The 132859-nt window shown below is 37.6% G+C and overlaps 5 protein-coding genes and 3 pseudogenes across 6 annotated transcripts; 4 read left to right on the top strand and 4 right to left on the bottom strand.

Moving 5' to 3' along the window:
- Positions 1–5964: 5964 nt before the first annotated feature.
- LOC109056206 (hemoglobin subunit alpha-like) lies at positions 5965–6841 on the bottom strand. The gene is made up of 3 exons (XM_019073439.2): positions 6677–6841; positions 6294–6501; positions 5965–6186 (listed from the first exon to the last, which is right to left on the bottom strand). The coding sequence occupies exons 1-3, from the start codon at positions 6769–6771 to the stop codon at positions 6058–6060; spliced, it is 432 nt and encodes a 143-aa protein (XP_018928984.1). The 5' UTR covers positions 6772–6841; the 3' UTR covers positions 5965–6057.
- A 732-nt stretch (positions 6842–7573) lies between these two features.
- On the top strand, positions 7574–8414 carry LOC122133847 (annotated as a pseudogene).
- A 17126-nt stretch (positions 8415–25540) lies between these two features.
- LOC109056201 lies at positions 25541–39442 on the top strand (annotated as a pseudogene).
- A 2408-nt stretch (positions 39443–41850) lies between these two features.
- Positions 41851–47450, bottom strand: LOC109056243. The gene is given in 8 exon segments (XM_042732697.1): positions 41851–42115; positions 42117–42277; positions 42279–42347; positions 42630–42677; positions 42679–42765; positions 42767–42844; positions 46856–46972; positions 47046–47450. Coding segments are annotated over 8 exon segments (1152 nt in total). The 3' UTR covers positions 41851–41928.
- A 4779-nt stretch (positions 47451–52229) lies between these two features.
- On the top strand, positions 52230–57872 carry LOC109056242 (intercellular adhesion molecule 1). The gene is given in 8 exon segments (XM_042732712.1): positions 52230–52384; positions 53107–53367; positions 53474–53766; positions 53768–53804; positions 54467–54784; positions 54891–55220; positions 56538–56809; positions 57339–57872. Coding segments are annotated over 8 exon segments (1767 nt in total). The 5' UTR covers positions 52230–52296; the 3' UTR covers positions 57507–57872.
- Positions 57873–60392: 2520 nt separating this feature from the next.
- LOC122136291 lies at positions 60393–65813 on the bottom strand (annotated as a pseudogene).
- Positions 65814–78565: 12752 nt separating this feature from the next.
- Positions 78566–122908, top strand: LOC109056199 (inactive rhomboid protein 1-like). Of its 2 annotated transcripts, XM_042719042.1 has the most exons (19): positions 78566–78943; positions 105481–105625; positions 105725–105864; positions 107914–108021; positions 111981–112194; positions 112271–112477; positions 114203–114325; positions 114418–114578; positions 115250–115501; positions 115588–115699; positions 115802–115876; positions 116505–116666; positions 116754–116854; positions 116942–117005; positions 117117–117211; positions 117474–117549; positions 118576–118676; positions 120680–120833; positions 121827–122908. In XM_042719042.1, the coding sequence occupies exons 2-19, from the start codon at positions 105509–105511 to the stop codon at positions 122244–122246; spliced, it is 2682 nt and encodes an 893-aa protein (XP_042574976.1). In that variant the 5' UTR covers positions 78566–78943; positions 105481–105508; the 3' UTR covers positions 122247–122908. The 2 variants fall into 2 exon arrangements, with proteins under 2 accessions (XP_042574976.1, XP_042574984.1); XM_042719050.1 differs by lacking the exon at positions 107914–108021 and having other exon boundaries at positions 78568–78943.
- Positions 122909–123994: 1086 nt separating this feature from the next.
- On the bottom strand, positions 123995–126544 carry LOC109056260 (serotonin N-acetyltransferase-like). The gene is made up of 3 exons (XM_019073481.2): positions 126195–126544; positions 124769–124923; positions 123995–124671 (listed from the first exon to the last, which is right to left on the bottom strand). Exons 1-3 carry the CDS (start codon positions 126361–126363, stop codon positions 124366–124368), a joined length of 630 nt encoding a protein of 209 aa, XP_018929026.1. The 5' UTR covers positions 126364–126544; the 3' UTR covers positions 123995–124365.
- Between the last annotated feature and the right edge of the window lie 6315 nt (positions 126545–132859).

Consider the following 132859-nt stretch of genomic DNA (forward strand, 5'->3'; position numbering starts at 1 on the left):
AAATTATTTGTGGCACTACAAATCATCCCCCAGCCTGCTGCTTGACTTACGATACAAATCCCCAGCCTGCTGCTTGACTTACAATGTTTCTCTTTGCACATGTACAGTATAATGTGAAGCATTCTATAGTCTATACATTTTTCTTTTTCAGTCTATATATAGGTAAACATTTATATATACAGTATATAGTATATAAAGACCTCTAACACTAGTTTGCTCTATTCTTTTTCTATTCTATCTGTTTTCTTTTTATTTATTTATTATTTTATTTAAAAGCCCTTGCTATGTGTACTGATTTATTATTTTTGTGACTTGTTATAGCACTTGTATATTATTGCTCTTTTGTTAATTTTGATTGCTTTCCATTGTCCTCATTTGTAAGTCGCTTTGGATAAAAACGTCTGCTAAATGACTAATGTAAATGTATATTCATATTCAAAATCTGTCAATAGGTTAGTTGTTTATAGGTTTATACTGTTTTACTTCATTGTTGTATGTCTGTATTTATGTAGCACTGTGGTCTTGTGAGGCACGACATTTCGTGCACTGTATGTCCACACATGTAGCGGAATGACAATAAAGCTCAACTTGAACTTGACCTTGAACTTGAAAGAAATCCACTCAGTGTCGCTAGAGGGCTAGGCTACTGCTTCGGGGTGTCTGTAAAATGCGATTCCTTTCGGTAACATTAATGCCCAAAATCTAGGTCTTAAACACCGTTTCAAATTAATAGGCTACTCTTTTGTTCACTCGGTCAAAGTCGCCATTCAAATATCGCCATTCAGAATGATTGTGGAGTGGACAATGACTTTCTCTGACCTGATGTAGCCTATCATATTCACAAAGAAAATGTGACACTTTGAAGCCTTCGTATCACAGATGTAGGTTATGCAGGAAAGAAATCCGTATAGGAAGCCCAGCCTATAACTTTATCAAGACATAGCCTACTTAAGCACCTACTAATTTGAATATAAGATTCTTAATAACTGATTAATGTTTACATATGCTGCAGAGGTCTATAGCACGGTAGTCACATATTGCATGATGACAATTACAACTGCACAGGGCTTTGTTTCTCAAAAGCATCGCACGCCTAAGAAGATCGTAAAAACGACCATAAGACTGATCTTAGTTAGCACTTGAAAATCATCGTAAATCTACGAGTGCTCTGGAGTAATCGTACAACCCTAAGTGAATCATACGAAAGAGTTATGAGGTCACCTGCAGGACCACTTTCAACTTTATTCAAGTGGGATGTGATTATAATACAAGGTTTTGATTGTCCTTCTCTTTATTACACTTTTTTTTTTGTTCAAATTAATTTATAAAATAATTAAAAAGAAAAGGGAAGAAAATGAGAAAAAACAAAAAATATGGATGCTTAGGAGGCCATGGTCAGAGGCCTTTGGGAGAATTTGGACTGGATGCCAGGGTTACACCCCTACTCTTTTTCAAATTACATCCTTGGATTTTTAATGACCACATGGGGTTTTTAATGACCACAGAGAGTCAGGACCTTTGGGATTTTTAATGACTCAGTATAGTGTCCACATCACTACACTGGGGCTTTGGACCCACACAGACCTTCCAGCAGCAACCTAGTTTTCCCAGCAGGTCTCCCATCCAGGTACTGACCAGGCTCAACCCTGCTTAGCTTCAGTGGGCAACCAGTCTTTGGGCTGCAGACATCAAAAAACACTGAATCAACATAGTTTTATAGATTTGAGTTATCGATTGAAATTATAGAAACTTAATTTAATCACCATTACAAAATCATATTACTTGACTGTTCTGGCAAGATAATTGGCACAGAAATGGAGGGCCTTGCAAGCCTCATCTCCTTCAGTGCAAGTCTCCTTCTCCTTTAAAGCCAACTTGGCCTTCTTGAAGTCAATGAGCTGCTTTTGAAAATGGTTGTTCCTCTAATTGTCCTCTTTAAGACATTGTACAGCTCTCCAGCTGCACTAAGTCCTGACTACAACCACAGACCTTCTCAAACTGCTTAGGTGTTGTGGCTGCGGTCTGGACAGTTGAAGATGGAGGCTGAGGCCTGAGAGGTTTGTTTGGAGGACTAGGAGATGGTTGGTGCTGGGGATGGCAGGTGAAACTAGTTCCTCTGAGCAGGAAGGACCTGACTCAGGCTCGGATGAGGCATCCCAACTCATCCATGAAGGTCAATACCACCACAAATGTTATCTGAAGTATTGACAAGGCCTTTTCTTCATCTGCTGCAAAAAGGGGAGAGTCATTGATCCAAGCATCTGTTTTTGTTTTATTAAGTGTCATCCTCTGCAGTGCCCTCTTCCTTTTTGCCAGGCTTGCAAAGTCCTGTCACCTTCTTGCAGACCTCATTCCCTGATCTCTTAACACCCCTGGTTAGTTAATTCTGTAACAAAGTCCTCCTATATGTTTTGTTTTTCCTTATTTGTATGGTGTCTTTTAAATCTGCTGAAAATTACATCTTTGGTTTGCTCTACCTCCTCCAGAAGAACAATAATTTCATCTTTTTTAAAGGTTTTTTTTTTTTTCTAATCCACATCAGGTGACGATTATTTGGTTCATTCTATAAGGTAATATTTCAGCACTTGACAAACGAACAGCGACTCTTGAGAAGTAGCACGTAGAACGCGTTTTGGCGTGTTTATGTTAAGTACATTTTTGGGAAACAACGCGTGGAATTGCGGCAAACGTTCGTGACCTTGAACGTAGAGAGGGCGCACTTTAGAACTAAGATCCTTCGTTAGGATGACCCAGGGCATCAAACCGGGGGGTTAACCTATCTGAATACACTCGAGTTTCCAGAAGCACAATAACTTGCAGACTGCAGAGACATTACAGGTTAAGAGCCACTGTTCAAATATTTTAGTACACTTGTTATGAGTGTTTTCGCAGAAATCTAAACAGAAATCTAAAAACAAGCATATTTTTTATGAGCTGTTTACTATATATTTTCTCTGCAGGTTCAATAATATCTTTGATACGTTCATAGAGAGAAATGGGTGTTCACTGTCTGAATCCTGTGATAAATCGTGATAAAACAGAAATAAATTATCTCACGAACCCCCGTGGGCATATTTTATCTGAAAACATGAATTGGGCCCTTGGATAATCGTATATGTTGTCGCTTTTGTCTTCTTATACACTTAAAGGGTGATTGGGGATTAACACATTTTGTTGAAACAAAAGCAACACTTTTTTTTGGTCTGTGTCTCAAACAAACGTTAAAATATTCCCACATTTGTCTTGTAAAAATTAAAGTATAGTTCAAAAATCTACAAATAATCCCCTAATCTATGTAAAATAATTTAAATTTACAAGCATTGTTGCGACAAACCCCAATACCCCAATACACGATGAGTACGAATTCGTACGAACCACACTCGTACAATTTTATTTTGCCAAATTTACTTTACGAGTTGCACATTGCAGGAACTAAACCTATTGTGGCTATCAAATGAAACGTTACTCAAAAGCCACCTCGTAAAATACGTACAATTGGTTGAGATAGCGTTACACATGTCCCACCACTTGCACCTATGTGGCTCAAATGTTAAAAAAATTTACCATGTCCCACCACACCTATCCTCATGTTAAAAAAATTAAAGCAGCATATGCAAAATATTAAATAACTAGGCTATAAAACATTTAAACGTTTACGAAGCACGTTTACAATTGTGGCAAATGTAACACTGTCCCGTTTTGTTCAATCTTTGTGGGTCAAGTATACTGTTACAACTTGTTTCAATCCTCTCCATTTGTTCAGCCTGATAATTTAATGAAATTTGCCTGCCAAAGAATCGGTGTCATTTTCAGAAGTGACATTTTAGATCATGTTTCGTTCATGTTTTTGTGGTAAAAAGTACTTTGAAATTGTACTTAAATTCAGTAAAGTACAGATAATACGCCAAAAAATGTACGCAGTTAAAAGTCTTGAGTAGGCTAATTAGCTAAAAATAATTAATTTAAAGTAGCCTGCACCTTTCTATGCTTTTTAAAATGACTTTTGAAAACAAGAGACAGCAGAGATTTTTTTCAGATTTTTGACGCTAAACATTTTTAAAGATATTGTATTGAATTTGAAACCAATGATTTTACAGTGTTTTGACATTTTAATACAGTTGCTTTAAGACTAATAATCAAGACCGATCATGAACCATGTTTAGCCTATACTTGACTTAAATTCATCCGCAGCGATTGCTAACACACTAGATCAAATCGTGTCGTGAAATAGTTCGCCTGTCATCATCTACCTCTCCTCTGAATTTCGATGCCTGAATGACTTTCTTCGATGGAACACAAAATAAGTAGCTAAATTATTGCAAAATGTCAGAATGCTCTTGTGTAGGCTATACAATGAAAGCGAATGGAGACCATGCATGTCAAGCTAGATTTTAAAGGCAAGAGAATAACGGCATACATTTCACTCAGTTCCTTACATAAAGCCTCGGGGGACTTTGAATAAGCTACAGCACATGACTTCTATGTTGGACCACTGCTATGATGTTTTATGCTTATATGATTTTTGAACTTGAAAACCCCTATAGTTCCCTCCACTTTCATGATAGAAAAGCATAAACGTTCTTCAGAATAGCTTCATTTGTGATGTGAGAGCAGTATAGTTCAGTATACACAACACACACAATCAAATATATTTTAGGCCTATTTTTTTCTTTTTATTTAATTTATTTAGTATTTATTTTATTCAAAATGTTTGTTTGTTTGCAAAGGGACACAACAATTGGAAGCAAAATGTTTCAATATATAAAATAAGCATACAGCCAAATTATCTTTGCAAGCAGACTGATGTTTTAGTTTAATCAATCGTTCTTTTTTACTTTATCAGATAAACATAATTTTGTCCACAGTAATAAAAACGTATTAAGTTTTAATTGATCCCAGCAGGCACACAACGTCATAAGACGTTGATATTTGGTTAAATTTCGGTTGCGACGTCTGGTGACAAAAATTAAATGTACGTTAGGCTAAATTCAACGTCTAATGTCAACGTTAAATTGATGTCCAATACCGACGTCAGGTGACGTTGATATTTTGTTGTTTTTAGGTTGTTTAACCAAAATCCAACGTTAAGTCAACGTCAAATTGACGTTAAATACTAACGTCAACCCGATTTTAATTTTCAACCAAAATGCAATTCTGCCCAACGTCATGTCCAACGTCAATCTGACGTTATATAGACGTTCAGTGCCTGCTGGGATAAGATTGTTGTGTTTATGTTTAATGTCAATTCGTACATATTTTACGAGGTGGCTAATTCCGTACGAATTCGTACGACCACACTCGTACAAATTCATACGATTTTTTGTCAAATCGTACGTATTTTACGTGTTGCACATTCGTATGAATTTGTACGAATGACCTACACCAAACCCCGCCCCTAAACCTACCCGTCAGTGGGGGTCTAGCCAAATCGTACGAAATCGTACGAGTGAGGTCGTACAAATTCGTACGAATTAGCCACCTCGTAAAATACGTACGAATTGGTCGTGAGATAGCGTTGGATTAAAAACGACTGAACAATCGCCCAGGTGGCCATATGCACAAGAATGTAAATCCCCATTAAATAACAGAAAAAGTATGGCGCTTCTTCTGAGCGTCTGTTTCCATGGTGACACCTGGATTCGGCGTTCTGTTGAGAACGTCAGCCTTGTTTCCTTTTTGTAAGTCACTTTGGAAAAAGCTTCTGTTAAATCCAATTTACTCCCGGTCGGTTCCGTTTTTGGAACCGATAACAGCGAGTATAAAATGTTAATGCGAGGGTTTCAATCAGGGTTTATGCGAAAGTAAGTAACATTTGAATTTAAAACAGTTGGTAAAATAATTATCATTTTAAGGATAGCTCAGTGAGAATCAAGTATAGGCTTTCAGTTTACCCCGACAAAAGGGTTAGAAAACACATACGATCAATTCAAATATAGCCTATTGATAAAAACAAGACATGACTCGTTTAATTCTCTGCCTTTTATTGAGAAATTTTATTCAGACATTGAGTTGCTTAGGGGTGCCGCACAGTGTAGCGTATGAATGCCCACTAGAAGTTTAGCGGTACTTCTCAGCGAGAGCCAGGGCCAAGTTCTGGAAAAACTTGTCAACTGACATGTGAACCTCTGGGGAGAAGTCTCCAGGGAAGAGCATGCCGATGACCACGATGACATTGTGTGCGAGGATCTAGAGAAGGAAGAAACAGAAACACATTATCACACTACCATGTCCATTATGAGTAGACTCGTTTACACTACTGTGATATAGCCTACTATTGTTTTGTCATGGTGTACCTTGAAGTTGGCCGGGTCAACACGGAGCTTGAAAGCATGAAGTTCGCTCAGGGCCATCAGACCTCCCACAAGGTCGTCTATTTTTGAAACGGCATCGCCGACTGCAGCCATGATAACCTTGCCGTGCTTCTTCACTTGAGCACCCCCAGGGCTCAGGTCGGCCCAGTGAGAGAAGTAGGTCTTGGTCTGAGGGTAGACGGTCAGCATTCTGAAACGAAATAATAACAATATCATTTCGGTGAGCTAAACATTATACTTTAAGGTAATCAAATCAATTGAAACATTACATTTTTCATGCAAAGTTACCTAGAAAGTTTCTATATAGACCTGTCAATAAGTAATCTTAACCTAAATAGGAAGACAGTAGCCTAGTACAGTATTACCTGCCGAAGGCTTCAGCGCCGATTTCATCGGCCTTGGGGCTAATCTTAGCCCATAAGCCCTTCACAGCAGACTTGTCCTTATCAGAGAGACTCATTGCTGCGTCTTCTTTTTCTCAAGCTAGGTTGTCTTCAGAAAAAGATGTTGGAGAAAACGGGATTTTGTCCCACTTTTTATATAAAACTAAAGAAGGTCACACCCATTAACTCGGTCCAAACCACACCCCTTACGCGCATCACTGCTGATCCCCAACCTGTGGTGTCAAATCAAAAACGTGCCAATTTTGTGCTTCTCTTTTAATTAAGATAAGGATTTTTCTATACACACCCTTCACGCGCTATGCATATTAAGTTGTTTTATATTTTATTTTCACTTAATCACCATTTTAAACTTATGAATCAGAATTAACTTTGTTCAAATGAACTGAACCCATTTTTTTCCCCCCGAAACGTTGATAAATGATGGTGCAACTCTTGGAAAGGATGATGTGTCTAATAAAATTAATTTCAAGTAATAAATTTGAAAATCATCATCAGTTAAAAACGCTTGCAACATAATTGCATTCATCTGGTCATGCATTATAATCAAAATACATTTTTGTAACGGTACTTTGCTATTTTGCTATTTCACTGAAAAGGACTACATTTTATTGTTATGAACGTTTGTTCATGGTAACATAGTGGTTGTATAAGCGTGGTGCAAATTTGATCAGCAAAATTTGGCAGAAAAAAAACTTGTTCATGTTTAAGACATCTTACAAAACATTTTTGGACGGGGTCCGATCAGTGATGTACAGACATGTGCGTCACCTGCTCAGAGAAATTATCCAATAAGACTTTGCATCTTTTAATGGGCGGAGACACATCAAGTCAATAAATTAAACTCCGGTTTCTGAATTTCTACTAGTGATTCCTACTGGACTTAAGAAAGTACCTAAGGACACCCTAAAACGTAGACATGGTTGAGTGGACAGATGCTGAGCGAAGTGCCATCATTGGCCTGTGGGGAAAGCTCAATCCCGATGAAATCGGACCTCAGGCCCTGGCCAGGTATCATTGCATCACATTCTTACACATTCTATAAAGATTCTCTCCGTGTCAGATTATTTCAGTTACGCAGTTTATTTAATGCTGTTCTTAATGATTCTGTTTAAGGTGTCTGATCGTGTATCCCTGGACTCAGAGATATTTCGCCTCCTTCGGAAACCTGTCAAGCCCCGCTGCGATCATGGGTAACCCCAAGGTGGCAGCTCACGGGAGGACTGTGATGGGAGGTCTGGAGAGAGCCATCAAGAACATGGACAAACATCAAGGCCACCTATGCGCCACTCAGTGTGATGCACTCTGAGAAACTGCATGGTGGATCTCGACAACTTCAGGGTAGGTTTGAGCAAATACAACTAAAATTTGCGTGATGTAAATATAGAAAACTGTTGTGCTCATGTTATGTCAAATCAACTTCATCGAAAAAAACACACACACCTAATAGATCTCATGTTCTACAGCTTTTGGCTGACTGCATCACCGTGTGCGCTGCCATGAAGTTTGGCCCCTCTGCCTTCAATGCTGACGTCCAGGAGGCTTGGCAGAAGTTTCTGTGTGTCGTCGTTTCAGCTCTGTGCAGACAGTACCACTAGAGTCTCATCACCAATGAACACCAGCTGTATTGCAGAAGATTGCGGGAGCTGTTCACACAAAGATCTAACTCTTATAAAATAAGATCAATAAAATGTTGAAAGCACTTTAATGTTGTTTGCTTCCATTTATTCCAGAAAGCACTGACCAGGGCTGCGTTTCCCAAAAGCATCCTAAACTTAAGTTGATCGTAAATACTGGAGTAATCGTAAATCCCTATGGGTGCATCGTAAAGACAGAATTATGAGGTCACCTGCAGGACAAACCGTAGATTACACCTTTACCTTTATTCAAGTGCAATGTAATTATAATTAAAGCTTTTGATTGTACTTTATTGTACACTTTATTACTCGTTTGTTTGTTTTTTATTCATAAATGAAATAAAAAAGGCAGAAAAAATAGAAATACAAATCTAAATTAAATGAAAAAATAAAGTAATGTTGGAAATATGCTTCAAAGGCTGGGAAAAATAGGGATAAACTAAAACAAAAAACATGTCAATGACTTGCTGACGAAAACCAGCCATGTATTGGACCCGAAAATAACAGATATTATATACTATATAGTATAATATTAATCTATAGGTATAATATTAATCTACTATATATAATATAATATATATATTATTTATAGTAGATTCATATTATATTATACCCGAGCTGTCTGGAATGCAGCATTAGGTTAACAGTTCAATAAATGAGCTTGTAATACTATTACAGGCCATTCTACATTTACATTTCAGCACTTGACAAACGGATAGCGACTCCTAAGTAGCACACAAAGCAGGGCTACGTGCGATTGTGTTTTTGGGCAATTGACTTAACGTTGGATTTTGGTTACACAACCGAAAAACAACAAAATATCAACGTCAGCTTACGTCGGTACTGGACGTTCGTAAAACGTTTTAATGCTAGGATCAATCGTTCTCGAGAAACGCAGCCCAGAAGTCTGTATGACCAGAATTAAACTCTTAAAAGAAACATGTTCTTGATGACAAAAGAATCCTGGTCTTCAACATTTCGCTGTTCTCAACTTTTAGGAAGTTTTCGACTAGACTTAATGAGTCAGCAACTTATTTCTAAAAGAAAACCTGTCTTTCAAAGACAGTTATGAGAGATGTGCAGACTGTGGGTGTTAACCGCTTGAATTCATTGATAAAAGAAATAAAATTTATCACAACCTCCAGCGGCTGTATAGTTTCAAAATAAGCTGGCACTCTTTGGTATTTTTTATAAATATAATTGTTTTTAGTCAGTTAGTTTCTTTTTTTTGCAAATTTACTTGCAAATATGGAGAAAAAAACGTAATTTATTTTGATAAGATACATTAGTTGCAATACTTGAACAATATGCAGTTATTTGTGCCTTTTGACTCTTATAAAATAATAAAAAACAACATTCCAAGTTTCATATTAAGTTATATTGAGCCATTTTGCCATAAACGTTTTTAAAGTATCTAAAACAAAGGTAGCAGTTTAACTCTGAACCTCTTCGAGTTAACTTTGCTGAAATTGCTTTTAATTTACCCCGCATCCTTTGTGTTTTAGTTTTAATTGCATCTAATTTTTAATACAATGGCAGTTATTTTGCTTTTTGTCGTCTCCGTGTTGTCCAGCTCTGTCAAAATAAAAAAGGCACATTAGACTGCAGTCAAAAGGTAGCCTACACTCGAAAAAAAAAAAAAATAACAAGGGCTGGTTTCCTGAAACTGAAGTTGTAAAACACCCAGTGTTCAATTAGCTAACTGATGTTTTTTCATACAAAGAATAAAATTTGGCTGATGGTTGTTAGCTTTTAATTATTACCCAAAGTAGGCCTACGTCCACTGGCAAACCTTTAGACAGTAAAGGCTTAGGAGTCTATTTATAGAGAGAATGATGTGTGGTGGGGAGTTTGGGTCAAAATATATAGCAGCGATACAGCGAATAGTTGTGCTAATGAAAGACGGCACCGTCCACGGAGCCATTTACAACAGTATATGTGCACTAAAAACTTTAGTCTCCTGCCTATCATGGCAGAAGCTCCAATTATAAAAAAAATAAAAAATAAAAAATAATAATAATATTTTTTTTTTTTTTTTTCTGGTGGCTCTTTTTTTCTTTTTTCTCCACGCTTTTATTGAGTAGGCCTAGGCTATATTTCATTCAATAACAGAAGTTAGTGATTTACACCGATAATGTGATGCGGCTGCTGGGCAATCAACCCTGGTAGTGAAGACACTATGGAAAATATAGGCTACAGTATTATATGATTTTACAAATCATGCTTTCAAAGGCCAATGAAGGTGTAGCCTATGCCAGTGATACGCATGACCCGTTTGGGCATGAGTTTGAGGGTTCGCGCACTCATTTAAAAATTATATAAAATATTCAGGGTTTGTTTTGTTTGCAATTTGATCATTTTTAAGATCCCACAAGCATCATTAAGGCAATTTCCAGGGGTGTGGACTTCAGTCGCATGGCTTGGACTTTATTCTGACTCGAATTTGATGACTTGCGAATTCTACATAATTAACTTTGACTTTGACAGCAGTGACTTGAGACTTGACTTGGACTTGAGCCCTGTGGCTCGGAAAGACTTTATGATCACTCTAGACGCGTCCCTGCAGCGTGCTTGTGCTTGACCGCAATGAGCCAGAGAATGCGTTCAGGGAGCTCTGGCTGGATATAAAGCATAGGCTAATATTATGGAGTAATAGCATTACTTACAACAAAAGAATAAGAAAAACAAATGACGATTCGTGTAGCGACTATCTCCGCTCGTGACAGCGCTGCCATGTCCGTTTGATCGCCGCCCAGCGGAGCGGGAGAGACGAGAGGAGCGGCCGCGATCACTGATCATCACCTCATATTGACCGTGACCGCTGCGGTTAAATGCAAATGCTAAACAAATAATTCTCACTTCTTTTGTTTGGGCAAGTGGCAAAAATGATCCATTAAAATATAATTTGAAAAACTGTTTCTTTCACCAAATGAGCATTGTATGTAACTCAATTTTTCTCCATCTTCACCAGGCACTCACTTTCATGTCACTTTCATTTCTTTCGGGATGAATGAATGCATTCATGTGTTGTAAATCCAGTCTAAATTTAGTGATCAACTATGCACATTATAAACGTAACATCCCAGCTAACAATTTGTGGTTCCCATAACGTTCCTGGGACTTTAGTTTTTGGTTCCCAGAACGTTTTTGGTTCCCAGAACGTTAGTTTTTATGGTTTGTTTTTGGTTAGCCAGGAAAGTTTTCTTAACGTTCCCAGAACGTAAGTTTTTGGTTCCCAGAATGTTATTCTATTCCCATAACGTTATTCTAACGTTAATTTAACATTCTAACGTTAATTTAACCCCTAACCTCTTTACTCCGATATGATCACCCCGCTGCACGTCAGTATTCATCCAGCACACTCATGACCCAGTAGCCTATAGTATAAGCAGCATGGAAATGATTTGTATGGACGCCTAATCAGTATTATAAAAACCACATCTTGTTTTTATCTATTGTTTAAGTAATAATCTGAACACATCAACCATCATATGTAAAATTAAATAAGATTAAATCTGTCTATTAATATGTAAGATTACAGAGTAATTTACCCAGATTTTACATTTCTTCAGCACCAAATAAAAATGACTTCAACACAATGTATTCTTCATAAAATAAGACATTTATTCACAGATATATACAGTGCCCTCCATAAGTATTGGAACAGTAAAGAAAAAATTGTTCTGTTTGCTGTGGAGTCAAGAAATCTGTAAATATGATTAAAAGATGAATATGAGACAAAACTACAGAATGTCACATTTTTTACTGGGTGATTACTGAATGATCAGCACTTTACACAAATGTATGTAACTATTGGCACAAAGATGTTTTACCAAAGATCAGCACTTTTACAGTTTCATCTCCCTTTTTGATGTAAGCATAACTATTGGAACAGTCTGCATTCTAAGTCTTGCATTTGACGATGACACACACAAACCAGGAAGCGACTCTGAAAGAAAAGCAAGCAATTTGGATGCTAAAAGAAAAGTGGAAGTAAATTAGAACTAAAGGAAAAACAAAGGGCATGGAGAAATCAAGAGTTTGGAAACTACCGGCGACATCAGCATCCAACGACGACCTGATTGGCTGAGAAAAACAACAGTAGTTCTTGACAGACAAATCTTAAAAGCTGTGAAAATGAATCCTAAAATACATGTCTGTAAAATCACCAGCAACCTCCAGAAAGCTGGGGTGATGTTCTGTCAATCTACAGTCCGCAGGAGAATTTGACACAGAATTACAGAAGCTACAACGCAAGATGCAAACCTCTGATCAGCACCAAAAATAGAAAGGCAAGATTCTTCACAAATGTGAGCCAGTAGAGTTTTGGAACTGAGTTGATGGATCGATGAGACAAAGATTAACCTTTATCTAAGTGATTGGAAAGCAAAAGTGTGGAGAAATAAAGGGAACTGCAAATGACCCTAAGCATACAACCTCATCTGTAAAGCTTGGTGGAGGTGGTGTCATGGCATGGGCATGCATGGCTGTCTCTAGAACAGGACCTCTTCATTTTAATGATGACTTAATTATGGCAGTAGCAGAATGAATTTGGAAGGGTACAAAATCATCTTGGCTACCAATATTCAAGAAAATGCCACCAAACTCATTAGAAAGCACTTAATATTGGATCAGGACAATGACCCAAAACACCCTGCCAGTTCAGTCAAGGACTTTATCAGGGCAAAGAAATGTAAAGTCTTAGATTGCCCAAATCAATCTCCAGATTTAAATCTGATTGAACATTAATTTCACCAGCTGAAAAGGAGACTAAAGACAAAAACTACCCAATACAAGCTAACTGGCTGCATTAAAGGCTTTTCAAAGCATAAGACCAAGAGTCTGGTGATGTCTATGGGTTGCAAACTTACTGCTCTGATTGCATGCAAGGGATCTGCAACTAAATATTAGCTTTTAATCTTTTACATCTGCCTTAAATTCAACTGTTCCAATACTTGTGCTCACATCAAATAGTGGGATGAACTCTAAAAGTGCTGTCCCTTTTTTTGGTAAAACCGTGTGTCAAAAGACCTAATAATAAAATTTGACATTCTGTAATTTTTGTCGCATATTCATCATATTTGCAAATGTCTTGACTCCACAGCAGAGAAAGCAGTTTTGTCTTTACTGTTCCAATACTTATGGAGGGCACTGTATATATATATAAAATATATATAAAATAAAAAAAATTACTTGACTTAAAGTAGGATATCAGTACATTCATTCTTACCACTGAAGTGTACAGTTTGTGCAGCGGGACCTTCTTTTGATCCGTAAACAAAAACCTCTCGCTTAACATCAAGTTCTCTTCAGTTAGGCACTTTAAATCGCTCCGAAATCATATTTACTCTCATAAATATATTGATTTTAAGCTATCATTTAATAAAGAGATCAATAAACGAGCGAGTCAGTCAGCCAGTAAAACGAAAAATGGCCTTCATTTTTTAATTCTGCGAGCGCGCGACTCTCTGTGGAAGACAGGTGAAAGCGCGTGCTGGAGAAGCGCGTGCAGATCAGAGGTGCGCAGTAAATGAAGATTAAACAAACCAAAGAATTTTTGATTTCTGTTATCACTCTACGCTTAACCCTGGCTTAATATTATAATTTAAATCGCGTTTTGATTGAGCATTAAACGAATTTCAGGGCTCTGTAGGCTATAGGTCATTACACATTAACATCTGCGACGTTTTCATTGGAAAGATAGTTTTATAGGGTTATAAAAATAACCTGAGAATAACCATTAGGGAACGTTCTCTATAATTTATTTTTAGGTTATTTAAAAATAACCACCATGCAATGTTCTGGGAACTTTATTTTATGGTTACAAAAAATATAACCTGAAAAGAACGTTTCTCTATTTAGTTCCCAAAAAAATAACCAAACGGGAACCAAAAACTAACGTTAGGGGAACGTTTTTGCTGCTGCCAATTTTTGCTGCGGGCACCCAAGGAGCAGTTGGGGGTTCAGTGCCTTGCTCAAGGGCACCTCAGTCATGGTATTGAAGGTGGGAGAGCGCTGTACATTCACTCCAGCCGCCGACAATCCCTGCCGGTACGAGACTCGAACCCGCAACCTATCGGTTACGACTACGAGTCCACAGAGGTGGGAGTAAGTCACACATGTGCAAGTCACAGGTAAGTCTCAAATCTTAACCTTCAAGTCTCAAGCAAGTCCAAATCATTTTTTGTGAGAATCAAGTCAAGTCAAGTCAAGTCACTGCTTTTTTCAAGCAATTCAAGTGAATACATAGTATGGGTCAAGCAAGTCACTGTCAAATCATGCAAATGTTTGATGATTTAACTGAATTTATATATTAAAATAACTTAAAACTACAGTAGTTATGGACTATGGGAGTTTTATTTGCATCAAAACAAAATTGCAATATCCATTTTTACTCAAAAAGTCTACATATAGCTGAGTTGTTAATACAATAAAAATCTAAAATAAATAAATAAATAAAAATTAAAACTAAGATGTAAATGTAACTGAAATTAGTCCAACATAAAAGCATGAAAAATATTTAGGTACAGCTGTTTCAATATGCCTCAAACATTGAAGAAAACCATGAAAAAGTATTAAACAATTCACGTAAAATGGTTTCTATGTCACCAAATGGGATTCTTCAAACAAGCATCACCTTTATGTGACATGAACACATCATTAAAGGGATACTGCACCCCAAAATGAAAATTTTGTCATTAATCACTTACTCCCATGTCGTTCCAAACCCGTAAAAGCTTCGTTCATCTTTGGAACACAATTTAAGATATTTTGGATGAAAACCGTGACCGTCTTGTGACTGTCCCATAGACTGCCAAGTAAAATACACTGTCAAGGTCCAGAAAAGTATGAAAAGCATCATCAGAATAGTCCATCTGCCATCAGTGGTATATGAAGCGACAAGAATACTTTTTGTACACGAAGAAAACAAAAATAACGACTTTGTTCAACAAGTCTTCTCCTCTGTGTCTCTCCAAAACAGCGTAGCACCATTTTGGAGAATATGAGCTGAACTCAAACTGCGTACGCTGTGTGGGGGTAAGTGATTAATGACAATTTTAATTTTGGGGTGGAGTATCCCTTTAACTTAGATCCTTCGTTTTTAACAAAAGAATAACAACAAGAAAAAATATTGATAATTGAATCACACAAACCTTGCACCTGTTTATAATGTACATTATTAATTTGTGTGAGTGTGTTTGAGGGAGAGAGAGAGAGAGAGAGAGAGAGAGAGAGAGAGAGAGAGGTGATTTGAGTGAGTGTGATTTATTAATATTTGTGAGTGAATGTGTGTGCACGAGTATGTGCGCATGGTTGTGCTTGCAAGTTTTTTTTGTTTTTGTTTTTTGTGTATGCATGGTTGGGTTCGCAACTGTATGATTTTTTTCTTTTATGCATCCCCATAAATTATCCATAGGCTTTTTCACTCAAAGAGTAACACTGAATACCAATTATATTAGACAATACTGTACACATGCTACTGCCAAAAAAATAACTGACATTTCCTTATAAACAGTGAATAAACATTTACAATGCATTCCACTTGCAAAAAAAATACATTAGATACTGCTCACAAATTCTCAATAAAACTGTTTTCACTGGTATATATTTCTGTTTCTGTTGTAAAACAACGGGATGAATATGAAAGAGACTGAAAGCGGCCCATTAAGACTACCAGCTCTCCGTTAGATGTTAATCTGCACAAAAATCCTGATTCATAATCATGATGTTGTCTAATGAAATCAAATACACATAAGATAAAGACAATGACTGTGCTGTGATTTCGGCTATATTTACATGTAAATAGAGTTAGAAGTGACAGGATATCTTGTTTAACCTAAAGCGCTGCTCCTCTCAGCCTCTCGCTGAACAGAGCTGACGCAGCGTGTGCGCGCGCTAGGAAAGAGAGACCTCGAGCTCGTGCGGCAGTACTGGCGAGTCTCAGAAACTAAATAAGGTTTGTCCAAGAAGTCACTAGATTTGTCGCTAGGAGGGTTTTATTTTTTTTTTTATTTTGGAAAAAAAGTCGCTAAATCTATTGACAAAGTCGCTAAGTTGCAACACTGTGCATGCTCTGCGTGACTGCTGCGTCACTTGGTTAGGTTGCAGTGCGTTCAAAAACAAACAGATATTTATTGAACGAAAGATGATAAGACAATAAATACGTTAAATGACTTATTTCAAGTCATTTAACTCAAGTCCGAGTCAAGTCTTAAATCATTCATATCAAGTCAAGTTTTTTATGAATATTTGTCAAGCAAGTCTCAAGTCCTAAAATTTGCGACTTAAGTCTGACTCGAGTCCCCCACCTCTGCAAGTCCAACTCTCTAACCGTTAGGCCACGACTTCCCCAACACTTATAAAGGCTCAAATAATGGCTTATATAAAAACCTACAAGCATATCAAGTCTGTTGCAGTTGTTATTTCTATGAAATTTTGTCTTTGCTCTTCTATTTTTTTTTTTTTTTTTTTTTTTTCACTGCTTGTCCTGTTTTGGCACAATCCCTTAATTGAACTTGAGTAGTTTTACTAAGGTCATCCATCTCACATTAAATGAACTGCAATGTCAAACATATTTTTGATATTTAGTTTTTCCTGATAAAATTACTTTAAATTTGATATGGCAAATAATACTGAGACACTAATTTGGGCAAAGAGCACTAATGACTTGTTTAAGACTTGAATCTTAAAGTTGAGGACTTTGACTCGTGACTTGTCTTTCTTGAATCGGGACTTGACTAGAGACTTGAATGCAAAGACTCTAGACTTACTTGTGATTTGCAAAACAAATTGCCAATTTCAACTATTACTTCTTGTTGGAAAGCACTCTTACCAAAATGTTTTTCTGTTGGACTTGTTTAGGCCTATGTTTTTTATTTTTATTTTTTTTGTTAAAAGCGGTTAAATTGTTAAGTAGTTATGTTATATTTGCTTGTATAGATATATAGATACTTTAAAAACGGGGTTTGGTGTCATGATTGTGAGCTTGCAATTGGGTCTGAGGGAGTTTGGGCGGGACTTTGATACCGGGCTCTACCTCACTACTGCGCAGACTCGGGTCCAAATGACGTAATTTTCGCAAGATGACAGCGGCCATACTAAATGAATCCTTCACAATTCTTATTTGTGCATCCTCTTTCCTCGCGTCTTAGCTCCACCCCTTCAGGACTGAGGGAGTGAGGGATACAAGTAAAAGACGCGAGGATGGAGTGAAATCAAGTGAAAAGATTTATCCTCTCTTCCTTTAGCGTCACTTCTAAACGTCATCAGCTGCGCTAAATGCCCTGAGGTTGTTAAAGTTTTGTAATTTAAGACAATCATATAAATATTAAAGGATTAGTTCACTTTCAAATTAAAATTTCCTGATAATTTACTCACCCCCCGTGTCATCCAAGATGTTTATGTATTTCTTTCTTCAGTTGAAAAGAAATTAAGGTTTTTGATGAAAACATTCCAGGATTTTTTTCCCCTTAAAATGTACTCCAATGAACTCCCAAACGGTTGAAGGTCAAAATTACAGTTTCAGTGCAGCTTAGCTGCATCATCTCACCTTGAAGTTTACAGGGTCTAGGCGAACCTTAGTGTCATGGAGATCACTCAAGGAGCTCAGTCCACCCCATAAGATAATCCATTTTGCCCAGAACATCAGTGATGGCTCCCCATCACATGTTTGCCGTGTTTCTTCACCTGGGACGAGCTAAGAGACTAATCATACCACTGAGAAAAATATATTAGTCTGAGGGTAGACAGCATGCATTCTGTGGGAAAGAGAAGAATCCGTTTGTATTATTTATATAGTTTTATTGGAAGTCAAAAAATTAATTTACATAAGTCAAATTTAAATATAGAGCTCTTACCTTCCCAGAGCTTCTTGGCATATGGAATCGGACTTATTAGAGATTTTACCCCAGAATGCATTGACCAAGCCTTTATCCTTAGCTGTCAAACTCATTTTCTGATCCTTTCCACCTTGTTATTACAAGAGTAGAGTTTTAAGGTGTAGGATAAGGACTTTTTATAACGCGCAAGTGCTGCCACACCCAACATCTCACCAGCTCCACCTCTAACACTTCAGCCAATAATTAAGCTTCGGGCGATTTTAGTCACTTAATTTCATCATTCATTATTTGATCAAAATTTTTGAATGGTATTTATTTATTTATTATTCTTTTTTTTCAGATTTATTTTATTTATTTTTTAAATGAAGGGAGGGAAAATGGCCTACGAATCTATTTGTGTCGATGAACAAAGTGATCCTAAATATCCTAAAAACATTTGCCCAAAATACAGCATCGAACAAAACAATTTACTGAAAGACTGCGACCAGGAAGGAAAATGTAGGCTATTTGTTTGTTTGCGTGTGTGTGTGAGATAATACTGTACTTGCGTTTTTTTTATTAATTAAACAGTAAGATATAATTTCAGTCCACTGTCTTTGCACTTAGGCTAAAAAGATGCTTTGGGGTCATTTTGGGGACACCAAATGGGCACCTAAAGGGTGGAGCAACTAAAAAAAGAACAGGACATCACTGTTATCAAAGTTTACCAAATTAAGAACATTATGAAATGGGAGGAGCGGGTCTGAATGTCTAGATAAAGCAAAAAGAGCTGGCACTCGTTCAAATTAAAAACTTTAATTATCTAAATGCGTTCGTTTTGGTTTAATTTAACGTTAGATATAACCAACGCGAGCTTTTCATCTATAGAGTTTTTGCCACCGATTAAGTTGTCCAACCTGGTTTTTTTTTTTTTCGGGGAGAAATATATTTCAAACATCACAAAATAATTATGGATTATTTTGTGATGTTTGAAATATATTTCTGACAAATCTGACTTTGCAGTTTCTAATCAAAATGTAGCATTAGCTCGGATCGGGTCCAAATATGAACAACCACACAGCCAATCAGTCTCAGCGCCTGATGTGGGAGCGGAGAGTGCGAGTATAAATAAAAACTCCTCCGCGAGCTATCTCTCTATGTTCAGCATTCACAACTCGTTTAAAAAAGTAAAGACATAATCACAATGGTGGAGTGGTCAGATTCTGAGCGCAGTACTATTGCGAGTGTCTGGGGCAAAATCAACGTCGATGTCGATGAAATCGGACCCCAGGCTCTGGCAAGGTTAATCTGATATTGTGTAAAAGATCATATAGGCCTATATACCAGGTTGTTTATTTAGTGATGCATTTTAAATAGACTTTGGATTTATGTATTTTCATTGTTTCATATGACAGGGGTGCTGATTGTTTATCCCTGACTCAAAGGTATTTGGGTGCCTTTGGAAACCTTTCCAGTGCAGCTGCAATCCTGGGCAATCCCAAGGTTTTCAGAGCATGGCAGAACAGTGCTAAATGCGTTGGACAAAGCCGTGAAGAACTTGGATAACATCAAAGGCACTTACTCTTAACTCAGCCAGCTGCACTGCGACAAACTCAACGTCGGTCCAGATAACTTCAGGGTACATGCTACTTCTTTATTTTCTAAGTTTTGAGCTTGTTAATGGGGATATCACAACACCTCCGTAATACAGTTATGACTTGCCTAACAAATGCACATGTTCAGGGTCGTGCAGAGACCTTTTGGAGGGGTGGGTGCTCAAAGTATAAAAGGGGCATATGGAATACGGCTTGAAATAGCGCTGTGCTCCTTGCTGATCCGTGTATCGAAACGGATGCTTCTGTAGCAGCAAATGCCGTGAATAAGTTTTGAAAAAGAAACACAGAACAGAAAAGACCATTTTAAGTTTAAAAGTTAAAGAATTTTTTCTTTGCATCTCTTAATTACTCTGTAATTAGAAACTGAATTATGTTGTTTTTTATATTATTATTATTATGGTGTTTTTGTTGTAGAAAAAAAAAACTGTCTTATTTAAAATAGAATTCTATTCTGAATTTATTCACTTTTTGAATGATAATGAAAACAGGATTGATAAGTATAATTCGGAGGATGAAAAAATCAGTATAAGTTTTACCAGCGTTGTGATAATTATTTTTAAGGCACTCTATGATTTTTAAATAAATACTGTAATAATAATAGTTCAAAGTACGAATAGTGTTTTAGTCAGATAACTTCAAAAGGCAAGACCCCTCGACGCCCTTTAAACTTTTCCCAATCAAACCGCAAGAACGAAAGAGAACAGGCACCTTTGTTTATATTGCTTTGTGTAGAACTACGTTAGCTGCATTTTACATATTTAATAAATATTTTGTTTTAATAAAATGTAAATTCGCCCCCTGCACTTTATTCGAGCAGGTGTGTTCACGTAGAGAACGTTCTATATTTAAATCTAGATTTGAAATCAAAGAGACAAGATAGTCTATGACTTGGTATTTTATCTGTATCCAAAATGAGGCGATGTGAACATTACAGAGCGCTGAACACTGTCATGCAGTGCATGTTTCATTCATACCAAATTTAGGCTTTAAAAAACATATAAAAAAGTTAACAAATACAATAAAATTTAATATGGCACAGTTCAGACACATTCGAAATTCCTTTACAATCGAGGCCTCAGGGGCCTATCTAAATGCAATGATTGTTCCTCATTTTCGATATTGTATGACAAGTTGGTCACAGGCTCCTAAAACTGCCCGCAAGCCACTTGAGTCATTATATAAAAGCTCTCTAAAGATTCACGATAAGAAAAGCAGACGATTCCATCACTGTCATATTCTTGTGAAATACCAATTTCTCAGCTTTGAAAATCTGATAATTCACAAAAATCTGTGTTTGATGTATAAGATCCTTTATGACAACGCTGCTCCTCCACTAAAAGAATTCATATCTTTGGGCTCTGAAACAACAGCTCGAGCCACAAGATCAATGCGAGGTGAATGCAGGATCCCTAAACGCAGGACAGCATTTGGAAACTCTGCTTTTTCTTGTATGGCCACTCGTCAGTGGAATATGTTGCCTACAGAGCTAAAAAAAAAAAAAAGCACAAATTCTTACATGTTCATACGCCAAGCAAAGAAATGGCTTTTATCAAATCAAATTTGTCCCCACATGTGACCAGATATATGTATGTGTGTGTGTAATTGTGTGTTCTAAGTATATGAACATGAGGTGTGAACATGAACTTTTGTACATTTTTTTTTTTTTTTTTTTTTTTTTTGTGTAAAGTGTAAATCTTATTACTCATGTATGGTTTTTATATATTGTAGCTTAACATCAGCCTGCCCAGGGACTACGGGTGAAAATTATCTCTTGAGCTAAAACCCGGTACTATGCATCTCTCCCTTTGAGGTTAATGTTTATTGTACGCTGTCCCTGTTTCTTTAAATAAAGGAAAAAAAAAAACAAATAGAAGCTGGGGGGCGGTGTGAGCTCTAGAGCAGTAAGTCCAAAACAGACTCATAGAAGTAATACTTTTGTGGGGGGATACCTATTATTGATATGGGCATATGGATATATGCTGTAATACGTGTTTACTGATGAAACGCTAAGACAATAAAACACACGATTGCGAAAATATATAGTTTATGTGTGTTTTTCAAGTTATATCCAGGTAATAAATAAACTATATGAATAATGCAGTACTGATTGACATATCATTTAGTATAGAAATTATTTAATATATTTCCTGAACATTGAACAAAATATTATAGCCCCTTGCTGCAGGTAGCATTACTTCCACAGCCTACACACAGCAATATAAACAACAGCTGTGCGCTCTCTTCATGCGTTCTTGTAAAATAATAATAATTTAATAATATAAGTAAACAAACACACCGCTGAGGACTCCACTTACCGGCAGTTGCGGACGTTATTGAAGGCATCTGGTAGTGCATTAAATAACTAAAGGTGTCTGAACCTTTGGGATCGACCCAAATGAGATCGTCAGGTGAAAGGTCATCGTGTGGATAATTTTGTTTACGGCTAAATTATTATTCATTAATTTTACTAATTAGTTTGTACTACTAACCTAAATTATTATTCATTAATTTTACTAATAGTTAGACTGAGCAGGCCTTCATAAAAAATGTGTTTAATTAAAAAAAACAAAACAACAACAACAACAACATGCCTTGACAAAGGGGCACTTTGGGCATCAAGGGGAAAAGGGGCAGGTGCTCAAGCACCCACCGCACCCCCTCTGAACGTGCCTGCACATTTTCTTGACTCACACAGCTGTTGGCAGATTGTCTCACCATTGTCGTTGTGAGAGCATTTGGGTCTACTCTGTGTTCAGCCCCGTTCAGCCACCTAGCAGAAATTAGTTGTGGCGGCTCTCTCCAGCCGTTACTTCTGAAGTCCCAATCGAGATCTCTGCCTCAATTCAATCATGATTCAATGCATTACAGATTTCAAAAGGTCTATAAATAAAGCATTCAGTCAAGGGTGGCTTTTGAGTCTTTTCATTTGTCAAGAATGGACTACTTTAGCATATAGCAAAAATAATATTAGACATTTCTCATTGGCATCATCTCATCTCCTTGCTCAAGGCACAGGAGGTGTACGGCAGGGAGGTCCATGATGTCAGAAAAAAACAAAAACTTAAACACACACTCAAACACAAAATAAATAAAAAATTCTGCTATACTTTCACTTTGGGGTCCAGTCTTCTGTCACACTCTGCTGTAAACAAATGCATGAAGATGAAGGTTTCAAAAGTCTTTAATCCAGCACACAGGTAATCTAAACACAGGGTAACATTGATGAGACCGGACAAAGGAAACACAAACGGAACTGAACTAACATATAAGTGAAAACTATATTACATGATAAGTGTTAACTATAGATATACCATCAAATGAATAACCATGACAACCAATTAACTAGGACAGGAAGGATGAAAACACAGTCCAAACTACAAGCCCGATTCCAAAAAAGTTGGGACACTGTACAAATTGTGAGTAAAAAAGGAATGGAATAATTTACAAATCTCATAAACTTATATTTTATTCACAATAGAATATATAACATATCAAATGTTGAAAGTGAGACATTTTGAAATGTCATGCCAAATATTGGCTCATTTTTGATTTCATGAGAGCTACACATTCCAGAAAAGTTGGGACAGGTAGCAATAAGAGGCCGGAAAAGTTAAATGTACATATAAGGAACAACTAGAGGACCAATTTGCAACTTATTAGGTCAATTGGCAACATGATTGGGTATAAAAAGAGCCTCTCAGAGTGGCAGTGTCAGAGGATCACCAAGATGGGCAGAGGATCACCAATTCCCCCAATGCTGCGGCGAAAAATAGTGGCGCAATATCAGAAAGGAGTTTCTCAGAGAAAAATTGCAAAGAGTTTGAAGTTATCATCATCTACAGTGCATAATATCATCCAAAGATTCAGAGAATCTGGAACAATCTCTGCGTAAGGGTCAAGGCTGGAAAACCATACTGGATGCCCGTGATCTTCGGGCCCTTAGACGGCACTGCATCACATACAGGAATGCTGCTGTAATGGAAATCACAACATGGGCTCAGGAATACTTCCAGAAAACATTGTCGGTGAGCACAATCCACCATGCCATTCGCTGTTGCCAGCTAAAACTCTATAGGTCAAAAAAGAAGCCATATCTAAACATGATCCAGAAGCACAGATGTTTTCTCTGGGCCAAGGCTCATTTAAAATGGACTGTGGCAAAGTGGAAAACTGTTCTGTGGTCAGACGAATCAAAATTTGAAGTTCTTTTTGGAAAACTGGCACGCCATGTCATCCGGACTAAAGAGGACAAGGACAACCCAAGTTGTTCTCAGTGCTCCGTTCAGAAGCCTGCATCTCTGATGGTATTGGGTTTGCATGAGTGCGTGTGGCATGGGCAGCTTACACATCTGGAAAGGCACCATCAATGCTGAAAGGTATATCCAATTCTAGAACAACATATGCTCCCATCCAGACGTCGTCTCTTTCAGGGAAGACCTTGGCATTTTCCAACATGACAATGCCAGACCACATACTGCATCAATTACAACATCATGGCTGCGTAGAAGAAGGATCCGGGTACTGAAATGGCCAGCCTGCGGTCCAGATCTTTCACCCATAGAAAACATTTGGCGCATCATAAAGAGGAAGATGCGACAAAGAAGACCTAAGACAGCTGAGCAACTAGAAGCCTGTTTTAGACAAGAATGGGACAACATTCCTATTCCTAAACTTGAGCAACTTGTCTCCTCAGTCCCCAGATGTTTACAGACTGTTATAAAAAGAAGAGGGGATGCGACACAGTGGTCAGTTGGTAAACATGGCCTTGTCCCAACTTTTTTGAGATGTGTTGATGCCATGAAATTTAAAATCAACTTATTTTTTCCCTTAAAAGTGATACATTTTCTCAGTTTAAACATTTGTTATGTCATCTATGTTGTATTCTGAATAAAATATTGAAATTTGAAACTTCCACATCATTGCATTGTTTTTATTCACAATTTACATTTACATTTTTTTTTTAATTATTCATTTTAGACGTTTTTATCTTATGCTATTTTCCAAAGAGATTAATAGAAGAGATGAGATCAACAAGAGAAGAACAACGGTATACAAGTGCCATGACAAGTCTCAGTTAGTCTAGTACAGAACACGTAGCCAGGTTTTTTTTTTTATATATAAGAATATGATAGACAAGAAAAGAAAAGATAAGTACTAGTATTAGTTGGTTAAGTGCTGGCGAAAAAGATGAGTCTTTAGATGCTTTTTGTATTGTTTGTACAGTGTCCCAACTTTTTTGGAATTGGGTTTGTAACAGAAACCATGACAGGTAGTAACTGAGTACATGTAATCTGGATTACGTGACCAGATTCCAAAAATTAAATACTTATAATTAGATTAAATTACATTTTAAAATACTTGTAATCAGACTACAGTTACTTTTTTATTGATTTACATAATATTCACACAATAGCAATAAATTAGTCATAATTAATTGATTCTCCCTAATTCTTCTTTTCCATCTTTTAAGTTTTCCTTTCTAAAATAGCCTGACACTTATATCCATTAAGAAAGTCTTTGGTTTTGTAGACATTCACACAAAGAACAGTCATTAGTTTATTGAGAGAGGCCACAGCATTTAACCACTGGGTTTACAAAAATCATCAAGTGTTTTCTCAACATTTCAACATTGCATAATAATTTATTTTTATTTGGGTGTCACTCAGTGGTTATTTAACCATGTATTACTTTGTCTTTGGAAGGCTTTTGTCTTTCAAACACATAAAAATGCACAAATTCAAGTTATTTGTTATTTACATGTAATGCAAGGATTCCCAAACTTTTTTTTGTCAGCCAAAAAACCCTTTCACCTAATATATTTAGCTACTTAAAGTACCCCTGAGATTTTAAAATAAATATTTTAATTATTAAGTATCACATTTGCATGTTCCCGGTTCTCTGACTTTGGTTAATGTTCACATGACATGCAGGTAAACAAATAAAATAATAAATTTATTACTAAGTGTTTTATTTGAATTGTTATTTTAAAATAGTTTATTTTAATTGTACATTTTTATGATGCAATTAATTACTAACTTTTCATTAAAATCATGAACCCCCTGCAGTTCCCTCATGAACCCCAGTTTGGGAAACCTTGAAGTAATATAATGTTTAATGCACTTCATGTTGTTAATAACAATAAACTGAATATATTTTCTTTCCCTTTGTATGTTTATATCGGTATGGTAAGATTATCCTACTTAAATCAATGTGATAAACCAGTTGGGTCAAAAGTAATCAAAACGTAGTCTGACACACATTTTACCTAAAATGTGTCATGTAACGGATTACGTTACTAACTACAATTTCTGTCATGTAATTTGGAATCAGTAACAGAATACAATTTATTATTTTTGAGTAATACTCAGATCTCTATATTAATTTCTTTTTAGCATACCTGCTGTTTTCATAGCATTTCATGTTTTCTAAACATTTTCGCAGGCCTATAAAGTAAGCGAGATAAGACGGTTAAATCATGATTAAGGGGTAAATTAAATAAGAAGAGACAAAATATAACCAAATTATGTTTTTTTTTTTTTTCACCGTTTTTAAATGGTCAGTTAATAAAAATGGGAACCTGGGACAAAGCGCATTAAGTAAATATGTTTAAAACGTGTAAAACGAATTAATTTAACTTAATGTGTGATTTATTTATTTATTTATTCATAATTTTTTTGTACGATAGGATGTATGCGGAACCTTTGCATCTAGCCATTTGTATTTTCTACGGCTCACGTTGTGTAACACCAAACACTGATCTGCTGTAATGCTGTGTGTGTGTCAGTAAGGGATTACTTTTATTTACGCAGCTTTCATTGCTAAACTTAACTGTCAGATTAATTGCACATATTCACATGGCACCAGAAGGTGACTGGTGGATAAAATATTTGGATTTATTATCTTGGGATTGATACCAGTAACTGTTTTGCGTTAGTGTTGTGGTTTTGGCTAGCGAGCATGCTAACAGAACTCGTTATGCTGCTGTTATCTCTCAAAATCGCGTAGGTAATTTCGTGTATTTTCCCCCCATGTTATTTGAGATGCAGTTCAACAAATGCACCAGGTTTTTTATACTCATTCAGGTAAATTCACACGCAGAGCAACCCTTCAGTGGTCCACACCTGTCCAGCTGCGAATTTAATTCGCTTGAGATTATATATACTTAAGAAAACGCGTCAGGATGTACAAGCAGTGGTCTGTAGATTTAAATGATTCAGATGCGAAGCTGATGCGGAAACAGGCCGAATCCAGCCTGCAGCCAAATGGAGAAAAAACAAGTCCCATAAGTGTTATACTAGTTAGCTCTGGCAGCAGAGGAAATAAACTGCTCTTCCGATACCCGTTTCAGAAAGTATCTGAAAACACTTCCTCAGCAACATGTAAGTGTTCATGCTTCCTCTTCTTCATCAACCTGACACTGCCACACCAGCAGTTCCCAGTAATTGATGCACTGCAAAAAGACTGTTTTGTATTTCCACTCCCACTTTACACATACAGTATACACAAAGAATTGTGCTTTTCAAGATGTGTGTTTTCTTCCATCAAAGCAAAACAGCGGAGTCCGTATGTGTTGAACACCTCAGGTGACTCTGTAGAGGACCAGGATGGCGATTCAAGGTATTATGCAAAGACAGGAATTAAGAGTTTATTGTTCCTTTTGTAAGTTTCTTGTTAAATTTGAAAATGATACTAGAGTTGTGTTTTCTGTGCATTCTGTTGTTGTCAGCATTTTTTATTTTTTTTTGCATGCAGTAATCTGTGGTGGCGTGATGTTAAGAGATCGCCAGTTTCACCATTAGTTCATTTTGTCTATTGTGCCATATGTTTTTGTGTTGGATGATTTTAGATTGTTGTCTGGATATTATGCTGATATTATACTCACTCTCAGGTCAACCAAGATGTAGATGAGTGTGTCTCTTTATCAGAACAGTTCTGGAGAAATTTAGCGTCGCATCACTTGCTCACCAATGGATCCTCTGCAGTGAATGGGTGCCATCAGAATGAAACAGCTGATAAAAAAAAAAAAGTTGCTGATGTATATCCACACAGCTCCAGTTCCATCAATTAATGTCTTGTGAAGTGAAAAGCTGCATGTTTGTAAGAAACAAACCAGTCGTTAAGGGTTTTTGTAACTCTGTATTCTATTCATAATATTTTATTTTCCATAGAAAAATTCATGTCTTCTCATTCAGGAGAGAAATAAGCACAAATCGAAAACTCTTTGCAAGCGAAAATGGTCTAAACTGGTTCTTAACAATGATGTTGATGGATTTTGATGTGAGCGGAGAACAGGAGATGGATTTTTTCACTGGAGAAAGTGTTATTATGGACTTTTGGCCAGAGGCAACGGTTTTAATTAAAAACAAAAAAACACCTTATTGATGTATTTGTTTCTTACGAACATGCAGCGTTTCATGTCACAACATGTTAATGAATGGACTGGACTTGTGTGGATTACTTGTGAGTTATTGTGATGTTTTTTTTATCAGCTGTGAGCTCATTTTGACAGACACCTGAAGGATGCATTGGTAAGCAAGTGAGGTGATGCTAAATTTCTTTACATCTGTTTTGATGGAGAAACAAACTCGTCTACATTTTGATGGCCTGAGGGTGAATGTGTTTTCAGAAAATCTTCATTTTTGGATGAACTATTCATTTAAGAAACACAGTATATTTATGGCCTGATCCAGAAGAGAACTTAGTTAAAAGTTTATTACAATGTAAAATTTTATTTTATTTTAGATATTATTACTGTTACTACTACTAGTAGTAGTGTATGCTAAATGATAAATCATAAAAAAAAATCACCTGCATAATGGCAAAAAATGTTAAGTTCATATATTAAAAGAAAAGACAAATATCACAATTTAACATTGACGCCACATTTAAAAATCTGAAAAGAAAACAAACGTGCTGTCCTTGTTGACCAATCTTAAATCTTAAAATCTGGATTGTTTTTGTCACCCTTATGTCATGCATCCTGGCAACTTGTCTGCTGCATTTTCCCTTCTTGTTTTGTTTTTTCTTTCTTTCTCTTTCTATTTTATGGCCCTATTCCCATTTCAGAGAACAAACTCCACTAACTGATGAACAGTTGGTAGCAGGGTAAGATTAAACCACCATTCTGAACCACCTCTCCTTTCTCCAGAGCACCCCATCTTTGTCCACCTTTCTCCCCTGATAATTCGTCTGGCATATGTTATAATATGATGTGTGTGTATATGTATGTATGTATGTGTGTGTGTATATATTTATATATCATATATCATTTTATTATCAATTACAAATCACTAAAAGATAATAATTTTATTTTAAATATTATATATAGATATATATATATATATATCGTGCACGGCACAAATATATGCATTCAAATGGCACATGTAATCTGGGAAACTGTGAGTAATTGTGTGTTATTTATTATGTAATCTAAGATCATGATATCACCTTCAATCTTGGGCCCCAGTAACAGATTTGAAAAAGTAGCAACACTATAATTTTGTTCCATTCTTTGAAATACATTATTCCATGATAATGAATCACCTGGGGTAATTTTACAATCAAAAATGTCATTCAATCAAATGTTCTACAGGTGACGGCATTAATGTAATGTTCCCAAACTCAACACATTTAAAGACCTGCTTTCCTTTAATTTTTTCCCCTCACAAAATAATTTCACCATGGAAAGAGATTAAATCAGACCACTGACTTTTGTATCATGGGCTTTCTTGGGGTTTGATTCTCTCTAAAAAGCCTTGTCTGAATGTGTGTAATAGATACAGGACAGGTGCATCACTCACACAGATAGATCCAATCACCACACATTCTCAACTTTTAGAGGTTATTAGTATATTTAGATCAGAAAACAAAAAGTCCAGAGGCTTTACCGAATCATTTGCCCAATCACCCGTCCCTTGTGAATCCCCTAGAAATATAAGAGCGTATAATTCTCAGTGCTAAGTAGATTAGAGCTTGAAAGCCAATCAGACCCACCACTGTAATTAACTGATTTCAGTTTCACTTCTTCTGTATTCACTGTCAGTTATTCCTTTTTTTTTTTGTTCCTTTCCCTTAAAAGGTTTTCTGATAGTATTCTCGCCACCATCTTGGCCACCAAGTCTGATATGTGCGGCAAGAAGTTTGAACTAAAAATAGACAATGTGCGCTTCGTCGGACATCCAACCTTACTGCAGGCTCCACATACTATTCAGGTGAGACGTGCCAAATGTTTATATGAAAGATGTCAGGCCAGTTAAAATACATATGATGTGTTTTGAACTGTACTTTGGTGACCATTTATTCTTCCCATAAAGATCTGGAATATTTGAGTCATCAGAAAACTATGTGTTATGTATGTATGATGATATACTGCCAATGCACAGGTGACTACCATCACAGGCTAACAGCTCCACCTTCTGTTAGAGAGAAAATATGTTAGTCCACTTTACCAAGAAATAATCCTCCTGCCACAAATACTCTGCATTTGTTGAATGAAAATGTAACATTATTTTACCAGCTAAGATATATAACTTGAGTAATTGTAGCATTGATTCAGATTATTAAAAGAACACTTTGTCTGTTATGTATGCTGCATCATGATCTGTTATACTAACCTGCACAATGAAAGAATCATCTTCATAGACTTACTTAAGTTCATTTTATTTCACATTTAACAAAAATAAATACTATGTAGTTTCTTATAAGTCTGCACTTTTTTAATAATCTGAACTGCAATACTCTTTATGCAATCATTAGTTAATTTACTGTTATGATATAACATTAAAAGGAAGCAGAATATGATTTATCGTTGCTTTAAGATTATCATCACAGGATTATTTCTTAAAATACATGCTTAATAATAAAATGAGCTTAAACTAATTCTATTTATTAACAATGTTCTTTTTGACAGGTCTCCAAAACTGACCCCTCCCCCAAAGAGAACTGCCCACCATGATCCGTGTTCAGTGTTGTTTTTTGCATTAAGGGTAAGAAAACAGTATATTTAAACTCTTAATGAACACAAATCTGTTAATACATATGTGAAAGAAAAAAAATAAAAAAATAATAAACTATCATGAATTGAAGTGAAAAATAGTTTGCACACCACTATTTGAGTTTGAGTGGCACTATTTGTAATAAGGTGGCCTTGAAAAATGTTAGGATACTCTTGAAGTTGTGTGTATTGTATACAGAACCAGGTGGAATTTATTTTAAAGAAAAAACACAATCACACGTTGCCAGCAAAACACACAGTTTGTTATATTGTAGGTTATGCAGTATAAAACAATAGTATTTTGTTTTTAGTTAAGACGCAAAATGTATAGCATCTGGAGACTTTCATCAATTGGTTTGATATTTGTTGCATATTGCAATAAAATGTGTACTTTTTTAATGTATAAATTGACTTCATTTTCAATTTAAAAGTTTAGCAATTAATATATTATCACGAATATAAGGTGAAATATTTTGTGCGACTCTATTTGAGATACAGTGGCCAACAAAAATATTAAGATACACTTAAAATGTATGATTTTAATCATGACGTTAAATCTATAAAATATCAAACCAAATGCAAAGTATTTTAAAGAAAATATAAAATTCCTGCAAAATATAGAAGTTTGCTTTGCAGTGAGTTATACAGTATAAAACGGTAGGGTGCAAAATGTACTGTATCTGAAGACTTTTATTATTTGGTTTAACCATGGTTTGAAATTTGTTATATTTTGAAATAAAATGTATACAGTTTTAATTGTGACTTCATTGCCTAAATAATTTGGGAGGCACTGTAGAGTGAATCAGCTTTTTGTGGAGATATGAGGTCAAGAGTTTAGTTTTCTCTGAAAGGGTGCGGACTGTGATAAGCCTTCAGTGTGCTGTCTATCAGACTGAGTGACAGGGAGGCGGGACTCTGCACAATCAGACTGCACACGATCAGACCCACCCCTGTGCCACCGTGACTAGACACGGCAGAGTGCTGAGTCAAAGCTCCAGCTGCAGAAAATGCAAACTCACGCTCATATCAGTTCTCCAGCAAGCCCACTCCCTTTCTCGGTACACTTCCTCCGTCACTATGCTCACCATTAATCTCCAAATTTACCATATGTGCACATTTGAATCAAGAAAATATTCAATAAAATATTAGGTTGCTAAAGGGTTGTATTTTTGGTTGGGTTGTACTTTATGCCCCCTCTAATATATAAAAATTAATTTTAAGTTGTTAATCATAAAAAAGAGGTTTATTCAAGTCACGAGTTAATGCATTTGTAATGTATTTTTTAACAAATATAGACAAAAAATGAAAAAAGTGTCACATCCATGACCCAATCATCAAATTAATATTTACAAAATATCAATGTTTTCATATACATATGTCATGTATTTTGGTGATCTTGTGGATTTAACTGAATAACATATTATATAATGAGATTATAATTATTTAATAAGATTATAAAATATAAGATATATAAATAGATTATAAATTATGATTAGATGATTACACTTTTTACAGTTTATAATAATTCTTTGATATGTTTAATAAAGATTTATTTCCTTGTATATAATCATGTAACTATGGTGCTTTAGATATGCACCTTGATCCTTTATCTAAAAAAAAAAAAAAAAACTTTTGCTGTGTGAAAGGTACTGTGAACAAAAAAAAAAAGAAACAAGTTAGAAGCAAAAAACCAACAAATGCCAACAAAGTCAGCTTTTTGGCTGAGCTGTACCTGTAATTTTATTTTATATTATGGTCAATGACAGTGAGTCCAGCAAAGGGAAAAATAATCTAAAATGTATTTTTAAAATACACCCTACTTGCTTAGAAATGTACTACTTGTATTCATGTTGGTTTCATATGCTTTTGAAGTTTAAATTTAATAACTCACACCATTAATACATATGACTGTTAAACCACATGATTTTGATTTGAACAAAATAGTTTGAAATATAAGTAATCAAACAGTTTTATTAAAATATTTTTGTTAGTATATTTTCTCTAAGAAATAATCATAGATTATGCCACACTACCTAATTTGTTTTTAAATGCATCTATTTTTTTTTCCAAGTCTATTTCAAAATCTATATCAAAATGAATTTAAATACAAATTAAAAACATGCTCATCATAGAAAAGGTCTAATCAAGGTATTGTATGCATGAATTATTGCATTTTAATGTTGTGTAATGAATTAATAGATAAGAGCAAAAAATGTGCATCATGTCACTGACATCAACTGAACAATAACCGTCTTTAATCTTGATTTTCTGCCTTCTGCAGGCCAACGCAGACACCTCAGTCATCAACTGTATGCATAACCTGTCTCGTCGCATTGCCATCGCCCTGCAGCATGAGGAGCGCAGGTGTCAGTACCTCACCAGAGAGGCCAAGCTCATGCTGGCTGTGCAGGACGAGGTCACCACCATGACTGAGAGTGAGACATCTCGTTCACTAGAAATGTGGCAGTGTTTGTCCTGCAAATAGAATAGAAATTACTGAAGGTGTTACATGATTTTGACCAAGCTGGTCACCTTTCATTATAGCGGACGGCACCCCACAGTCACCGTTTCGTCAGATCCTTCCCAAGTGTAAATTAGCAAGAGACTTAAAAGAGGCCTACGACAGGTGAGTAGGTTTATGTGGAACGTCATTCACTCAAGCACTCTTGTCAGCTGGGGTTAGAGGCTTTGACAACAACACAACAGATTTCCCCAATAGGGGTTGGTTATGGTTAGGAGTAAGGGATAGATTAGTTAGGGCTATAATTGATCTAATTGATCGTTCTGTTAGGGGTGAGTGATGTTTACAAACACTATGTCTTAATATTTTCTGGGATTTTGTCAATAACAAAAATTAGATGATAATTATTGTTTTTGTGAGCGTGTTTTTGTGTAGGTACCTTGGCTGGTTTAGGCCAGTCGTGGACAGCTGACTCCCAAAACATTTTTATATTCTTCTTATTCTGTGTGGTTGTTAGCTCACAGCAGCAACAAAAATCTACTTTTTCATTAGTCAATATTAAAATCAATGAATAATGTAGCACCAACTTTTCTCTAAAATATATTTTTGGTCTGTCCAATTTATAATATTAGGAGACAGCATTGTTTATCAGGAAAACTTTTAAGGACTTATTTATGGACCCATAAAAACGTATCACAAGCATGTTTACAGAATCCTTTTATAGAATTATGCTTAAACTGGTCTTTTTGTCTAAATGGAATTTTATAAAATATTTGTTTTTATTATATTTTATTTGATATTATGTTGTTGAATGTGCCATGAAATAGTCGATGAAGCTGATATGACAATAAATTAATTTCCAGTGGCATTTTTACTTTTTCCAAATTTTATAAGATGCATCATCTTTTATGTTATATTCTTAAAATTAATCAATAAGTTATATTTAAATAATGAGACTATAGGCTGTCACCAAACAAATAAAATTTATATTTAAATGTATTTACACTGCAGTTGCAATTGCAGAAATAATGCTATAAGAGTAATGTTTGAAAAATATTTTGAAATATTACATGGTTGTTCAAAAAAATTACATAATACTATAAATATTAATTAAAACCACCAGTAGGTGTTAATAATGAGTGAGTCAGTGAGGATTTTTTTTAAATACAACAAACTCAAAACAACTCTTTTAATTTTTGTCGTGATGATATTGTGTATTGTTTTCAGCCTCTGCACAACTGGAGTGGTTCGGCTTCACATTAATAACTGGCTTGAGGTCAGTTTCTGCCTGCCACACAAAATCCATCGTGTAGGAGGGAAACACATCCCACCAGAAGCTCTTGAGCGCAGCCTAAAGGCCATCCGGTGAGTCACATGCCCTCATCATGTTGCATTTCATTCAGCAAGTTGCTTCCAGTTATTTTCTGAAAAATAAAATTGGCTCATTTGTTTTTTTTCTAAATGTATTTTTGGCAGTGTGATAAGAAGAGCAGTATTTTTTAATTTGTTTTTTTTTTATTTCTATTTCATGCAAGAACATGATTTTTTTTTTTAATGATCTTGGTTCTTTATCAAATGCTCTTCAGTTTGATCAAATTGTGTTCTTTGTGCACAGTATGTACACGATTTACTTCACCAAGTAGTACGGTGTTGTAACCTGTATGGTTATATGATATTCTGAACATAGCCTTAGCCTCTCCTGCTTTCCTGCATTATCAAGTGCACTTGCTATTAAGACCCGAGTGTACTTTGAACTGCAAGTAGTGTTGTGATGGTGTGCCCCCTGCAGGCCGTATCACGCACTGCTGCTCCTGGACAATGAGAAGGCTTTACTGGCTCAGCTCCCACTGGACTGCTCTCCTGCTCTAGTCCGGCTCATCAAGACCTGCTCAGCTGTGAAGAACCTGCAGCAGCTGGCTCAAGACGCTGACCTGGCTCTCCTACAGGTCAAAGACTAGATGGCCCTGTGCACTTTTATCACCCTTTTCCTCCCTTAATGTTTGACACATGGAAATAGTTCACTGGTTTGACAAAACGGAACTGTAGATGTAGGTTTGGCAAAAATGTAATGCTGTGCTGACACCCACAGGATAAAGGAGTAAAATGAAAAGTTATACTTTAAGCCACAGCATTTGCTTTTGTTATAGTTAGTCTTCTACAGCCACCTAGTGGACAGACAACACAAAAAACTACTGTTGTAATAACATTATGCCATAGAATTTTGCCTAGAGCTTAACTATTTTTAATCTAAAACAGTGATTCTCAACCTTATTGACTCAGTGGCCCCTTATTGTTCACAACAATATTCAAAGGCTCTTTATTTCACTCTTTATTTTTTGTAAATTAAATTTCAGGGTTTCATAAGTTTTAACCTTTCTCTACGGAAGTTCTAAGCGGTCATCCATTATAATTTTTTTCCTTTTTGTTTTCTCGTTATAACGACTTAATTTTTCCTCGTTATCTGACATAACGAAGTTCGTTTTTCTCGTTATAACGACTTAATTTTTCTCATTATCTCGACATAACACAAAAGTTTTCTTTTCTCGTTATAACGACATGAAGTTTTACTGTTGCTATAAGTAACGACCTCAACTTTGACAGGCATCTGATGGACAGCCATGCAGGCGCTCCTTACTGTGGCCTATATTTCAGCAAATTTTGCTTCGCCTAGGTAATAATAACGTCTACAATACTGTATAAATAAAGGCTGATCAATCACTGTTTGATTTTTTGTTCCAGAGACAGTACCGGAACGTTTTGTTTTTTGGTAATTAACATGATGTTTAAATGGCAAACCGCCGCGCCATTAGAGCTGCTTTGGATTAAAACCACTTTTAATTTTCCCTTTATATGAAATAAAATTATATATAATTTGTAATTTGTAGTAGTCATTATGTGGCAGATATCATGTGTGTTATAAGTTTCTGTTTGAAAAGAGCGTTCATGTGTACGTGTAGTGTATGTGTGTGTGCTAGAAAAAAACCATTACAACATTACAGAACAAAACTGAATTAAATTAGCCTATGGATTTTACATATACATCACATTTCTCATCAATATGGTTAACAATAAAGATTAGTAATAAGGAAAAGAAGCACATCAGCCTACATCGTTAAATCCCGTCCTACTGTAGATAAACAGAACATCTCCGCTTATTAACTACCTAATCATTAAATTTAAATTAAATTTAAAATTAATCATGAGCCTAAAAAGAAGCACAAATATAATATATATTGGTGCAAACAGAATACAGTGATGCCGTCAGAAACCTTGGTTTTGATAAGCAGTTATTGATGAAAACAGAATGCGTTGGTGAAACTCATGCATCTAGCGGGAACTTAATAAACAAAATATTCATATTGATTCAAGCATTTAACATTATGAATTAATTAAATGTCAGTAATAAACAAGACTGCACAAATTATAGCGATCACGAGGAAGGTCCGCGTACAGTAAAGTGGATAGTATACAACACCCCATCAGTTATATTCAGGTCTATAGTGCCACCTGCTGGCGCAGTTTTTGTAAATTCTTTAGAGAAAATTAAGTCGTTATAACGAGAAAACGAATCCTTCGTTATGTTCGAGATAACGAGAAAATTAAGTCGTTATAACACGAGAGAAAACGAACTTCGTTATGTCGAAATAACGAGAAAATTAAGTCGTTATAAACGATAAAACGACCTTCGTTATGTCGAGATAACGAGAAAATTAAGTCGTTATAACGAGAAAACAAAAAGAAAAAAAATTATAATGCATGGCCGCTTAGAACTTCCGTATTTCTCTTAGGTTCCCACTCTTTTTATTTTTATTTATTTGTTTGTTTGCTTGTTTATCTTAATGAATGAATTGAATTTAATTTTTATTTTTTTTAGTTTAATTTTTATTTTTTTTGTGTTACAATTAATGATATGGATTTTAAGAACATAGTTTTACCCTTTCTACCTGATAATGTAAATTCATTACAAAAAAATGCACATTATTAATTCCCATGACTTGAAATCCAGGTCTAGAAATAATATATATATATATATATATATATATATATATATATATATATATATATATATATATATATATATATATTTTTTTTTTTTACAAATGTGGTAATCTTGGTTCTTTTAAAAATATATATATATAATAATTGTTTAGAGGTTGAATTATGATAAGAAAAAGCTGGATTTTTTGTTGTTGTTGTTTTCCTTTATTTTAAACCTCATTGTGTCTTATTTTGTTTAGCCAGTCCCAATGGAAGTTTGCTCAGGCCCCCTAGTGGTTGAAAACCAGTGATCTAAAATGTTACATTGCTTCCCTCAGGTCTTCCAGATAGCTGCACATTTGGTATATTGGGGTAAAGCCATCATTATCTATCCTCTCTGTGAGAACAACGTTTATATGCTCTCTCCCCATGCAAACATCTGCAATGTAAAGTATATGCTTTCAAGAAAAAAAAAACATTATTGGTTTGCATTTTCTGTTGTACACACCGTAAAATCTGTAATTCCTTCAGAATTCAGTCTCATGAAATGTGCAAACAAACAAGTCCATGATTCATCATGTCTCCCCTCCCCAGCTATTCTCCTTTGGCTACTGAGCAGTTTTTGCCCCTCCAATTTCCAGGCCATGACCTGCCCTCCATGTTAGCTAAATTCTCACTTCCTGTGTCTCTGTCTGAGTTCAGGAATCCACTAGATGCCCCAGTGCATGAGGTAAGAGTCTAATGTGGCCTGCTCACTATTTCTGACAAACAGACGATAGGAAGTCATTCATTTCCAATGGTAAGGAGTACAGGAGCATTGTGGAGTTATGTATAGGAGCATGCAGAATTGTCAGATCCAATTTGAGCTTCAGATGTGTTAACTTCTGGGGCTAAAACATAAGCGGTCACAGGTGACCAGATGTGATGCATTCTAATCAAAAGTATGAGTAAATAAATAAATACACTGAAACATTATTAAATTTTACCTTTCTGTAAAAACACATAATTATTTGAGTTGAATATTCTTAGAAAACCTAAATTTTTTTCTTTAGACATATTGCTGATCATTTGTTTTGAGTGGTAATATTCATACATTCATTATTTTACCATGTGAATAAACAGTAATGGATGCTTCGCAACCAGATTAGAAGTTCTGTGCATCTGCCACTAGGTGGCGAAATGCAACATTGTATGTGAATGTTGAAGATAGTAGAAAGGTGACATTAGAGTAGTATTGGACTTTGTTTCAGATGTTAGCAAATATTTGCTGAAAAGTAAGGCATTTCTGCATTTGGATCTGATTTAATCTCTGTAAGGGTCAGGGTTTGTGTAGTCTCACGTAGCCTTCAGACTGAAGGTCTGGAATTTATTGCAGACCCGGTTGCGAGGGGCAGGTCTGGAATTTATTGCAGCTTTCATTGGCCAAGGCCCGCCCATGAGGCCGTTTGACTGACATGTCAAACAACCAATCACAGTTCGTTTCGTTCATCTTCACGTTTCAAGGTGTGCAAATGTCGCCACAATAACCGCCCGGTGTGTAAAACTCTCGGATATATTTTAAAGATTCTGTGCTGCAAACTTTAAATATTTGACATAATTTGAAAATCCAGCATTTAGCTGATCCTGATAAGCGCTCGTCGTTACAGTTGTAAACATTACACCTTTCTTCTTTCGTGAAGGGTCTGAGGCTGAGACTAGGGTTTGTGTGATTAGCATTGTCAGTAAGCCCCTGCTTGTAGATGCTGTTACTACACCATCATGTGTATATATCTGTGCAGGCCCAGCTCATTCATGATGGTGGTCTTGATGCTCCAGCACCGGCTGCTGTTTCAGCTCCATACGTATGTTTGTCTGCTGGTCCCGCCCATTGAGGAGGAGCCTGGTCTGAGGGAGGAGGAGCTACCCCTAGTCACACGCGTTACAGGCCGGAGTCTGAGCACACCCAGTGCCCTGAGTTTTGGCTCTCCCAGTATGTAACCCAGCAAGCTCCATCTCCACACATAAACACACACACACACACACATAAGTGAAAACATAATGATCAAATAAAGTCCTCTCCCGCTTTCTCTCATTTTCCCCTCTGCAAGCAAGTAGCGATGACATGACCCTCACGAGTCCCCCCAGTACTGTGATAACTCCAGCGCTGAGCTCCAGACTGGAGAAGAGCTCCCTCCTAGATAAAAGAATGACAGAAACTATTTCTGTCCAGACTGACTCTGAACCATGAGCGGCAGGCCATCCTCCGTGGTCCCAGCCGCACAGAACCCAGAGGACCTGCGCTTGTTGTGCCAGGTGACTGTCTTTTTATAGCACATTTTTCCAATCTCAAAGCTAGTTTGTGTACAGAACAGTAGGTATTGATTACATGCACTAATTTGCACGAAACTAGAATTAATTAGAGTACTATTCTAGATTCGAGCAAAATGGTTGTTGTTTATGTGAAGCCTATATGTTGCAATCCGAGTCACACATTTGTTTTGTATGTGCTTTACATGTATTCTGAATATATACTTCTGTTGCCGCATTCAGAAAACCTTTAGAAAGTCACTGCAATAATGTTACTGGAGCTACTGAAGTAGTAGTTGTCATATTTTCCTTGGTGCCTAAATAAACATAGGCACATTCATAAAATGAAAACACGTATGTAAATATACTCATAATGGCCCTGTGCATGTGCACAAGGTAGCTTTGAATCTAAGACAATAGTCAGATTCAAGCATTTACATGTTCATTTTTAAAAAAAAATCATTTTTGGATCTACACCACCCCTTCAAACTTAAGTAAAAATATAATTCAGGCTAAAGCTCAATCAGAGCGATTGGAGAGTGTTTAGAGTAAGTGGTCGGCTTTTCCAGTCAGGTTGAGCTGTCAATCCCAGTATATTATAACCGATTATTTGTCTGCGTGCCATGAGGGTAAACCTGGGGTAGTCCCTTCTCGTCTTCTTCAGGGCTGCTGCAATACATTCAGAGGCCATCATCACTTGGAAGAGATCATGTGATACAATGAGAAACATGCGTCAGCGCTCGCGCAGTTGAAAAAAACTTTATTTTATTCGACGATAAGTTTCGTAGTTGTCTTGGTGATAACCAACCACGAGGACCCCATCATCTCTCTGTTCCAATCTCCACCAGACTAAACAGATCATTAAGCATGCATTCAATAGTGATTATTTACTTATCATCAGTGGCTGAAATAACATGACAATTCAGGAGTGAAATGCATTCAGTTACCTGCTCAGTTTCCTGATAAGTGGCTTATGAAAGTTGAGCCTTGCATAATCATACTGTATATAGCTGACCAATTGACCAAAGATTCTTTATATGGTTTCATGATTATACCACAAAAAAAAATATAGTGGTTTATTTAAAATAAAACGATTCAGAGGGGTTGTGATGTATTATTCATCCTTGGGCAGGCATAAAATGGGTATTCTACCAAGCATCACCTATTTGGTATTATCGCTCCCTGATGTCATATGTGACCCTGGAACTGGCTGGATAAGTCGCTTGGGGTATATTTGTAGCAAATAACCAAAACAAAAAAAAAAAAAACCAAAAAAAAAAAAAAAACATTGTATGGGTCAAAATTATTGATTTTTATTTTTTGGTAAAAATTTTTGGTATTTTGTGTAGATCATGTTTCATGTAGATGTTTTTTTTTTGTTAATCTCCACCGTAATATATCAAAACTTAATTTATGATTAGTAATATGCCATTACTAAAGAATTCATGTTTGGATTAAACTTTGAAAGGCCGATTTTCTCAATATTTTGATTTTTTTTGCAACCCTCAGATTCCAGATTTTCAAATAGTTTTATCTCACGGCCAAATATTGTCCTGATCCAAGAAAAAAAACATACATCAATGGAAATCTTATTTATTCAGCTTTCAGATGATGATGAATTCCAGACCATAAGACTGTGTGCCCTCAAGACTAATTGTGGAGAAACTGAGAACAGGAAGAGAAAGAGAAGACGGAGTTGTAATTGCCTTGAAGTGCAAATGGTTTTCCAAGCATTTGTAAAAAAATCAGTGGAAATGAGCATCCAAGAAAAACACAAGACTATATATAAAGAAACATGCTGTTACAAAAAACAGACATGTTCAGAACTTTAAAGGGTTAGTTCACATCAATGACATTACCATTTTCTCATTATTTACCTAGACTCTCATGTCGTTTATCACGTCGTTTTCTTATTGCGCTTGTCCCCCGTACTGAACTTTTCTTCTCCTGAAATTTTGCATGGCTCTTTTTTTTTCTTGGTTTACAGTGAAGAAATGATTAGTCACCAGGGGGGGCTTTCGTAAGCTCCAAAAACTGACCAAAACGAGCACTGTAACAGATTTGTGTGTTATATTCTTCTTAACTGATATAGCTTTGTGAGGAAAGATGATTGTTGGTGAATAACAACTTTAAACTTCAGCTTTTTGCTGTCATATGGCTGTAAAGGGGTCATATGATGCGATTTCAAAATTTTGCTTTCAGAGGTCTTTTTGTCATTTTTTTTAACCTTGACGGTCCTTGGTCACCATTCACTAATTATGCAGATAAGAGCAGCTTGGACATTCTGCTGAACATCTCCTTTGTTGTTCTACAGAATAACAAAGAACAGTTTTGGAACGACATAATGAGTAAATGATTCCCTTTTTTTTTTTTTTTTTTAGCAAACTATCCTTTTAAAGAGTGATTTCATCACTAAACATTTCACGATCAGACTGTCCTTTCCATCTCAATGTTATGAAGATCAGTGGAGGAATGCATCTGACGCTCTGCATCTCTGTTCAGCACGCTCACACACGGGTGTCCTCTCAAGTAGAAGTGAAGCGGTTTAGTTGCCCATTCGCCATGAGACTCAACTCTGATCCAGGGCACTGACACCAGTGCTAACAGTCTCTCATTCTGGGTCCCTCTCCAGCCACACCTCTGTGTTAGTGGCCAGATGCCTGCGGTCAAAGCTGCGCTGGATATCTAGAGTTTGGCACAATTTGGACGGGTCATTGCAGAGCTCTTTTTCCTTAAGGATTTTGGCTCCCACCTTGTGTTTTTGGCTGCTCGCAGGCCCCTAACTGATGTCCTGGACCGCTCAGAGGTTCCAGCGAGCGCAAGAGCACCGCCGCGCCCTTCCCCTGCTGCACGCCCCTTCCCCTGGAGTAGTTAGCAAGGCTCCATGCCGTCTCCTTCCTGTTGCTTGTGTCTGTGTGCATATGCTCCTAAATCTTTCTCTAGGTTTATGTAATGTGTGATAATGAGAAAACAGTTGGAGAAAAGAAAAGCAGCAGCAAAACAAAAACACTTGTTTCTGCATAACTAGCAGTGAGGGATCTGTGGTTACAGCCTTACGCCTCCATCTCCTGTGAAGCGCTATTCCTGTGTGCATGTGGTCAGTTACACAGCGATTTTTGGAACCTCACCCTTGGCTGGAGAACGTTCATGCAGAGGTAGATGCCGTAGATCGTGATATGATATGTAGATGGTCCCAAGGCTTCCTGAACATGGTGGTGTTTCTCTCTCCATGTGTTTTCCCCCTGCTGAGTGGGACGCCTTGTCCCTCTCCACCCAAATATGCTTCGGTTTCCACAACCCTTCCTCTGAGCTCAGTGCCATGAGTTAGCTTCCTCACCAACACCTAAAACACAGAAACCAGATGTCACACTCTTTCCAGCAATAACTTCCCACAGCCTGAGTCTGTACAGGCATCTTACATCCAGCAGGTGGTGCAAAAGTGTCAAATTACGTTGACTGAGAAACATTAGACTACAAATGTTAGTTAGTGGATCTTGTTATTGAAATCTCAAATATAGCATTTGTTTGATTGTAAAAACATTAGTGTTATAAAATATTATTGCGATTTGTTAAATAACTTTTCTATTGAAACATAATTTAAAATGTTTTTTAAAATGTATTCCTGTTGATGGTAATTTTAAATAGTAAAGCTGAATTTTCCAGCATCATGTAAGTCTTCGGTGTCACATGATCTTTCAGAAATGTAAAGCTGAATGCTCAAAGAAATATTTCTTATTTTTATCAGTGTAAAAAAAAAACTGCTCAAGTTATTTTTGTTTAAAACACCTGATTTTTTTTTTTCAGGATTCTGTGAATGGGCATAATTTTGCAGTCTTTTGTCTATTAGTTTCTTAAGCACAAAAAATATTTTCACAAAAATATTTGAAAACTTCCACTGAAACAAATTCATGTGGTCCAACCAACTTGCAGAAACATGGAGAAGATGAAGACAAAAACATAAAAGAGAAAATTATATCATATGACTGTTGGATGATACAGAAGAGCATATGCAGCATTACGTGATATGGAGAGACACAGAGGAGACTGTTGACAAAGGAATTGTTGAATAAAGTCATTATTTTTGTTTTCTTCTCTTACAAAAACTGTTCCCTTCGCTTCATATAACCCAGATTGCACGACTGATGGTAGATGGAGTATTCTGACGATGACTTTCATACCTTTTATGAACCTTGACACTGTTATTTACTTGGCAGTCAATGCGACAGTCTCAAGCCTCCAGGTTTTCATCCAAAATTTCTTAAATTGTGTTCCGAAGACGAACAAAGCTTTTATGGGTTTGGAACGACATGGGGGTAAGTGATTAATGACAAAATTTTCATTTTGGGATGGAGTATCCCTTTATGGTAAAGTGTCCATTTCTAAGACACGTGTTTTAAACTAGATGACCAACCGCTCTAGAAATCACTAACACAATGTGCTAAAATACTTAAGAACATACGAGCATCCTTGCAACAGCTTTAGCACAGGCAAACACCACTTCCATTTATTTCATACAATGTAAAAGTCTAGATTACCACCCAACATTATAACACTCTTATTTTACTTATGGCTTAAATCAGGGGTCGGCAACCTACGGCACGCGTGCCAACAGTGGTACACTGGGATAATCGCTAGCACGCAAGCATATAGGGAAAACTGCATACTGACATACATTTTGAGGTAATAACTTCTCATAGTCACACTGTTATTTATTTGGCAGTCTATGGGACAGTCTCAAGGCTCCAAGTTTTCATCCAAAATATCTTAAATTGTGTTCTGAAGATGAACGGAGTTTTTACGGGTTTGGAACGACATTGGGGTAAGTGATTAATGACAAAATTTTCATTTTGGGGTGGAGTATCCTTTTAAGTTGTGCCTCAGGACAGACAAGTATTATGAGAGAAATCGTCTCGGGTTACTCACATAACCTTAGTTCCCTGAGAGGAGGGAACGAGACATTACGTATGGGGAAATCCATTTCCGCGAAATTATGAAGTCTAATTGAATAACTATTGGCTGTCAGCCAATAGCGCCCCTGCCCTCACCTGATTGGCTGACAGCCCTCAATATAGGTGACGGCGGGCACCAAAAAACCTCAGAATCTTCGACTGAACGAGAGCTATGAGGCTGGAAGGCTTTCCACACGGCAGGTTACATAATGTCTTGTTCCCTCCTCTCAGGGAACTAAGGTTACGTGAGTAACCGGAGACATTCCCTTATCGAGTCGATCTCTCGACATTACATATGGGGAACAATAAAACCCCCGCCGTGTGGGAAAAACTGTCCGGCCCAGCTCGCATCGAGCCACAGTAGAGCATAAGCACTAATTCTTACAGCGTACTAGCTCTAGGTCGGGTACCAGACCTGGTTGAAACACCTCTTGGCACCGAGCCAAGTCGGCTCCTACACCATCGTAATCCCGTGCACCCAGATAAGCAACACTGGTGTGATATGGGGGAAATGCAGCAATATGTTGGTGCTTGGGAATACACTGCCGGCTTATAATGCGGGCATAATAAGGGGGCCACATTAGATAGCTAATGAATACCTCAACCGCAGCTATTACTAAAATAACTTGCGCTGTCTATACGACCTGGTCGAAACCAGGGCTAGGGCTATGGTGCCCATAGCCTTGTCCAATGACTGCTCAACTCCCTCTTCCTGCACTGACAGCACATGTGATGCTAACGAGGGAATGTCCAAGTTATAGAACCTCGCAAACGTGTTGCGAGACGACCAGCCCGCTGCGAAACAAATGTCCTGAATAGACATGCCTTTTGCCCAAGCCCATGACGACGCCAAACTCCTTGTGGAGTGGCCGTGCACCCCGATTGCATAAGCCAGTCGCACAGCCTCCACTATCCAGTGTGATAGCCTCTACTTCGACAGCGCGCTGCCCTTCTTGGCACCCGCGTAGCAGACGAAAAGCTGCTCTGAAGTTCGAAACTGGCCAGTTCTGTTCACATAAGCACGCAGGGCACGCACGGGGCACAAAGCGCACTTCTGAGACACTGAATTACTGTTCTCCTCGGGGCAAAATGCTTGAATTGTAACTATCTGAGCTCTGAACGGCGTTGAGAGCACTTTAGGCGAATAGCCATGTTTGGGTAAAAGTCTGACCATACAATCGTCCGGTCCAAACTGCATACACGCGCTGTTCACTGACAGGGCATGCAAGTCTCCCAATCGTTTCCCGCAAGCTAGCGCGAGCAGTAGCGGCTTCTTAAATGAGAGCACTTTAAGGTCGTTAGACTCGGCTGGTTCAAAAGGTGGGTCAGACAGTGCACTAAGCACTAACGACAGGTCCCAGATTGGCATCTGACGAAGGCGGGGTGGATTAAGCCGCCTAGCTCCCCGGAGAAAGTTCCAGATCATATTGATCGTTTGTGGATGGAGCCTCCATTCTCCGTGTACAATGCCGTCCCTGGACAGCATGTCCGGCGGCACAATTCAAACTGCCCGGTACGTGCACTGCTCGAGTCGACAGAAGTACACTGTCCGTCCATAACAGCAGCTGTCTCGCTAATCCCTGCAGGGATCGCGAACGCAAACCTCCCTGGTGATTGATGTACGCCACCACTGCCGTGTTGTCCGTTCTGATGAAAACATGACCGTCTTTCATGAACGGAAGGAAACTCTGCAGCGCTAGATGAACCGCTTCCATCTCCAAGCAGTTTATATGCCAGTGCGTCTGGTCCCCTGCCCACGTACCGAATGCTGTTCTGCCATCGCATAGGGCTCCCCAGCCCAATAGTGATGCATCCGTAGTGACCACTACACGTCTGACCACTCTGCCCATAGCAGCATCCTGCTCGAATATGGTCGTGCCAAACCAAGGCGCCAGAGTCTCGAGACATGAACGTGTTATGAAAAGGCGTTCCGTTCCCGCTCTCCATGCCCGCAGCTGCACTCAGCTCTGTAACCAGTGTTGAAGCGGTCTCATGTGCAACAAGCCCAGTCTGCAGATGGAGGCTACAGCCGCCATCAAACCGAGCAACCTCTGAAACGTTCTTAAGGGGATAGCTCTGCCTTGAACGAAGAGGGCTAGTGTATTGTGAATCGACTGGATTCTCGGCTCTGACAGCTTAACGATCATAGTGCGCGAGTCCAGTATCATACCCAGGAATGTGATAGATTGGCGCGGCTGCAGTGTGCTCTTCTGAATGTTCACAGACAGCCCCAAACCTGTCAGGTGGGCGAGGAGTCTGTGTTTGTGTTCCTCGAGAGCGCTTCTCGACCGCGCGATGACTAACCAGTTCAGTATGCACATTCCACTGAGCTTCAGGGGAGCGAGCGCTGTATTCATGCACATTGTAAATATGCGGGGAGCCAAAGCGAGCCCAAGTGGCAACACTTTGAACTGGTATGCCACACCCTCCAATGCAAAACGCAGGAAGCGCCTGTTATGTGGGGCTATCTGGATGTGGAAGTACGCATCCTTCAGATCCACTGCAATGAAGTAATCGTCAGGCTGAATGTGCACGAGGATCTGCTTCACAGTTATCATCTTGAACGTGCGTTTCGCGAGCGCTTTGTTCAGTAACCTCAGGTCTAAGATGGGGCACATTCCTTTTTTTCGTTTTTAGGAAATAGCGGCTGTAGAACCCGGAATTTCTCCGCTCCTCGGGCACTATCTCTACTGCTTGTTTGGCCAGGAGAGAGGAGATTTCTGCCCGTAGCAGCGGGGTGCTCTGTTCTGATACCTCTGTCATAATCACACCGCCGAAGCGGGGTGGTCTGAGAGCGAACTGGAGCGTATAGCCGCGTTTTATCGTGTTGATCACCCAATAAGATGCCGCCGGGAGCGTCGACCATGCGCTCAGATGACTTGATACAGGGGGCATTAATGCATGCTGCGGCGGGGGCTGCGCACCAGCCACCGGGGAAGCATTGACCACTATATGAATGGCAGGTGACTCGTCCGTGGCTTCTTGCACGGGAACATACATAGTCACCTCCTCGGGTTTCCTCTGGTTTCCTGGCTTCCGCTTTGCGAAGCGTCTTTCGGGGGAGAGGCTTCGCTTATGTCGCGGGCAATAGTAGAGGGAGGAAGAAAGCTCTTTGTTTCTTGCTCGGGTTTCCTCTGGTGTATGTAATGCATGTTTTTTGAAACAGAACACAGTGGTTTCATTGTCACAACATTTACATTGTTGACGAACTCTGGGCGGGAACACGCCCTCTTCGCCGCGGGTGTCCCGCGCTCTCTTCCCCCTGGCACGAGCATCAGGAACGCTGCTCCTTCTTGCACGCCGGGCGCCCTTGGCTGCTAGAGGCCGGTTTCGTACGAAAACGGGGCTTCCTGGACTGCCTCTGGCGGAACGGTGGCTCTGGCTCATGCCGCTCTACCACGCTCGGGAACGCGCACCTGGTATATCCCGCCGGGCGCTGCACTGAAGAGGACCTGGACCTCGCTGCAGGGGGGGCTTGAGACCATTTCGGCAGGAGATGAGGCATCATCTTAGACTGCTTGACGGTTTCGGCGTATTTCTCCGTCAGAGACTCCACCGCAACACCAAAAAGACCGGTGGGGCTCACTGGTGCATCCAGGAACTGCCTCTTTTCGGCATTGCGCATGCCGGACAGCGTCAGCCACAGATGGTGATGCAGGAACACAAGGCTGCTCTTATTGCGGCCGATTCCCTGTGCGACCTTCTTCGACACCGCGAGAGCAAGATCCGCCGCCGTGCACAGCTTCCTGAGCGACTCTGGGTCTGGGCTTGCCTCGTCCAGGGACCCCAAGAGCCGAGTTTGGAAGACCTGCAGGATTGCCATCGTGTGGAGGGCAGATGCTGCATGTCCAGCCGAAATGTACGCCTTCTCGGCGATGTGAGCAGTAGCTCGACATGGCCTAGAAGGCAAAGAGGTGGTCTTCCAGCCGGGAGAAGACGCCAGGTTGGCCACGATAGCATCCTCGATGGGAGGCGGTCACGCATACCCTAATTTCTCCGCCCCTTCCACCATCGTCAGCAGCTGGGTCCCCTGTGCATGGGCTCGAGTAAGGGGAGCGCCATGACCGGGTGAGTTCCTCGTGGACCTCAGAGAAAAAGGACGCGGGTCTCTGCGGGGCTTCAGCCTGACGGCCTGCGCCGAGGAAGGAACCGTCCATCCATCTCTTAGACGGCAGCTCCTTGGGGGCTGTCCACTCCAATTCCATATCTGCCACCGGCTCCGTGGGCGTTGGGCCGACGCCAGTACCTCAACAGAATCCATGGACGGAGCTCTCTGCAGTCTCTCGGTTTGCGGCTCGACGGCGGCGGACGGGGGAGAGACAGGAGATACAGGGCCACCGTTACGGGTAACGGCCAGCCTTGCACGAAGGATCTTGATGGGAAGCTCCTCACAGGCACGACATCCCGATCCTTTGAATGCCGCCTCTGCGTGAGCCTGACCCAGGCACTGCACACACTGCTCGTGTGCGTCCGGGAAATCAATGGGCCCACCACACATGCGGCAAAGTGACATTTTAAGAAAAAAATCACCGGAACACGAGAGGGGATAATTTTCCACAATATTCCGCTCTGAATGCGTGAATCCACGGCGAAACCAGACTCAAGTGAAGAAAAAAGATTCTGAGGTTTTTTGGCGCCCGCCGTCACCGTGGGGGCGCCATTGGCTATTTGCATGCAAAAGAGTTATTCAATCAGACTTCATAATTTCAAGGAAATGGATTTCCCCATACGTAATGTCGAGAGACCGACTCGATAAGGGAATCTTAGTTATCTGAAGATAACAGGATTAAAAGGTGGAATAAAAATTTCATATTAATACTACCGGTTGGTTTATTTATTTATGGAATTGATGTTTTTTACTCTCCCCCTTTCTCCCTTTTTTCCCTCTTTCTCACTATATGGGGAGACTGCAGACCTGGAGCTGGCAAATCAGAGCTCGCTAAATTTCAGAATGACTCACTTTCATAAAAAAAAAGTGACATTTGAACAGAATGACTCACTTTCATATAACATACTGTAAAGTGTTCATCTAGGTGTCAACTATAATGCACACCTTTCATATTTTTCATAATTATTCAAATAAACTGTAAATCATATGTAAAATATTGCTAATATGGCATATTTACATTTAAGCCCATTCGGTAATGAAAAGTAGCAATATTTTACGTATGATTTACAGTTTATTTGAATAATTATGAAAAATATGAATGGTGTGCATTATAGCTGACACCTAGATGAACACTTTACAGTATGTTTTATGAAAGTGAATCATTCTGTTCAAATGCTATTGAGCTTTAAATTTGTATTTAAGTGCATTCGGTAACGAAAAGTAGCAATATTTTACATTTGATTTACAGTTTATTTGAATAATTATGAAAAATATAAAAGGTGTGCATTATAGTTGACACCTAGATGAACACTTTACAGTATGTTTCATGAATGTGAGTCATTCTGTTCAAATGCTATTGAGCTTCAAATTATGGCATATTTTAAATTTGAGCCCCTTCGGTAATGAAAATGAACAATATTTTTTTTATGTTTGCCATAATTTAAAGCCATAATTTAAAAATATGAATGGTGTGCATTATAGTTGACAACTAGATGAACACTTTACAGTATGTTTTATGAAAGTGAGTCATTCTGTTCAAATGCTATTGAGCTTCAAATTATGGCATATTTTAAATTTGAGCCCATTCGGTAATGAAAATGTAAAATATTTTACATTTGATTTAAAGTTTATTTGAATAATTATGAAAAATATGAATGCTGTGCATTATAGCTGACACCTAGATGAACACTTTACAGTATGTTTTATGAATGTGAGTCATTCTGTTCAAATGCTATTGAGCTTCAAATTATTTTTATTTATTTATTTATTTATTAAAATTATGGCATATTTTACATTTGAGCCCATTCGGTAAAGAAAATTAGCAATATTCTACATATGATTTACAGTTTATTTGAATAATTATGAAAAATATAAAAGGTGTGCATTATAGCTGACACCTTGATGAACACTTTACAGTATGTTTTATGAATGTGAGTCATTCTGTTCAAATGCTATTGAGCTTTAAATTTGTATTTAATTGCATTCGGTAATGAAAAGTAGCAATATTTTACATTTGATGTACAGTTTATTTGAATAATTATGAAAAATACGAAAGGTGTGCATTATAGTTGACACCTAGATGAACACTTTACAGTATGTTTTATGAAAGTGAGTCATTCTGTTCAAATGCTATTGAGCTTCAAATTATGGCATATTTTACATTTGAGCCCATTCGGTAATGAAAATTAACAATATTCTACATATGATTTACAGTTTATTTGAATAATTATGAAAAATATAAAAGGTGTGCATTATAGCTGACACCTAGATGAACACCTTACAGTATGTTTTATGAATGTGAGTCATTCTGTTCAAATGCTATTGAGCTTCAAATTATGGCATATTTTACATTTGAGCCCATTTGGTAATGAAAATGAACAATATTTTACATATGATTTACAGTTTATTTGAATAATTATGAAAAATATGAATGGTGTGCCTTATAGTTGAGATCTAGGTGAACACTTTACAGTATGTTTTATGAAAGTGAATCACTCTGTTCAAATGCTATTGAGCTTTAAATTTGTATTTAAGTCCATTTGGTAATGAAAAGTAGCAATATTTTACATTTGATTTACAGTTTATTTGAATAATTATAAAAGATATAGAAAAGTGTGCATTATAGCTGACACCTAGATGAACACTTTACAGTATGTTTTATGAATGTGAGTCATTCTGTTCAATCGAGTCAAATGCTATTGAGCTTTAAATTAGTGTTTAAGTCCATTTGGTAATGAAAAGTAGCAATTGTTTTCCATATGATTTACAGTTTATTTTAATAATTATCAAAAAATATAAAAGGTGTGCATTATTGTTGACACCTGGATGAACAGTTAACAGTTATTTTCATGACTGTTAGTCATTCTCCTTGCATGCTATTGACGTTAGAGAAGTGTATAATAGTTTCGCATGTAACTTTAGAGACGGTCCCTAAATTTGCGAATATCGAACGTCCAACGTCAAGCCAACTTTATGCCAGAGCAATATACGGCGCACGCTCTATATCACGTCATCATAAATAACCCGCACAAGAAACTATGAGCATACATACCTAGCTCTGTCGTCAGCTAAGTCATGAAATTTACCAAAAAGGGGATTAAAGCTGCAAACTGCACGTATACGCAGCACACAAGAACGTCTCTCAAATGCATGTACTAAAATATAATCTGCAATTCGAGATCACAAAATAAGGCAGAAGCAGATATGTACTTTTTATTTGTAATTTAATGCACAAATAAATGTGAGCACAGTGCTAAAAAAATATGAGAAAATTAAACAATTTAAATGCATAAAATAACTCATTTTATAGTCTGGCGTTTATGTCTACTGTTGGCTTCCGACCCTTTTCACATTTTTATCACTATCTGCATGTCTCATCCATGAGTATGCAATGTTGGAGAGCAAGCATTTGGAAGTTTTGAGAAGCTGAATGAGCAATGAAGCTAGTGTGCCCCTTTAAAATATTAAAATATCTGGAGGTTAGGAATAATACAAAAATGGTCATATTCACTCAGTATTACTTGATCTAATTCACAAATGTCTCATTTACAGTTAAGTAGAAATTAATTGTACTCAGTTGTGTTTTAGGCACTAAAACAGTCCTGTACATTATAGCCTAACACATTTTTATATTGAAATAATGAAGATTTCTGTTCCACCCCAGACTGGTTGCTGGCCCCTCCCTGGCCACCCCTATAAAAACATCCTGGCTCCGCCACTGCGTTTGTTATCTGGTCGATGGGACACTCGAACACTTACAACATGCTGCAACGTTTTTACGGACTTGTTTATTTTTCAGCAGTTTTACTGTTTGTGACCCTCACAGGTTTGTATTGACTTATTTCCCTTTCATTCTTTCGATATGAGAAGCGAGAACATTCGTTAACCAGTAGCATAGGCTGCGCGCTCGAATGTGTTCTAAACGTTCACTTTCATGTGAGTGATTCAGAACGCCGTTGACCTCCACTGTCTGCGTTAAAATGTTGACCTATTTTAGTTCATTCATTAGCTTACTGTAGCTACAGTAAGGAGTCCCGCTGCTATCTACAGTAGCGCTTGTAATATGACCCTGTCGTGGCCTAATGGTTAGAGAGTTTGACTCCTAATCCTAAGGTTGTGGGTTCGAGTCTCAGGCCGGCAATACCATGACTGAGGTGCCCTTGAGCAAGGAACTGAACCCCCAACTGCTCCGGGTGTGTGTTCACTGCTGTTTGTGTGCTCACTGCTGTGTGTGTGCACTTGGATGGGTTAAATGCAGAGCACCAATTCCGAGTATGGGTTACCATACTTGGCAAATGTCATGACTTCCACATTTTTTTTAAAGTTTAATTTCCCAGATGGTAAGAATCGATTAGCCTCTTTGTTTTAAAAGAGTCATAAACTGTGATAGACTGATGGTCTTCTACAATATCCAAAAACTTTTCTTTGTTTTGCATGCAGTTGGTCAGGAAACAAGTTTTTAACATGTGATGGTTAGTTATCTGTGTTCAGTCTTTCTAGTAAACAATTTCTATGCATTTATTCTGTGTTCTTCAATGTGTTTAACAGGTACACAAGCTGAATGTCCTGTTCAGCTCAACCCACAGAGAGCTGTTGTGAGATACGAAGGTTCTGTAGAAGTTAATTGTAGCACTTCAGTTCCACATAAAGGGTTGGGATGGGAAGCCAGTGAGGGAGCAGTGCCCATGGCCAGAGACAAAATGATGATCGCATGGAGAGTGTCACACCTGACAGAATGGGACATACAGCCATTCTGCTACATAAACTATGAGAGACAGTGTCAAGTAGAGCTCCCAGTCATTATTTACAGTCAGTTTCCCTGTTATTGAATTTTTTGTCTTTCTATTCTCAGAAATATCTAATAAACGTACATTCATCACTGCCGATTTCAGAGTTTGTAAATCTTCCTCCACAGAGACTCCAGACAGTGTGTCCATCAGCATTGTGGATCACAGCGGACCAATGATAGAGGGACAGCAGTATGAGCTCCAGTGTGATGTTCACGATGTGGCTCCTGTTCAGTATCTCACTGTCAAATGGTACAAAGGACAGACTCTGCTGGATAAAACCACCTTCACTGAGTATATCAAGACTCCAGTGAATGAAAACGCCACACTCCTGATCCGTCCAGACAGAGCTGATGGTGGAGCTCAATACAGGTGTGAAGCAGAGCTGGAACTGGGAGCAGAAGGACCTCAACCTCCTCCAAAAAAAAACATCAGAACCTCTTAACATTAATGTATATTGTAAGTAAGATCCATCAGCTCCTATGATTAACCTTTGTTAATATGTTAAAGGGGTCATATGATGCAATTTCAAATTTTCCTTTCTCTTGGGAGTGTTATAAGCTCTTAGTGTATAAAGAAGATCTGTGAAGTTGCAAAGACTAAAGTCTCAAATCCAAAGAGATATTCTTTATAAAAGTTGAGACTCGTCCCCCTGAAACGGCTCGTTCTAATAAGCCCCCACACATCTATGTCACTATGTGGGAAGATTTGCATAACGCTGCCCAGATGTTCACGCAAAGAAAGAAGGCAAACCTTTTATTCTCATTGTAGTATTGTTGTTGCCGCCGCCATGGCGCTGGATATAGCTGCCCACTGCTCCGGGTGTGTGTTCACGGTGTGTTCACTTCTCACTGCTGTGTGTGTGCACTTGGATCGGTTAAATGCAGAGCACCAATTCCGAGTATGGGTTACCATACTTGGGAAATGTCATGACTTTCACCTTTTTTTTTTTAAGTTAAATTTCCCAGATGGAAAGAATTGATGAGCCTCTTTGTTTTAAAAGAGTCATAAACTGTGATAGACTGATGGTCTTCTACAATATCCAAAAACTTTTCTTTGTTTTGCATGCAGTTGGTCAGTAAACAAGTTTTAACATGTGATGGTTAGTTATCTGTGTTCAGTCTTTCTAGTAAACAATTTCTATGCATTTATTCTGTGTTCTTCAATGTGTTTAACAGGTACACAAGCTGAATGTCCTGTTCAGCTCAACCCACAGAGAGCTGTTGTGAGATACGGAGGTTCTGTAGCAGTTAACTGTAGAGCTTCAGTCCCACATAAAGGGTTGGGATGGGAAGCCAGTGAGGGAGCAGTGCCCATGACAAGAGACAAAATGATGATCACATGGAGAGTGTCACACCTGACAGAATGGGACATACAGCCATTCTGCTACATAAACCATGAGGAACAGTGTCAAGTAGAGCTCCCAGTCACTATTTACAGTCAGTTTATCTGTTATTGAATTTTTTGTATTTTCATTGTCAGAAATATCTAATAAACGTACATTCTTCACTGCCGATTTCAGAGTTTGTAAATCTTCCTCCACAGAGTATCCAGACAGTGTGTCCATCAGCATTGTGGATCACAGCGGACCAATGATAGAGGGACGGCAGTATGAGCTCCAGTGTGATGTTCATGATGTGGCTCCTGTTCAGTATCTCACTGTCAAATGGTACAAAGGACAGACTCTGCTGGATAAAACCACCTTCACTGAGGATAGCAAGACTCCAGTGAATGAAACCGCCACACTCCTGATCCGTCCAGACAGAGCTGATGGTGGAGCTCAATACAGGTGTGAAGCAGAGCTGGAACTGGGAGCAGAAGGACCTCAACCTCCTCCAAAAAAAACATCAGAACCTCTTAACATTAATGTATATTGTAAGTAAGATCCATCAGCTCCTATGATTAACCTTTGTTAATATGTTAAAGGGGTCATATGATGCAATTTCTAATTTTCCTTTCTCTTTGGAGTGTTATAAGCTCTTGGTGTATAAAGAAGATCTGTGAAGTTGCAAAGACTAAAGTCTCAAATCCAAAGAGATATTCTTTATAAAAGTTGAGACTCGTCCCCCTGAAACGGCTCGTTCTAATACGCCCCCACACATCTACGTCACTATGTGGGAAGATTTGCATAACGCTGCCCAGATGTTCACGCAAAGAAAGAAGGCAAACCTTTTATTCTCATTGTAGTATTGTTGTTGCTGCTGCCATGTCGTATAGATGCTGTGTGTTTCACTGTGAAAGCGAAACTACTTTGTTTGGCCTTCCAAAAAAGGACGATATCCGTTTCGTCATGCTTGGAGCTGATCCGTGCTGGCCGCTGAGCTAATACATCAACTTTGCCCTGTGGATCGCAGAATCTGCTTTCACCGTGGATGAGGCGTCGTCCAGCCCGGGGCCGTTACATGTGGTTGCTGGAAGACCAAGGTAGGCTCCTTCATAGAATCTGCCTCAAGCCACCCGCCTCTGCTCACTGAAGCTGGCCTCCGCTCACTCTAGCATGCGGCTCACTTTAGGTCTCCAGCCTCTGCTCACTCAAGGGCGCGGTGTGTGACGCTGTTTCGTTGTCGTTGAGAAAGCGAAACTACTTTGTTTTTGCCTTCCAAAAGAAGACACGACTAGAAAACATGTTTATATCACGTTTATAATGGGTTTTATGTTTATGTCTCGTCGCTCCAACCGGACAAGGCATCACAATATGTTAAGAGGTGTAACATTTCCATCACACGCTTGAGACATTCGGCCAATCACAACGCGCTGGATAGCTGGCCAATCACAGCACACCTCGCTTTTCAGAGCGATGAGCCTTGTTAAAATCGACGCATTTCAGAAGGTGGAGCATAGAGGAGAAACAATAATCTACAGTATGTTGAAAATGTTTTTTTTTTTTTTAACCATAAACTGCATAAACACATTTCATTACACCAAATACACAAAATAATGTTCTTTTTAGCAGCATCATATGACCCCTTGGCTTTAACATGTTCAAATCAAGCAGACTTTTAGTAGTTATAGCACTTCCCATGTGACACAGTGACACAAGTTTTGTAGTAATAGGGATCAGATGCAGCATGTGACTTTTTCTAGTCAAATATCTAAATTTAGGTGGTTTTGTTGAAAACTATGAGATTAAAATGAATATGGATTAACATAGGAAATTTAAGATGCAGTATGCAGATTATACACATCCTGTAGTTAAACTGATCATCAATGAGAACAAACTGCCCTCCATAGTGCCTGTGTTTCGAGGCTATCCAGAGGTGCTTGTTTGTGAAGCCGAGGGAAACCCAAAACCAACAATCAGCTGGATCCTCGGCACAAATGTTATAGTATATAATGAAACTCTTACTATATCAGAGTCAACACCTGAGCATGTGTACTGCACTTCAGACAATTCTGTTGGCAGGGCCACCAGACAAGTAAATGTGTCCATACAAGGTAACTATGCATTTGTGTCATTTTTTTATTAATTTCCAACAGCTGTTTCAATTTGCTTTAGTAATACTGACAGTAATACTACAGAAAGGAATTGTGGTTGTTTCAGAATTGTATTTTTTTTTATTTGCTGGTTTGATATTAAACAAAATGTTTATTTTGGTTATATTAAATATGCAAATTATCATGAAAGAGCAATATAATAGTATGTTGTCAGAATAAATTCACTTCTTTTGTGGTTAGTGATTTGACCTTTCACAGAGTATTTGCACTTTTCTAAGAAGCTGCTTGGTTTGTTGGTCTTGTAATGATCATCTTGCAGTGTTAATGTCACTGTGATCACATTATGGCTTATATTCAAGTTGTATGGCTTGCGTCATCGTTAGTTGTCTTGCGTGGATTTTTCTAGACTTATTTAAATTAGTTGCTTCACTTTTAATATGTTGAAAGCATGATGCAGGATAGAGATCAATCCCAAGTTTTGCTTGCTTGGATTTCATTCACTAAATTGCTGATTTACTCATATATTTGTTTTTGGTTTTTTTTGACACAGAGAATTAAATACCCATAATATTAGGCATTTTTGTTGCTGTAGTGGTGGCCATTTCAGTCATCTTCATCTTCATCTACATCTACCTGACCAACTACAAAAAAACCAAGACGGGCCATTATGATGTGAAGGAGGCCAATGCACATAAAGAACTCTTAGCGCAGCCAGTCCCCCCATGAAGGAACTCTGTCAGAGCAATATGTCTGCTTTGGTTATGACTCCCTAAGCTGGATCCATCTTCTGAGCTTCACTGTCTGCAGTCAGATCAGTCGGATCATATTTTTGATAAGAAATCATACGGATCAGTGTTATTTCACTTCACTCTCGGAATCCAGCTGACAATCACAGTATCACACCTTAACACTGGTGTCTGAGGATGTTGATCAACTAAAAATGACTGAAGGGCATTTTTGTCTCAGGCATTTTATGTCTCAGGCACTCTGATCATTTTGAATATATATACAGGTATATATATTGTATTACAACTATGTTATCATACAACACTGATAAAAGCACATATGTATACCCCATCTTTATTAGTATTTAAATAGTATATGACTATGTTGAACTTTATTCTTGAAAATATGGCACTGTATTAATTAATTAGATGAAGATAATTAAATGCAATATTTGTCAAATACAGTCATGTGGCGGTAGCGGCGTATCAAATCGGACAAAATATCTAACCGACATGCACTGCTTCAAGTCAGATTGCGATCGGTCTGCGCAGTGCTGTGTGAAGTCGAACCGAGCGGCAACCTCCCGCTCTCTCTCCTGAAGCCAACAAGGAAGTGACTAAAACTGCAATTCATCGACTGGCCGCTTGAGACGGGCTGCAAAAGTCCCATAGACTCCCCATGTTAAAATGCTCAACTTTACAGCAGGAAAAAACATGTTTACAGCCTGGTTCAAAAAATGATTTTTATCTATATAGCTAATTTTTCCCTTCATGACAACTGTGAGGGGGTACATTTTTTTTATAACTCATCCGTTTAAATTATATTAAGCATTAAAGTTCTGCATAAGGGCGTGGCCACTTGAGTGACAGGTGGATTACCTGCTGACACTGCTGTTGCGCAAGGTGGGCATGGCTTCAGCAACCAGCTCCCGCCTTTTTGCCCATTTTCGATTATCCGGGAGAGTCAATAGACCCCTTAAAAGTTTGTAAACATTGCAACGTCTCCGGGTGGGCGGGGCTTAGCTGGAGGCAAAAAGAGGCGCGGACGCAATGTTGACAAGCGTAAACTAGCACGTTTTAAGGAGGGATTTATTAAACATGGATGCAGAAGAAGGTTTCGGAAAAACTGTCCGAATATGTATAAGTCACTGACTCTGCGGGACCGTGACAAAAAAAAAAATAATTATAAAAAAAGTGTGGGAGTTAGCATACATTTATCAATTAATTCAGTTGACTCACTCAGTTCACTGACCAAACTGGTTATCTGACCAAAATATAATGACGAGTGGATAACATTACAGTAACGTTAGCCTAATTTATTTATTTATTTATTTATATATTTATTTTTAGCTAAGCCTGGTGTAGTTCTTGTATCTTGTTCTCATTGGAAACATTTTAACCAGGTTTTGGATATTTCCTAGACAACATATTGAATTACTTTCGGGTGGTTTGGGGAATTTTGTCAAGGCTTATTGTCTAATGTAACCTATCGCTGGCTAACTATGATTAGCAATGTGGATTATTTTTAAGAGACCATTCAAAGGATGGCACACACATCTATCGCTGTATGTTTGTTTAACATTTAAGCTAGCTAGGGCGCTGAAGGTTGGTGACTTTTCACCTATAAAACATAAACTTGCTGATTTGTACTAGATAAAACCAACACAGTAGTACATATGCATATATTATTTTACCTAATATGAAGTGTGCACTGCAAACACGAGCATTATTTATGATTGTCTCTGTCTAGTCTGTATGCCGTATTGCTTTCAACCACAAATTGTCTTCTTGATTTCTGTGAATGAATGTCGGCCGGGATCCGGTGAAACTTTAGTTTTGAACCAAAAGCGCTGTTCCTTCTATTCTGGCAGCCAAAAACACAACAAGACGACATTTTAAAGTCAAAACCTTAAACTTTCAGCGCGCCTGCTATGAGTTCTTCCTTATGTTTTGCCTCCAGCTAGAGCGGTGACGTCACAGTGACGTAGGCGATTAAGGGGTCTATATTTTGATTTTTTTGCACCCTCAGATTCCAGATTTTCAAATAGTTGTATCTCGGCCGAATATTGTCCGATCCAAATAAACCATACATCAACGGAAAGCTTATTTATTCAGCTTTCGGATGATGTATAAATCTCAATTTCGAAAAATTGACACTTAAGACTGCTTTTGTGGACCAGGGTCACATATATCATCTCCTCAAGCAAACAAGACCCAAAACCCATGCCATGATGGTAATTCCAGACCATAAGACTGCATGCCCTGAAGACTGAGTGTGTAGAAACTGAGAACAGGAAGAGAAAGAGAAAACGGAGTTGTAATTGCCTTGAAGTGCAAATGGTTTTCCAAGCATTTGTAAAAATCAATGAGCACCAAGAAAAACAAGACTATGTAATAAAGAAACATGCTGTTACAAAAACAGACATGTTCAGAACCTAAAGGGTTAGTTCACTCAAACATTACATTTCTCATTATTTACTCACTCTTGTGTCGTTCCACCCCGTATGACTTTCCTCCGGGAATTTTGCTGCTCTTTTTGTTCTTGGTACAGTGAGGGGCTTTCAAGCTCCAAAACTGACAAAACGAGCACTGTAACAGATTTGTGTGTTATATTCTTCTCAACTGATATAGCTTTGTGAGGAAAGATGATTATTGGTGAATAACAACTTTAAACTTCAGCTTTTTGCTGTCATATGGCTTTAAAACAAGTCATGTTACTTTTAGAGGTCTTTTTGTCATTTTTTTAACCTTGACGGTCCTTGGTCACCATTCACTAATTATACAGATAAGAGCAGCTTGGACATTCTGCTAAACATCTCATTTGTTGTTCTACAGAATAACAAAGAACACAGTTTTGGAACGACATAATGAGTAAATTAATCCTTTGTTTTAGCAAACTATCCTTTTAAAGAGTGATTTCATCACTAAACAACATTTCATGATCAGACTGTCCTTTCCATCTCAATGTTATGAAGATCAGTGGAAGAATGCATCTGACGCTCTGCATCTCTGTTCAGCACGCTCACACACGGGTGTCCTCTCAAGTAGAAGCGAAGCGGTTTAGTTGCCCATTCGCCATGAGACTTCAACTCCGATCCGGGCCACTGACTCCACCCCTTCAGCACTAACAGTCTCTCATTCTGGGTCCCTCTCCAGCCACACCTCTGTGTTAGTGGCCAGATGCCTGCGGTCAAAGCTGCGCTGGATATCTGGAGTTTGGCACAATTTGGACGGGCCATTGCAGAGCTGTTTTTCCTTAAGGATTTTGGCTCCCACCTTGCGTTTGGCTGCTCACAGGCCCCTCATGATGTCCTGACCGCTCAGAGGTTCCAGCAAGCGCAAGAGCACCGCCGCCCCTTCCCCTGCACACACATATAGTAGAGTAGTTAGCAAGGCTCCATGCCGTCTCCTTCCTGTTGGCTTGTGTCTGTGTGCATATGCTCCTAAATCTTTCTCTAGGTTTATGTAATGTGTGATAATGAGAAACAGTTGGAGAAAAGCAAAGCAGCAGCAAAACAAAACACTTGTTTCTTGCATAACTAGCAGTGAGGGATCTGTGGTTACAGCCTTACGCCTCCATCTCCTGTGAAGCGCTGTTCCTGTGTGCGTGTGGTCAATTACAGTGATTTTTGGAACCTCACCTTGGCTGGAGACGTTCATGCAGAGGTAGATGCCGTAGATGTGATAGATGTAGATGGTCCCAGGCTTCATGAACTTGGTGGTGTTTCTCTCCGTGCGTTTTCCCCCTGCTGAGTGGGATGCCTTGTCCTCTCCACCCAAATATGTTTTGGTTTGGTTTACACTTCCTTTGATCTGAGCTCAGTGCCATCAGTTAGCTTCCTCACCAACACCTAAAACACAGAAACCAGATGTCACACTCTTTCCAGCAATAACTCCCCACACCCTGAGTCTGTACAGGCATCTTACATCCAGCAGGTGGTGCAAAAGTGTCAAATTACATTGAGTGAGAAACATTAGACTACAAATGTTAGTTAGTGGATCTTGTTATTGATATCTCAAATATAGCATTTGTTTGATTGTAAAAACATTAGTGTTATAAAATATTATTGCGATTTAAAATAACTTTTCTATTGAAACATAATTTAAAATGTTTAAAATGTATTCCTATGATGGTAAAGCTGAATTTCCAGCATCATTAAGTCTTCAATGTCACATGATCTTTAAGAAATCATGATTTGCTGCTCAATAAACATTTCTTATTTTTTATCAGCAAAAAAAAAAAAAAAAAAAAAAACTTAATATGCTGCTCAATATTTTTGTGAAAAACCTGAAAGATTTTTTTCAGGATTCTTTGAATAGAAAGTTCAAAAGAATAGCATTTATTAGAAATCTAAATATTTTGTAACATTATAAATTTCTCTACTGTCAGCTTTGATCAATTCAATGTGTCCTTGCTAAATAAAAGTATTAATTTCTTTTAAAAAGAAATCTTACTAACTACAAACTTTTGAACAACACAATCTGGCATAATTTTGCAGTCTTTTGTTATTATTTCATAGCAAAAAATATTTTCACAAAAATATTTGAAAACTGCCACTGCAACAAATTCATGTGGTCCAACCAACTTGCAGAAACATGGAGAAGATGAAAACAAAGAACATAAAAGAGAAAATTATATCATATGACTGTGTCTCTCTTACAATATCAGATCATTTTGTTGCTTTATCTGATAAGGCAAGTTCTGGATGTAAAATGTCATGAGGTGTGAACTATTTATGAACTGGAAAAAAATAAAATATTTAGTTGGGAAAATATGTTTTAAAAGTTTTTTTTTTTTTTTAAATAGTGTAAGAAACATATATTACAAGACATTTTTAGAGTCATTAATTAAATGCAATCTATTCTTCAAAACAGCATAAAAGTTCAAAACCATATTAAAGGGATACTCCAATTAAAATTTTGTCATTAATCACTTACCCCCATGTCGTTCCAAACCCATAAAAGCTTAGTTCGTCTTCAGAACACAATTTAAGATATTTTGGATGAAAACCGGGAGGCCTGTGACTGTCCCATAGACTGCCAAGTAATTAACAGTGTCAAGGTCCATAAAAGGTATGAAAGTCATCGTCACAGTACTCCATCTGCCATCAGGCGTGCAATCTGGGTTATATGAAGCGACGTGAACACTTTTTTTTTAAGCAAAGAAAACAAAAATAATGACTTTATGCTGTGTATGCTCTTCTGTGTCATCCGCACCACATGGATGCGCTGTTTCTACGTGTATTTAGCTTTGATTTGAAATAAAACAGTGCATCCTTGTGGCATGGATAATACAGAAGAGCAAACGCAGCATACGGAGAGACACAGAGGAGACCATTGACAAAGGAATTATTAAATAAAGTCATTATTTTTGTTTTCTTCGCTTACAAAAAGTGTTCCCGTCGATTCATATAACCCAGATTGCATGTCTGATGGTAGACGGAGTATTCTGAGGACGACTTTCATACCTTTTATGAACCTTGACACTGTTATTTAGTTGGCAGTCTATGGGACAGTCTCAAGCCTCCAGGTTTTCATCCAAAATATCTTAAATTGTGTTTCGAAGATGAACGGAGCTTTTAAGGGTTTGGAACGACATTGGGGTAAATGATTAATGACAAAATTTTCATTTTGGGATGGAGTATCCTTTTAAGGTAAAGTGTACATTTCTAAGACACGTGTTTTAAACTAGATGACCAACGCTCTAGAAACCACTAACACAATGTGCTAAAATACTTCAGAACATACGAGCATCCTTGCAACAGCTTTAGCACAGGCAAGCACCACTAACATTTATTTCATACAATGTAAAAATCTAGATTACCACCCAACATTATAACACTCTTATTTTACTTATGGCTTAAATGAACAAAACAAAACTGTCGTATTGTATATCTATAAAGTAATTACTGGTGTCCCATTAAAAGAGCAGAATGCAAATGGGTACCATCCAGCCTCTAAAGTCTGAGTTTATTCAAAGTGGGTTCATCTGGTCCACATATACTTTAAACAGTTGCTTAAAAGGCGCTAAAAGGTGCTACAGCCAGTCGTGCAGGGAGATTGAGAAAATACAAGGCCGCTGTGAACCATGTTTGTGTAATGAGCTCAACAGAGTTGTGAAAGCCACAAGTGTCACCTTCTCCATGCTGGCTGCCGGCTGTCACGCTGGACGAGTGCTTGGTCACACCAAACAACCTATTATGGGTCAGACCGGATGCCCTCCAAACATGATAATGGCTTTTCATGCTTCTCATTACTCCCTTGCCATTTACACATTGGCAAACTGAAAACAAACAAGGGCATATTTTGTGCTTGTTAACTGAACCTGAAATGGAAAATCTGCACTGTCATGCAGCAAATGTGTCTAATTTTCTGGTATTTAAGCAGCCTTCTTTCCATTTTTTTTAAACCTCATTAAAATGCTAATTAGGCCTCTCTGTGTCCACCCGAGTCTGTTATGTGACCTGGATCCAAAGGCTTCCTGCGTTTAACTCCACCATTCAAAACAGTTCCGTGGGGTTAAGCTGTATTTCACGTGTTCACACTACTGAATGAATGTTGTAGCATGGCTGATAATGCTGTCTACATTCAAAATAGAGAGCCAAAGTGATTCACAACTTTATATCTAAAAAACATCACATTTTATAAGCATTACTACACTATCATCAACAAATTTGTGGCATTAAAGAAACATTTTGTTCCATCAAGTCAGCATTGGGCTTCTGATCACTGACTTTCTTGCCAAGTAGTGAGTATGTGCTTGGAGTGTTACTCATTTCTGGGTGTCACTTCATGATTTCAACACAGTTCTTGTGAATATGAATTTTTCTGTTTCAACAGACTTCCTTCGTAGAAAACAATGCAGTTTTGATCCATTTGACAGTACATTAACTAATAATATGTTAAACAATTAATGCAGGAATTATTGACAGGAAAGGTGCAATTTGTGTCCCAACTGAATTCCCTTGATCTACTGCTGAAAATTAACAACAAAAAATTATTAACACACAAATACTCATTGTTAAGGCTTTAATTGTGTTTTCAATTGCTAGGACCACAAACAAGCTATGAAACAGTTAGTTGAACAGAGTGTTGGGGAAGAGTAAAAAGAAGACGAAGGTGTAGAAGGAATGGGATGATGGTCAGGTTGATCAGGGCATCTAGAATTGATGGCTCAGGGTGGGGGTACCATCTATATCATATATTTAGTCCAGACAATTAGGACCCCCCGATACAACCTGAAAGAAAGAGAATGTTGGATAAGGTGGCTGAATGGATGAGAAAGGGAGGGAAGGGTGGGTTCGAGAGAAAGAAACAAACAGTACGGTATGAGGTGGCCCGATATATGGAGGTTTTGGGAGGTCAGGTGATCGTTTGGGGCGTAGCCCTGCTCCTGAACATCTGTTAACCAGTTAACTTCATTAATGTGAAATTCAAATGACATTTTAAAATAAAGAATTTTATTGTTGCATATTTGTGCTTCTGTATAAATGATTGCAAAACTGTTTACAAGAATACTGACTATGGTTATATATATAATATAGGGTAATATGAGGGTAAAAATTTAAGTATATGCCACTTGAGGAAAAGAAAATAGTTGGGCACTAATCTGAATATTAGGAGTAATGAGTTGGTTTGAGTATTATTTATATTATTGTTTTTTAAAGGGATCGTTCAACATTCTAGCATTATTTATTCACCCTCAAGTTGTTCCAAGGCTGGGAGTTTTTTTTTTTTTTACCAGTATTTTTACTCTAACAAAACAGTTGATGGTAGCCATTGAGTTACATAGTATTTTCCATACCGTGGAAGTCAATGGCTACCGAAAACTGTTTGATTTTTGTGAATTTTCTGAATTAACTATTTTTTAATTTTCATATAACTCATTTATTTTTATTTCAGTTTTATTTATTATTTATTCAGCTTTAGTCATTTAGGTACTTTAAAACTTCAACTAATATATATATTTTTTTAATGTTAGTTGTGGATAACAGTAACAATGTCTGACACTTTGGGAATATCTGATTTCTGAATTCAGCAGTAACCCTTTCATATGAAATGATTTGCTGAAATCACCGTCATGTTACCTTGCCTAGAAAGGCCTTTGCCAGATCAGTTGAACTGATTAGAAGAAGCTGTAACTCAGTCTGATGGACTCTCTCGATGAGAAATAAGGGCTGAGATGATGATCCACAGAGCTCGTGGCAGACTGACACTGGATGAGTCTCTTGAGAGGTTCACTGTCAGTCTGGTCGCTGGCAGATTCTGACTGAGGTAACAATCATTTCTTTCTTTTCCATGTTGTCATTATTAATATTACAGAATATTATGCTATATATTTTGCCAAACCATAACCGGTTTGTTATGGACTCTCTATCTGTTTCTGCAAATCATTTACAGTGCAAGATGTTTTAAATCCAAAGTAAAATCATGTTTAGTCTAAAAAGCACGCAATAAGATCACGGCCATTTGATCATAGGCTAAATGTCGCATTTATTGATCGATATTTTGCAAAATGCTAAACAAAATTTTTTATTATTGCAGATTTTTTGAATGTGTAACTGCGGTGATGAATTGTAAATTGTGTACTGTTTGTCTTTATATTGACTATACAGAGTTGCAGCAGGTACTTCTTCATTTAGCTTCAGTTTCAGTAGCCCAGGTTTGTTTATCTTTGGCAAACGCCAAGTATTCTGGGACACTCTTAAAGGGCCAGTGACGTGTGTGTGACAGTAGGTTGTAGGACAGCAGGGTTGTTGGTTTTTAGTTGTTTGGCTGTTTTGATTTATCTTCGGTTGAAATCAGGTGCACTAGTCATTTTCCCCCATTTCTCCCCCAAAAAGTTTTGCATCTAAAGAAATGAGAAGACCTTTTGGAAGTGTTTAAAATGATGTCACTGATATTTCCTTGCTTGTTTTCAATGGCACCCAAGGTGATCTGTAAAGGTGAATAAAAATTATATCATGACCGAAGAACACAAACAGTCCCAAATCCATTAGAGCTGTGGCATGAAAAGCTTTTAAATGTACAGCTCAAGAGGAACTCAAGAGGGCTATTTCCAGAGTCTCAGTAGAGGATATGATAATTAAAGTTGTCTATTAATAATAACTCAACAGAGAAATAATAAACTGATTTTATAAGTAGAATATTATTGTAAAATAGATGTGGTTTAGTATATTCATTCGTTAAAAATACCTTCCATACTCTCTGTTCCTCAAGAATGCCAGAGATTTGTGATATCTCAGAGTGAGTGAGTGTTTGTGGTGCTCAGAAACGTCTCATGGAGAAACACATGGGGATATTAACTGGTCAGATTTCAGATTAGTTTAAGATTATATGTGAGGTTAGGCTGTATGGCTTCAATAGCATTATTATCAATATCAACCAACATTTTGTCTCTTGTTTTAGGCAAACCATGATTTGGGCTTGATTGTTTTTTATGTTCCAGAAATGATCCAGGAACATTGGACTTCATTATTTCTGTTGCTTTTTATGGCTGAGATATCAGATGTATACTTATAATAATTTTTTTCTAAAATGTTACACAAGCAAATATTCAGAGTTGGCATGAGTTTAAAGGGACAGCGTGACGCGCAGTGGCTTTAATGGGGCTTACAGATTCAGGCACTAACTGAGCCACTCTCCAAGGTCCCAGGATGTCTGTCATCTGTAGCAGCATTAAAATTTGCTGAAAATACACTCACCCTCAGGCCATCCAAGATGTAGATGAGTTTGTTTCTTCAGTGGAACTCATTTGTAGAAATCTAGCATTACATCACTTGCTCATCAATGGATCCTCTGCAGTGAATGGGTGCCGTCAGAATGAGAGTCTGAACAGCTCACATACAGTCACCAAGCATTTATTACAGTCAAATAAGATGCTAAAACATAAACGACTGCTTTAACTTGTCTGTGCTGACAATGTGACCATGACATAAGTGGGAGGTCCTCCGTTGCTTGACATGATATCTTACAACTAATGTTAGTGTTTGAGTGTGTATATGCACTAGGGTTGCCTGCTTGCAGAGTTAGATAAGTCTCCCAGCAGGTCACAGGTCTGGAAGCCACTGAGATGCTCACACATTGCTGTTCTGATGTGTAATGGAGGCAGAAATAGAAAGGGGGCACACTGTTGGCTGCCAGTGTGTAAATCAATATGTTTAAGTAATTCAAGATTGCTATCAACATTCCAAGGTGAAATATGCTCATGGCTCACATTTATGGTGCTGTGGCAATCAGCCAGAAGCTGCACCTCCAAGATCTTACACAAGATTGTGGTTTGTACTACTGCCTTCTTTATAATGAATCAGCATGATGCTTGCTCAGTTAGGAATCAGTGAAATGCTTGTTTTTTAAGAGAATTTATTTTAAACATTTTTCTTTACCAAGCATGCATTCATCTGTGCATTCTAGCAGTCAGTGTATTAGGATATTCAGCTGAAGTTTCTCACAGGTGTCCTTGCCACTTCTCACTTCTCATATAAACTCAGCAAATAAGAAAAAAAGAAATGTCCCTTTTTACAGGATACTGTATTTAAAAAAAAAATTCTGTTAAAAACATGTTTTTCATGCTTGTTCAATGAACCATAAACAGTTACTGCACATGCACCTTTGGAACAATCCTTAAGGCAGGAGGCAATTACGGTCAAAGTTACAATAGACCTTTCTACCAGAAGAAAGATGCCAAGGTCTCTGATCACCTGTTTGATCTTATATACTTATTATTCTGTTATGAATCTGGACTTGCTTATATCCAGTTTGCTTTCTTCTTTCGAGACAACCGTTCTTCCAACAGCATAATGAGAACGATAATAAAAGCAAGTATCCTAAAGGCTTTGCAAGACAGCTATTGAAAAAAGACACTGTATTGCCTTTCCACACTCCATTAAGCAGCGCCACCATTAGCAACTGTCCTATTAATAAAAAATTTCCCAAGCAGTAAATCGACACATTAGAATAAACGTGACAGTTTACTAATAAAACTTTTGGGCTGAATCATCTGCACGAATTGAATCATTTAACAAATTAAACATTCACTTGAAACATCAAATGACAATAAAGAAAACTTTAAAACAAAGACATACAAGCTCATTATTTTAAAGTGTTTTTAAATGCTAAAAACGATTTTTTTTTAAATAATTGTTTCTGAATTGTTTTGATCAACTTAATGTCATCCTTAATGAATAGAAATATTAATATCTATATTTTCCAAACTTTTGAACAGTTCTGTATGTGAGATTATACATTAGCTTTTCAAGAGTGTCATTAATGCCAAAAGTTATGATGCAGCGTATTGTGCATCTATTTGGAGAACAATATGGAGCATATATATGTAACACAGTATCTCAGTATGTGCTGAAGTGTTGCGCTGGGATGCTTATTGTCTGCTGATCGGAGCGTATGTGCTCTGAGGGCCGGTTGGCATCTGGATCGCGTCTGTCTGATGAGCCAAGGCAGGGGCCAGAGATACAAAGTGGCTGACACAGCTGTAACTAAAGGCCAGAGATGCTTTGACTATGGCTGTGTCATGTATTAGGTGCTTCAGCTGAAACTTTGGTCTCACATACATGTCATGAGGTGAGCTGGCAAAGACTTCTATCATCACCTATGATGAGATGACTCTTCAGCAGGACATGTCTGTGACACAGATGGATGCTCTCTAATGTCACGCTTCAGTGAACCTCGCTGCTTATTACTGCAATATGAGTCATCAGCCCCTCCACACTGAGCTGTCACTTTAAGAAGGTAGAAAGACTTATTTTTGTCTTGTATGTCTTTTCACACTGCTCTAAATAGAAAGATTGGCTTGATTGATCTGAGTTTCATTGTTTCCTCTAAACTAATGTGCATTACTGCTACCATGCAAATAGAAGGAAATATGTGCAGAAGGCAGATTAAATGTGCAGGGAAAGATATCACTTGAATGGATAGCGTTTCAAGTGGAGCCCTTGTTCATTTATTTTCGGTATGAAACTGAAACAGATTTATTTGCAAGATAAGGACCATTTCCTAGAACAGTAAAGGGTTTTTATAGCAGCAATCCAGGGAAAACCAGATTTGCATTTCCTTAAGGAAATACCAGTACTTGCAAGTCTGTAAAACTAACGCTGAAGGTTTAGGTAAGCATGGGTTTAGGTTTAGGTTTTTGTGTAGAAACTCTGAATCAGAGTGGCTTTGCCATTGTCAGGCATCTATAAATTGTTAAATATATGCAAGAAGTACGGGTTTAATCACAGTTCAGTTAGCACATACACTATCTCTGTTCAAAATTATTTTAGTTTTTATTTATTTATTTACTGAAAGAAATTAATGTTGAGAATTATTTATTCTGCAAGGATGTATTAGATTGCTCAAAAGTGATGGTAAAGACTTTTTCATTGTTACAAAAAATGTCTACTTCAAATAAATGCTGTTCTTTTAAACTTTGTATTAATCAAAGAATCCTATATATATATATATATATATATATATATATATATATATTATATATATATATATATATATATATGTTTCCATAAAAATATTGACAATAATAAGAAATGTTTCTTGAACACCAAATCAGTGTATAAGAATGATCTCTGAAGGATCATGCGTCTCTGAAGACCAAAGTAACAGCTGCTGAAATTCAGCTTTGATTCAGAAGGATTATATGATATGTGGAAAATGCCCTACAAACACATGTGGAAAGTGAAACTTCAGCTGAATATCTTTATGAACCGACTGTCAGAATGCATGTGCTCTGCATAGATTAATGCATCCTTGATGAAGAAAAAATATTTTCCAAAATAATAGAAATAAAATAAATACTTACTATACTTACTGATTCCACCTCAGATTTTCTATTAATGTAAATCAGTATGTATGTAAATCTATCCAATGAACCATCGATTTTGTCAATTTTATGTACATTTTAAGTGGTGTCTACCAAACTTTGATGAATAATTTAATAAAGAAAGCAGCTGTTCTGCACTACGTGATATTCAGTTTCTGTATATATATATTTTGACTGTTAGGAAAGGAAAACTTGATCAAAGCTGAGATGTCTGATTCATGAACATTTTTCTTTGGAGTCAGATCGTTTCAGTGAATTTGGTTAGTTCACAAAACTGATGTGAATGATTCATTCACGAATCAGATCTCACCGACAGTCACAGTCACATCGGTTAAAAGCTCACTGGAGGGGAGGATTATCAGTGAATAAAAATGTTGGTCTTTTCATCATTGAAAGCTATCAAATGACTAGCGCATGAGTCACATGGTCCTTTGTACTTTTATGGTACTTTTGCGCCCATTTAAAGTTTGAAAGCTTCTGTGCCCATAAGGACTAAAAGAATGACCAGTAATTCTCTTTTTTTATTCAGTGGAAGAAAGAAAGTCATACAGGTTTGGAATGACATGAGGATGAGTAAATGATGACAGAATTTACATTTTTATCCCCTTAAGAAAAACATTTACTAACGGTGGTCTACGGGGAATATACAAATGTCTTGTGAACTGCAGTTAATAAAGGGAAAATAAATGGATGAGAGTGAAAAGAGCTTCTGCTTAACTCAGTGAAACAAAACACTTGGCATCCTGCTTTTAAAGGAAGATACGTGCAGCCCAGCAGTCACTTCCTCTGGGCAAACCTCTTCCTTTTGTGTCAAATGGAAATGGTTTTAAATGTTAAGCAGTGTAAGCTACTCCAGCCTCTGGCTAAGTAAGTTCAAACAAATTCTGGCTGAAATATGAGGTCAGATAATGGAGACTATGGGAGTGTTGTTTTCTCTGGAATACTCCTCACAGAACCTCTGCTAAATTTTACGTGATATCTTTGTCAGCTGACGTGTGGATCCAGGCGTTACTGATCAGAGCCTCCATAGCTTCTTTGGTGCTTTTCCTTCTCCTTCTGCCTCTCCCTCCACCACCTGCTCGCTGTCTTACTCATGTATCGCTCTCTAACTAATCACATTTTGTTTTGCGTTTCCTTTCTGACAGCTCATTTTTTTTATTCAAAAAGTTCAAAAGATGCTGTATTTTCTGTGTCACAGACTCCTGAAGCAGTACTCTGTCTAATATATCTTCTTCTTGGTTAATCATCTCTGTTATTCCAGCGGAAATGGGGACATGAACATTGTGGCAGTAGAAATGTGTTCAGTATTGTTAGATCCAATGCTGCAGAAATGGCTTAACATTTTTAATTAAATATCTTTAATACTTCTACAACTTGCTGACTTCAGACAGATGTCGGACATTTGAATACTTGAACACATGACCACCCACATTTACATGTCAACAGCCAAGTCGTAATAATTTGTATGAGATGGTTAAATCATCATATAAAAAACTACAACCCAACCACTAATCAAGGCAGAATGCATACTATTTAGAGTTGCATGATAAATAATGTAAAATCATTTAAAATTGTATTTAAATATATTTAGAAACTGAATATGATACAACCAACATTTGTGTTTCAAACTTGTTCTGGGAAAATAAAGCATCATTATAACTTCTGAAAGTGAACAGTGGTGTTTTTCTTTGCAACATTACATAAAAAGTACATATAGATATATATATATATATAGATATATATCTATATATATATATATATATATATATATATATATATATATATATTTCCAATATGAGTTGTATTTATGAGAGCCTGGTGTGATTTCCAACTGCTTTCCTTTGTAAGGTTAATACTAACATAAAGGATCTGCTCTCCACATTAATGGAGTAGGTGTGAAATGTCTGTGGTTTAGAACGCAGTGTGAAAACTTCCACAGCCTCTGTTTTCTTTCAGTCCTGTACACATTTTTGTTGCTGTAATAAATAGGAGGCAAAATTAGGATCCGTATTGATAGCGTACACTGCCATCATTTTCCTGCTTTGTTCCAGGTCATCATGCAAAAAGATAGTGTATATTTTTTCTCGCGCTCACCACCTGGCATTGAGAGATAACTGTACTTTGCACATGCTCTTCACTGAAAGCCAGTTAAGGAAGCGGGATGAAAAGGCCCTCCAGGGAACTATCTCTCCCCAGTCAAACTTAATTTCTTTAATTAAACCCATCGTAATTTAAAGGGGTCATCGGATGCCCATTTTCCACAAGTTGATATGATTCATTAGGGTCTTAATGAAAAGTCTGTAACATAGTTTGGTTAAAATTTCTTAACGGTAGTGTAAAAAACACCCCTTTTAGCCTGTCAAAAACAGATATTTTCAGGGCAAGCCGTTTTGTAGCGTTTTCCTTCAAATGTCAATGAGCTCTGCTGACCCCGCCCCTCTCTTCCGAGCAGCTCTCTGAGGGACTGTTTACTTTAGCCTCATTCATCGTGAAACTTGCTAATTAGCACATTATTAGGAAAGGCGATTTGCAAAGATTCATTAAAAAACCTTAAACTCATTTCTTCTGTTGGTGAAGCTGAACCACGAATGATTCGCGTGAACATAGACGCATTTATGTGGATCGGGGGCACATTCCCTTCAAAAACTAATGTAATCTGGGCTGAACAAAATTCATTTTCTACTCCTGCACTGTCCTGACAAGCATCTGTAGAAGATTATTTACACACTGTATTGATTGACCACAGAATGTGCCTTGACACAAAAAAGGCCTCTCTTTCTGGCCATGCTGTGTTATGCTTCTGATAACAGCATCCTTGACCGCAGCCTGAAGCTCTGCCATTAGACAGCTGCAATCAAAGATAGAGCAGTCTGGACTTTACCGATCTTCTTCTTGTCTCACTGAAGAAAGAGAAGATCTGTGTAACTAACACATTTCCCTCCCCTCCATCTTTAACCTGCTGTTTACATCACACAGTGCAATGTATGTGCATTTTCCTATACCAATAAGATGAGGCTAAAAATTAAAACGGTTATACCTCCATTTCATCCCAGTCCTGTGTCCTTCTACATACTTTTTCTTCTGCATAACATAAAAGAGGATACACATATATATATTTTTAAATATCTCAATGATTTTGTCCATAAAGTGAAAGTTAATGGGGTCATAGGGAAATGTTTTGGACACCATGGGCAAAAGGAGTTTAAAATACCTTCTTTTTTTATTCCACAGAAGAAATAGAATGAATAAATAATGACATGGCTTTCATTTTTTGGTGAACTAACCCTAATTTGCTTGTTTTACAGATACAAAATACAGATTTGCTGGACATAACATTCATGATGAATTCATATTCCAAAAATGTGGATTACAAGGTTTTGGTTAGACAAAACGGTGACTGTGGAATGTAAACGGCTGTTCTTGTGTTTGATTGCAGCTTTACCATAATGACATGGTTTCCTGCCAGTGGTGTGTGAGGGAAGTAACATGTGACTGAAGTGGACCAGAGGTTGTTGCATCAGCAGAGTTTCTGAGGGACTGCAGGGCTGTCTGACACATAAAGAAAAGTCAAGACTCCCAGAATCCTAGTATAAACAATTTATTATACTTACAGAGACCAGATACAGATTGTGAAGATTGTTTGCCTAGTTAATCTAATACCAGAATTAGCATACAAAGTAACAACAGATTCACATCTTTGACAATGAGCATAAAATTGCAATCTTGTAATGCTTGTAAATTGTAATCCAGTCTGCTTTTGTCAACACACATCTGCTCCTATACACAGCCCTTTTTTTCAATCCCTGTAGTGTAGATGTCAAAAGAATATCAAGTTATCCTTCTCCATATATCTCTTTTCTTTTTGCCCTCAGCAAACCAGGACCAACCGTAACCTTTTTGAACACTTCAGAACTGAGATTTGCTCCTGCAGTTTTCTGGATGGTTAGCACCAGAGGAAATCCTTAATGGCTCGTCTGACTCTCTGTTCCTCTGTTGAACACAGGTCTTGTGCTCAGGTCTTGCACTGATTGATGGGGTTTCAGCAGAGCTTGAGTGCTCTCCCAGCTTCACTACTGCAGTCTCATCAGAGGCAGTGCCCTTGCCTCAGCCCTCCCTCTGCCTCTTCTGTGACCCACCGGAGTATTTCAGAATCTATTCATTACTACTGGCCCATGGTAGAGCAATCAGATGTTCCCCGTTGGCCTCCTATATCACAATGAGTGCTGTGGGCTCATGTATTTGGGTTTTGTCTGTGTTATTTTTGTTCAGCAAGATTTAGTTTCCCCCTAACAAGTTCACTCAAAAAAGGAGAATGTCCAAGCTGCTCTTTTCCATACAGAAAAAGGAAGGTGATTTATACTACCAGGTTCAAAAGAGAAAAAAAAATGTGTAAAGAAATCTTCAAAAACATATGAGAAAAAGAATTTCAGTTCAAAGTCTTTCTCCTTTTGATCTTCTTAAATCTAATTTGTGTTTGCATTGGTCCCAAGATACACAAGACCAAGTAACCTTTGACTTCTTATAAGGCTTAGCATTATGAGTCTTGAAGACCATGTTTGAATGCACACAAGCGTGAATGAAGAGATTTTCATTGTTTTATAAAAATGTGCACCTTGGACATTGTGCAAAATGCCTCCTTTTTGTTGTAGAAATATTGGAATAATATGAGTGTGAATAAATGATGATTTAATTTTGGGTTAACTATTCCTATAAATGTACTTCCACTTTTCACTTACTTTTCATGCTCGCTTTGGGTGAGGCCAACATTCTCCCTAGATTACACTGTCTGATTACAATACATGCTGCCTATCACATGACTCTGAAATCAACTTCCCACTATGAACGAAACTGCATGTAATGCAGTAGAGCATGATCTGTCATCCACTGGCAGCACAAGAAAGGTTGCCCTTTGTGGTACCAAAGCCACACCACATTAAGTTGCTTGTCACATCGAATGGCAAACTAAAACCAAGTGTTTGCCTTGAAAACCCAAACCTGTTTTAATTTAATCTGAGGTTGAGTATTTGTTGATGGACCTGCTGATACTGCCATATTCCCTGTGGTCAAAAATAAAGGCGCAATCTGGCAGAAAATTGACACAGTCATCATGAAAGGATCTTCTTCGGCCAGAAGCGGAAAATAAACTCATGTCAAACTGCAATATCCTGAGAAACCTATGGATCCTGCTCTTGTCATCGCTGTTTAAATCCAGAGCACTTTAGCAACTAAACTTTTTTTGCGCTAGAAAACAACAAATAACATTAATTTAAATTACTTATTTATTTGTATATTTTTATTTACTGTTGTACTTTGGTATTATATGTGTACTTCAAAAGCACTAATATGCACCAAAAACTGGTTTTGTTTTCTGTATAAATTGGTGAAAATCACTCCAGTAAAGTAGAATTATTAATGAATTACACCCTAAGCTATGCAAGCAATAAAAGTTGTGGTGCCCCCAAAGTTAAAGCAGGCACTGTTCATATCAAGATACATATTTGAAATGTCCTTTACAATCATATTCTTCTTGATTTCATGTGGCCAGACAATCAGGTCAAAGGTCATGTGGATAACTGAACACACAAGCCTTACAACCACCCTGGAAAGTCCCCGAAGGAAAATACGGGAAGAATCTCAACAATGTCAAATGAGAAAATGGAATGCTCTGCATGTCAATAAAGTCTCTTTGTCTTGAGTTTGAACTCTGCACTTGAGGAACCTGCTGTCCAGAATTAATGCCATCTCTGCCTCATTTTGCTGTTTTAGAACCGAGAAGGAACTGATATCAGAATTTACCTTTTCCAAACAGACACATCAATGCAACTACAAATGCTTCTTGCCTTACTTTCTTCTTGTTATGGTTTCGTGTTTTAGTACTTGCGTTCTTGACAAATTTAAGGTAACTAGGGTGTGTCTGTGTATTTCAGTAATGCTCCCCTGAATAATCATTTACTAAAACATTCAGTGAAGATAGTGTGTGGCTTGTGGATGTAGTTTCATATCTATGAATCTCTTTAAATCCAGTCTATACTTTTTCAAAACAAAACCTTATCCCATTTTATATTTCCCCGGTGACTTTCATAGTCTGTAACTATGGTAGTTAGAGCTGCTAATGCATGTTGTTACATTTCTTTTGACAGTGCTGTAAAGTACTGTGTGAAAAAATCCTAGTGAAATGAGGTGTGTAACATTCCAATACACTGCGGAAACAATGTATTAGACTTGTAAATGAGTCTGGATGGGTGCCTGAAAGAAACAGTACTGGCCTCTCTTAGGGAAAAAAAAGGCTATGTTTGGAATATTATATGTAAGTTTAAAAAAATATATATAAATGAAGCAGTTTGCAGTATGCAAAAATTAAATAATTAGATACATAGAGACCGTCTTCACATGGTTTTCGAAAATGTTCCACAGCAGAATTAACCATCAATCATCTCAGAGCTACACTGGTATAAGAATAATGGTGTTACTAAATGAATCTGTCTTTGAACGAATCAGTTGAGTCAATGATTCAGTAATTCACTCATAAAGACAGTATCCATGTCTGAAATTGTCCCCACCCCCTCATTCAGTATTCTCTATTACAGTGGATGACAAATAGTTCACTATATGAGAAAGGAATGGATGAAAATGAGTGAGCGAATAAAGACGTTGTAAAATGGTGCTGTGGTGCTGCTGCAGAAATAATTTTCACGTGTGCAGTTTCAATTGACAAAACAGTGTGTTGTGGGTAGCCTACATGGGTTATATGCTGCAAATCGTGTACTGTATAATAGGTAGAACATTTCATTTGAAATTATGTTTTATATAGTGTGAATATGGGTAGTATGAATTAAATTTAGATGTACTACTGTCAAAGTCACATGACCAACCAGCTTAGTTCAGACATACTGTTTTCGCATTGTTTTCGCATACTGTATAGTATTGAAGTAGGCATATTCGGACACAGCCATACACTTGTTATTGTGGTGCATTACGGAATTGAATGAGTGCACTAAATATGCTTTTGGACACTAGTCACATATCATCACATAGCACTGTTTACACCTGGTATTAAGATCCGTTTTGGTTGATTAGATCACAATTAGACAAGGGAGGTACATTCCTGTTTACACTTGCTGTTTTAATCCATCACTTTTGTCCACTTTCAACCATTTCTGTCCTGATTTTGAGGGAAGGGTCTATGGGCGAGTGTATGTATGGGCTTTTTCTGATCATTTGAACTAATATTGCGAAACATGCTCACACAATTTACTTAAGATCGTTATGTTTTAGAATTAGGTCAGTAGGCAGAGAGGAGGCGGTCTTTTGCTGTTCGAACACATCCGACCACATGAGCGTCCACCCTACGATACCAATACGGTCGAATGTGTTTTCAAATACCTCTGGAAGTGGTCGAAAGTGGACAAGCTCAAAACGTTTTACATCCCATTCACACCTGTATTTAGTGTTGTCCACTTGTGATCAGAAACACCAAAACACATCGTAATACCAGGTGTAAACAGGGCCCTACTGGTGTAACAATGGAACTAGCAAAAAAAAAAGTCAACAAAAAAATTAAACGAAAAATGACAGTCAGTCAAACTAACACAGAGAGGCATAGTGATACAAAAACAGAAAAGGCCCAGTGCTGTTGGATTGATCGTAGCCTATATTAGGACTCTTGCAACAATGGCTGACCAAAATCGAAAACAGGAATTAACTCTAGTAGAGTACTCTTTGACTAAAGTCATGCAATTAACGTTACCACATGAAGCATACTTTTTATTTTACAGTATATAAAATAATAAATATCTGAAATAGTAGCCTATTAGTATGGTAATTTTTTATGAAACTAAATATAATATTCTGTCTTTTATTAGAAAGAAAGAAAGAAAGAAAGAAAGAAAGAAAGAAAGAAAGAAAAAGTAAGAAAGCATACTGTGTAATTTCACAAGTGTGTCATGAGGTCTGAACTTCTGATCATGCGCTCATGCACATCTCCTTATCTAAATGAGTTTCTGTCACAAACCTCCGTAAACATATCAGGCTGTCTGTTGATATTAAACCCATACAGTAACTAAACAACTAGTCCCCAGCATTATCGCACGACTGTAATAACAGTCGAGGGGAATTCATAACACAAACTCGGTGTCTGTCTTTAACAGACCCTACTGAAGACTTCCCTGCTTAGTCACACACACACACACGCACACACTGTATGAGTCTCTGCGCCTCCCAGCGTGTGTGTACGCGCACCAATCGGCCACACACTTGACCGAGTCTCGGTCGACAAGGGCGGGGCTCCAGGTCTATGAAACTGAATTACCGGCAGACTAAAACTAAACTTACCCGAGCCGTTCGCTTCTCTCCGTGTGTCGTGCGTGGGAATGTACTCGCAGCTGCGTGGGAACAATCATATAAACTGCTCTACAATGTCTTAACATTGGAGTTTTATTTATCACCGAGAGCCTCAAGACTGAGAGACTTTGACACATGCAGCTGTTTATTATTTTGCTCAGCTTTAACGTTGGACAAAATGAAATAAATCGACATTTCACAGGGATCTGAAGATTTCAGCTGTTAACATCTTCCCCCGTCCCGAAGTGATTGTGAATCGAATAAGGGTAGGTGATCATTTCTTTCGTAACGTTTAATGTTCTGATTTTGGTGTGTCGGTTAATATACGATGCATATAGCCTATATGTTATTATTATAGGCTAATGCATCGTACAGTTTTAAAGAATATTCTTACCGTATCATTGCAATACGTTGGTGTGTTTCAACCGTGAATGATTTTAAAGGTGTGCAATGCTTAAATACCCGAACTTGAAGTTGACGTTAGCGCAGTGGTTTTTAATCACGAGACGTTGGCATGTCTTGGAGGCGCGTGTGCTGTTCCGTGTTTACGACTTAAGCCTACATATATGCGCTCCGGTTTACTTGATAGCCTATGTGCTTCATCGCAGTAGCCTCCACTTATATTTCAAACCTCTTGCTGGTTTTGCAGGTCTTCTATTTGCAGGTCTGTCAAACGCTGCATTTGTTCTCGGAGGGCCACTCGTTCTGATCCGAATATAGTACGTTACATTGTGTTTGTATATTTTCCATGCATAATTCATTAATAGCAACACACTTATTTCCTACACTGTCCACGGTGATGTGATGACGTCAGTTCAATAGTTATCGATGCCCCGCCTCAATGATGACTTTTGTCAGATGATTGTTGATACCTGTGTTTCAGATGCGTTCAGTATGTTCAAACCCAAAGGCCGCTGCCACTCTGCGCTGAACACATGCTTATATCGTGTGTGCGCTTTTTCATGTGGCGTTCTGGTAAAACCGCAGACTTTGAGCACTGATAACGTCTATAGGCGTATCCCAGTTTGCATACTCATTCACTGTTAAGCCGTTTTGTAGTATAAATAGTGTGGTGTGTGAAAATTCAGACAAGAAAAAGTTGATTTTAAATACTGTTGCTTGATGATGCACTAATTAACTGAAAAATGAAGTGTGGGATATTTAGTTGTATCCCAATTCACACTTATTACTATTGTACGTCACTTGGGGCACAACTGTAATTGTGTCATCCTGTCGTGTGTTCAGCTCAGTTTTATGCCAATTTATTGCTCTAAGCGAGAGACCTGTTATCCTGGTAAACAAATAGAAGGTTTAGACGTAAATAAATCTGTAGTCCTTAGGGTTCATCTTTGCGCTTTTTCATATTCAGTGGTGAAGATGGTGAGAAATCTAAGTGTTCTATTTGTTTGCCTGGATATCTGTAAAATACATTGCAGGATGTTCACTAAGAGCAGTAACTTTTATAAAGCATAGAACTGAACTGAACTGAACCCACAACAGGGAGGAACAGAGCGAGACGACAAACAAAAAGTCACATCAACATACTAATTTATCTTAACAAGTACGCAGTCACTAGACGCGGACAAATATATAGTACAAAGCAGTTGACTCATTTAAGGCACAAATGGAACATCATACACAGGTAGCGTTTTTTTATAAACTTGTTTCTGACAGGCTTACAAGGCACCATAATGTCGTATCTAATGATCTTAACCAGTTTCAGGGGGCCGTTGACACAGCTAAGTGAATATTTAATGACTGCGGTATAAACTGAGAAGCATCTCTACGCCACACTTCCTGTGATAGCAGTGTTTTTAGGCATTGAAACACAGCCTGCATGTTAGCCTGTGTGTCGCTATATAAATCAGTACCCCTGTGAAACATAATCGGTGATGTTTTGCATGCATATACACAAGAGATATTCAAGAATACAAGCAATCATTTTGTTTGGAGAGTGAGAACTTCTGATCTAAAGTTTGTGGGGAATGCAGTTATCTGGTCTGTCGCCACGTCCCGCTCCAGCTTGTGCTCACAATGCTTTCGAAACATTATCTCATTCAAGGGATCATCATTTTTGGTGATGCAACAAGCCCGATTAAGCAGGGCCTCGATCGACTGTCGTCATTATGTGTCGCAGGTGCGCTCCAACTGGGCTCTAGGTTGGCACAGTAGAGGAAAGGACAAGGGGAGGATAATGCTGGAGTAGGTTGATGCCGCAGGTGGCTGTAATGGAGAAGCGTGATCATGTGTGGATGAGTCACACGGCACGGCAGTGAGTCTCTGTCTGACTGTCCGCCTGTCTTGCCAAACGTGGATTGCTTTCATTTCAAGTGGTTTTGCTTTATATCAAGCTACCCTATTTAAAATATATTTCTGGCAGAGAAATTGTTTAGTAAAGTGGAGTGGGTAATTTCTGCGATGCCAGATTGCAGTGTGGTTGTTGTGATGGCTCGACTGGGTCAGATAAAACAGCACTCGCTCAATCAGTTGCATGAATGTGCCGTTTTCAGCGAAAAAACAACCTGAAGTCATTGATTTTCAATAGCTATGTTTATATGCACTTTTTTTGCAATCTGAATCCCAATCCGATTTGAGATTCTGAAAACTCAGTTTATATGAACCCTACACACTGAAATCTGATTCACATATTCTTTTATATGTGCATTGCGTGTATTTCTGAAAAAAATTAAGCTTTTACTTAAGTCGGTGCGTTTTTTTTTTCCTATTGATCAGATTATCTCAGGTCTACAACATGCCTTTCAATCCAGTCCAGAATTTCATTCAGATTGAGCTCAGCTGGATCGACCGAGGTGTTTACATTAACACTGTTCAGTCCAATTAAGCCATCAATCCAATTATTGACACATTATTTAGTTGGTGATTTATGGTGAAAGCTGTGAAGTAGGAATGGCTACAAACATAAAAAAAAAAATCCAGAGTTTGGTGACCTTAAGTGATTATTTTTTGCTATCAGTGTGAACACCCTTTAAGTTTCAGTTGCTATAAAAAGCAGAAGGCTTAATGTTTATATGGTGTTATTGCAGTCTGGCCACCAAACTCAAAAGTGTTACTCTTCATTTCTTTTTGTGAGATGAACATGCATCCTTTTCAGAAAAAAATAATACGTTATGAAATTCTTATCAAAGTCATTTTTGTACCAGTTCCTTGTGAGTCAGAAAGAGCTCATCTGAGGTCTGAATAGTGCCCTGTAGATTCAGCACATGTTGTGAAATGAAATCAAAGTCACCACATACAAGAAACCCAGCGAACCATTAACCATTTCTGTAGTACCACAGTGGTCTTGTGGGTTACAGTAACAGGGGTGGCAAAAGAACAATTAAGAAGGATTTTGAATCGAGTGTGATGATACATAAATATATTTAACCAAGTTCTGTTATGTGTAAAATAGACACATTATGTTAAAAAAAAGAAACAGCATCGCTTAGAGAAAGACATGTTAACTGACTTGTTTGACAACATTTGAAAGAAAAGACTCTTGTTACTTAAAGTAGTTTAAAATGGGTCAGACGTATTCCCCACAGCTCTAATGCATCAAGTTTCATATTTCCAAAGAAGTGCTATTCGAATTGTGTCAGAGCTCTTGGGGCGTCCCACCAGCACACCTCCCTATTCAGTAGTGGACTGAGGGGGAAAAAAAGCACAAAATGCACATAGAATAAAAAAAAGTCTTCTTCAGTGTAGCTTATCAAGTTAAAATAAACAAAAACTTTAATACATCACTTTGTTTAATTAGTGTTAAATATTAATAACTCACATTAAAACAAATTGATGATCATAATATGCACTTTCAGAAACAAACAGTCCCTTTTTGGGTTCTGATTCTGAAATACTTTAATGTACTTTTTTTAACAAATCATAATTGCAACTCTGAGCCAGAGGATGTATTAACAGTAGCATGATCTCATGTGGTTTCATTTTAGTTGCTGATTTCACTGACTTGATTAACTTTTCCTCAAAGTAACGATGAACTCAGCATTTTCATTGGCAGCGTTCCCTGAAATTTAATCAGGCTTTAACTACTTATATTAACATTATCTAAAATGACCTGCTAGTATGTTATAAATGTGCAGCACAAAAAGTAAACACAGACAATTATAGTCATTATGTGAATAAACAGTTATAAATTAATGGAGCATTGTAACATGTTAGTTAGTAAGGCAGGAGAGGCTGTGCTCTAATTCTAAAGGCACTGTAAGGCACAATGTGCAGGTGTGTTTCACACCTTTACCGTATATTTTAGCACATTTTATTCATTTTTTCAATATACTTTAAAAGGTAAAAATGCAGTACCCTGAATCATAGATGCATTTGCTGAGTGGAAACAGGTTGTGATTTTTTACATATACTTTGCGTATGTTTTGGAACATAAATCATGTACTCTGAAAATGTCATTTTAATGTGTCTTGTCAATTTCAGGTGTTGTTTGACAGATTGTGGCATGCTGTTGAACATTATTTCTGCAACTATGACGTAATGCTGCAGGGCTGGTGTAGCTCTTTAGATCAGTGAGATTAACTAGAGATGCTTTTACCGCTGCTGTCAGTCCTGTCCTGTGCACAGTTAAATGACTGCGGGTCAAAAGAAGCAGTGCTGGTGGTGTGAAACAATGTGTATGTATGAGTGTGTCATTTTGGAGGGCTTTGGTAATGTTGTGGGTGTTTCCACAGGAAGGGCTTTGATCAGTAGTGTCTTGCATTGCGGTTTTCCCTCTAGTGAGATCATTCTGTTAAAAGCCATTTTACATTTACACAGCTGCTTCGATTATTCGTTATTGTTGATTATCGGCTTTTCTATTATACTCCTTGCATTTAGGGTTAGTGTGTGAGATATTTCAGGTTAGGTTTTTATGTTTTTTTATATGAAGCACGTGTCTTCCTCATCTTGTGTGCCTTGCTCTCATAATCTCTTCACTTTTAGAGGCCTGTGGAGAACATCAGGCCGATGGATGGAGTGACCATAGGGAGCTTCCTGGTGGGCTGGTTGACTTGCTGTCAAAGCCAAATTTAGATACAAAGTAAATATACAAAGATTTTAGAGGGAAAAAAAAGCTCATCATACATTGACCGCAGTTTTAGGGGATTTCACCAAGTCTAATAGTGCACTGAAGTAATGCCGAAATGTATTTATTTGCAGGTTGAGCACACATGAATGCAATTTACAGTAAGAACAATACTTATTTTTTTAAATCTTTTCTTCCGTATTGCGACGTATATCCCAGTGTAACTTATTATCAAAAAAGAAAACAAATTAGGGTGAAGATCCATTGGCTGTTTATTGGATTTTGCAATGCACTCAGAATGAATGCGAGCTTGAACATATACATCGATAAGATCTATAACATGCATTTACAAAATAGCTGACTTTAAGCTCAGACAAGTCTGGGGTGTTTCAATTAAAGAATCATGGCAGATCCTGTTATTGAGCAAAATGAGAGGAAAAAATACAGTACAAGAAAAATACATTTTCACTAACTCTTAATACATACCACATACTTATAATTTCGGAATTTGTAAGTAGTAACTTCCCAGTAGGACTTGAACAGAGCTTATCGTGCCCTAGCAGGTAACTCTTTCCAGCCAACTCCCTAAATTCCCTCCCCACCACTGTCTGCACTTGAATTTGGTGGATTTAGTTCTTCTTCCTTTACAATGTAAAAAAGGCTATTTTAGACATCAAAATACAGTGATGTATTAATCCAGTAGGCAGTAGTTTACATTGGGTCCTGGGCTGTTGTTTCGTCTCATCTGTAGTTATGCCTGTGTGCTAATATTATTGCAGTGAGGATGAAGAGCCGCTTTTAAATAGGTCGGCCGGCTCACTTGTCTCTATCTTTAGCATACAGTGTGGCATGAGTCTGAGGAGGCTGCCCACCCTGTTTGTCTACTTGAAGTCATGTGCAGTCTGGACGGAATCAAACTAGTCTAGACTTCAAACCGAAAACCGAGGGTGTTTTGTGCCGCTGTGTGACTTGGCCTTCAGTGGCCTTTTGGGAGTAGGTGGATGCACGATGACTAATAATAACAGACAAGAAGATTCCCGTAAAGTCAGTGCATTGAGAATGCATTGCACAAGCTTGCATGGTTTGAGAAGGGCTTTAAAAATGACTTTCCCATTGATTTTACTTGGAAAAACTGTTTTCCACTGAACATTATGTCACCAGATGTGTCGTTTTGGGCGTGCAACATACCTAGCATGAAACTATGTGGATGCCATCCAGCCAACTCTCCCTTCCATTAGTCATAACTTGGCACGGCTATGTGCCTGCCAAATTATGTCAACTCTTTCAAATATGCAGGAGGTGGATCAAGCACAGAAAAAAAGGGCAGAAAAGAAGCATGTCCCACATGATGCCTCTTCTTTTGGGAGACTAAAACAGGAAAAAGAGAACAAATGAGCACTTGCCATCTTGACAGCAAGCATCATGATAAAAACAAAGCAATAATAGAAGCTGTTAGATCGCTGCTCTGGGATGCAGCCCAGATTTCCGCTCACACACTTGCACAAGCGTGGTACACACAACTGCAGAATCATCACGGCCCGCTCACTCCCATGTGGATCGCTGACAAGAGCACTTTCTTTCTGTTCATGCCCTGCCTGTCCACAGCGATGGTAAGCAAGTATGTGTCACACTCACACATGCTCCTTCTCTGGTGTGTGTGCAGGGTCTGAAGGAAGGAAGCTAAGCCTGCCTGCTTGGGATTGCTGTTTTTCCCTGTTTGTAAGAAGCCTGCTGCTCTCCTCCTGCTGTTTTCTTCTTCCTTCTTTCTCTCCCAGCCCAACTACGTCTCTTTCCCTGAACTGTAATTGCGTGTTGTCAGCACTGCTCAAGGTCACTCCCAGCTCTCAAAAGCAGCAGAAATGATTCTGACGTGTGAATGGAAGTGGCCGCTCACTTAGACCTCACGACTGTGGGTGACTGACAATGTACAGCCTTGCCAAGCTGCCAACAGCTTGCAAAACTATATGACTATAACAGAGATCACCGGCTTAATGGGAGCCGCGTGGCTCCTGTTGTATTTTGCAAGAAATTGTTATGGCCCGTTGCTCAAGAAAATCACACACTTACTTAGAGCTCTCAGTGTGAGCCTTTCAGTCGCATTTAAAATGTGTGTGTACTGTTTTTTTTAGCATCTCATGCCATGTGTGTGTCATTTTAAAAATGGCTCTTCAAACAGACCCCTGCATTGGGTTCCACCAGATGTTTTAATCACAAAAACACTTCCTTTGTGTTTGTTCAATGCAAAATTTAATTTAATTTAATCCAGACAAGTAATTTCTGGCTGAAACGCTTTTCAGACATCAGAATGTGAATATTCATGAGCGAAACCTTCACCATTTGAGGCAGTTTATGTGCAGCTTGAAGAGTATTGTTAGTCGGAATGACTTTAACATCTATTTTCTAAATACATTGTTTGATCTTATTGTGATGAATTCATTTATGCATGTTGTATTGTTAGTTTTTTTTACCTTGTAATTTTATTCAAAAAGAATTTCTCTTATTTTTCTTATACAACAGACATATTCTGACATCTCCAATCATTTTGTGTGCATAAACTCCACCCCTTTCTTACAATCCACTGCAAGTACGCATTCTGATCTGCCGCCATCCAATCAACAATGCTGAACAGAACCACACATGCTTTTTTGGAGCTTTAAATAATGGCACAAATACCAGTATTTTGACAAGCGCAAACATTAGTAAATTGTGTTGCGTGATTCATTTAATACTTTCCTCCCATTAATTTTGTGTCTGAAAGGGAAATGCCTTCAAATGCATATTCAATAAAGTCAGGAGCTGTGAGGATTTTAAATTGTGTTACTGTATGGCTTCAGAACACTTGAAATATCCTCCTAACTACCAGAATTTTTTTTTGTGAATTTAGTTTTTTTCATGTCATTACATTGTTTAGAGCATAAGGAAAAAATGGAAAAATTACATTTTTGATAAATGATATTTTATTTATATGTTATGCTATGTCCAGGACTCAGTAAAAAAAGAAAAGAAAAAAATACATGAATAGACACAAAGACACAAACATTTTTTTTAATAACCAATAAATAATTTATTTTATATCAAACTTTGTATAAAAATGATTCTGAACTATATTATGAAAGATATAACCGAATGATATGATATACCATTTTGATATGTAATTTTTCTTTATGCAGTATGTGTATAAAATGGCCATAAACAGGTTGTCCTATTATATACAATGTTTCTATCCACTGTATCTAATTTGCATAATAATTTGTTTTTGGGGCAACATGTAATGGAAAAAATAAGTGTAATAATGGGAGTAATAATTGGCAAGATTTTCAAAATAATATGTAATATTTTATAGGGATATTGATATATAATTTCTTTCCCTGCTCACTTGTTGTGTCTACCAAAATGCGTAATAAAATGCTTTTAGTCCTAGTGTCCTCTACAGTGGACATGTATGAAATCTATATCCTGTTTTGTAATAGAAAGTCATGTTTTGACTTTGACCATTATATTTTCCTAAAATGTTGATTTATGACAAACAATTGGAAAATTTGTCCGATTTAAATGATCATTATAAAATATTATCATATTTTCATAAGGGTTTTAAATTTGTTCACTTAATTAATGTCAGCTATATTAAAGACCTAGGAGAGGGAGCAGGCATGGTGAAACCTCCAAACATTTGGTATCTCTGAAAAGTGCTGAATGTGCAGGACATCCGGACTTTAAACTGTGACATTTAAGATCTCAGAGAAATTCACTGAAATATACTGTCCTCTACAGAGAACCAAACTCCATGGTGTCTTATAGTGAATAAGCTGTGAGGTGTTTTTTATGATACTTTTATTGGGCTTTCTTCTTATTCTCTACCACACTCATTATAAAAGCCCAGAATATTCTTCACAAATTCTCCTTTTGTGTTCTAAAGAAAGAAAGTCATGCAGGTTTGTAACGACATGCGGGGTGAGAATAATTCCTTTCAACTGTCACTGCGGTAGAATCGAAAGACAGTGAAACTGTGTCATCAGCCCACATTCTAGTGCCCCGGGTTAGACCGTCTTTCTAAACCACAAGAACCAGATCTGCACCTTCAAGCCCTGCTGTCTACTTCCGAAAGTCTCATTTTCATGATAACGAGCTTCACCTGCGCAGGAGTCATATACACTTATCACTGTTTGCATTTGCAACCTGCACATGAAAGGGACGGGCTTTGTGTGATAAGATCATTTCCTTTCCCATGAAGGGATTCCAGCCAGACCAGATGTGCAAATAACATGTCAGAAAATATGATTGAGCATTAAGAAATCCCAGTAGCTGTGTGTCTCCATTAACAAATGTTTCCTGACAGTAGTTTATATGAAGACATTCACAAAGTTCTTATAGTGTGAAGTACTGGGCAGATGTGGTATTTGCTGCTGTTGCTTGGGTGAGCGCTGCTACACTGAAGTCATGTGAGGGTGTTAGGACAAAGTCATAACCAACCCTAACACTTCCCTTTCAGGCTTTTTTTCTAAACTTGCTTCAACAGGGCACAGCCATCTCAGGTGCCGGTGACAGCATCCTGTTCAACCAGATATTTCACAGCTCTTCCATTTCCATAATTCTCACTCCAGGCTGAACTAAAAAGTTGGCAGCCCTGTTTGGAGTAGGTTGAAGTTTTAGGTTTCCAACATTTACAAAATACACAATTGTGACCTACATATTTATAAACCAAGGTGACTTCTTTAATCATTTTCTTGAACAGGCTAATCAAACACACACACACACACACACACACACACACACACACACACACACTTTATTATATTATATTATTCCATCCATTATATAAAAAACAAATATATTCAATTTTTTGAGCATATAACATTGTGCTAAAAATAAACAAAGAAGATTCTGGACTATATTAGCCTCTGAACTTCAGAGTTGATCTTATCTGCCCCCAAAAAGGCAGCAAACCCAACAATAGCCTTCACATCACATTACATCTGCTTCAAGTGAGGCAAGGGTCAGAGGTCAGAGTTCTGCTTATTTGAGGAGCCAGGGAAGGAAGTGCAGAGCAGAGGAGCTGATGAGATACAAATGGAAGAAGGAAACGCACTCATGTCTGGGACTCTTCTCTGCTCCTGTCAGCCACATTTACGGAAAAAGCACAAGTAATTTTTGATATGCCACTGATAAGATTAATCAAGCAGAATGGCACCTGTCTATTCATAGCAGACAAAATAAGTCTTGTTTTCAGGAATTCAATCAACGTGTCATGTTTAGCACTATTGGCACTCTTGTAAACCTGAGGGGAAAACACCTTTTCATCACTTCCTGTCATCATCAAAACTTTTTACATGCTCATTGTTACAAAAAAGTCCCAGTTGTCATCATGAAGCCTTGTTCCTCCTTATTGAATGAGTTGTTCTTTGTAAAACAGGGTTGTTATCAGCAACTAAACCGAAAACTATTAAAACATTTCTGTTCATTGAAATAAAGATGAAATAAAATAAAACATAAATATTAGATGAACTACTGTAGTTAACAAGCTTGTTAATTTTTTTCAATTTGTCTAATCTAAACTATACAGGGAACCCTATTGTAAAGGTTAAAAGTAACTATTGATTTGTATACAAGTTCATATTAGATAACTTTTATAACGTTATAACTATACATTTTTATTAATTATAATAAAAAACAAATAATTATATGAGTAAAAGTATTATAAATTTTTTTTTTTTTTTTCCAAAATTCTCCTCTCTAGTGTACATTTTTCTTGCTAGTTTATGGACACAATGGATGTTTATGTGACTGTTTTCAAGCTGCTGGCTTTGCGTGGTTGAAACACTCACTGAGTGATTGCATCAGACACTGTACATTCAGTGAGTTGTATCTTTCAACACGCCCTTGGATGTTCATTCATGTTTATTTCATGCTTATAATAATGCACTCCTTGCTCGCTTGAACTGAGGCAAAGTGGGAGCACACGTGAACCTTCACGCCACTAAAGAGCTCCAAAACTGTATTTAGAATTTGAAATTCTTAATTAAACTAACAGAACTTGAATGTTGAGACTATGTTTGCTATTATTAAAGTAACTGCGCGTTGAATGTGTCCGCTTTGCTCTGCGATGTTTCACTTCATTATCAAAAGTAAGAAAACATTTGTGTGACCTGAGAGTGCGTACGTGAGAGTAAGCAGAGGATGGAAGGTACATGGGATGAAGTGCGATTGAGGACGTGTTTATCGGAAGTAAGAAAACATTTGTGTGAATTGGGTGCAGCACACCTGCAGACGTGCCGCATCCTACGCATATTAAATTTTGGGGTGGCACACGGGGGGGCCATTCAGATGTCAGGGGTGTCCAGTGGCACCCTGTACACCCCTCTGGCTCCGCCACCGCAATGAATCAAGGCAGAATCTCTCTGCAACTCTGTATGGATGTGAAGGCAACTACCACTGCAGATGTCAAAAAGATCAATAGTGTCAACATTTCAGTTTGTGGCAGCATTTTGACAGGACATTTGACCTCTTTTCATTCCTTCTGACTCTCGCTGTGCTGAGTTTCCTCTCAGGAGAGCTGCTTTACAAACAGCGAAACAGCCCACATTTTAAGCAGCTCTCTAACAGAGAGGCTCCAAGCTGCATCTCCAACCTGCTAAACAAGTAACTGATTGTCTGCTGGAGGTCAGACGTTTTCCTGTTAAGCGGGCTAAGAGTGGACTCTCATCACAGCGTGCCCAAAAACATGTGATCCCCATCTAAATAGTTTCCAGCATGATATCAGCCTGAATCAGGCCATGGAAGCTTTTATTGTGCTCTCGGTATGAGTCTGATGAGCATCAAGCAGAACAGAAGGACAGCAGATGGGCCCACCACTGCAAGGGGGAAAAAATACAGGGAAAATTTAATTTGTTATCATTTGTGATGCTAATCACATTTTATATATATTCTCATACTGTATATGAAATGTCTGTAAAAATATGTTCCATTGTACCGTGTACATTGGACTTAAAGTAAATGTGCCTTAAAGTAAATGTGCTCTGCTGTTATTGAGAAACGTTTGCTTTTACCTGCTTGTGAATGCAAAACACATGTTCTTCAGTTATGGTCATTTGAATAAGACTTTTTTTCTTACTGTTTTTCTTCTCTGTATGCCCACTGTTGTTAGTATTGGCTATATGGAAATGATATTTATTTTTGTTGGTCTGTGTAGTTTCGTATCAAAGCAGTATATCCAATGCCCTGCATGACATAACATCACTGTAGTGATCCCTGCAATAAATGCTGGTGGGAAAAAAAAATACATATTTTTACATATAATGCATTTGTAATCAGTCAGTTTAAAGGAATAGTTCCCAAAAATGAAAATCTGCTGACGACTTACTCATTCTCAGACCATCCAAGATGTAGATGAGTTTGTTTCTTAATCAGAGCAGATGTGGAGAAATTTAGTGTTACATCACTTGCTCACCAATGGATCCTCAGCAGTGAATGGGTGCCGTCAGAATAAGAGTCCAAACAGCTGATAAAATCATCACAAAAATCCACAAGCAATCCACACCACTCCAGTCCATCAATTACGGTCTTGTAAAGTGAAAAGCTGCATGTTTGTAGTAAACTAATCCATCAAGACTGTTTTTAACTTCAGGCTCCAGCTAATGTGATTATTTGGCCCTGCAGTACTTTCAGACAAACTACATTAAAACCAAACCATTTAACTGCAGTTAAAGGGATCGTTCACCACTGAAAGGAAAATTCTGTCATCATTTACTCCCTTATGGCATTCCAACCTGAATGACTTTCTTTCTTCCGTGGAACACAAAAGAAGATATTTGAAGAACACTGGAAACAAAAACATTGGAGCCCATTGACTTCCAATGTATGGACAAAAAACACTGATGTTCGGGTTGGAAGAACATGACGGTCATTCTCTCCTATACCTGCCATGTTTAAATCATAAAGTTAATTTGTACATTTATACAAATGCCTATGGTTCTCTGGAGTCTTTTATGTGAAATACTGACGTGTTGTGACATTTATATGTGGTTTTGAGGTGTAGCTAAACAGCATGAAGTGTTGAGTGGAGCTTATAGGGAGTCATGCCTGTTACTGCAGTTTAAGGCCCCTGAGTGATTGTTAAATATATATGAGGCTATTTCTGGAAGGGAGTGTTGAGAACTGTAAGTCTGCACAATACTGTGAGCAGCTAAATGTCAGTGAACAATATAGTGCGTGAGGCCTCACGTCTTACAAAACCAGGGGAGGTTGTTTCAGTAGTGACTCAGAGCTGGATTCTTCGGCCTCTGGATCACAGTGAGAAACAGCTGATGATACTGAGTAATTTGCTTGTGATAAATGAATCAGTCCTACACACGGCTTAATGCAGCCAGAGACAGCACTGCAGTGGACTTTGAGATATAGAGGGAGAATGTGGGTTTTGAACGCAGAAGATTATGTATTGAATTGTCTGGTATGTGTTTTAGTAGATTTGAATTTGTGTCATGCTTCCTTCTCATGTTTTAAAAGTACACACTCTGCTATCACTTTAAAGGAGGTTAAAGGGAAAGTTCATCCAAAAATGAAGAGTCTATCATTATTTACTCTCAGTCATTTTGCTTTAAACCTGTATGACTTCTTTTTGCATAAAAGTGAATGGGTGCCAACAGAATGAGAATCCAAACAGCCACACAATTCCAGTAAAGCGAAAAGTGCCAGTCTGTTAGAAACAAATCTATCATTGAGACTTCAAACCATTGCTTCCAGCCTAAATATGAGTTCTTTATCTATTATATTGTTTTCTCCAGTGAAAAAGTTGTCTCGACTGAATCAGGAGAGAAATACAGGGGATTCGTTATTGGGAAAATGAACTTTTTTTTTCGCTAGAAACAATAATTTAAAGTTAAAAGTCTTAATAATGGATTTATTTGATGGACAAACATGCAGCTTTCTACTTCACAAGACATAAATAGATGGACTGGAGTAGTGTGGATTACTTGTGGATTATTGTGGTGTTTTTATCAGCTGTTTGGACTCTCATTCTGACAGCACCCACTCTTGACAGGACTTTTCATTTTAGGTGAACTGTCACTTTAAGCACGACGCACATGTTGCAAGCTCACTTCATAGATTGCAGCTGGTCACTTTGAAGTGTTTACTTTCCCCTGCAAAGACCTTGGTGTGCTGTTGAGGCATGCTGAGCAAACATGGGCAGCGGCAGAAGTTCCGCCCACTACTGAAACAGAGCCGGTCCTGGCCACTGCTGCCCTGATACATGATCAGAGAGTCAGCTGCAAAGGGTATTCCTGTGTGCGTGTGTGTGCGTGTTTGTTTTTTAATGTCAGATGAAATGGTTTGAAGTGACAGACTGTCACATGTCACATTGTCGGTCTGCACTCAGAAACGTAATGGTCTCGAGCAGCTCAGGAGTATGCAGTCTGATGGGCGACTATGCAGAGTATTTCCGTCTGATGGGAAGGAATGCTGAATGAAAGGACTGCTGCACAGACCATCGACCCTCCCCCATCTCCTATAAAGACAACATGACATATAATGCATTTAACTTCGGTAATGTGAGTGAGACAGATTGTATATCTGGAAATAATGTAGGGTGGGACTTGAATTTATCCTGGAGCTTATTACTGGATTTCTATTGGATAGTCATGATATTATTAGTGCTTGCATAACTATTACTATTGCTCATACTTGCGGTTAGGGATTTGAACAACCCCCTAACTCTAAGTATTATCAGCACGTAACTATCACCATGCATGCAAGTTTTTACACTTTTTTTTTTATTCATGTTTGTAGTTCTAATTGAATCCACGTCCAACTCACAATGCATTGTGGGCAATACTTTTGGAATTCATTTAACATACTAGGATTTAGGGGTGTGCACAAATAGTTGAATATTCAAATATTTGATCTGTAATTATTATTCGAAAAATAAAAACGCTATTCGAATTTTACTGCATGTTGCTTTGCTAGATGCAGGGAATCCATGATCAGTCCCAAGTGCGCAAACTAACAGTAAGTTATGACTAAATGCACTTAGTGGTGCTGTGGAGCTTGTTAACAAGGTGATTGCATTTGATCACATAATGTTGTCATCTGCCTTGCAAAGATTGGTATTACTTTGATCAAAATGATCTTACCAAATGATCTTACAAAATAAAATTACTTTTGATCAAATAAATCAGTAGGCGCGTTTCCATTACAGATTTGCGAACTTTGGCGATATTTTATAAATAAAGTATTGCGAAATGACGGAGCTTCCATTAACCAGTTATGCGACTAAAATGTAATCTTTTGCCTCTCGCGATAAATCATGGCAACGGATTTTGGCTATATTTATTCAAAGGAGGTGTATGCATGTATCTTTACAGAAACAGCACAGAGAGCCGCTTCAGAAGCATGCATGGTGCGGTTGGAATAAACACAAGCATTGACTATATAGTGGCCGCAATCAGCTTCAGTGAACGTATCAGAGCCACACTGCGCTGCAGACGTGTGCAATGTAAATAGCATTAATGTTAGGGAAAGCCCCTTATACTGGAGAGCGGCCACATATAAAGTGTTTCTTGGAGGCTATAGTACATTGAAGAATGATCATATGACGTTTTACATAAAAACACCACCTCATGTGAGCGTAAAAACTTTTTTGCGATATTTAGGAGTTGACGCCTTAATATTAGGCGTATTTTCAATTCGCAAGTTCAATTTGCGCAATTCGAAGGGTAATGGAAATGTGCCTAGTTAAACTGAGTTACCACAATGTCACCACTACAATGAAAAATCATATGAAATCCAAACACCAGTCGATTGCAGGTAAGCGCAGCTGTACCCAGAGTGAGCCGAGAAGAGAGCTTATCTGATAGCCAAATGATCTTCAGACATATGCTTCCTTTAAGTTTCATCCCCTACTGAAGCGCTGTAAGAAACTTTGCTTAGCACACCGTTATCTTTGTGTCTCGGGATGTCTGTGTCGGCACGCATCCTTATTTTTATCAGACTCTGGAGCCAACTTTCACCTAAGCATGTAGATATTATTGCTTTTCTCAACATTAAAATGAGAAACAATATAAAAATGATAAACATAGGCCAAGTCGAATGTATGTACGTTCTGTTCTGTAATTGGCATGTTCTTCTCTATTTTTTCCATTTGCTGTGCTTGAACTTAAATGCTTTTGTTCTTTTGTTCTATATATATTGTTTAAACACCTTTTCAACTAAAAAACTTTGATATAACATAACGTTGTTGTAGAACATTGTTGTGTATAATGCCTAAACATAAGCTTGTTCAGAAATGGTGACATAAACTTAGCCTAAATATTCAAATACAATATTTTTGAAAAATGCCCATCCCTAATAGGATTTGGGAAACATTAAGGAGCCGTTCACACAAAACTAATCATTCCATTTCGATTCACTACTTCTCTATTGTTTTTCTATGTAAATGCAATAGATGCATGTGTATGGTGTCTCGCATGAGCACTGCGTTCTTAAGATGCCGTGTCAAGTTAAAGGTAGGGTGGGTGATAACAAGCCACCTCTGAAAGCATAAGATCCCACCCTCCCTGCAAATCACTCTCCAAAGCCACGCCTCCTCCAAAACACATAAACGCGCACCGACAGACCAGAGTCTAACCAGCAATACTATGAGAGATGGCGCTGGTGGAGGGTTGAATTCAATGCTGTCAGATTACCTCATGTTTCATTCTCTGCATTTTTTAAAAAACCATTCCTGAGCATTTTTAGACACAAGGTCATGTTCTGTATGATAGGCCCCTAATTCTATTTTCAAATATTTAGGACGAATAGTATGCGAATTGGGATGCAGCATCAGGTTTCTGCATAGCTGTTACCCACAACACCCCATCATTATGGCATAGAGTTATGGAAGATTATAAAACTTTTTTCCTTTGGGATTGACAGGGAATTGTGCACAGTAAGACCAGGATTACTTATTAGGAAAGAAAAAGAAATTTCATATTGAAGCATTTCAGAACTTATTTCTGCTGAAGAATGGTTAATTGTCGTACCGTCTTGTCCTTCATAAGAAGACGAAGCATGAGCTCAGCGTGCCGCTCTACTGTTGGTTATGTCATTCTGGCAGCAGTAGCAGCACTGTCACCTGGCTTTCTCTCCGCCTAGATGATGGGCTTTATTTTTAGACTCCTAATCTGTTTCAAAAGTTGTCCAGAATCATCCACCATGCTTGAGCAACTCCCCTGCTGTTGTCAGCTTCATAATTGGTGAGCTATAAAAAGATTTTTTAAAAAGTCTGAGTCTGCACTTGCACTGATAGACAGACTGGAGATGAGCTGCAGTTACACAACAGAGCACACACCCAGAGAAAGATCATATTGTTCTTAGGTTGCTCTTTTGTAGCGCTGGAGAATGAGATAATGGATTTCTCAACTGTTTTATCTGATAAATAACTACTACCAATGTATTCTTGCAGATTTTGTTATAGGGCTAGGCGATAAAAAAAAATTTAAAAATCACGATAAAATCTGACATATCAGTCGATATCGATAATTATCACAATAAATTTTAAATCTTTATTTATTTAAAGGCAGTTTTTTGCATGTGAAAGTTGTAAAAACCGGACCATTAATTTAGGTTTTAAACCACTCTTTATTGTCAGAACATAACAAACACTTCACATTTGTGAATTCTTTACACTTTTCCAGTCATTTTTCCTTAACAAAATAAATACCTTAATAGAAAAATGTATTTCTTAGTTTCTGCATGTTCTGAGTGATGTTGTTTCAAATCATGAAATAGGTTTGTGTTGACTGACTTTGATGATGCATATCTTCAGCGCAGCTTGCAGTGCAGGCTGCAATATTAATAATAAAAAAATTTGTCTCTTAGAAATGCACATTTGACAGTAGCTTGAGCTGACAGTAGTATTAGCTTGCGTAGCTTGGCTGCAGATGTAAATTTATGTTTACAAACGCCATAGCTTAATCACAGAAAAGTACTGTAATTATGTTCAATTACTCCTTTAATACATTTTAAACATGTCTACAACAATAGTATAATAAAATTTGATGTGAATAACCCACATTTCTGCCACAATAGCATGGTGCAGTTAGTGTTGCTATAATAAACCCATGGTAAATGATGGTGATTTGTAGATTGAAAAGTCTCGTTGCGCACAGTGTTTCTCGTTTTTGTCAGTAATGTTTCATTTAACTTTAAACTAGTTTAAATCGATTATCGTTATTAATTTATTGCCCAGACCTATATTGTAAATATGCTGTCTCATATTCCATCCACAAAGACCTCACCCATCCAGCCTGAAACATTTTCTGTTTGGCCAACCAACCGTAAAAAGGGGAAGTCGTGGCCTAGTGGTTAGAGAGTTTGACTCTTAACCCTATGGTTGTGGGTTTGAGTCTCGGGTCGGCAATACCACGACTGAGGTGCCCTTGAGCAAGGCACCGAACCCCCAACTGATCCCCAGGCGCTGCAGCATAAATGGCTGCCCACTGCTCCGGGTGTGTGTTCACGGTGTGTGTGTGTTCACTGCTTTGTGTGTGCACTTTGGTAATTCTAGTGGTGCAGAAATTACATGCTTCGCCATGCTTTCCTCTAAATTAGAGGAACAACTGACATAATAAAGCTATAGTTCACCCAAAAATGTAAATTATGATCACCATTTACTCATCCTCAAGTTGTATCAACCCTGTATGAGTTTCTTTCTTCGGTTGAACATAAAAGAAGGAAGTTTAAGGAATGTTGGTAACTAAACAGTTGATGGTAGCCACTGACTTCCATACTATGGAAAAAAAATACTATGTAAAACAATGGCTACCACAAACTGTTTGTTTTTTTTGTGAATCATGATCGCACTGATTGTGCACACTTCCCATGTGTGTATCTTTTTAATCACGACCATTGACTTGCACAGTGAGTAGTTACACAATGCAACAGTTTAAAGTCCAACTGTCAGTCTTTCCATGTTTGGGAGTAAAGGGGGAATTCCTTTCAGGCTGATTTGTTGAGACTGAGCAGATCCTCTCAACACACTGCTGGTAGTGTACGAGAGGAAAGGAGAAGTCAGCTTGGCATGGGCGGAAATAACATTGTTGGCTGCTTTGTGGTATGTGTGCAACTGGGGGAGCTTAAACTCTCTGTGACTGGGAAATAAAGACATCACATTATAAATGGTGTGAGCAGAGTGGCCGCTTGTAAGTGTGCGAGAACTATGGGTGCAAATAAATTGTGGGGAGCAAGACTGAAAGAGAAAGAAAGAAGGAAAGAGAGAGAGAAGCCTTCCTGAAAGCCAGGATGTTCAGTCTTTAGGAAGGAAGTGACCAGTGTTTCAAACACACAAATAAATGAGGTCATCCATCACTGTGTTTTCTAATCCACTCATTAAACCTTTTCCTTCTGGCCCGGGGCTCTTTAATCAAACCCTGTTACCGCAAATAAACACAAACACATGCAAGACTTGAGTACCTGCACACAACACCGTGTCCATCTGTACTGCTTGAACGAACACACTTTTGCAATCTTTTGCGATCAAACTTTTTTGATCTCAAGATATTGAGGATGCTAAATTGCAAAAGGATTTTTTATATCTTGAACAGTTTGGTCATGGCGAGGCAATAAATTTATGGTGAAAAGAACTGATACAAGAAGTTTGTAATAACTTCAGCATACATTGACAGATTTGGATGGAACTTTATTAGTTTGTTGATGGAGGCCGATCAGAGTTATAGTGCCATTAACTGACAGCAGTTTTCAAATGCTTTGAAAGCGTCATCTAATATTTACCCGATTTGATTTAAACTTCATCAGGATAATATCAAGACAAGGCAGATGTAAAACTGTGAAAGATTTCTGATATCTCAAATAGTGTTGCCATGAACACGTCTAACTTTAAAACTCTTCTTTTGTGTTTTTGAGGTTTATAACATGCTTAGGATTTCATGAAACTCGACACACACATCAGAGTTATGGGCCGTTAGACATTGGCAGATGTTCAGAAATAGGCATGGTGGAGGTGCTGTATAGCGCCACCTTTTGACAAAAGTGGGGGGCAGGGATTAGTTTTAGCTACAGTCACCAAACTCAGTACTGTTTTCATCAACCCGGACAACTTTATAAAACTTTTGCCTGCCATTTGTTAAACAAAACAGAAAACCCTTGTTTTGATAATAGTGTTATGCTTACAGTATCGTAGACTCATGTTTATTAAAGTGGGATGGGGAAAGATAATAACATCTAAATTAAACATGTTAACTTTTCTGACGAACAGATGGCAGTGGCAGGTCATCCAATCAGATAGATTTCTCCAAGTACAATCGTATCTGGCTTGCCAGGGTTTTCTATATTGGGCTCAAATGGTGGAAAATCTCAGGCAGGAAGTTTCCATTTGGTCTGCTGGTGGTGAAGGTCTGTCCTTTAGTGGCTTGAGATGTGGAAACAGAAGGCTTGCTGAAAAATGCACAATGTGCAGTTCATAAACTCACCACCCCAACACACACATACACACACACACACACACACATACAGCATCTAAACTCTCACTCACTCTAAGAGTGGCTCTATCCATTACTACACAACCTGTCATGCATGACTAGCACACATTCAACCAGTTATTGTATTCGGTTGTGGTGTGAACAGATCATACAAATCATAAAAGGAGAATAAAGCCTGTATACAAAAGACTGTCATGTCTCAGCGAGAGAAATTCAACAGCCAGTCTGTGTTTGCATGCTATCCTATATCTTAAATTTCCTGTTTTAAAAAGTGCACCTGCACTAGTTTATGCAACACTTTAGTTTTCTGTAAACACCAGTCGTAGTTTCAAATGTATCAAATGGATAATGTCTTAAAACAGGAAGTTTTAGCTTGTGGCAGGCTTTTGCCTGGGTTAACACAAGGGCAGGAAGCTAATCGAGAACGTCAAAGTGAAAGCCAAGATTTTCTTTCTCTTGATCTAATCGGACAGTCAAAACAAATCACTACATGGCAACATAAAGTGATGTTTCAGAAACGTTTTATTGAGGAAAAGATATTTTTTTTATTTGTTTGTTAGATTTACTAATTCATTCCCTCAATGTACTAAAACATGCACACGATTACTATTGCGTTCCCTCAATTTACTATTTCGTTCACTCGATTTATAAATTGTGCACACGATTTACTAATTCATTCCCTCGATTTGCTAAATGGTGCGCACGATTTAGCAAATCGAGGGAACGCAATAGTAAATCGAGGGAATGCAATAGTAATGGTGTGCACGTTTTAGTACATTGAGGGAACGAATTAGTAAATCGTGCGCACAATTTATTTATTTTTTCTTGCATGTCATGTGCGGGGCTCCGTAATAAAGAGCTTGGATTTTAAAGAAAAACATCGAGTGACACCACATGTGGTGCAGCCAGGAAGAGAGAATGCTAAAACGCAGATTCTGGCCCATTAGCACAAGATGTCTTGAAATGCAAGTTTTCTTCAGACAAGCATTCCTTAAAAGTAAATGTTTGACATCTCGATGTGATACTATTCACTTGCTTTTTCTAACTTTCATACAAGTGATCTTTTTGAAGCTCTTGAGAGGGGCAATTTCCTTTTCTGTGTGGAAGCATAAATCTGAAAGAATACCTTTAAAGAGGGCTCATATCCTTTGGATGACGGCCATGTGTAGAATTCAATCTGTGGTATCCCTCCTCAAGGATATCCTTCCCATGACCTGCCAAAGTGACAGTAGAGGATATGAAAAATCCTTTATAAAATATCCTAATTAATTACTATGTGTGATGTGGATGGGTCAGAATCTAGGCTGCTGAAATCCAAGAAATCCAAATATAATATATATGAAATATAATTTTTTTTGTAACATTATAAAATTCTTTACTGTCCCCTTTGATCAATTGAATCCATCCTTGTTGAATAAAATATTAATAAAAAAAAGTACCTCAAACTTTTAAATGGTAATTTGACTTTTTAAGTTCTGTGAATTAAAAAGGAATAAAGTGTTATCAATAACTCTTTTTGCATTCCACAGAAATACAAACATATGTTTGAAGAGACGTGAAGGTGAACAGATGACACAAATTTTTATTTATGAGTGTGAACTTTCTCCAAAGTTCTGTCCTTGTAAAAATGTGTACTGTGAGTCGCTTTGGTTAGAATTGTCAATAGAATATAACTGTATACAATATAACTGTAAATATCTCATCACATCTACATTATGCATCGAACACAGCTGCCCAGTGTCTTACACACATGCTGATAGTTTAGGGATTGTTGCAAAACACACAGCTGGCCTTGTGTTGTTTTTCCCATGGTTTTCCTGTGGATATCTGACATGTGCAGCCTTGTGACGGATGCCACAGTGTCCATGCATGCACAGGCTAGAGAAACAGCATGAAGTCTAGCCCCAAAAAATGCTTCTGTGATTGACAGGTGCTATGTTTAAAATGTGACAGTAAAGCTGAAGGCAATTAATTGCTGGCGATGTAACATCAGTGCTCTTTGAAACTAACCTTAGGCATCTGCAACATAATCCCAGGCTGTGGCACATGCTACATATCAGCTTTTCAGGAAGCACTGCTGTAGGGGTTCGAGTCAAATGACAGGGGTGTAGAAGATAATTTCCACAATCCCAAAATGTTCAGACCCGGGGCTTTCATGGCTCTCATGCAGCTGGTAATCAGCCTGTGATTTAGTGGCCAGATTATTGAGATGATCGTGGATACTGATACAGACATTAAACAGTCACGGTGGTCTGTTCCGACTCAAGGGCTAACAGGAAGCTTTCATGTGTGTCCCTTCAGGCCTCCCCAGTGGTCTATCACACAGCACTACTGCGTCTTCTCATTACTGACTCCTGCGTCAAACATAATCGTTGCCTTTCAGAATTAGCCAATTTGGGTTCTGACATGCTTGAATGTCAGGATTAGATTTCTGTAATGTGTCTGTTTTGGATATTGAACCTGACAGGTGGTTCATATCTGTGCTGGGGCTGGACAATATATGTGACCCTGGACCACAAAACCAGTCTTAAGTCGCTGGGGTATATTTGTAGCAATAGCCAGAAATACATTATATGGGTCAGAATTATTGATTTTTCTTTTATGCCAAAAATGATTAGGATATTAACTAAAGATCATGTTCCATGAAGATATTTTTTATATTTCCTACTCTAAATATATCAAAACATATTTTTTGATTAGTAATATGCATTGCTAAGAAATTCATTTGGACAACTTTAAAGGCAATTTTCTCAATATTTTGATTTTTTTGCACCCTCAGCTTCCAAATTTTCAAATAGTTGTATCTCGACCAAATGTTGTCCTAACAAAAACCATACATCAATGGAAAGCTTATTTATTTAGCTTTGAGATGCTGTATAAATCTCAATTTCAAAAACTTGACCCGTATGACTGGTTTTGTGGTCCAGGGTCACATATATCAAATCATGTTTGAAAAATCTTTGATAAGTTCGTTGCCTTTTTTTATTAAAAAAATCACCATCTATTCTCTAAATGCATTTTATTGATCTTTTTATGAAAGATTCGTCGATACACTTTTTTTTTTTTGGCCTTGTAATTTTTAATCAAAATATCAACTTGATCTTCAGTTGAAACAGCAGATGACATGTGCCTTCTCTCTGGTGACGTATGCCATACATCTCCAATCATTTAGTCTGCTTAATCCACTGCTCCTTTCTTACAAACAACTCTCATTCAGATGTGCTTTCACATCTCAAAATCTAAAGCTTAGGTGAGAAGTGAGGAGCGCGGGAGCACGAGAGAGCAAAACAAAACACCAGTCATGAATTAGAAGTACAAAAAGGAGGATTTGTTAGTGCGAGAGGAACTTAATTTCAATAGAAGTTGTCATAACTCAAAAAGACTGATGCAAAGTGTTCCATTCATTTTTTTGTTGTGACAAAATTTTAAGGTTGATTATATTTTGACTGATATCGCCCTGCCCTCGCCTCTGGTGGAAAACCATTGGCATTGCCCGACAGGGGTGTCCTCAAAGCTGGGGCTTTGCTCCTGTCTGCTCTGTAATCTCACAGTCATCACACGGCACACATACTGAAAGCCCAGTGATGATATCAGTCCGCATTCCTCTTCTGCGGGCAGAAACTTTCTCATGGACAAGGAGAGTGTTTAACTTTCCACCATGAGCTGCAGATGCAGGGCTTCTTTCTTGCATGGTGCCTCTGATGAGTGACTAATTTGATAAGTTTTAAGTTTAAACTTTCACTTGGGTTCTGCTAGATTCTATATTTATGAACTTCTGTGTGACTCTGTGTTTCTGTGATTGATATTTTTTCACAGAGGCTTTCGTCATCACTCATCATGGGAGCTTAAAAGAGTGGTGTTCTGTGTTAAACCTGTTTTGTTAAGTGTAACCAAGAAAAGAAAAGATTCACCCATCCCGAGGGGTGAATATATATCCCAGAATGACTGCCTTTGCCTCCATGTCACTCCCGAGACAGAGCAAAGGCTTTTTGAATAAAAAAAAATGGGTTACAGAAGAATATGGTCTTTGAGTGTTTGTACTGTAACTGTGCCTCTGTTGAATCGACTGCACCAAAGCAAAAGAAATGAGTTTGAAGTCTGAATTGAATGTGATGAGATATGGGAATGAATACAAATACATTAAACTTGTCTTTCTGTTGTTTTGTCTTCGCTGGCTGCATGCAAAAGCAAAAACACAGCTAGACCATCGTAGTCATGTATAATAGACTCTTAAGGGTTATTACTCAGTCAAAAAGACACACAAACGGACTTACTCATGAATTACCTGTTATGTCCATCAGAGCAGTTACTGATTTAACATCTGACTCATTGATGACTGGATGTTTACTCTATATGACAATGTGTAGTTGAAGATACTGTAGACATATAAGTGTTTTAGAAATTAACAACAACAACAAAACATTTAAATAAATGGTTATCAGTATCTTTGTTTTTGCAAATTCGACAGAATTCTGTAGAAAACTTGTTTAATTTTGTTTTATTTGTTATGTCTATATTTACTTAATTGCAATTTATATATATTATACACATAATATATAATTTTTTTTTTACCTCTGTTCTTGCTTTCTGTGGGAAACATATGACCTTGGAGTTGTTAGCACCATGCACTACTGTTTGAGCTACAGGAAAGCATTGATGAAATGTAGATAAATTTAGACAAAAGTAACTGTAAAGAACTTCAACTTTAGTAAAAATATCCAGGTATTAAAATAAACCCCGAACCAGGTCGCTTAAATGAGACAAAAAAAGATTTTCTTCAGTAATAAACCTGAATGTTAGGTATATGTAAGGTGGGAGGAGTTGGATCTGGATCAAACCACGCCCCCTGGATCTTGTGTTCTGCAGTGAGGACCATCTCAGATCTCTACTCTGTAGACATATAGGCTGCGCTGAACTGACATCTTAAAAGCAGTATTCAGTGAATGGAGAAAAGCAGAAAGAGTGTCTGTATAGTGCTCTTCAGCTGCTGGTGGCATGCTGCAGTGATCTGAAAAACACTCTGCTCAGGCTGTGTGGGAATATGCAGCGGGACGACACACTAATGATGGCCTCTCACAAAATTCCTTCTTCACCACAAAGCAGCACTTTTAATAAGAGGGTAGTATAAAGTCAGTGACTTAGGCTTAATCTACTGATAATAAATTTTTCCACCCCCACAGTACAAATGTTTATTAGTCAGTTAAGTGGAGCTGAGTATGTTGAGTGAATGCAAACATATGAGAAAACTGCTCTTTATTTACATTTTATAGTTTCCTCTTTAGCAGCAGGACGGTTTACTGGATTTGGGGGCTTTTAGACATCTTGTGGTGATTTTAGACTGCCATCTGGTGGCTTAGCAAGTACTTTTAAATAGACATTTGGTATGTTCAGAATGGCATAATAATATTATTGTACATAGTATGTTGCAATATGAGTACTGCATTTCTACCCAACAAACATGTTTGTATGGAAAAGTGGTTTTATACATTTATAAAACCATTGCAGTTAAACAACCATTTAAAATTCAGCATGAAGTTTTTTTATTTATTAAAAAAATATTTTTTTTCTTTTCTTTTTTTTATGAAATCAATACTTTTATTCAGCAAGGGTGCATTAAATTGATCAAAATCAATGTAATGTTATTTCAAATAAATATTGTTCCTCAAACTTTCTTTTCATAAAAAAAAACCTAAAAGAAAAACACTTCAGCACTTTCCTCACTTAATTACACTGCACAACAAATTTTAACTAATTATAATAAGTTTCTTGAGCAGCAAAGCAGCAAATTAGAATGATTTCTGCAGGATCATGTGACACTGAAGAATGGAGCTATGATGATGAAAATTCAGCTTTGACATTACAGGAAGAAATTACATTTTGAAATCTATTAAAATTGGAAACTTTATTTCAAATTGTAAAAATATTTCACAATTTTTTTCAAAGAAAAAATATCTAGTGTACTATATATTATAAATAATTACAATAATTGTAAATGTAAATATATAATAATCAAAAACAACTTCCACAATTTAAGCAAACTTGGTGTTATTGGAGCTCATGACAATATTGGAAAGAAAATCCACCAGGAAAAAAAAATCCTTATTGTTGAGCCCTGAGGCAGTACAGCATATAGCATGCAGTATGCAGTGAGCAATGCGCTAGTGTCCCATTTCCTACATCAGTCATGAAACTTATCAGCACAACAAAACCTCAACTTTGAGGATTACCTTTTTGCATTTAGGATTTAATAGCACACTGTGCAATACATTTGAGAATTCACCTCTCTCTTTATCTCATATTCCCTCCCTCTCTGTAGCTGGCAGGTCTAGGGAGAGGCAGGCAGCATGGCTGAACCCAGACGCGACAGCACCAGCAGCCTGCAGCGCAAGAAGCCACCATGGCTAAAACTGGACATTCCCACCGCTCAGGTGTCCATGGATGAAGCTCCAGCTTTTATTCCGGTACGAGCGCTGTTGACTGCCTCATTTTAATTCTGTCTCTCACTTCATACCGTCGCGCAACTCTGGTTTCCAATCCTATCCATGTCTCTCTTTCTGCAGCCCGTGAAGAGGCATGGTTTCCATCGCAGCATCAGTATGCCTGTGGAAACGTCTCATCTCCCCTCTCCTCCACGTGACATCTTTGACCCCCATCGAGCTGCTTTCCAGCGTCAGTCTTCAATCACCCAAACCATCAAGAGGTAGGAGAGGCATTACATGTGGCTGTTACTCACATCTACTCTTACAAACCCATTAGGTCTGAGATTCATGTCTTCACCAAAGCTCAAACTCTGTTCCAAAACCTAGTAAGCTGTCTAAATAGACATTTTATAAAAAGACTGTTCCAAATGTTGGTAGAAGATTTTGGCAGCATTGCATGTGTCATTTGAGAAGTCAATTACATAATGCAATGAGACAACCTCACTAAAAATATTAATCCAATATGCCAGATGAAGCAAGAGTAATGTCTCAATATATTTATTAGTGCTGTCGATCGATTAATCACGATTAATCGCATCCAAAATAAACCTTTTTGTTTACATAATATGTGTGGGTACTGTGCATATTTATAATGCATATATAAATACACAAACATACATGTATATATTTAAGAAATATGTTTTGTTTATATATTAAATACTTATATTTAAATATAATATAAATTATATATGAACAAATATATAGAGATGTAAATATTTAAAAAAATATATACATATGTTTGTGTATTTATATATACATAATAAATATATACAGTACGCACACATATATTATGTAAACAAAAACTTTTATTTTGGATGCGATTGATCATGATTAATCATTTGACAGCACTAGTATAAAATCATTAAAAATCGACTGTTTTACCTAGTACTTGTTTGTTTTTATGTTATGCTTGTTAGAGTGCCACTGTTTTAGCTTAGCAACATGCTAACATCCGACTCTATTAAAAACAATTGTACGCCAACTCACTTAAAGGTGCTGTATGTAGGATTGACACCGAGTGGTTGAACTAGGTATTGCAGTCCAAATTCAAAATATTGGAGAGGGTTTTTTTCACTCGGCCCCTCCTCCCAGACTTGACAGGTTGCCAGATTGAGGACACCAACAAGAACCAGCACACTTGACGATGAAAGAAATTAAATGCGCTGTGTTTTCCGCCAACTTGCAACCCCAATGCCAAAATACAATTGAGTAAAATGGCAGTGAGCGGGTTTCAAAAACCAAAGCGGAGACCGACATTCCGGCCCGGAACGCACATTTTCAAAGGAGAATAACTGACTGTAGCAATGTTTTTCAGATAAACAAGTATGTTAACATAGCATGCCTTTAAGGTACATTAGCAATATTTCACAAGCAAAAACTGTCTATTTTCTATTATCACTACAGAGAAGTATGAAGCACAGTTCAAATAAACCAAGCAGTTTTTTTTAGTCAACGCAGCCATTCGCATGACCAAATTGAATGCATTGCAAAATCTGAGGGGAAATCTTTCATCCTCGTGATTTTCCCGATCACATGTATTTCCTATTGAAATGAATGGATTTCGTATGCGAAAATTTGTCAAACAACAGTGAATGTAACCAATTTCTTTAGAATACAGCTTACTACATTTTGGAACAAAGCTAAATGACTACACCAGCATTCATTTCATAGCGTTTTAGTCTTGTTGTAGGAGTTTTAATTGGATGAATGTGCATTAATGTAACCCATGGTCTTGCATACTTTGTTCTTGATCTTGCATCTGTGAATCGTGTGTGCTTTCGTAGTCAACACTGTAGCAACATTTTGGTTGCAAGCAAATGTTGCCAGCATTGTTTGCTGAGATTGTTTTGAACTGAGATGTAATAGGAATGTGCATGTGATCCCCTGCCGGAGGGTTTGAAATTCCTAATTTCATGCCTGATAAACCAAATCTGAAAAGAACCAGTGTCTGTGAGCCTGTTTACATGGTTTCTGTATGGACGACGCCACTTTTTAGCCTTGTTTTGTGTATTTCTGTGCATCTGTGTGTGTATGTGTGACTTGCACATGTCTCTCCCTCATATGCTACTCATTAACTCTCACTGATAATAACCCTCCTGCTGGAATACTCTGCTTTTGCTCAACTTGCTAATCTTGCTCTCTGGCTCTTGTTGATCTGTTTTCCAGTTCTTCTCCTTCACTCTATTATTTTTATCTCTTTTTCTTCTGCTTCCTTTCTTCGTCCTGTTCTTCCTCTCCTCCCACCCTCCGTCCTCCTGGGCCGTCCACAGCAGCAGGAGGGTGCACTTTGAGAGGATTAACACTGTGCCCATTAAGGGTCACCGTGCAGGGCGGCGTGGTTTCAGAAGGCATCAGTCCCTCTCCAGAACCCTGCTCAGGTACAGCAGAGTGCGGGAGGCCTGGCGAGGGAGCTCTCACACACAACACACACTATGCAAGGGAACAAGTTGATGTGGCACTGTAGCATCTCCTGCTCAGTCAGCTCCGGTGTTAGAGTTGTAATAATAGAAGTCATTGCCATGTAAAACACCATGCATTAACATTTACAGTACAAAGTCTCAGGAAAACAAGGCACACAAGCTGTCACTAACTAATGTATGCCATTTAGGTACTAATATGTTCACTTTAGGTAGTAATGTGTAGGTTTGAGGTACTAATATGCACCATTTATGGTTAAATAAGGTACCAAGGGTACAGCCCCAGTGACAGCCTTTTTTCTTTTTGATGAGCAGCATTTTAATATAATAATGTAATATTGACAGTTAAAATTGTTATTGTCAGCCCTAAAAATTCATAGAAATTATTACAATCTTAAGAAAAAATAATGGCAATTTTTATAGTGGATATGCATTTTCCATGAAAAAGCTGTTTGTGAGTGCAGTCCAATCAGCAAAATCTTTTTTAAAAACTCTTATTCAGTAAGTACAAATCACTGGAAAAGTTGTGGAAATTTATTTGATTCCAAGTAAATATTGTCCTAAAAAGTTTAAGGTTTAAAAAAAGAATATATATATACTACGTTAATAAGTTTGGGTTCTTTTTTTTATTCTGCAAGGATTAATTGATCAAAAGACAATAAAGACATTTATAATGTTACAATATTTCTATTTCAAATAAGTGCTGTTCTTATGAACTTTCCATTCATCAAAGAATCCTGTAAAAAAAAATCATGGTTTCCACAAAAATATTAAGCAGCAAACGGTTTTCAATATTTCTAATAATAAGAAATGTTTCTCAATCAACAATAGAATGATTTTTGAAGAATCATGAGTAATGACAGCTAAAAATTCAGGTTTGCATCATAGGAATAAAATACATCTTGAAATATAATGAAATAGAAAACTGTTTTTTAGCAACATTGGGAACAAACTAAGACTGGTTTGTGACCGTTTTTTTGTATGTCTTGAGGTTTTTAATTGGGTTTAGGCTGGTAATTAATGGAAACATATGTAAAAGTAATTGAAAGCACACATGGTCCTTAATGTTTGAGTCAGAACTAAGCATTAGCTAAAAGACAGCACTGGCTGGCACACACAGTACAGCATTGTTTACTGCTCACTTTCTGGTTTAATTCCTCACAGACCTCCAGCCAGAAACAACCAGAGGTCACCCATTGTGTGGTTTGAGTCTACAATCTTTCTGTCAAAAACTTTATTTACTTCACTACACCACAGTCATATGCTACTGGTAACATTCTCCCTGAATGCATGATAAATTGGGAATGACTTTGTCTTAATTCACGGAATCTTTTGGGGTTGTTTTTATGTTCACATGGTTGTGATTCTCAGTTGTCATGCCTTTAATGACTTCAGTCTTTTGTTAGGGATACAAAAGGGTTCTTATCACGACATGCTTTCACTGTCTCTGACCGTTATGACTTCAGCACGGCTCATTGTTGCCATTCCTCTAATCTGAATTGAGCTTATCAGAGAAAACATTCCAATACTTCATACCGCTATATGAGCCAACGGCACATTCATCCTCAGATTTTTTGCGCGGTTTGACACTGTTCCCAGACTGGCAGGCTTTATTTGTTTTCTTGCAGATGAAACAAAGTAAGCCGCAATTTGAGTCATGTTTGTTGCCATCCCCAGTGAGTCAGAAAGATGAGATTAGATTGCTCTCCGTGTGATGCTGATCCAGGTGTTCTACTGAAGGGTCCTATTTATAGACTCCCAACTGAGTTTGTTCTGAACTACAGTGGAAATCTCAGCCATACTAACCATATGTTATTGAATATTATTTATATACTATTGTAGTGTTTATTAGGGCTGTCAAATGGATTAAACACATCCAAAATAAAAGTTAGTTTATTTGATATGTGTGTGTACTGTGTATATTTATATGTATATATAAATACACACATTCATGTATATATTTAAAAAATATTTACATGTGTGTGTATATATATATATATATTATATATATATATATATATATATATATATATATATATATATATATATATATATATATATATATATATATATATATATATATATATATATATATATATATATATATATATAAATACACCGTACACACACATACATATTATGTAAAAACCTACTAGTATTTATTCATATTTTTACAGTTGCACATTCAAATGGAGGGAAATACATAAATGTATGATTTAAATCATATATCATACATCATATATGCATACTCTAGTCCTTAGGAGCCTATTGTTGGAGCTTATTTATAACACACCACTTACAAAAACATACTCTGATTACCATCTTTTCTGCCAATATATTATGGTTATTGATATAAAAAATGTCAACCACCAATGTCATTTAGGAGTCATTATATCACAGAACCTTTGTAAGTAAGCAACCTTGCAGAACACCCTAGCAACCCCTAGAACACCTTAGCAACAATATGCCCTGGCAACCATCCACAACACAAAATTAACACAAAATCGACACATGCAAGTAAAAATCAGCGTTGGCTAGTATAAGAAACAGTGTTACTCGCCAGTTGGCTGGTAACTTTTTTTAATAATTGTTCATTCTAACGATGTCTGAGAATGTGAAATGGTTCAGAGTGATTATCAAATTGCCTTGTAATTATATAAATATGCAATCTGATGCGCTGCGTATTTCGGAGTGAAAGCTGGGATCTTTTCATGTGAGCTACTCATGATATCAGTGTTTTTTTTGTGGTTTTCTGTCAAAATGAAAGCTTTATGGTTTAATCTTTGAAAGCAAAGAAAAAAAATCCAACAACCATAAATATTAGTGATTGTACTGTTATTATATAATAATAATAATATAATAATAACAGTAGTGTTATAGTGATATTTCTTTATTAAGTTGTTAAATATTTATAATTTGATTAAAGAATAATAAAGTAGTATTAATAGTGGTAATAGTGGCAATTATAATAAATAAATAAAAATATTAATAATAAGGACAAGAACAACAACAATAATAATAATAATTGCAATTAGGTGTGTTTCCTTAATTTATTCTGCCTGTTTTTTTTTTTTTATAAACTAATGCTCATACTGTTTCATGGTCAGTAAAAAAATATTCATGGCTGGTAAATTTTCTGGCCTCTGGCAGGTGTGGTAAAATGTTAGTTTTAGGCCCTGACTAAAGCATTGTGGTGATGAATCTCTGAATTCTGTATCTCTACACCACTCCTATGCTTCAGAAAATATCAAAATCTATTTATGGATTCATGACGGTAACAACATCTCTAGTAACTATGATATTTTGGCAGAAATTACAGTTACCATGGTGCATTTTTGTAATGGACCAACACAGAGTATGTACTGTTTTGTTTTTGTATGGCATTATTTCATAAAATGTGACTATTTTTGTAGGTGAGGCTGCAATTTGCTGGACTTTCTGTGTTTTTATTTTACACTGGTTTATATCGATTTATCTGTTTGACTAAAACATGAGTCATAGTTTAACTTTAAAAACATGTCAGCTATTTGACAATATGAAGCAGATGTTTCCCTGGTTTTTTTTTAATGACACAGCCAAGCAGCTGTGCATACGGGTTGGTCACCAGCCTAATGTTCCTCAGTGTGTATATGCGCTTGGTTTCATTTTTTACTCTGAAGCATGCCTGGGCATGTCCCATCTCTATTTCCTTAGAAGTTTGTTACAGTTACCTCACCGAAATTTCCTTAATCTCATTTGTACACAATCGGGAGGAGACGAAATGACACACATTTGTGGAAACTACCATTGTAGCATCCAGATATTGTGCAAGAACATGCTATAGCGCACAGCTGCAGGCACACACGAGAGAGTCAGGGATCGCATGTGATCTGTGGATGAGTGAGCTCAAGCTGAACGAGGGTTGTGTCGATCGCTCTCAGGGGCACAGCGGACTGGTTCGGGGTCAGTAAGGACGGCGACGCCACGCAGAAATGGCAGAGGAAGAGCCTGCGACACTGCAGCCTGCGCTACGGCAAGCTGAAACCTCAGGTGATCCGTGAGATGGAGCTGCCCAGCCAGGACAACATCTCCCTGACCAGCACAGAAACCCCTCCGCCTCTATACGTACCCTCATCTCAGCATGGCATGCAGAAGGTACAGTACCAGAAGTTGTCACTGGAATAGTTTGAGTGCACCTTCTTCTCTTTTTAACAATGCTCTCTTTGTTCAGATTGTGGACCCGTTGGCACGAGGGCGTGCGTTTCGCATGGTGGAGGAGGTAGATGGCTACAGTGTGCCTCAAACTCCCATGACCCCCGGCGGTGCATCCCTCTGGTCCTTCAACAGCTCGCGCTCGGGCCTAAACCGCATCCCACGCAGACGCAAGCGTGAGTCTGTGGCCAAGATGAGCTTCAGGGCAGCAGCAGCTCTGGTCAAGGTGAGCATCATCAGATGTGACTGATATGGGATTTCAGGATTTCAGTTGACTTTGTACATTTGGAATGATTTTGGAACTTTTCTGGAAATAACAGAGCAAAGTTTGGTCTAAATTATGTCTCGCATGGCCAGATGACAAGTCATTTGTACAGCGCTTTTCACAATTGTTTCAGATGAGCTTTGCATAAAATCATGATGTTAATGTCTATAACATCTTAATGTCTTCATGCCTTCTTAGCCATTTAGCAGATTAGAGCTGGGCGATTAATATAGTTTACATTTTGTGATGATACAAGCAATCAAGCAGTTGATATTTGCTATATAGTGTGTATCGCCCTATGTGAGTACATCCAGTCTTATAGCTGGACAATAACATAGTTACATTTGACAAAATAATTGTAAAACAATATGCAGAGGTGTAATGTTTTGCTACTTAAAATGATATAATAATAGACCTTAGAATAATAGCATCTTTCATTTTTGTAAACAAGGCTGTGAGGGATTCAAGTACAGTGCGTTCAATGGATTGTTACCTGATGCAACTACCTTTTATACAGTGCATGACATTGTAAAAACTGCAAGTCTATCCCTCACAGTCTCATTTTCATCCGTGTTAAATTCAATACGGCGTCTAACCTGATTAAGTTCTATTAACCCTTTGCTAACTCACGTTAGACATGTTTTGAAACATCCCACAGGAATAAATTCAAGATTTCTGTAAACAGCACAAAGCATTTATATCTGCCTTTTTAGCTTAATTAAATTGTTAAATTGAGCAATAACAATGGGTCTCATGCACTAATACTTGCATGAATCATTTGTATTTACTGTACACGCGCAGGAGAACTTCTCACAAAAATATTCTGCCTAATTCACAGTGCAACTGCCTAATTTGTTCATAACCTCATTTTCTAAACCAGTGGCTGTGTGACTGAGGTAATTTACATAAAACATACCCAAACCATTTATGGGCCTTTACAGTCTTTCATCACTCACTACAAACATATGGCACTCTCTAAAGATGGGCTCTTGGATGAGCAAGGTCCTCAAACAATCCCAACTGTGCCATCCTCAAAACCAGTTTAAAGACAAAAAACACATTTCATGCAGACCCATTTATTACAGACCTCTCATTGATTAGCTGTATATACAGTATATGAATATATGCATTGTTATACAGAAAAAACTCGCAGCTCAAGCTATAACACATCTTTCTTGCCCTTTACCTGATGAAATATATTTAAGATGAAATGAACTTCAAGATTTATACAAAGGTCTGGGGACAATTGCTTGTCTCCTCTCTGAGCTTCATGGTTCACTATTATAAGTAACCCAACCACAAAGTTTTTGGGAAAATTTCCTGAACAAATGCACAGATTCTCCACAGACCTACATTAGAACAGAACAAAAGCTTGTTTGATAATGTCGAATGAGAACAGCTGCTAAATAGGATTGTTCAGTAACATTTGTAAGGTGGGGCTTAGTGGAGGGGTCATCTGAGGTTGTTTGAGTTCATGAGGACACGTTAGATAAATCAAATGTGCTCATTCAATCTTAAAAATTACCTATAACATGAATCAAAATATACAGGCCAAAGGTCTCACAACACAGTCTCTTTATTCACCATCTTTGATGTACATTTTGATGATTTATTCTTAGTAAATAGTACTTTTTATACCACTTAGTATACTATGCTGATAAAGTGTCTATTTATGTGTATTTTAAGGGTCGTTCGCTGCGTGAAGGCACGCTAAGACGAGCTCACAGGCGCAGCTTCACACCTGCTAGCTTTATTGAGGAAGATGTTGTGGACTTTCCAGATGAACTCGACACATCGTTCTTCGCAAGGGTAAGCAAGCTCCACCAAACACATCACACATACATTTTCTTTTGGGAGACATTTTCAGCATGTGTGTTTACGTGTGGTGGGTCTGGCCTCAGGACGCCCTGATGCAGGAGGAGATGTCCACCTTTCACGATGAGGTGTTTGAGTCTCCATCAGACTCCACCATGAAGGACGTGGATAGCAAACAGCTGGATGAGTCGGAGCTAACAGGCAGCGCGCTGGACAAAAGCGAGTTAGAGAGGAGTCACTTAATGCTGTGAGATTCACAACGTATTTACATGATGCCATATTTCCTCCCACAATGATATCAAAACATATTTTACAGTAGATAATTATTAGGAATTTCAGAAACTGTATTTTCATTCTCTTTGAAGAATGAAATATCTGTTATGACACAATTTAATTGATCATTCAAAATATCAAAATTTAATTTAAATTTAAAATTTAATAATAATAATAATTTTATAATATTTTCATAATTAATACTTACTGTTTTAATAATGTCATTTAAATCATATTAAAATATAATAACAAAATTAATTGAATATAATTAACATTAACATTTGCATTACATTTATTCAATCAGCAGATGCTTTTATCCAAAGCAACTTACAAATTAGAAATACAAGCAATTTATGAGGCAAGCATAAGGATGCAATAACACAATTTTAGCAATATCAAACATTGTCCAAAAATTTACAAGCTAGAAGACGGAGGGATATGAGAGTAGTGAAAGCATAGAAAAATATGATACAGTTTATATATATAATCAATTTGATGATTTCATTTAAAAAAGGACAACAATTTATTGATATAATAAGATCTTAAAATGGAAAACTATTAATTAATCTGGCTAAGATATTATTCTAGGACTATATATATATATATATATATATGCTCTTTAACGCTGTCCTGTTCTTCAAACAGACCTCTAGAGCGCGGCTGGCGAAAAGCTAAAGAGGCAACGTCGGCGCCCCCTAAAGTCCGCTTGAGGCAGGAGGTTGTGAGTGTGAACGGTCAGCGGAGAGGCCAACGGATAGCTGTGCCAGTCAAGAAGCTCTTCGCAAGAGAAAAAAGACCGTATGGATTGGGCATGGTGGGAAAGCTGACCAATCGAACATATCGCAAACGCATCGACAGCTACGTGAAACAACAGATAGAGGACATGGATGATCACAGGTGTGAGAACTGAGTTCAGTTCAAACTCTTCTATTAGACTTTTGGAGATGCTTATAATATGAGGTGGTTTCTATTTTGTTTCTCAGGCCTTTCTTTACATATTGGATGACGTTCGTTCACATACTCATCACCATTTTGGCAGTGTGTATTTATGGCATTGCACCAGTGGGCTTCTCCCAGCATGAAACCGTCGATTCTGTGAGTGCTGCTAACTTTTCAAAAGGTCCAGCATGTTTGATGCTCTGTTCCTGTTTCTGATCTCATCTGGTGTTTGTCAACACATTTTCCCCCCACACAAAGGTCCTAAGAAATAAAGGTGTTTATGAAAACGTCAAATTCGTGCAGCAAGAGAACTTTTGGATTGGACCGAGTTCGGTGAGTCAATACAGTTTCAGTGTATGTCTCTTTAAATGATAATGAGCTACTGCTCACCCCATCCCTCTCTTCTGTTTTTTGTGTATTCGGTGGCGCGTTACCATCAAAAACAAAATGAATCCACTGCATCCTCACTGGCTCTGATTTCAGGAGAAAATGAAGCACAACTGTTTTCAACATTGATAATAAATGTTTCTCGAGCAGCAAATCAGCTTATTAGAATGATTTCTGAAGGATCATGTGACACTGAAGACTGGAGTAATGATGCTGAAAATTCAGCTTTGCATGAAAGGAATAAATTATGTTTTAAATTATATTCAAATGGAAAATAGTCATATTACATTGTAATAATATTTCACAATATTCTATTTTTTTCTGTATTTTTTAAGCAAATAAATTCAGCCTTTGTGCCCATAAGAAACTTCTTTTAAAAACTTTTTAAAACATCTTACCAACCCAATCTTTTGAATGTTGGCCTATGCCTCTTCAGATGTAGCTTTATTTCTCAAAAGTGAAACTCTGATTATGTTGAAACATACTTTATTTTCCTGCTGAATTCATTAAACATGAACATCTGTATAAAACACTATCATAAGACAAGTCATCGTCATTGTCCTCTTCTCATCAGGAAGCCTTGATTCATCTGGGAGCCAAATTCTCACCTTGTATGCGACAGGATCACCAGGTACACAAACTGATTAAAAAAAAGCGTGAATTGGAGCGAAATTCAGCTTGCTGCGTGCGCAACGACCGCTCTGGCTGTCTGCAGACCTCAGAGGAGGAATGCTCTGTAAGCATTCTACTATCAAGGTTATAACATTTGTTCACTTGACTTAGAAGCTGTCAGGTCAGTGACAACTTTCTCTTTCTATTTCAGAGCACTTTGGCTGTGTGGGTGAAATGGCCTCAGCATCCCAGCACTCCTCAGCTGGAGGGGAAGAACCGGGAGTATGGCTCTGTGTGTCATCAGGACCCCAGGTGAGGGAATACGACATCAATCGATACTTCAATTCACAATTTTCAGAGAGATATTTCAAACATAAAATCGTACTGTGTTTTTGGCAGGACATGTATAGAGCCGGCTTCAGTATCTCCTCATGAGTGGCCTGATGACATCACCAAATGGCCGGTAAGTATTACAGCAAATATACTGTAGTATATATTAAGAACTGTGGTATTAGATGTGGCAGTGCCACAGTACTTTGTTGTAAGAGTTGGTTAGCTATACATTGTCCTGCAGATCTGCACCAAATATAATTCTGGGAACCACACTAATCTGCCTCATATCGACTGTACTATCACCGGCCGGCCCTGTTGCATCGGCACTAAAGGGAGGTGAGGACAACCGCTACTACTCACTCTCACATTGCATTATCATCACTGGAACATTTTACATGCACTTATGAATAATTTACCACCATCATGTAATCCATAAAAAAGCAACTGTAATCTGATTATGAGCTTTTTAAAATGTAATGTGATCTAATTACAAGTACTTAATTTTTGGAATCTGATTACATAATCCAGATTACCTGTACTCAGTTACTACCCAGCACTGTATGTGGGTTTCTGAAATGTCTTGTGTGTTGAACTGCAGGTGTGAAATCACCTCGAGGGAGTACTGTGACTTCATGAAAGGATACTTCCATGAGGAGGCAACCCTCTGCTCCCAAGTAAGAAGACTAAACCAGCGAAGCACAGAAAAATGTCTAAAATGTGCTATAAGTGAAATTAAAGTAGATTTATTAATTTCTGTATTTATGTAAGATGTGATGAAAGCAGATGAGATGCAAATACTGATAAAAATTAATTGCACACCTTATTATATGATAATAATCTGAGCTGATAAATTGATTTTGCATAATTGTCAAACCAAATGAATTTGTTTGCCAGGTCTTTATGAAGGTACATTATTGTTCAAATGTTTGGAGTCTGTAAGATTTTTGAATGTTTTTGAATTAAGTTTTTTATGCTCACTATGGCTGATTTCTTTCATTAAAACACAGTAAAAAATATAAATAATAATAATCATTATTTTCAGCATCATTACTCCAGTCTTCAGTGTCACATGATCCTTCAGAAATCATTCTGATATGCTGATTTGCTGCTCAAGAAACATTATTTATTTATTTGTTTATTTTTGGAAACTGTGCTACATTTTATTCAGGATTCTTTGATGAAACAGATCAAAAGAACAGCATTTATTTGAAATCTAAATCTTTTGTAACATTATAAATGTCTTAACTGTCACGTTTGATCACGTTTAATGCATCCTTGCTGAATAAAAATATTAATTTCTTTCCAAAAAAAAAAAATCTTACTGACCCAAACTTTTGAACAGTAGTGTGACCCTTTAACTTCAGTTCAGGTCACAAGCACGTGTGAAGCCCTAAATGTTTCACCTCTTGTCAGTGCTCACCACGTGTATAAGAATGGAAGGTAAACCTACCTTCATCTAAGTGCTCTGTAATCACCATGAAGGTTGCCATGCTAATCCATCTGAAAGGGCACACCGTGATTTTCCTGTGACTGATGCGTGTGCCAGCTTCAGGGCTTTAACTTAAGACTTAGTGCTAAAAGTGTATTAAATGTCTGAAGCTTAAAAATGCTATTTAATTTATTATTGGCAAAACATTTCAGGATGTTTCGATTTGAGATGTTTTGTAAACTAAAGAAACCCCCTACTCTGTCCCTGTCAGGTGCACTGTATGGATGATGTTTGTGGCCTCCTTCCTTTCCTGAACCCTGAGGTCCCAGATCAGTTCTACCGCCTCTGGCTCTCACTGTTTCTGCATGCTGGGTGAGTGACTGCAGTGTGTGGGGATCCTTAAGCCCTGTTCACATCAAAAACTAAATGTGGAGGCAAATCTCACTGCAGACGATTGGTCTGTTTACACCTGGAGCAAAACAACAACAAAAAAGTGAAACATTGTAGACAGAAGACGAAAATGAAAAGAGAAGGCAAAATATCACAGGCAGTGTGGTCATGGACTGGTCACACCAACAACGAAACTATGCAAACAAAAGGTCCAAAACAAAAGCAAGTGACTGTCCGTTCATATCAAGAACAAAACAAAAGCAAATGAAGGGCCTATTCAAGCCAACAGCAAAACAAAAGGTAAAAACTGTAAAAACAAAATGTCTATTCCTGCCACCAGAGAAATAAACATTCACAAATCCACAGCACTCATTCAAACCTAGGGCAAAGCTAAACATGGCAGACAAAAGTGAAACAAAAAAGCACAATATCACAGTGTGGTCATGGACTGGTCAAACCAAGAGCGAAACAAAAAACTTCAACTATCCAGACAAAACGTCCGTTCAGACGAATAACAACATGAAAAGCATTTGACAGGTCTATTCATGCCAACAGCAAAATTAAAAATGGAAAAATTGGCAAATAAACCATCTATTTACACTAGGAGTAAAACAAAAATTCACAAATACTCATCATTCATTCCAAGAGCAAAACAAAGTAAAACATTGCAAACGAAGATGAAATTGAGACAAAAAGGCTAAATATCACAGACAATGTGGTCACACCAAAAGTGAAACTATACAAACGAAAGGTCTGTTAATATCAAGAACAACATGAAATACATATGACAGGTCTATTCAAACCCAGAGCAAAATGAAAAGGCAAAAATTTGCAAACAAAATATGTGTTCACACCAACAAATTTACAAATGCACATCATTCATACCTAGGACACTACAAACAAAATTGCTTCAATTTAATGACCATTGCTTCAATTTAATGCAGCATATCCAACAATACATATTTCACTCACCCATGCAACAGTACAGATATTGGTTTTTAATAATGCACATTTATCTAATGCACAAATTACTAAAATCTGCAGTGACAATTTAAATATATGAACTCAATTTCTTATCAAAATTGTCTCAGACCAAATTGTTAGAGCTACGAAGTCTATATTCATTTTACAGCTCCGCTCTCACTCTTACTTTGTCAACAATTGTCTCAGGAGTTTTAGTTTTCTCTCTCTCTCTCTCTCTCTCTCTCTCTCTCTCTCTCTCTCTCTCTCTCTCTCTCTCTATTTGATAGTTCGTTCTCAAATGAAACAAGGAAATCTATGAAAGAACCACCCATAAGCTATCAAAAATTCCTCTGGGTTTTAATTACGCACACAATCTGGATTGTTCTACCCACAAGCACCATATCCCATACTGCACTTTTTTATCTCAGATGCTTCAAAGGCTGACACATTCGATCAGATTATCTGCTTTAAGAAACAGCTGACACTTGGAGAAGATTCTGCTGTTTAGTATGGTGTGATCTGTAGTAGTAATCAAAGAAAGTGCTTCACTGAGCTTCACTTTGGCTCTTTGCCTGCCTTAAGAAGGCTCAGTAGATTAACGCTTCTGCACGTGCCTCCATCACACACCTTGATCATCACACTCTCAAACGTCCTTGAACCTGCTTGAAGTTGGATTGTTATGGTTACTGTTACATATTTGTTCGTGTTTGGTGGCCATTGCACATTGCATTTTATAATAACAGCATTTGTGGAGACTCTTGTTGTGACATGCCTTTTCCACATTTTTATGAGACAACTGACAGAAGTGTAATTATGACAGAGGCGGTGGTTCGCTTGGACATAATTTAAAGTCATTGGCATCATATCTTGTATGAAGGGAATGTTTTTGACCACTGTAGTCATGTCAGAACATTGTGGTGTGTTTGGAATGAAAAATATGCATTCAAATCCATAAAGATGTCATAGCAGCTTATAAACAACATGCTTGAAACATTCTCTCTGTTCCCATCTGTTAAAAACAGGATTCTGCATTGCCTGGTGTCGGTATGTTTTCAGATGACAATTCTTCGAGACCTGGAGAAGTTGGCCGGATGGCTACGAATATCTATCATCTATATCCTGAGTGGCATCACAGGAAACCTGGCTAGTGCCATCTTCCTCCCCTACAGAGCTGAGGTGAGCCCGCTTGACCCTTCTTCCCTCTTTTGCGCCGATAGGGTGCCACAACATGCCCTTAAAACCTGCTGGTCTAGAACTAGAAATCACTAACGTTAGACAGACAGAAAACTAGGTTACTTGCTTCAATCAGTGAAGCTATCTGAACCTGAAATGCTCAATGTGGTGATGTGCCACACATTGACTTGATGGATATCCTGTGTATTTTGGGTTGCACTGCTTTATTTATTATCTGTTTAACATAACATAACTTGCGCACTGTAAAAAAAATGAAAAAAAATAAAGCAAAGATTATTGGAGATTTTTTACAAGAAAATATTGTCTTAGCTTTTCTACTTCACAGTTTCACGCTTAATTCTTACTTGCTGTTTCAATGTAATTATTTCTGAAATTTACTCGAAAATTCTAAATTGTTTCTACACCAATTTTTTTGGTGTGTCAGTTGTTTGGGAGCTGTTTGATGTCATTGTTTAGGAGGATCGGCTATGACAAGATTTTCCAAAATTTTTGTCAGCCAAACCTCTTTTGGCTTAAAATATTTTCTTGAAGCGATTTTAAGTTAATATTTCAATAATTTAACAACACTTTCACATTTACAGTTCTTTAAAGCACTGGATAAAAAATAGTGTAAAAACAATTTTCCCTTTGAAATTGCTAGTAAATTTCACAATAATTACAATAAAATGGCAAGTAACAGTAAAAATCGAAAAAAAAATGGCCACATGGTTAATGGCAACATGACATGGAAATAAAATATTCTATATTTGTATTGTTTTTATTTTAGAATTGTTTATTTTTAATAATAATTTATTTTGTACATTTTTATAACTGAATTATTAGCTTGTCGTCAACTCCACCAGGGGTTTGTGAACCTGAGTTTAAGAAAACCCTGGGCTAAGAGAACCAGCACCATGTTGGTGGAAACGGGGTATTTTGCTCATGTATCTTTGGCACTGAGCTTGTGGCTCTTTTGCTGTCTCCATGTCTCTCTAGGTGGGTCCAGCTGGCTCTCAGTTTGGCATCCTGGCCTGTTTGTTTGTGGAGCTGATTCAGAGCTGGCAGATTCTGGCTCAGCCATGGCGGGCCTTCACTAAGCTACTGTGCGTGGTGCTCTTTCTGTTTGCCTTCGGCCTGCTGCCATGGATCGATAACTTCGCCCACATCTGCGGATTCATCTCGGGCTTCTTCCTCTCCTTCGCCTTCCTCCCATACATCAGCTTCGGCCGCCTGGACATGTACCGCAAGCGCTGCCAGATCATCATCTTCCTGGTGGTGTTCGTGGGCCTGTTCGCGGGACTCGTGGTGCTTTTCTACGTGTATCCCATCAAGTGTGAGTGGTGCGAGCTGCTCACCTGCATTCCTTTCACCGACAAGTTCTGTGAGAAGTACGACCTCAATGCGCATCTCCATTGAGGAAGAGGCGGGGCTTCGGGGACAGAGGGATGCAATTAGTCGTTGATCTGCATCTGCCAGTTCCCTGCTCTGTCAGTGTTCATCCAGTTGCACTTCATCTCGCCCCAAATGAAGCCCTTACTGTGAACTTGGACAGTATGCTTGTGTTGTTGTTTTTTACTCAAGTGTAAGTTGGATCTCCAACTCTTGACCATGGTTTTAGGACTCTTGAGAATGAAGAATGCTTTTTAACGTACCCTAAAGTTTTATGTAGTCTATTGATAAGGGTGTCTGATAATCATATGAAAACAGGGTCACCCTCGCCCGAAAACTTTCTTAACACTACAGTCTCAGAAGGCAGTGTCATCAAAAAAGCACTGGTACACCAAAAGGAGAACACGTCTTCTATTTGATTGTTGTATTTTTTATGTTTAAGCATGTCAGGGGTAGGTTTGTCTTTGTTTAGTCGACCTCAGAATCCAGGGACGAAAAAAACTCAGTACCTTTGGTGCCTTGATAAATGTACCTACTACTGCCATATTTTCGTGACACATTGAGCACTCAAATGATATTCTTTTATTTGTGTGTTACTTCTAATGGAGTAATGGTTGATTATGAAAGGGTAGTGTTTTAGCTACCCAATTTACACATTTGTTACAGAATACAGCTAAAAACAACCTGCACCTCTGAAGTTTGTCTGTTTTTCTTGTCTACTAGACCTTAAACTACCACTAAAATATGGAAGCCCTTTTTCACCTCAGAGTAAAAAAAATAAATAAATAGGGATGTAAGGGTTAACCGCGAGCCGGTTGAAAATCGTGAGTTGAGTGAATTGTTACATGCCTATAAATACATAAATAATAAGGTAACTTTCTCGTAAGTGAGATATTACATCCAGCAATTGTGGCATTGTTTCTCCTAATTGCAACTTATCTCAGTATCTCACAATTGTGACTTTATTTCCAATAGTTGAGACTTTATCTCAAGATGTGACTATTTTTCATAATTGCGACGTTACATCTCGTAATATGAGTATATCGCAATGTGAATTTTCTCACTTTTTTTTTTATAACTCTGAAGCAGAAACCGACTTCTATACAAAACCAGTCTGACCAGTTTTGGAACTAAATTTAAGATGGTACGAAGGATAATAAATTGTATCCATAAACCCAAAGAAATGCTGGTAACACTTTACAATAAGGTTCCATTTGTTAACATTACTTTACATGAACTTCAGTAACAATGAGAAATTATTCTAAAGTTTAAATCAATCTTAATTTCAACATTTACTAATAAAAGTTTTAACTGTCAATATTATGGACATGAGCTAACAATGAACCTTTATAAAAGATACTGTAAAAACAAATGTAAAAAAATTATACTGTAAAAAAACTAACAAAATCTCTGAGTTAGTTAATGCATTAACTAATGTTATCTAATGGGACTTTCTTGTAAAGTGTTACTGAAATGCATAGAAAATACACAATACAAAAATAAAGCTTTGTTATTAGATTTTTTTTATTGATTAGATATGCATGAAAGTATAATCGTTTATGGACATTCTTATTAAAGTTAACATCAGTTCATACACTGTATACATATTCCTCATTTCCAAAACACTTTGTCACAAATGCAGTAATATATTAGGAAGATTCAACAACAATATATTTAACATTTCCAAGGAATGGAAAGTTATATAAAAAAAAAGTGATTATTTCTCCAATTTTCAATTACGTTTGTTTATTTTTCTGACCTAATTTTTTGAATGTTTGATTTTTTTCTACCAAAAGAATGTTATTAATGTTAAATGTTATTAAATTAAAGAATATAATTTTTTGACTGATCAAATTAAATGTTTTTGATGAATATGGTGATTTTCTGTGATTAATTGTTAAAAGCAGCCACTGTGTTTTGACCAGTAAAGTGTGCAGTGTAGCTTTGGTAATACAAGAGTTTAAAAAAACCAACATCTTCAGCCTCCATATACCCAAATGTAACTGCTTCGATCTCTGTAAATGAGTGCATAGATAAGTCTCTGGTTCTTGCTCAGGTGGTAGTAGGGCTTTAAGCCTGTGATTGCCAAGAGCCATCCAGAATCTACACATGGTGTCCTGAATCAGGATTTCACGAGCTAAAGAAACTAACATCCGCTGTTTCGTCGTGCATAAGCCAGGCCTCCAAGCTGATACTCCATCTCTGTGAAGGTTAAAGCCGCCACACTGATGGCCGAGGGTCCCTTCTCCTTAAAGCCAGCTTTCTGGTAGAAGGGCACCAGGAACTCCTCACAGACCAGCAGGGCTCGGCGGAGACTGGGAAGACAGTGCAGGTACTGCAGATAGCGCCAAAGCAAGATTTGCCCTTTGCCTTGTTGCCGACAGTGGCGGTGCACAGACAACACGTGGATGTGTACTGTGGGAGAGTCTGGGACGTGTGTGGTCATGGCCTCCTGGATCAGATGGTCAAAAGAGGGTTAGAATGTGAACTTACTTTGATGTTCTTGATCTACATGATATCAGGTTTCTTTAAAGAACCATGTTTCTCACCTTTTCTAGTTTCTCTTTGTCCCAGCCAGATCCAATGATGAAAGCCACCAGCTGGCCCTCTTCAAACCATCCCATCGAAAGCTCAGGACAATGGCCCAGGAAACTAAGTACCTCTTCAAGGGTGAGTGGACATTCACCGGAAACAGAGATAAACGCTGCAGAGGGAAAAATACAGGGATGAGTCAACCCTGTTATACCAATGCAGACGAGCTTATTGGCAGATGATCAGGTTTATCACAATCAGATCAGCATGTTGACTAGAGTCTTCTAGAACTTGGGAAGCTCTTAAAGAGTTTAGGGGGTGTTTTTTAACAGGTATGAATTATCAACTCCCCTTAACTGAAAGAAAAGCAATCACAATGTAAATAACCATTTGTTGCCTAAGCAGATATGTGTGATTTTATGTTATTCCATGGGGCACCAGTTGTAAAATGAAGACTTAAATACCCAGTTTCTTTCAGACTAACTCAAACCATTTTTTCTTTTCAAATTAATTTTGCTTCATTGATATGACATACGTTACCTTTCAATCAAAAGTCTGGGGTCGGAATAATATTCACTTTAAAAAAATAAAATAAAAAATTCTCACCAAGGCTGCATTTATTTAATAATTTAAAAAATCATATCATGACTCACTTTAAACTTATTTTAATTTAAATTGTGAAATACTATTACGATTTAATTTAAATTTAAAGTGTTTTATATTTGGATATATTTTAAAATTGTATTTATTTCCATGATAGCAAAGCTTAATTTTCAGCATCATTTCTCCAGTCTTAAGTGTCACTTGATCCTTCAGAAATCATTCTGATATGCTAATATGCTGTTCAAGAAACATTTCTTATTATTATCGATGCTGAAAACAGTTGTGCTGTATAATATCTTAATGAAAACTATAATATCTTAATGATGAATAGAAGGTTCAAAGTTACAGCATTTATTTAAAATACAAATCTTTCTTAATATTATGAATGTCTTTACTGCATTTAATTCATCCTTGCTGAATTAAAGTATTATTTTCATACTTTTTTAATAATTTTTAATATATAAAAAAAAAATTAAATACTGACTCCAAACTTTTGAAATGTGGTGTACTTCAGTACATATTGCCAAAACAGAAAATGAAATAAAAATAAATAAGGTAAGTATTTACTTTGTCAACCTGTTGCACACAAATCTGACCTAAACCCAACCATCAGATTTCCTACAGAAATGCCTTCAGCGAGGGATCAAGTGTGTAAGAGCTGCTTAAACTACATTCAGCATCTGCTGACACACTCAGGACAACTAAAACAAAAGATGTGTCTTTATCTAAAATCATTTCTCACATTATTGACACAATCGTTAAGTACTTCTGGCTCTGTATTTTGGTGAATCTGTTTGCAGCACCCCAGTATAACCCCACCATCTGTACAAAACATCTTACCTTCTCTCTCTATCTCAAACACACTAATGGCGTCCTGTGGTGTGAGATTACGAAACTCGCTGGCAGGTAACGTGTGTCGTCTCTGTCGTCGAGAACTGGCAACACTTAGCGGAGTCTTCAGAAAGAATGGCTTCAGGAAGGGTGAGCTGACGACCTGTGGTGCCATCATCTGACACACGCACACTTCTGACTGCTGGAGGACAGTGCGGTCTGAAATACTCACTCAGCCTCTTTAGCTCTTAGTTTTCTCTCACTTCAAAGTTTGTGGACACTGCTGTCTTGCCTTCAGTGGATTTGTTCAGTGGCTCTCTTCTAGGGTCTGATGTGTTTGAATACTAACACTGTACCCTGTCACTGTCACCTCTCCTCCTCTTTAACCCTCCCCCTCGTCCCTCTCTTTGTCCCGGCCCGCCCAGATCTGCTAAAGTGCCCCGTCTTTAAAGGGATAGTACTGTGCGCACGTGCCAGGTGAAGCTGCAGCAATTTCCTAAAAGTCTCTGTGCTAATAGCCTACTCACAGCGCAGCTCCTCACGCTTTGTAGTGTTTACGCCAGCCCTGCTAGCTCTGTTACGTATTTGGTGTTGCCAAATTCAGCAAGCTGCTGCTTAGTAAGAAAATAAGGACACTGAGAACTACATACCAATATGTCATTTTGAGATTGTCAGCCTCGGCTGAAATATAAGCCCACTGGGTCAATTAACAGAAGTGGCGTATCACTCATTGGTGTAACATTTACAAAATCATTGGGTTTTCATCAGTCTGTCAATACATATTGCACATTACACTACCATTCAACTGCATTTATATTTAATATTTATAAAGAATATTACTGGTCCCAGGCGTTTGAACAGTGGTGTGTGTATGTTTTGATATTTATTCATATTAATAATTAAATATGTATCAATATTATTATTTTTTTCACATCACAAAAGGATTAGACACCTAATTAAACTGCCTTTTGTTTTTAATAACATGGTTTACATTTACCTAAACATCTGCTCAACTTGCCATGTCAAGTGTGATTCTGTATATACTCTAAAAAATGCTAGTTTGGGATTTATGGATAGTATATTTTCTAGCCAAATAGTGTCAATTATAGTCATTTAGTATGTAGCCAAATAGTAATTTTGTTGGTTTATTTTCAGTGTTGGTTAGTTCTTGTGTAACCCAGCCTTCTGTTTAAATAAGCAACCCAACAAGGAAATTAGATGTATGTGTTTTATCCTTTATTTACCCAGCATTTTTAAAGTACATCACATTGTGTTTCATGAATACTGTTTTAATTACTCATTTAAAAAGTCATGACCTGTGTTCATTTTTCTTAATTTATCAATTTCTTTATGCATATAATTCACGTTCATTGTCTATTTTGAATACTGCTTGCTTCATTTATTGATTGCATTTATTTGAACATCCCTTGTTTTTGTACAGTCCCATTTTTTCTATAGTTTAGAGATCATTTTACTTCTGTATAGCAACCTATTTAGTGATAAAAATTGTTCCCTTGGAGAAGAATATATTACCTTTAGCATATAGTGTAGTCCAGACAGTGATGGATTAGTAATTATTTGATAACACAGCATGCGGTTTAAATATTTACACATTTTTTTTACACTCTGCTGTTCATTCTTGTCCAGTGACGTCTTCCTCTTCAAAAATACACAGTTAAAGGAGCTTTCAGACAAACGCCATCTGACAACCTAAATACATCAGACTCAATGAGAGGAAACTCTGGGTTAATGCTGGACCTCAGATGACATCATAAGAAGAGCTACTTCAATTTAAGATGATTTGACCTTTAAACGACCCCTCGGAGTAATTCCAATCATCATCTGAACTACTAATTAGTATAGAATCTATACTGGCATCCTTATATTTTACAAGTCCTGTAATACAAGAGAGTCTTTAATAGTGTTTTAAGTAATCATCATCACTCGATACAAACTAACATTTGACCATTTAGATCAGTGGTGTTTCACAGAAGTGGAGATTATCTGATAGTAAATCGCTTGTTGACCTGTAAAATATAGGCTAAGAGCTATTAGGAGGCAAATGGATGAGTCATTCAGGGCCAAAGCAAGCTGACTCACTCAAACACTGTAACATTATAGTCTTCTGTTTGTGTCTTTTGAGCCATCAGAAGTGTTTTTAACTGTCTTTGACTCATTATTTCTGTGTTCATCCACTAACATGCTCAGACAAAGACCATGGGGTCTGTTTGTGGTTTATTTTATGACTTAACTTATGCTGGGTACACACCAAAAGATAATCGGGCTGATTTTGGGCCGATTTCCCCCTTCCGACAATCCTAGCTACGTCCTGATTATCTTGATGGTTCTACAGATTGTCTTATCAGAGTCGAGACTCTGGTTGAAAATCTGTTCATGTGTGGTGTGCTGTCTTTTTTATTTTTATTTTTTATTTTTTTTGTTTTTTTTCATTCAATGTTTTGAACATTAACACAGAAAGGCATACATTACTGGGAGATTTACAAATACTGACTGAGATTACACTCAATTTTCGTTCACACTCTGTACATCATGAAACAAAATAAATGTAAAATAAAATAAATTAACAACACTGAAGAGAAGAAAATAAATAAATCAATAAATATAAAGATAAAGAAAAAGTAGGGGAGTAAGAGGTTTTCACAATAAGAAACCAAAGTCCTCTAATGAAGTATACAAAAATCTTGCTTAGCCCTGGATCTCACATATGCCCCTTTTGCCTTTTTGATATATAATTCATCTAAAATGGAATGTAGCTTAATAAGTTTTTGTCTCTCCTCTTCTGTCATATTAGGTTGACAACAACATTTATTAATCTCTTGAATCAACTGAAAATCTTTTTCTCTTTTCTTTTTTATCAGATTTTTGCTAAAAGTAATTGAGTACTCTCTCATGTTTTAAGTATTCCCATTTAATACCACTCGGCATTCTTTTTACTCTAAATTCAGCTATTTTTTTTTTTTTAATATAAGCACAAAAGTCATTATGATTTAGTAAATCTGTATTAAATTTCCAATAACCTTTAGTTAAGAAAATGTCTTATTATTTTTTTTTTTTTCTCAGATTAAATTGATTACACTATGAATTGTTAAGGAGGCACCGGAAATACTACATTTAGCTGCATAACTTGAAAGAGTATCAGCTCCTAGCCAATAATAAATTCTCGATTTTGAAGTGGCATTTGGTTTGAACCATGAAAAGTCTCTGGAAGTGGGGTTTAATTTTCTCCATATATCAGTTAATGAATTTGATAAACAAAAATCTTGAATAATATAGTTCATATGAGAACTACTAAATTTGGAAGGATGTCTATCCATAAATTCGTCTGGTGTCATGTTAAAATCGACACCAATTAAAACATATTCTGCAGGATATCTAGCTTTGAGGTCATTTATATCATCTGTTACCGTCTCCAGAAGATACTTATTCTGGGTGCGGTCATTATATCCATACACATTAACTAAGATGACAAATATTTCGTCTAATTTTAAAACTACTGCGAGCCAATGACCATCCACATCAGCCTTCTGAGTAATAATTTTACCGGGGCATTTATTCATGCAAACAGCGACCCCTGCGGACCGACTTGTCCCATGACTGAGTAACATATCATCCCCCCACTGTTTTTTTCCAAAAGGCAGCATCTGCCCACTCTGAATGAGTTTCTTGTAAAAACAAGCAGTGTGATTTTTGACTTTTGCTAAATAAAAAAATTGCCTTTCTTTTAACAGAATCCTTTAAACCCCTACAATTCAAGGACGAAAATGAAATGTTAGATTTACGTGAACATGAACTATTAAACAACAAATGGATCTATAAATTGAAATTAACAGAAATAAGAATGCAGTCTGTTGCAACACAGACTAAATGTAAAGTTTGCGGGATAGAAAACAAAATCCTGTTTCCTTATCAGTCCATCTCACCTCATAGAAACAGTCACACCCTCTCCAGAAACACGTTTACCCTTGATGTACCCAAATGGGCCTCTAAAGCCAGCCTGTTTGCCTTCCTTTCTGGCTTGTTTGATTCTTGGCCATAACTCACGTCTTAAAAGTCTGTCTTCCTTCGTCAAATCCTCTGCAAAGCGGATGCCAGCTTCCTTGAATACCGAAGACGTCTTGGTTCTTTTCCATATTTCATCTCGGACCATCCTGCGTGCGAAGAGAATGATCACCTCTCTGGGATGACTGGCCTCCTTCCTTCCCACCCGATGCACGACATCCACAGCCTTCATCATGGTAGCAGTAAACTCAGGCGTTATCTTGCCAAGAAGTTGAATCACATCCTCTCTTATACATTCACCGGAGTTTTCTTTGAGACCTTTTATGCGAAGACACCACCTTCTTTTGTACCGTTCCTCTTCCTCGAACTTTCAGATCATCAGTATTTCAATTTGCTTCTCCATCATTTTGATTTTGTCTTTGCATTCTTTTAACTCCTGTGCATTTATTTGCACGGATTTGGATGCTAGCAATCATCGCACTGTGTTGCTTCATTTGCATAGGCCTACTTATTTCCTCATGCTAAACATCTACCTTGGTTCCAAGTGCTTTGATCGCCTCTAGTATAGCTGGATTGGACACTTCATTTTCGTCACTCTGCTGGCTTTTTGGGTTTTTTTCCTTTCTGGGGTTTACATGGTGTGGGTGGGTCAGAGTCAGTACCTCGTTCCCTTTTGCTTGAACTTAGGGTTATGTCCATAGTGTAACAATGGTCCTCCACATCAGTCATGATTTCAACAGCTTGGGTTATGTTTAACTTACAAAATTAGCAGGTGAGGACGGTATATAACTTGTCAAAGTGACCAATCTCGGGATTGAATGTGAGAGCTCATAACAAATGTGACTACTCAGTGCTACTCATCTTGCCGGAAGTCCAGGTGTGCTGTCTTTCTCACATCATGGCACACCACACCATACTCGCGGTAGTTTCCTATTTAAAAACTTTTTTTTTCCCCGGTCATTTAATATTTCTGTTTAAAATGTTCTATTCAAAACATTGATCCAATAACATTATTTATGCAATTACAATTGTTTTACGTGCATTCATGCCCCTAAGCTGCATTAAACAGTGCAGTCTGTGTTAAATACATCTAAAGGTAATGCCATTACAGAGCAGCTCTTGTGCCACATAATAATTTAAATAGAGTTACTTCTGATGTAACTGCATTAAATATTGTAGAGTACTATTAGGGGTTGCACGACTACTGATTTCTGCTAGTCGATTACTTATTTAAAAAATACTCGAGTTACTCGACTACTCGTGGTTCATGCTATTGTAAATGAATAGACATGAAATAGTTTTTATCAATAAACGGTTATTAACTAATTAATTAATAGCCTAATGCAACAATTACATAACATACGTTAACTGTCAAAACTTTATAATTATGACATCACATATTTTAATTTTCATGTAACAGCCAGTATTTGTATCTGTAACAGTCACAAAATTATTAGTATCTGTTTTCGGATAAAACCAGGTGTCGTATACAGTTACTTGATAAGACCGTTATGACTATCTTTTTTTCCCGTAATTATCACTGAAAAAATATGCTGCGTTAAAGTAAAATAATTATTCCTTTCTAAAAATAAATGAATCATATAAGCAGAGATGCCATGACAAACGTTTAGTGATCATTTGAACACGACTGAATGAATTCAAGGCGCACATTTTCATTACGCAGAATTCTCTAAGCGAGTCTTTTTGAACTTCACTAAACAAATGTGCCACGCAAACCAACAAAAGATTAAGAAGCAAACATAGAAAATCTATCTGCATCTAAGTTGATTATTAGGCTACTTTTAAGAGAGAGAACTGGTTTGGTTTTTGAGAGACCGAGGCGCGCAACGCGGCTGTTTGATTGGTGAGCGCGCTGTTTATTCCATTCATTCATGTATCATTTCATAGCCTACGGTTTAAATCATTGCCTTTTAAATATATACAAATAATAGACCGTGTATGATGTATTATTATAGGTGATACTCTCACCAAGCTCTGATTTCTGAGAGATGCACGGAGAGGCAACACTAATGCGGTGTTTGATTTGCACTCTTTTCACTCATAAAGTTTATATTCATTCACTTCACACACTTGCGTGACTTTAGAGGTCTGTGTATAATATTGCGCTGATCCCCTGGCTCAACTGTTATCTTAGCAAACAGCAGAGTGCGCCAGCCTCAGCCGAATATTCAGGCAGAATTATTTCTTATCCGTTATCCGTTTTTTGAAGCCATTATCCGTGCCATTCCGAATAAGGTATTCGGCTTCGGGCACACCCCTAATTATTAAATTACATATTTTAATTTTACATGTAACATAGAGCAAGTGATAGAAAGTAACATTTACACGCAATATTGTAATCCTACAATTGGCGTTGTAGACAAACTGTGCATGCATTATGGTTAATGCACGCTCGAGTAGTCGATTGTTTCCGACAGCGCCGACTAGTGGTTAAAGTAGTCGATCACTCGACTACTCGACTAGTCTATGTAACCCCTAAGTACGATAGAACAATTCTGTATAAAACAATAAACTAGTGGATTTAAAATCAAAGTTTAACATCTAATGTTAAAATGTATGTTTTTTATTGTAACTGGATCCTTTTAGGTCAGTTCAAGAATAATTTATGCAATTTTATATTATTAATCTGAAAG

This window comes from Cyprinus carpio, chromosome A3, assembly GCF_018340385.1.
Source record: "Cyprinus carpio isolate SPL01 chromosome A3, ASM1834038v1, whole genome shotgun sequence".
Taxonomy (NCBI): Eukaryota; Metazoa; Chordata; class Actinopteri; order Cypriniformes; family Cyprinidae; genus Cyprinus; species Cyprinus carpio.

What these genes read in the sequence shown, in the direction of transcription:
- LOC109056206 (XM_019073439.2), bottom strand. Translation starts at nt 6,771, where the DNA reads ATGAGTCTCTCTGATAAGGACAAGTCTGCTGTGAAGGGCTTATGGGCT. An exon ending in GGCGCTGAAGCCTTCGGCAG is followed by an intron (nt 6,502 to 6,676) that starts GTAATACTGTAC and finishes ATTTCGTTTCAG; the next exon opens with AATGCTGACCGTCTACCCTC. An exon ending in TTGACCCGGCCAACTTCAAG is followed by an intron (nt 6,187 to 6,293) that starts GTACACCATGAC and finishes TTCCTTCTCTAG; the next exon opens with ATCCTCGCACACAATGTCAT.
- LOC109056199 (XM_042719042.1), top strand. Translation starts at nt 105,509, where the DNA reads ATGGCTGAACCCAGACGCGACAGCACCAGCAGCCTGCAGCGCAAGAAG. An exon ending in ATCACCCAAACCATCAAGAG is followed by an intron (nt 105,865 to 107,913) that starts GTAGGAGAGGCA and finishes GGCCGTCCACAG; the next exon opens with CAGCAGGAGGGTGCACTTTG. An exon ending in TCCTCCCCTACAGAGCTGAG is followed by an intron (nt 120,834 to 121,826) that starts GTGAGCCCGCTT and finishes ATGTCTCTCTAG; the next exon opens with GTGGGTCCAGCTGGCTCTCA.
- LOC109056260 (XM_019073481.2), bottom strand. Translation starts at nt 126,363, where the DNA reads ATGATGGCACCACAGGTCGTCAGCTCACCCTTCCTGAAGCCATTCTTT. An exon ending in GTTTGAGATAGAGAGAGAAG is followed by an intron (nt 124,924 to 126,194) that starts GTAAGATGTTTT and finishes TTCCCTCTGCAG; the next exon opens with CGTTTATCTCTGTTTCCGGT. An exon ending in ACAAAGAGAAACTAGAAAAG is followed by an intron (nt 124,672 to 124,768) that starts GTGAGAAACATG and finishes CATCTGATCCAG; the next exon opens with GAGGCCATGACCACACACGT.